This window comes from Molossus molossus, unplaced genomic scaffold (assembly GCF_014108415.1).
Source record: "Molossus molossus isolate mMolMol1 unplaced genomic scaffold, mMolMol1.p scaffold_m16_p_1, whole genome shotgun sequence".
Taxonomy (NCBI): domain Eukaryota; kingdom Metazoa; phylum Chordata; class Mammalia; order Chiroptera; family Molossidae; genus Molossus; species Molossus molossus.
In genome coordinates this window covers 222,392,041-222,533,056 of record NW_023425344.1, presented here as the reverse complement: position 1 = coordinate 222,533,056, position 141,016 = coordinate 222,392,041, and the positions used below count along the sequence as shown (strand labels likewise).

At 52.6% G+C, this 141,016-nt stretch overlaps 1 protein-coding gene and 2 pseudogenes across 3 annotated transcripts; 2 read left to right on the top strand and 1 right to left on the bottom strand.

The window, feature by feature from the left end:
• Positions 1-30,336: 30,336 nt before the first annotated feature.
• Positions 30,337-30,469, top strand: LOC118621043 (annotated as a pseudogene).
• A 12,761-nt stretch (positions 30,470-43,230) lies between these two features.
• ACTN1 (actinin alpha 1) lies at positions 43,231-136,951 on the top strand. 3 transcript variants are annotated; one of them, XM_036255899.1, is made up of 22 exons: positions 43,231-43,565; positions 93,709-93,823; positions 99,623-99,742; positions 106,314-106,400; positions 108,363-108,450; positions 108,942-109,020; positions 111,853-111,934; positions 113,400-113,485; positions 120,204-120,296; positions 121,625-121,855; positions 124,381-124,528; positions 127,628-127,778; positions 128,278-128,386; positions 128,882-129,022; positions 129,775-129,957; positions 130,237-130,371; positions 131,550-131,729; positions 133,085-133,231; positions 134,139-134,219; positions 134,679-134,744; positions 135,861-136,019; positions 136,214-136,412. In XM_036255899.1, exons 1-22 carry the CDS (start codon positions 43,461-43,463, stop codon positions 136,370-136,372), a joined length of 2,745 nt encoding a protein of 914 aa, XP_036111792.1. In that variant the 5' UTR covers positions 43,231-43,460; the 3' UTR covers positions 136,373-136,412. The 3 variants fall into 3 exon arrangements, with proteins under 3 accessions (XP_036111792.1, XP_036111782.1, XP_036111773.1); XM_036255889.1 differs by lacking the exon at positions 134,139-134,219; XM_036255880.1 differs by lacking the exon at positions 134,679-134,744 and having other exon boundaries at positions 43,232-43,565; positions 136,214-136,951.
• LOC118641051 lies at positions 96,284-99,117 on the bottom strand (annotated as a pseudogene).
• Positions 136,952-141,016: the final 4,065 nt, after the last annotated feature.

Here is a 141,016-nt window from a genome sequence, read left to right as displayed (position 1 = left end):
ACAGACTTCCAGCTGCTCCTAGGAAAAAGCCCCAAATCCTTTCAAACCGTGTGATCTGGCCTGGACCAGAGCCATCCCTTCTGCCTGCAAAATTCTCCCTATCCTCCCTCTCTTCTGGGTAAATTCAAGTAAGTTAAGGCTTTCTCTAAGGTCTTATCTGTCTGAGGAATTCTGCATTAGTCAGGGTTTTCTAGAGAAATTATAACCATATCTGTATCCCTATCTATAGTCTATGAGAGAGAGAAATTTGTTTTTAATCCTCATCCAAGAATATTTTTTCCATTGGTTTTTAGAGAGAGTGGAAGGGCGGCAGGGAGAGAGAGAAAGATAAAAACATTGATGTGAGAGAGACACATAGCAATTGACTGCCTCCCGCACGCACCAAATGGAGCCCGGGGTTGAACCTGCAACCCAGGTACGTACCTTTGACCGGGAATCAAACCCATGACCCGTTGGTGCGTGGGCTGATGCTCTAACAACTGAGCCACACCAGCTAGGGCCAGAAAGAGATTTTTAAGGAATTGGCCCCCTTGACTGTGGAGACTGGCAAGTTCAAAATTCACAGAGCAAGCTGGCAGACTGGAAATTCAGGTAAGATTTCATGTAGTCCTGAGTCCGAAATCCACAGGACAGCACACTGGAAACTCAGGCAAAGCTTCTGTGTGGCAGTCTTCAGACAGAATTTTTTCTTCTGAAACCTCAGCCTTTGTTCTTAAGGCCTCCAACCGATTGGAAGAAGCCCATCCACATCATGAAGCATCATCTGCTTTGCTCAAAATGCAGTGATTGTAAGTGTTAATCACATCTAAGAATACCTTGACTAGTGTTTGGCCAAACAGTTGGGTACCATAGCCTAGCCAAGTTGACACATAAAATTAACTGTCATACTTTCCTGACTTCTAGGGAAGATCAGCATCAACATCCCCTTCTTTCTTCTGCTCCTTGCTTACATGCTATTCCGGCCTGTGCACCTCCCCAGCGTAGAACTATGACTCTAATATTGTGTGCTTAGCTTTGCTATTTCCAGATGTTCCACCTGGCGCCTAAGGTGTGCATTTGCACTAATTCTTCTCCTCAAGACTCTGGGTGCTGATTCAACCTGAAGATTTCGTTTTTTCTTCCATTTTGATTAATTCCCAGCCATTAACTCTTCAACTACTGCTCCTCCTCCGTTCTCTCTATTCTCCTGGCTACGCTAGCTAAGGTGTGCTAGGTCTCATTCTTGTTTCCTCTTCTCTCGGCCACGGTTACTTCCACGTGTTTCTTCTGTTTCTCACTGTGCTACCAGTGATTTCTTCCAGAGGTATCACCCAATTTGCTAAATGTTTCTTTAGCTGTGTCTTATTTTGCTGTTTGACGTTCATCTTTAATAATGTATTAAAACTGTATTTTTCATTTATAGAACTTCTATTTGGCTTGTTTCCCATCCATATTTTTCATATTATCCTATTCTTTATTATTATTTCCTTTCTTTTAAAAATTCTTTTTTCTTTTTTTAATTCTCACCCAAGGATATGTTTACATTAATCTTCAGATAGAGCTGGAGGGAGAGAAGAAGGAAGCGAGAGAGAGAAACATCAATGTGAGAGAGACACATCGAGTGGCTGCCACCCACACGACCCCAACCGGGGCCGGGGACAAACTGCAACCGAGGTACGTGCCCTTGGTCAAAATCGAACCCGGGTCTCTCTGGTCCGCAGGCTGACGCTCTAACTGCTAAGCCAAACTGGCCAGGGCATGTTTTTTTTTTTTACTTACTGAGTATCTCTTATGGTATTTGGTTTCCCTGTGTGGTTTGTAATGTTTTATTGGGAACTCATCTTCGGGGGGGTTGTGTTTAGTGTGTGATATCTGTGAGCTTTGAGTGGTGAAATATTCTTACAGAGTACGTGGGTCTGCTTCTGTCGGAGCCTAGGTTCCGGACTGACTTTTATGTTACTCTCTTGGCACCAGAGTCCTGGGCTCGGTGGCGCACCAGGAGAGGGGACATGGTGGGCAGCCGCCTCGCTCCTCCTTGTGGGCAGGCCTGGGCCTTCCATCTCTCACCGGAACTTGTCTCCCAAGCCTAGGACGGTGAGAACATTTGTTGCTCCTTCTGCAGCCCTGCTTAGTAGAGTTTCTGTAGCCCTTCCCTCCCTCCTCCCCCATTAGAGTTCTTTTAAGGCTCCAAGCCTTAAAATGATTAGTTTAAAGGGACAAATTCCAGCTCTCCTGCCTCACACAGCCTGTGGCTGCCTCTATCTTTTCAAGGGCCTTAGAACTCTAGGCTCCAGGCAGCATTTATCCGGTCAAAATCCTGAGAATAGTAGGATTAGCTTGATCTGACTTTGAGTTTATACTATTTCTGGAATGTGAAAATTTTCATTCCTTTCTTTTGAGCTCAGCTGTATATTTGCAGGTGTTTTTCTTATATTTTATGCAGGATTTATGTATGGTAGCAAGATAGGGTTGTCTGAAATAGCTTATTCTGTCATGTTGCCAAAAGTGTTCTGATGCATTGATCTGCATATCGTCTAAGTGATAGTAGTTTCCCCCACTAGACTGCAAACTCCGAGACACAGGGACCGTGTTGGCTTTGCTTCCAAAAAGGATTGAGCATATGTTGGGAGCTCAATATAAACTTCTGAATTAATGAAGAGACTCTCTTCGGGGACATAGGTACCTAATGAACTGGGCTATTGGGGGAACTTAGCAAGAGAAAAAGTATGTTAAATACTTGGTATATGGTGGGAACTCAGAGACGAGATCTACTGTAATAATCATGTCTATTAAGGCAAAGACTCAACCGTGAAGGCATCCCTGTAATTCAGCCCCCACCCCTCACCGCAGACATCAGCCCTGACCTGGGATGGCAGACAGGCTCTGTGAGTGTGGCCTCCTGACACTTACTCAGAGCACAAAGGTCAGCCACAGCATCTCGTTTCAACCTGAACCCCAAGGCCTGAATATGAATCAGTCCAAGTTGTCACACCACCATCCTCTGAGTGACCCTGTCCTGTCTAGGTTCCCTGATCATGCCATTACCATCCCTTGTATTGCCAGGGTTTTTCTCTAGAAATCTCATATTTGAGAGGTTCTGTTGAGGAAAAAATGCATTTAATAAATAATCATTTATTTATTTATTTGTGCATTTTAATTAATTAAAGGCATTCACCTGCCAAGATTTCCAATCAGCATGAGGTGAGATCATTTTAGCCCAAAGCAAGGTAACAACATTTTAATCCGGCTGTGCAGCTTTTCCTGGGCCCCTGGCCCCACACCTAACCCAGGGACTTGAAGAGTTCAGATGAAAAATTCCCACTCGAGGGGACCCGCCAGCGGCAGCGGTGCCTTTGCAAGTCGCAGTCTAGAAGGACACAGAGCGTCCTAAACATTGCAACCCCGAGAAACTAGCTGGTAATGGTGAGGATTTATGTAGACTCGGGAAACAGAATTTACAATGTAGTGTGTGTGTGTGTGTGTGTGTGTGTGTGTGCACGTGTGTTAACATCTCCTTGGCATGTTGGAAGGTGTACTCAACCAATGAGGGGAAGTTTGAGCTATGGACTACAAATCATAATACATATTAAATGCCTATTATGTTATCAGGCACCCTATTTAACTTAGTGCTATTCTTCAAAACCTAATTGTGAGGTTAGTACTATCCCCCACTTTACAAATGAGAAAACTGAGTCAAAGGGATCTTAAGTAACTTGCCCAAGGTCATGTAGCTAGTAGGTCAAGAGTTGGTCAGACTTGTCTGCCTCCAAGGCCAGGCTCCAGCCCTCAGAGGACTCCTGTGCATGAGAAGTGAGCTTTGAACCCTGGTTCCCAACGCTGGCTGCTTATTGGAGTCTGCTGAGGAGCTTTAAAATGTATTGATGCTTGGGTGCTACTGCTGGAGATTTTAATTTAATGGGGCATTTTGATTTACTTTTTTTTAAACAATTTTTTTTTATTGATTTGATAGAGAGAGAGGGAGAATCATCTGTTTGTTTTTCCACTTATTTATACATTCATTGTTTGCTTTTTGTATGTGCCCTGACTGTGGGATCGAACCTGCAACCTTGGCTTATCAGGACAGCGCTCTAACCAACCTAACTACCCGACCAGGGCTAATGGGGGCATTTTTAAAAGCTTCCCAGGTGCTCTGGCCGGTTTGGCTCAGCGGTTGGAGCGTCGGCCTGCGGTACAGAGAGACCCGGGGTTCGGTTCCCGCTAAGGGCACGTACCTTGGTTGCAGTTTGTCCCCAGCCCTGGTTCGTCGTGCGGGTGGCAGCCACTCAATGTGTCCCTTCACGTCGATGTTTCTCTCTCTCTCTCTCCCTCCCGCTCTATCTGAACAAAAAAATGGAAAAATGTCCTCGGGTGAGGATAAAGAAAAACTTCCCAGGTGATTCTAGCTTGCAGCCAAGACAGCACCACAGGCTTCCTGGGTACCAAGCCCCAAGTCTACGACGGTCATTCCTTACAAAGGTCACCTGGATTAAGAAAAGGGCTGGAGAAGCCAAAGGCAGGAGCTCAAACTCAAAGTCCAAGACTGTAACTGGCGCACATGGAAACAGGTCCGGGGACAGATGGGCTGGGGCTGGAGGGATCTTAGCCTGGACAGTAAGCATCCGAGGTCTCCCAGCCCTCAGAGGCCAATGCCTGGGTGACCCAGGCCCTATTTCCACCCACACACAGCTTTGGAGGGAGGACAGGACAGTAGTTAAGACACACCTGGGCACTGGCTGGTTTGGCTCAGCAGTTAGAGCGTCGGCCTGCGGTCCAGAGAGGCCCGGGTTCGGTTCCCGCTAGGGGCGTGTACCTCGGTTGCAGTTTGTCCCCGGCCCTGGTTGGTCATGCGCGTGGCAACCATGTGATGTGTCCCTTTCACGTCGATCTTTCTCTCTCTCTCTCTTTCTCTTTCTCTTCCTCTCTCTCCCTCCCACTCTATCTGAACAAAAAATGAAAAAATGTCCTCGGGTGAGGATAAAAAAAAAAAAAAGACACACCTGGGTTCAAGGCCCTACTAAAGTCTGTGGACCTCACTTCCTCAGCCACAACACATCCTCCTGGCAGGTTTGCAGGAAAGATTGAACCAACTGAGCGCCCGACACAGGGTGGGTGCCCCCTCAGGGCAGCCACCTCCTCCCCCACCTTGCACTTCATCACCAGAAACCCACGTGGCTGGAGAGACTTCTCGAGCCCTTGCTTCCAAGGCGAATGGAAACTCCGAGGGACCACGTCACTCTGTATTCCAAGCAACCAGCAAAGGCTTGGCACTGGGCTCCTTCGGAAACACCCGCTGGGCCACATCGTTCACAGCTGGCAGCGTGGCTGTGACTCACCCCTCCCCGGAGATGCTCACGTTCGCCCGGCCGCTCCCTTCCCGCCAGCACTCCTGACAGAGCACCGGGAAGTGAGTGGCTCTCAGCCCCGCTGCCTGGGAGCATCCGTGGGGGGGGGGGGGGGGGCCCACACACCCAGACCAGCCACATCAGGATCTCCAGGGCTGAGGCCCAGGCACCAGCATTTCTGTCAGTGCCACCTGAGGGTCTTTCGTGTTAGAAGACCAGGGTGTTTGTTTAAAATGCAGATTCCAGCCCTGGCTGGTTTGGCTCAGTGGTTAGAGCTTCGGCCTGTGGTCCCGAGAGACCCGGGTTCGGTTCCCGCTAAGGGCACGTATCTCAGTTGCAATTTGTCCCCGGCCCTGGTTGGGTTGTGTGGGTGGCAACTACTCGATGTGTCCCTTTCACATCGATGTTTCTCTCTCTCTCTCTCTCTCTCTCTCTCTCTCTCTCCCTCCCACTCTATCTGAACAAAATATCCAAAACTGTCCTCGGGTGAGGATTAAATAAATAAATAAATAAATAAATAAATAATAAAATAAAATGCAGATTCCAGGCATAGGCCCCAAACCAGACGAATCTGACCCTGGGGATAGGCCCTGGGAGTCTACAATTTTGAGCCCTTCCTGAGGGCTTTCTTTGTTTTTTTCTTCTTTTTTTTTTTTTTTCAAATCTTTATTGTTGGATGTAAAATGTATTACAGATGTTCCACGTTTTCCCCCCATTGACCCCCTCCTCCTCCCTCCCGCCCCCCTCTCACCTTTTCCCACACTATTGTCTGTGACCATTGGTTATGCCTATAAGTTCTTTGGTTTATTTCTCCCCCCCCCCAATCCCTTTCTCTTTGAGGTTTGTCAGTCTAGCAATGAATTTGTGCTTCTTAATCCCTTCACCTTTTTCACCCATTCCCCCAACCCCCTTTCCAACTGGCAACCAACAAAATAGTCTCTGTATCTATGAGATTGTTTCTGTTCTGCCTGTTCATTTTGTTTGTAGATTCCATGTTCATTTTGTTTGTAGATTCCATTGTTGATAGATATGTATTCATTGCCATTTTGTTTGTTCATACATTTTACCTTTTTCTTCAAAAAGACCCTTCATCATTTCATATAATAACGGTTTGGTAGTGATGAACTCCTTTAATTTTTTCTTGTCTGGGAAAGTTTATATATGTCCATCGATTCTAAATGACAGTTTTGCAGGATAGAGTAATTTTGGTTGTAGGTTCTTGTTTTTCATCACTCTGAATATTTCTTGCCACTCCTTTCTGGCCTGCAAAGTTTCTTTTGAGAAATCAGCTGACAACCTAATGGGAACTCCCTTGTAGGTAACTAGCTGCCTTTCTCTTGCTGCTTTTAAGATTCTCTCTTTGTCTTGAACCTTTTGCATTTTGATGATGATGTGTCTTGGTGTGGGCCTCTTGGGGTTCATCTTGTTTGGGATTCTCTGTGCTTCCTGGACTTGTATGTCTGTTTCCTTCACCAAGTTAGGAAAGTTTTCTGCCATTATTGTTTCAAACAGGTTTTCGATTTCTTGTTCTCTCTCTTCTCCTTCTGGCACCCCCAAGATGCGAATGTTGGCACGCTTGAAGTTGTCCCAGAGGCTCCTTACACTATCCACATTTTTTTGGATTCTTTTTTCTTTTTGCTGTTCTGATTGGGCATTTTTTGCTTCCTTATATTCCAAATTGATGGTTTGCTCCTTGGATTTACATACTCTATTATTGAATCTGTGTAAATTATTCTTTATTTCAGTTAATGTTTCCTTCAATTCTAACTGTGTATCCATGATTTCTAACTGGTCCATTTTTTGAGGCCCTCCCTAATTTCACTGAGGTTCTCACTAAGTTCATCGAGCAACCTTATAAGCAGTATTTTGAACTCAGCATCTGTTAGGTTGCTTATCTCCATTTCGCTTAGTTCTTTTATTGGGGTTTTGTTCTGTTCTTTCATTTGAGACCTGTTTCTTTGTCTCCTCATTTTGGCTGCCTCCCTGTGTTTGTTTCAGTGTATTACTTAATGAGCGGTATGGGGCTAGCTGAGACCAGATGCTGCTCGTTTGAAAGAATTTAGGAAAAACCTGAAGCAGGATCCAAGACAGGCCAATCCTATGGTTAAGCAAGTGCCAACAGCTCGGGTGGGCTTGAAAGTTGGGCGGGGCGGCGCCTCAGCGAGTCAGCAGGGCGGGGCTACCAGTGTGAGCCAGGTTGCTGGAGTCCCAGATATGGCGACTGTCTGCCGCCCCCCGCAAGGGCTCACCAAAGGAACAAAGGCCTCTGACAGCACGTTTGTCCCGGAGAAAGCCCCCTCTCCAGCCCTCGCTCCAGTGCCAAACAGCTCAGTTCTTCCCTGTGTGTCTCTGGCGCCCCTTGAGCTGCCTCCCCTCCAAGCTTAGAGGGAGAGAGTCCAACAAGTCCGTGCGCGGGCCCTTTAAGGAGCTGCCTGGGGCTCCAGCCGCTTCAGCTTCCCTGAGCCTCAGTTCCCGCTGGTTTTTCCAGCCAGAAGTGATGGGGATTCTCTTCCTGGCACTGGAACCCTGAGCGGGGCACCTGGTGTGGGACGGGGACCCCTCAGCCCTCAGGGAGGACCTTCCCAGCCGAGGTATCCTCCTGATTTTTATCCGCCACACGTGGGTGTGGGACCAGCCCGTCCGCCTCCGCCCCTCCTACCAGTCTGGATGTGGCTGCTGCTTTAATTCCGTAGTTGTAGGACTTCCATTCAGCTTGATTTCAGGCGGTTTTGAATGATGGTTGTTCTGTAGTTTAGTTGTAACTTTGATGTGGTTGTGGGAGGACGCAATACCACATTTACCTACGCCGCCATCTTGACCGGAAGTCTTTTCTTCTTATTTTTAAATATTTTTTAAAAAATTATTTTATTTTGCCTGGCCAGTGTGGCTCAGTGGTTGAGCGTTGACCCATGCACCAAGGGGTCGCCAGTTCTATTCGCGGTCAGGGCGCATGCCCAGGTTGTGGGTCCAATCCCCAGTGGGGGACATGCAGGGGGCGGTCAGTCAATGTTCTCGCTCATCGATGTTTCTATCTTCCTCTCCCTTCCTCTCTCTCTAAAGTCAGTAAAGAAAAAAAATTTTTTTTAATATATTTTATTTTATGTTTTAGAGAGAGAGGAAGGTAGCTCGGCCGGTGTGGCTCAGTGGTTGAACATTGACCCATGCACCGAGAGAGAGGAAGGGAGAGGGAGAGAAAGAAACATCAATGAGAGAGAACATCGACTGGCTGCCTCCTGCATGTCCCCCACTGGGGACCAGGCCCACAACCTGGGCACGTGTCCTGACCAGGAATCAAACCGGTAACCTCTTGATGCATGGGTCGACACTCAACCACTGAGCCACACCAGCCGGGCTCTTCTTACTTTAAAAATTATTGTATTTGCACAGGAAGGTGTAAGAACTTCTCTTACTCAGAAGAAACCAGTGAGGAATAAGCAGCCCCAGCAGTTGGGTGCACCTGGCCAGGTCGAGGAGGTGGAGGTGGAGAGGCGTGGGAGGGATGAGGAGGCACCTTCGTGAGGAAGGGCTCATTCCAGGGGCCAGGAAATGTGGGCGGCTGGGATGCTTCTCTGAGGAGGTGGAGCTACATTCCGCTCATTCCTTTCAGAAGTCTTCTGTAACTTCTCAGCTTGGGCTGAAAAGACAGGTGCAGGGACTCACACCATCCTCCAGGGAAACCAGACCCAGGAGGGAGGGGGGGTGAGGGTGGGAGGGCGTTTGGGGGTCACTTTCAAGCCAAGAAGGCTCCTGGAGGGCCAGCTCCCAGTCCTGGGACCTGACCTGGCTGTCTCTAGGCTGTGGAGACCCAGAAATGGGAATGAGAGACCAGGGTCCAATTGGCCCCAGGACTGGCTGAGGGATTCCTGGGAGTCAGACACAGGGGCCACAGCCATGGCTCAGGTGACCACGGGGCCATCCCTGAGCAGGCTCTGGCTTCTTCTCCAGAAGCAGATCTGTGGGGGGACATGGAGTCTCTCAGGCGGATCAGCTTGAGCCAGGGCACCTTCCTCACAGCATGTGTAGAGTGTCTCAGGCAGCACATAGTCATTCATGCGTTTGTTCGTTCTTTCACTTATTCATTCATTCAGCACTTGTTATGTGCCAGGCACAATGCTAGGCTCTGCAGGTTAGCCATGAATGAAGCAGAAGAGGCTTGCTCTCATGGAATTTACATACAAGAAGGAACCAACAACAAAATGATAAACAAATTAATATATAACAGTCAAGTCTGGTGGTGTTAGGGAGAAATATGAAGCGAGGAGCAGGGGGAGGAACTGGGGTGGGAAGAGCCGAGCTGTTTTTGTTCCGAGGCTGGAGAAGGCCTCGGAAGAGAAGGCCCTGAACAGAGGTCTGAGGAAGGAAGGAAGGGAGAATGCAGATTTCAGGAAGGAACAGCAGGTGTGGAAGTTCTGAGGCCAGAAGGAACTGGTGTATTTGAGGCATAACAAGGAGGCTGGTGTGGCTCAGTGGTTGAGCACTGACCCATGCACCCAGAGGTCACCAGTTCGATTCCCAGTCAGGGCACATGTCCAGGTTGTGGACCAAATCCCCTGTGGGGGGCATGCAAGAGGCGACCAATAGATGTTCTCTCTCATCAAAGTTTCTCTCTCTCTTTCCCTCTTCCTTCCCTTCTCTCTAAATCAATAAATAAAATAAAATAAATGAATAAATAAATAAATGAAAAAAGGAGGCCATTATGGCTCCAGTGGAGGGAAGAAGGAGCGTGTGGTAGCGAGTGGGGGTGGAGACACAGGCAGGGCATCACGGGGCTGGTGGGGCCCAGCCTCCTTCCCTGGAGGCCAAGGAGGTTTTAAGCAGAGGAGTGATGAGACTTGGCTTAGGTTTACAAAGGTCATTTTGGCTTCTTTGTAGGGAACAGATGACTGGCAGGGAGACCCACCAGAAGTCCCCTATAGTAGGTTAGGGAGAGAGAGCGGAGAACCAGGGTGTTAGCTCTGGGGCGCTGGGAGCAGCAGATTCGGAGCTGCTGGTGGATCTGGAATTGGAGCTGTCAGGATTTGATAGTGGAATGAAGGTGGCGTGAGGAATGAGGAGGTGAGGGTGATTCCTAGGTTTGCCTGGTGAGCTGCTAAGTTGGTGGCACCACAGAGGGGGAGTTAAGAATTCTGTTTGAGCCCTGGCCGGTTTGGCTCTTGGTTGGCGCATCCGCCTGTGGACCAGAGAGTCCCGCGTTCGGTTCCCGCTAAGGGCACGTACCAAAAGAAAAAGAATTCTGTTTGAGGGGTCTGCCAGGCACCCCAGAGGAGATGTTGAATGTGCAGCTGGAGGTGTGAGACTGTGAGCCAAGACCTGAGGGGAGTGGCGGGGGGGAGGTAAGGCTGGAGACACTCATTTCCCAGGCTCGTAGATGGAGCTGGGAGAGATGGGATCCCTGGGGACACTTAGAAGGGAGGAGACAGGGAGTGAGCGCTGAACCCTGGGCCTCCACCTTGGACAGATCTTGAATAGGAGGCTGAACCAGCCGGGGAGACCAAAAAGAGAAGAGAGTGAGCCAGGAACCCAGCCAGCGTGGCTCAGTGGTCGCCGGTTCGATTCCCAGTCAGGACACATGCCCAGGTTGTGGGCCCGATCCCCTGTGGGGGGCACGCAGGAGGCGGCCAATTTATGTTCTCTCTCATCGATGTTTCCCTCTCCCTTATTCCCCATCTAAACAAAAAAAATTTTTTTTTAAGTGAGCCAGGAGAGTGGGGTGTGCTGATAAAGGGAACTCAGACAGACAGGAAAGGGGGGGCCTCACTGTGCCAAAAGCTACAATCAGAGGAAAGTTAGGGACTGACCCCAGAAATGTTTAGATTGGCAAGTTGGAGGTCATGGGCGGCCTTGGCAAGAGAGCTTCCGCGGGGTGGTGGGCACTTAGGCCTGATGAGAGTGTGTACAGGAGAGAAAGGGACCCAAGGAGACGAGGTGCAGGGACAGACAAATCAGTGTGAGGGATGTTGTTTACAAGGGAACAGAAATGAAGCCATAGAGGAGCCAGCGGCACCTGCAGGGAGAAGGAGGAGACGCCCAAGGTCACCGACGACCTTGCCAAGCGGTTTCAGAGCTCGGAGCCAGAGGCTGGGCGCTGCTACAGCAGCTGGGAGGCCACATGTCTTCTCTGAGATTGGGAGGAAGGAGAAAGGAAGGATAAATGCGGAGACAACTCTGAAGGGAACGGAGGGCCCCTGCCAGTGTCCTTTCTCTCTGGCCTGAAATTTCACCGTCACTGTTTTGGGAAACCTGATTTTTAGCAACCAAAGAGAAAGATGCTACCTAAGGCGCCCCTCCCCCCATTACCAGCCAGGAGTATAGCTGAGGTGAAGGCTGGTGGAGGAAGGTCCCCAAAGAAAGGATGAGGTCTAGTTAGAGTCCCTTTTACTTCGGCTGAATCTGCCTGGGTAGGTCTGGTTGGAACCCTGGCTTGGCTGGGGTAGCAGTCCCAGGGCAGGACATCCGAAAATACTCCGCAACCTCCTGACCAGGACTTGACTATTACTGGATGATGCATTCACTTAGGAACCCACCAGCTAGGGGCTGGTGACACAGAATGGCTAATGGACCCCTGGCAGGGCGGAGCCCTTCCTGCTGTCGTGTTCTTCCCAGAGGGCTTCCTGTAACACCTGTGACATAATGAAGTGACCTTTGCATCCAGAAAAAGGATGTGCCAGTTAGGACCCCTCAAGCCAATGTAACAGTGACCTTGCTACTCAAAGATGAGCAGCAGCAAGATCAACTGGGACCCTTCTCAAAATACAGAATCTCAGACCTACTGAATCCATCTTAGTTTAACAAAATTCCTAGGTGATTCTAATATGCTAATTTAACCACTAACATTGAGAACCACTAATGTAAACCGTAAGATATTTATCTTGGGAGTTAGAGTCTGGGCAGCTCCAGTGTAGGTACAGCAGCCCCCTGATGTAATTGAGGACTAACCATTATCAGATTTTTTTTTTAATCCTTAGGCTTGTCACCTTGCGAGTATAATATGGCTGCCACAGCTGCTAGAACCATGTACCCACATGATAAGGTTCTAAGGCTGGGAAGGGGGTGCAGGGCCAAGGTGATAAGAGAGTATTGAGAGAGAGAGAGAGAGAGAGAGAGACTTCTTTGGTCAAGCAAGAAAAAATCTTTCCCAGGTCCCAACAACAAATGTCCCCTCGGTTCTCAACAGGTCACCCTTAGCTGCTAGAGACTGGGAAAGCGAATATTTGGCTTTTTTGTTGTCCATAATGGAAGCAAAAAAAGGGGAACGGGGTTGGAAAGGGTTACTGCAGAGCCAGCCATGAAACGCACACACGAAATACAAATGCACATGTGGCCAACCTAACACAGCTAATTAGATAATTAGTTAACTAATTATTTAATGAGAGGGAACAGGAAGGATCAATGTCTTTCTTCCTTTATGTATTTATTTATTAAATTTACTGGGGTGCTCTGGTAGGTGTGGCTCACACACCAAGAGGTTGCCAGTTCCACACCTGGTCAGGGTACATGCCCAGGTTTGGGGCTTGATCCCCAGTAGGGGGTGTGCAAGAGACAGCCAATCTATGTTTCTCTCTCATCAGTGTTCTCTCTCTCTCTCTCTCTCCCTTCCTCTCTCTAAAATCAATAAAAACATATTTAAAATAAATAAATATATTGGGTTAAGGTCTTCCTTTAATTTTCTGTTTCTAATTTAATTGATAAAATAATTGATTCTTTTCTGTTTAGTTTATTTTATGTTTGTTCAGATCAAATATCAAAAGGTTTTCTTTTTTTTTTTTAATCCTCACCCAAGGATACTTTTTCCATTTATCTTCTGTCAGAGTTGGGGGGCGGGAGGGAGAGAGAGAGAGAGAGAGAGAGAGAGAGAGAGAGAGAGAGAAACATTGATGTGAGAGAGACACATCAACCGGTTGCCTCCTGCATGACCCTGAGCAGGGCCGGGGATTGAACCTCAACCAAGGTATGTGCCCTTGATCAGAATTGAACCTGAGACTCTTTGGTCCTTAGGCCAATGCTGTAACTGCTGAGCCAAATCGGCCAGGGCCAAAAGGTTTTTGTTTTTGTTTTTGTTTTTGTTTTCTGTATTGATATTTGAGAGAGAGTGGGAGAGGGAGAGAGAGATAGAAAAATCAATGAGAGAGAACATCGATCGGCCGCCTCCTGCATGTCCCCCATTGGGGATTTGCTGTTTGATCCCTCACTCTGGTCGGGTTCACGTGGGAGGCAACCAGTGGATGTGTCTCTCTCACATTGATGTTTCTCTCTCTCTCTCTCCCCCTCCCTCCCTCCCGCTTTATCTGAAAATCAGTGGAAAAGTATCCTCAGGGGAGGATTAAATAAAAAAAGTAAAACAGAGAGACACTTTCTTTCACATTGGTGGGGACAGGATAGTCCACATTCCAGCACACAGAGACTGTGTTCCAGGAACAAGATGACCATGAGGGTCTGTGCTTTCCTGATCTGGTGCGGCTTGTGCCCTGAGGGCTCCAGAAAATGGGTGTTGTTATCTGACATCAGTTATCTTAGATGCAAAAAGACAATAAACAAGCTCACTTAAGTTAAAGACTAACCTTTGTCAAGGAAGCTACAGGCCTGGGAGGTGACCTATTCTTCATTAGGAATTTTTATGTTCAGACCATCCTATGGCTTCCTTTCTGTCTCTGAGTTTGTAAGGCCTCCGCACAGGCCTCCCCTGAGCTCGTCAGGTTCAACATGTGGCCCCTTTCCTCCACAGAAGGCAGAAAGTCCCATCTGAAGGTAAACTTCGTACATAGTTCCTGCCTCAGTGTCACTATACTCAATGAAAATTTAGGTAAAGAGACCAAGAAATAAGGTAGCAGACCACGTTTACTTATTTTTTATTTTTTTCCTTATTGATTTTAGAGAGAGAGGAAGGGAGGGGGAGAGAGAGATGGAAACATTGATGAGAGAGAACACTGACTGGCCGCCTCCTGCATGCCCCCACTGGGGATCAGGCCCACAACCTGGGCATGTGCCCTGACTGGGAATCAAACTGGCGACCTCTTGGTGCATGGATGGGTCAATCCTCAACCACTGAGCCACACTGGCCGGGCAGATCACATTTATTAATGTTCTTCAAACTAATAAATGTGTTGTTTACAGCAGCACATAGAAAAACCCTGAGCATTTTACATACCCTTTAACACAGAAATTCCACTTCCTGGAATTAGTCCTGAGGAAATAATCACATCTGCATTTCAGAAACAGTCATTGACAAGCTGCTTATAAAAACTGGGAACCAACTAAATGTCTAATGATAGGTTGGATGATGCAGCCATGTAATGGGTTACTACACAGCCTTAAAAAAAAAAATGACAGCATTAAGTAGTGTTTAATGGCATGGAAAAATCTTCACAGTACACTATTAAGTGAAAAAAAAATTTATAAGGCAGTATCTAATATAATCACATTTTAACTTTCTAAAGTATGCTAAGAAAAAAGGACTACAAGAGACACTACAAAAATATTGTCTTTCTGGATGGTAGGATTATCTGAGGTTATAATTTTTGTTTTGACTCCTCTGTGGAAACATGTTTTATTTTTCTATAAGGAAGAAGTTAGAGTTGCTTGGCCCAAACAACCTAGCCTGTGTTTGGGATCTCAGATAGGGATCTAGTTTCCCTTTCTCCCATCTTCTCTCTATCCCTAAGCTTTGCAAGAAGTACCTCCAGCCCTCACTGTTCTGGAGACTTCTGGAGACCACACCCACTTGGCCAAGTTTATGTTTTGGTGGAAACTCTTAATGTTTCCATTGTCTGACGTGAGTGTTAAATTATTCATCTTAATTAACCAGGTCCTAGGTGTTATTTTGACAGAGACTCTCACTCAAGGATTCTCCTCACCCCTTCTTGTTTTAGAAGCCAAGAATGAAAGGGTTCTGGGGAGGTTAGGTTGCCCACTAGGCAGGACTTACATCTGAAAGGCAGCCATTCTGCTAAAAGAAACGACAGGCAGGACAGCCTCAGGCTGGCCAGACCTCCCCCACAGACTTTTCTTAGGGTCTGTAAGGCCAATAAGAAGGGTTTCTTTGCAGAAGTAGCTGGGTTCCAAGGTGAGTCAAATAACATTCTTCCCTAATAGATCAGGTGGTGGTTGTATCCCCTGAGCTCAGATATGCATTCCTGCTGCGTGCAGGTGGTTTCTGGGGAGAGAGAGCACGTCTAGATGTGTGACTGTAGGCAACCTCTCGGAGGTGGTGATATTTGAGCTGAGACTTAACCGGACATTCAACCATGATCAAATCTGGGGGACAGCGTTCTAGACTGAGGAATCAAGGGGAAAGGTGTGTGGTGGTAATAAGCTGGGCATCTGTAAGAAGGGGGAAGCCTAGCAGGTATTCTCCTGGGATAAATTCTTACGGTGGGGGTGTCAGGACCGAAAGTTATAGGCATTTTTATGACTCTTGATATCTATACTGCTGGATTGTTTTCCAAAATGAATATATTTAAGATCATGTGTCTAATTGTTAACAGTCTTTATCCCTGGGAGTGGAATTCAAGAGGTCAGCAGAATTGGAAAAGGGACTTTAAAGTTCCCACCTTCTACATGATTTGAATTTTGTACCAAGAGTATATATCTTTTTTTTTTTTAATCCTTACTCGAGGATATTTTTCTATTTATCTTTCAGATAGAGTGGGAGGAGGAGAGAGGGAAAGAGAGAAACATTGACGTGAGAGGGACACATCGACTGATTGCCTCCCACACGACCCCAACCAGGGCTGTGGACAAACCGCAACCGAGGTACATACCCATGACCAGAATCGAACCCGAGACTCATTGGTCCGCGGGCCAATGCTCTAACCACTGAGCAAAACTGGCCAGGGCTTATTTTTATAATTTAAAGTGACTTAATGTTTTAGAACATTTGTAATAAGCAGGGTGGTAAATATAGCGTTCTATTATTCTAAATATTTTATATACATTATATAAACTCCATTGTATATGTGAAATATTTCATACTAAAAACCTGATTTTTATAAAATGTATTAATTTATACACTACCAGGTAACTCTAAATGTGACAGTTCAACCACATATGCAACAATGATTGATGATTATTACTCATTAACTTTGTTTGTTTTTTTATCCTCACCCGAGGACATTTTTGCCTTTATCTTCAGATAAAGCGGAAGGGAGAGAGGGAAGAAGAGAGAGACCCACACGACCCCAACCGGGGCTGGGAACAAACTGCAACTGAGGTACGTGTCCTTAGTGGGAACCGAACCCGGGTCTCTCTGGTCCGCGGGCTGACACTCTAACCGCTGAGCCAAACCGGCCACGGCAACATTTTTGCTTCTTTATCTGGGTTCAGGCTCTGGTTTGCTCTTTATCCTCTGCAGGTTTCAGTTTTTGGTCAAAAGGGAAAAAAGATGTGACCAGCCTCTCAATTTACTAACAAAATTGTTCAGGAAATAAAATAGTAAAGGGGAAGATACTGCACATTCTTTAAAAATGCAATATCATAGAACAAAGAGAGTATTAGGAAGGAACTTTCACCCGGAATAGATTTCCACATCTTACCAAGGTCAGCAGCTTCTCCATGCAGCTTCCTGGACCCTGCCATGCACCCTGATCTCTCTGTTCTCCAGATACTGACTCAGACGTTCTTAAACCTAAGGCTACACAATGTGACACAGAGGAAGAGAGAAACATTGCTTTGTTGTTTCACATATTTATGCATTTGTTGGTTGATTCTTACATGTGCCCTGACTGGGGATCAAACCCACAATGTTGGCATATCGGGACAACGCTCTTGCAGGTGACCTACCTGACCAGGGCCTTACGCTGTGACACTAACTGTTTGTACACATTAATGATGACCGCACTCCAAGCAGGGTCCAGTGAAGCCAGGATGTCCTGATAATGGGATTTCAGGCATAGCTGGCAGGTAGAGAAGAGGAGGTAACTTGGGGGAAAGGGCAGTCTTTCCAAACACTAAAGTGACAGGGAGTTGGATGTGTTGGGAAGAGCTTCAGATTAGGCTTCAGGAGCACTAGGTCTGAGTATAGGTATTTCAGTGACTAGCTCTGAGCATGTCAAGTCTCTTCACCTTCCTGATTTCAGCGTCTGAAGCTGTGGGGCTCAAGAAATGGGGCTGTCAGGCCCGGACAGCATCACGGGGGAGTTTTACTGAACATTCAAAGAAGGACTAACATCCATTCTCCTCAAACTATTTTTAAAAATTTAAGAAGAAGGAAGTCTTCAAAACTGGTTTTATGAGGCCAGCATAATTCTAATTGCAAAACCAGAAAAAGACACTACAAAGAAAGAAAACAACAGGCCAATATCCCTAATGAACATTGATGCCAAAATCCTGAACAAAATACTAGCAAATCGGATCCAGCAATACATCAAAAAGAATTATTCACCATGACCAAGTGCGATTCATCCCAGGGATGCAAGGCTGGTACAATATTTACAAATCAATAAATGTGATACACCACATAAACAAAATGAAAGATAAAAACCACATGATCTTATCAAAAGATGCTGAAAAAGCATTCGACAAAATTTAGCACCCGTTTCTGATAAAAATGCTCAGCAATGTGGGAATAGAGGGATCATATCTCGACATAATAAAGGCCATATATGAAAGACCTACAGCCAACATCATACTCAATAGGCAAAACCCAAAAGCATTTCCCTTAAGAACAAAAACAGGCCCTGGCCGGTTTGCTCAGCGGTTAGAGCGTCGGCTTGCGGTCCAGAGAGACCCAGGTTTGGTTCCCACCATGGTCACGTACCTCTGTTGCAGTTTGTCTCCAGACCTGGTTGGGTTGTGTGGGGTCTGCAGCCACTTGATGTATCCCTTTCACGTTGATGTTTCTCTCTCTCCCTCCTACTCTATCTGAACAAAAAATGGAAAAATGTCCTCGGGTGAGGATTAAAAAAAAAAAAGAAAGAAATTGACCACATTCTTATACACTAATGATGAACTCACAGAAAGAGAAACTAATAAAACAATCCCATTTACATCGCAGCAAAAAAATTAAGATACCTAGGAATAAACTTAACTAAAGAAGTAAAGGACCTATCTGCAGAAAACTACAGGACATTGTAAAAAGAAATAGACGTCCAGCTGCTGTGGCTCAGTGGTTGAGCGTCAACCCATGCACCAGGAGGTCGCCAGTTCAATTACCGGTCAGGGCACATGCCCAGGTTGTGGGCCCGATCCCCATTGGGGGGCATGCAGGAGGCGGCCAATCAATGTTCTCTCTCATTGGTGTTTCTAGCTCTCTCTCCTTCTTACTTCCTCTCTCTTTAAAAATTAATAAAGGAAAAAAAATTTAAAAAAAAAAGAAAAAAGAAATAGAGGAAGATATAAAAAAAGTGGAAGCACATACCTTGTTCATGGATTGGAAGAATTAACATCATTAAAATGTTCATATTACCCAAAGCAATTTATAGATTTAATGCAATCCCCATCAAAATATTTCACAGAACTAGAACAAATACTTCAAAAGTTCATATGGAACCAAAAAAGACCCCGAATAGCCACAGCAATCTTGAAAAAGAAGAACAAAGTAGGTGGGATTACAATACCGAATAGCAGATTATACTACAACGCAACTGTAATCAAAACAGCCTGGTACTGGCACAAGAACAGGTATATAGACCAGTGGAATGGAACAGAGAATCTGGAAATTGACCCAAGACATTATGCTCAATTTATATTTAACAAAGGAGGCAAGAGCATACAATGGAGTAAAGATAGCCTCTTTAATAAATGGCGTTGGGAAAATTGGACAGCTACATGCAAAAAAATGAAACTAGACCATCAACTTACACCATACATAAGAATAAAGTCAAAATGGATAAAAGACTTAAATGTGACTCGTGAATTCATAAAAATCCTAGAAGAAAATGTAGGCAACAAAATTTTAGACATCACACACAGCAGCATTTTCACTGATACATCACCTAAGGCAACAGAAACAAAGGAAAAAATGAACACATGGGACTGCATCAAACTAAAAAGCTTCTGCACAGCAAAAGAAACAACCATCAAAATGGAAAGACAACACACTGTATGGGAGAGCATCATTGCCAATGATACATCAGATAAGGGGTTAATTTTCAAAATATACAGAGTGCTCATACAACTCAACAAAAGGAAGACAAAGAACCCAATTAAAAAATGGGCACAGGAGCTAAATAGACACCTCTCCAAACAGGACATACAGATGGCCAAGAGACATATGAAGAAATGCTCAGCCCTGGCCAGTTTGGCTCAGCGGTTAGGGCATCGGCCTGCGGTCCAGAGAGACCCGGGTTCGGTTGCCGCTAAGGGCACATACCTTGGTTGTAATTTGTCCCTGGCCCTGGTTGGGTCGTGCGGGAGGCAGCCACTCGATGTGTCCCTTTCCCGTCGATGTTTCTCTCTCTCTCTCTCTCTCTCTCTCTCTCTCTCTCTCTCTCTCTCTCTCTCCTTCCTACTCTATCTGAACAAAAAGTGGAAAAATGTCCTTGGGTGAAAATAAAAAAAAAAAGAAATGCTCAACATCACTAATCATCAGAGAGATGCATATTAAAACAACAATGAGCCCTGGCCGGTTTGGCTCAGCGGTTAGAGCATCGGCCTGCGGTCCAGAGAGACCTGGGTTCGGTTTCCGCTAAGGGCACGTACCTCGGTGTCAGTTTGTCCCCAGCCCTGGTTGGTCATGCGGGTGGCAGCCACTCAATGTGTCCCTTTCACATTGATGTTTCTCTCTCTCTCTCTTCCTCTCTCTCCCTCCCACTCTATCTGAACAAAAAATGGAAAAATGTCCTCGGGTGAGGATAAAACAACAACAACAACAACAACAACAACAACAACAATGAGGTATCACCTCATACTTGTCAGAATGGCCACCATCAACAAATCATCAAACAACAAGTGTTGGCGAGGGTGTGGAGAAAAGGGGACTCTAGTACACTGCTGGTGGGAATGCAGACTGGTGCAGCCACTATGGAAGACACTATGCTGTTACCTCAAAAAATTAAAAATTGAACTTCCATTTGACCCAGTGATCCCACTTCTAGGAATATATCCTAAGAAGCCTGAAACACCAATCGGAAAGAATATTTGTACCCCCATGTTCATAGCAGCACTATTTACAATAGCTAAGATCTGGAAACAGCCCAAGTGTCCATCAGTAGACGAATGGATAAAAAAGCTGTGGTACATATACACAATGGAGTACTATGCAGCTATAAGAAAGAAAGATCTCTTATTCTTTGAGATGACATGGAGGGACCTGGAGAATATTATCCTAAGTGAAACAAGCCAAGCAGAGAAAGACAAATATCACATGATCTCACTTATTTGTTGAATATAATGAACATAACAGTCTGAGGAATGGAGAACCCCAAAGATGTGGAAGTAGGGTACAGACTGACAACCCTCAGAAGAGGGGGTGAGGGTTGAGGGAAGAGATAAACCACAGAACTTATATGCATGTATGCATAACCAATGGACATGGACAACAAAGCTGGGGATGGGGTGGGGGGGATAGGGAGGAGGGTGTCAATGGGGAAAAAAGGAGAAACATCTGTAACAAAAATAAATTAAGAAAAAGGAAAAAATATTAAAGAAATGAGGCTATGACATTTGCCCTGCTTGCTTCTTTGTGGTGTCTTAGGGAGTTGGTGAGCCAATGTGCATTAAAAAACTTGGACATTAGTGAGGCTTTGCGGAAATGCACTCTAATTACATAAAAGCACTGAGCTTCTTGGGGCTGTTTGTTACCGCAAGGCAGTGTAGCCTATCCTGGCTAATGCACAACCAGGGTCTCCTTTTCCCTCCTCTGGGAGAATAATACCTATTTCACATACTTGCAGTGAAGATTTAATGAGAGAATGTGTCTCAAGCTGTTTACTCAATGTTGGCTCACAGAACGAGCTCAATAAATGTTGCTTCTTGCCCTCCCCTAGCAAGCTGGTCATTCTTGGCAAAGGCAGACAAGGCCACCTGAGCAGACTTTCCCAGGGACAGCAGAGGCACAGCAATGAGGTCAGTAGTTCTCCTCATGGAAACACACAGCCCTTATTCAGCAGCAGCAGGCATTGTGGGCTCTGTCTGTCCACACTTCCCAGTTCTTTCCGTGTAAATCCTGGGGCAGCAATTTGGAGCTGTTGAGAGATGTGGCACTGACAGCCCCTGGCACCCACCTTTCATTCCAACAAACCGTGGCAACTCCACCTCCCCGAACCCCTGCCACCAGCTGGGTGCTGAATGTTTGGGTGCGGGGGAATCTCCCGGCCTCATTCTCCATGAACTGTCCCCTCAGCACCAAACAACACAAAACACCTTTTGAGAATATCAGCATTCTGCAGGGCCTTTGAACCTCACCGAGCCCATGCCCTGACTCTCATAACAACAACATTTAGAAGAGAAACACATAAACCTAAAAACAAAACTCTGAGCTGTGGGTGCCTTTTATTTTAAATTTTTTAAGCCAAGTTTAACGAAATGGTGGTGGTGTTAGAAGCCAAACATGAACATGAGAGCTCTTTAGGGAGAACAAACGCCCATGGAAAAGCACCTTGGCCTCGAGAGGATGGCTGGGTCTGTTCCAGGAGGGGCTGTGCGGGGCTGTGCGGGGCTGTGCGGGGCTGTGCGGGGCTCTGAGGGGCTGTGCGGGGCTGTGCGGGGCTGTGCGGGGCTCTGAGGGGCTGTGCGGGGCTGTGCGGGGCTGTGCGGGGCTGTGCGGGGCTCTGAGGGGCTCTGAGGGGCTGTGCGAGGCTCTGAGGGGCTGTACGGGGCTGTGCGGGGCTCTGTGGGGCTCCGAGGGGCTCTGAGGGGCTGTGCGGGGCTCTGAGGGGCTGTGCGGAGCTGTGCGGGGCTCTGAGGGGCTGTGCGGAGCTGTGCGGGGCTCTGCCAGGCTCTGCGGGGCTCTGTGGGGCTCTGAGGGGCTGTGCGGGGCTCTGTGGGGCTCTGCCGGGCTCTGCGGGGCTCTGTGGGGCTCCGAGGGGCTCTGAGGGGCTGTGCAGGGCTCTGAGGGGCTGTGTGGGGCTGTGCGGGGCTCTGCCGGGCTCTGCGGGGCTCTGTGGGGCTCCGAGGGGCTCTGAGGGGCTGTGTGGATCTCTGAGGGGCTGTGCAGGACTGTGCGGGGCTCTGTGGGGCTCTGAGGGGCTGTGCGGGGCTGTGCGGGGCTCTGTGGGGCTCTGCCGGGTCCTGCCGGGCTCTGCGGGGCTCTGCGGGGCTCTGTGGGGCTCCGAGGGGCTGTGCGGGGCTGTGCGGGGCTCTGTGGGGCTGTGCGGGGCTGTGCGGGGCTCTGTGGGGCTCTGCCGGGTCCTGCCGGGCTCTGCGGGGCTCTGTGGGGCTCTGCGGGGCTGTGTGGGGCTCTGAGGGGCTGTGCGGGGCTGTGCGGGGCTGTGCGGGGCTGTGCAGGGCTCTGCGGAGCTCTGCCGGGCTCTGCGAGGAGGCTGACATTTTGAACGGCATCAGGAAAGCAATTTCTTGAATCCCGTCCTGAGGGACAGGAGAGGTTAAAAAGCTCTTAGAAATTTAAATCAGGGCTATAACAGTGTTTTCCAGAGCCACTGACTCAGGATTGCTCACCTGGACACCTTTCCCATCAACAGCCACCCTCCTCCCAGAGACAGACACACACACACACACACACACACACACACACACACTTCCAGTTATGGAGGAGAGGATAGGAGCTTAGAGATGCTTTTAGACTAACCTTTGAAGACTCCAAAGAAATTCAAGTCTGTTGTGCAAGCCTAGGCTGGCTGTGGCGGGCCCTGTCCTACGGCAGTCTCTCTCCTGACCCACAGAAGCCGTGGCCAGCCCAGGACAAACTGCCCCGACGGTTCAGGGGAATGGATCCTCCCCCAGCACTCCATCTTATGAGAAACAGATGCCTGCTTTCTCTGACTTGGCGAGCGCCTGCAGAAATCCATCCTTGTCCCTTCTTTGTTCCAAAGCAAACACTTGCCTTGGCTTCTGTTCTCGTGCCCAGACATGCTCTGCGGGAGTGGAGCTCCGGGGCCGAGGACCTGGAACTTGAAGGGAACACCACAGACTTCTAGGTGAGCTGTAAACACAGTGGTGGGACCGCTCTCCCTGCAGGCGTCCCAGCCTTGCATGGCCACGCGGACTCTGTCTCCTTCCAAACAGTCCCCTAGGTGGGTGACAGTAATAACAAGGTATCAACATTTATGGAGCATTTACTGAACGTTAGGCTCTGTGTTAAGAGCTTTGTAAGTATTTCCCATTTGACCCTCATAGCCCTAAAAATAGACGAGGAAATGAAGGTCGAGAGAGATCAAGTCTTGTCACTCCGGGCGATAAAGTGGGGAGTTGAACCCTGGCCCAATTCTAACTCCAAGGTTCGAATGACTTCAGCACTTGGAATGAGTGTTGGCCTATCAGATCCTGACTGATGGACGATTCACCTTCATTCAGGTTTAACCCAGGAAATCGGGAACTTTTCCTTCCTTGTGCCCTTGAGCTCCCACCTGAGTGAGGCGGGCGATCCTCACAGGGGCCTTGGAGGAAGCCCCGGTGCTCAGAGGGGCTCCGGAGCGTGCAGTAAGAGGCCATGCGATAACTCTCGGGAATGGATTTGATTCTTAGAAGCAGCCAAAAGCTATTTTGAGCAAAGTCTTCGAAATTGGGTAATTTATCCAGCTTGGCAATATTAGACATGTTCAATACACTTTTACACAAAACTGATCTTGTGGGGTTCGTAGACGGTCATGAAGGCAATTCCAGAAGAGGTATTGCGGGAATGATTAGAATTCTCTTCCTACTCTTATTTTTTTTTTATCCTCACCCGAGGACATTTTTTCCATTTTTTGTTCAGATAGAGTGGGAGGGAGAGCGAAGAAGAGAGAGAGAAACATCAACGTGAAAGGGACACATCGAGTGGCTGCCACCCACACGACCCAGCCAGGGCCAGGGACAAACTGCAAGCCAGGTATGTGCCCTTAGCAGGAACCGAACCCAGGTCTCTCTGGACTGCAGGTCAAAGCTCTAACCGCTGAGCCAAACCAGCCAGGGCATCTCTTCCTACTCTTGAACCCAAACCTGCCTCCTTACAGTTGGCTCCTGTGGCTCCGTTCTGCACCGTGGAGCCACGTGGAATGGGGCTCATCCCTCCCCCTCCCCACCCCTCTGCATCCCTGTAAGAGTCATTACCTGGTTGCCAGGCTGGCAGATGCGCAGCAGCAAAGGTGGACATGACGTTTCTGACTCACCAGTTCCCAGGTTTTACACCCAGAGAGTCTACTTTCATAGGTCTGGCTTTGGGCCCGGGCATGGTTGTTTTTTGAAGTTCAGCAAGCGACTCTAGCTAGGTTTGAGAACCACTGTATTCAGAAGAGAATTTAAACCCAGAGAGGCTGGGTAATCAACTCAACGTGTCACAGGAACCATACCCCAGAGCTGGGCTGCAAGCCCCCATCCGCCCACCCTCCACTTCCTCTGGACACACCCACCCTCCTGGCCCAAATGGGGATCCCTGAGCTTGGGGTCCCAGCAGGGATGGCGTAGGGCAGTGGGGGATATGGTTTGGTGGCCTCTGCAGTCTGCCCAGTTCTAAAGGTGTTGCTCATCACCCCCAACAGTGCTGGATTCCTTATGACAAAAGGCATCTGCGTGGGATGTGGGGTCTGGAATCCTGGGACACTGGGTGCACAAATGCTCAGGAGCTCCTAGAGCTGACTCTGCTTAGTCCCCGTTAAGGACATGGCCCTGGTCACGTGGAGTCAGGTCCAGCTCAGGACAGGCCATGTTCAAGGACATGCTCTTGACTCACATAAAAAGCACATGCTTCTGGAAGCATGACATAAGTCCTACATTAATAAAGTAAGAATTCCAATTTTCTGGTGACACCCTCCCTCCCAGGGATGGAGGCAGGAGCCCTCCACCTCGTGCAGAGCTCTGAAGGCCGAAGGAAGCTTTGCAGGGACGCTGCCTCTGCTGCTGCCCCGCTTCCGGTGACATTAGGAATCCTCTTCGAATTTGATCTAGTCTAGCCTTACAGGGCCTGTGTGTGTGTGTGTGTGTGTGTGTGTGAGCGAGAGCCTTGGCCTGTGTGTGTGTGAGTGTGTGTGTGTGAGTGTGAGCCTTGGCCTCTGTGTGTGTGTGTGAGTGCGAGCCTTGGCCTGTGTGTGTGAGTGTGTGTGAGTGTGTGAGCGTGAGCCTTGGCCTGTGTGTGTGAGTGTGTGAGCGTGAGCCTTGGCCTGTGTGTGTGAGTGTGTGTGAGTGTGTGAGCGTGAGCCTTGGCCTCTGTGTGTGTGTGTGAGTGCGAGCCTTGGCCTGTGTGTGTGAGTGTGTGTGAGTGTGTGAGCGTGAGCCTTGGCCTGTGTGTGTGAGTGTGTGTGAGTGTGTGAGCGTGAGCCTTGGCCTCTGTGTGTGTGTGTGAGTGTGTGTGTGTGTGTGTGAGTGTGAGCCTTGGCCTCTGTGTGTGTGTGTGAGTGTGTGAGCGCGAGCCTTGGCCTGTGTGTGTGAGTGTGTGTGAGTGTGTGAGCGCGAGCCTTGGCCTGTGTGTGTGAGTGTGTGTGAGTGTGTGAGCGTGAGCCTTGGCCTGTGTGTGTGAGTGTGTGTGAGTGTGTGAGCATGAGCCTTGGCCTGTGTGTGTGAGTGTGTGTGTGTGTGTCAGTGTGTGAGCATGAGCCTTGGCCTCTGTGTGTGAGTGTGTGTGTGAGTGTGTGAGCGTGAGCCTTGGCCTGTGTGTGTGTGAGTGTGTGAGTGTGTGAGCGTGAGCCTTGGCCTGTGTGTGTGAGTGTGTGTGAGTGTGTGAGCGTGAGCCTTGGCCTGTGTGTGTGTGTCAGTGTGTGAGCATGAGCCTTGGCCTCTGTGTGTGTGTCAGTGTGTGAGCGTGAGCCTTGGCCTGTGTGTGTGTGTGTGAGTGTGTGAGCGTGAGCCTTGGCCTGTGTGTGTGTGTGTGTCAGTGTGTGAGCGTGAGCCTTGGCCTGTGTGTGTGTGTGTGAGTGTGTGAGCGTGAGCCTTGGCCTGTGTGTGTGTGTGTGTGTGTGTGTGAGTGTGTGAGCGTGAGCCTTGGCCTGTGTGTGTGTGTGTGAGCGTGAGCCTTGGCCTGTGTGTGTGTGTGTGTCAGTGTGTGAGCGTGAGCCTTGGCCTGTGTGTGTGTGTGTGAGCGTGAGCCTTGGCCTGTGTGTGTGTGTGTCAGTGTGTGAGCGTGAGCCTTGGCCTGTGTGTGTGTGTGTGTGAGCGTGAGCCTTGGCCTCTGTGTGTGTGTGTGAGTGTGTGAGCGCGAGCCTTGGCCTGTGTGTGTGAGTGTGTGTGAGTGTGTGAGCGCGAGCCTTGGCCTGTGTGTGTGAGTGTGTGTGAGTGTGTGAGCGTGAGCCTTGGCCTGTGTGTGTGAGTGTGTGAGCATGAGCCTTGGCCTGTGTGTGTGAGTGTGTGTGTGTGTGTCAGTGTGTGAGCATGAGCCTTGGCCTCTGTGTGTGAGTGTGTGTGTGAGTGTGTGAGCGTGAGCCTTGGCCTGTGTGTGTGTGAGTGTGTGAGTGTGTGAGCGTGAGCCTTGGCCTGTGTGTGTGAGTGTGTGTGAGTGTGTGAGCGTGAGCCTTGGCCTGTGTGTGTGTGTCAGTGTGTGAGCATGAGCCTTGGCCTCTGTGTGTGTGTCAGTGTGTGAGCGTGAGCCTTGGCCTGTGTGTGTGTGTGTGTCAGTGTGTGAGCATGAGCCTTGGCCTGTGTGAGTGTGTGAGCGTGAGCCTTGGCCTGTGTGTGTGTGTGTGTGAGTGTGTGAGCGTGAGCCTTGGCCTGTGTGTGTGTGTGTGAGTGTGTGAGCGTGAGCCTTGGCCTGTGTGTGTGTGTGTGTGTGTGTGTGTGTGTGAGTGTGTGAGCGTGAGCCTTGGCCTGTGTGTGTGTGTGTGAGCGTGAGCCTTGGCCTGTGTGTGTGTGTGTCAGTGTGTGAGCGTGAGCCTTGGCCTGTGTGTGTGTGTGTGTGTGTGTGTGAGTGTGTGAGCGTGAGCCTTGGCCTGTGTGTGTGTGTGTGTGTGTGTGAGTGTGTGAGCGTGAGCCTTGGCACCCATAACCTTCAGCCGGGACCTGAGGATGGGCCGGCCTCGCGACCCTGGCATGGAGTCTGGTGGGAAGTGCAGTCCTCAGGGAACCAAGGCAGGGCTTGGCCCCACTGTGGTCGTCAGAGCTGAGTGCACAGAGTGCTCACATACGTGGATCAACAGGTCACTGTTTCTCTCTCCCTTCCTCTCTCTCTTTCTCTAAAACCAATAAAAATAAATAAATAGTCCTTCTTCTTCCTCCTGAGTCTATAGAGGAATCGGTCAGTCAGAGAACTTCCTTTGGAGTGCGGGGGCGGACAAGAAGATCCTGAACAGCGTCCTCCACGAGGCTTCTCCTCAAGGCTGGGACTGGGGACATGGTCCTGGCTGTGCCCGCATGGAGTCAGAGGGAAGGTGGAGGAGGGCTTTGCAGAGGCAGGAGTGTGGAAGGGGGGCTGGAAGAAAGGCTCGTGGGACTGTGCCAGGAGCCCAGGAGCTAACGGCCCCAGAACCCTCTAGCCCTCTGGTTAAAGAACCATTTAACCATGAATTATTATCCTGGCTATTATTTGTGTCTGTAATAACAGCCATAACAATGGATGCTGCAAAGGTCAGCCCAGGGGCTGCTGTTGCCTAATGCTTTTAGTAAGGGTTGGAGGCGGAAATGAGTTGATGAAATTTGCTGTTGATCCAAACACGGCTCAGCTGGCTGAGGCGGTGGAGGATGGAGAGAAACTCCAGATGGAGTTCATCTTCTCTGGGTCCCAGGCAAGGGTGGCAGCTAAAATAGAACTTGAACACATTCGAGGTAAGGCACTTGGAGTGAAGCTCATCTCAGCTTCTTTTATGACGCAGGACCTGGGGTGGACCCGAGAGGCTGCGGCAGGCACGGCGCGAGCACTCAGCTCAGGGCAGAGCCACCAGGCCACCAGAGCAAGCAGCGTCCCAGTTGTAGAAGGGCCCTGGGCTCTGGCCTCCGAGCAGCTGCTGGACCCCCAAGGCTCTGGACGATTCCTTTCTGTCTGCAATCCCATCAAATCCCACCTGGCATTGCTTGGTGAAATCTTAGCACCTCTATCTCTTCGTCCTACATTACAAAAGGAGGCCCTGAGAGGGGGTGAGAACTCCCATGGTCACTCTGTTAGAGGGAGGCTGAGCCGAGACCAGAAGCTGGGCCCGTGGCTTCCAGTCAGAGCATGTCCACTCTGTCTGGTCTGAAGGCCCACTGACCAGAGGCAGGTAAACAGCTGCAGCGGGTGGGGGATGGGAGCTTGTGGCCCACCCAGTTCACGTCCCCTTTAGTCATGCCTTCCATCAAATGCCTATTGAGCACTTACTATGTCTCATGCACTGTCACCAGTGAGGCAAGGGCATGGAGTTCGGATTTAGACGTCAGTCATTCAGTCCCCCGGGCCTTTACTTCATCTGGAAAATGGGCAACATTATTCCCGATGCCTCCCACGTATAGTAAGTACTCCACGGAAGGTGGCTAAACAAGATGGGGCCAGGACCCCAAGAAGTTCTTGGTCTCTCAGGGGAGCCAGATCATGAGCAACTCTATTCAGTGTGTATAAACAGGGTGGTTTAGGAACAGAGGAGGGCATAACTAACTCACCTCACTAGGGTGTACCGAAATTTGCTCTGCCCCTTACCAACTGGATGACCCCCCGCATGTTCCTCAACCTCTCTGAAGGAGCCTGAATCTTCTCATTTGTACAGTGTGATAATATAAAGAGCTCACACATTCAGGGTTATGCATTTATAGATTGGGCATAATTATGAAGTGCCTAATGCTCAGTAGGCATTAATAAAGTATCATTTTGGGGGTCAAGTCAGAGAAATCTTCACAGACGAGATGGCATTTGAATTAGGAGTCTGAAGCAGGTTTTGTGGGAGAGTGCTAGAGAGGGCCCTAGGAATAAGTGTGGTGGGCCATGTGCCCAGTGTAAAGAGATTACATGGACAATGAGGACCACTGGAGATTTTTAACTTAGGTAGGACAGGATCAAATTGGCATTTATAAGATAGGTTTTGTTAGCACTTCCTTGGCTGCTGGTGTTTTGTTTGTTTGTTTTGCCAAGAGCCATGTTATAGCAATGATACAATAGTGATAAATTCCTGAATATTCATCAGGACCCTGTTGGTTGCAAGTGACAGAAAACCAAACTCGAATTAGGTGTGGTGTTTTTCTGTTTTGTTGTTTTCTTTAGTGATTTGAGAGAGAGAGGAAGAGGGAGAGAGAGATAGAAACATTAATGAGAGAGGACATCGATTGGCCACCTCCTGCATGCCCCCCACTGGGGATCGGGCCCACAACCTGGGCATGTGCCCCAACTGGGAATCGAGCAGGTGACCTCTTGGTACATGGGTGGATGAGAGGTCGCTGGTTCGATTTCCGGTCAGGGCACATGCCCAGGTTGTGGGCCTCATTTCCAGTGGGGAGCATGCAGGAGGCAGCCAATCGATGTTCTCTCTCATCCATGTTTCTGTTTCTCTCTCCCCCTCTCCCTTCCTCTCTCTCTAAAATCAATAAAGAAAAAAAAAATGTTCACAAATTAGTTGATCCTCCCATTTCCTTTCCCCTTGAGTGTAGAGTGGACTTAGTAACTCACTTCTAACAACTAGAGTAAGCGAAGTGACCGTGTCCGCTGCGGAGACTAGGTCAAAGGGCGGGCCGTCCTCACTTGGCCCGGAGGGCTCATTCAGGGGAGGTCAGCTGCCCTGTTGTGAGGCCCCTCAGTCAGCCTATGGAGAGCTCACATGGCGAGGAATTGAGGCTTCCCGCCTCCCACCTCGTGATGAGCCGTCATGAAAGCACACTTTTCAGGCCCAGCCAGGCCTTAGAATCCTGCTAGTATCTAGACTGGCATCCTTTGAGGCCCTGGGCCCAAACCATTCCGTTTAGGTCACTCCCCAATCCCTGACCTGCAGAAACTGTGAAATAATACACGTTTAGTTGTTTTTGTTTTCAGCCACTAAGTTGTGCAGTAACTTATTATGTAGTAATAGAAAACTAATACACCAGCTTAAGCAAAAAAAAAAAAAAAAGCTTTGCGCTGTGGCAGTATCGTAGGTTTATCTGAGGCGCGATTATTGCTAAATGAAAACTTTTCTCAATACCCTGCCATGACGACTTGAAATATAGCCAGCACTGGCCATTTTGGACAGTCTCTACGGAGAAAGAAGAAGAAGAAGAAAAAAAGGATGGGGGTGGGGTGGGAAAATTAATTGGCGCATGTAACTGAGAAGTCCAGAAGTTACAAATTGATGCAAGAGATCAAGGTCAAAAGATGTCACCAGAATTCAGTTTCTCTCTACCTCTTAGATCTGTCTTCCTCTGCACTTTTTTTTGTTTGTTTTTCAGATTTTATGTGGCAGCTCCTAAAAGCCCCAGGCTCATATCCTATCCTTACTGCTGGGATCTCCAGGGGAAAAGACTGTGTGTCTCTCTCTCAGGAGTGCCTGCAAGAGTCTCATTGTGTGTCATTCATTCTGATTGGGTCCTATGCCTATTCCTAAACCAATTGTGCTCTGATTAGCCGGGCTCATAATTGCCCATCCTGGCGGATAGGGGTGGAGTCAACTCTGCCGGCACAGCGCTGGGACTGGGGCAGGGGAGGTGCCTTCCCGAAGGAACATCCTAGAGGTACAGTTGCCAGGAGGGAAAATGGTTGCTGGGCAGTGAAACAGCAGATATCTATTAAACCCACATTTGTATTGTATTTTTCTGTGTGCGTCTCATGCGCTTTGTTCCACACTAACCACCTGACCTCCTGCTGTTCCTTTCATGCTTTTGCCTCTTCATCTATTTAGGTCTTAAATGTTACCTTCCCAATGAAGACTTCCCTGAACACCTCATTTTTAAAAAATGTAACCAGCCCTCTACTTCTCCCCGTGCTGTTATGGTTTATAATAAGAAATATGTTTAGTCTTTGTCTCCATTTCTGGCACAGAGCTCCTAAAACTCTTGAAATTTCCTAAATGATAAGAGCAATAAAGGTGCCTTGATATTCATAACAAATGCCTTTCTGTCACACCTGAGTTTATGTTAATGGGGTGACCTGGAAAGCACCTAAGGGGCTGGAGGTTGCATCAAGTGCCAGTGGCCAATGTCAGTCATTCCTGTGTAATGAAACCCCTCCCTCCGTAAAAACCGAAAGATCAAGATGCAGAGAGCCTCTGGGTTGGCGGCACGTGGAGACTGGGACAGCGGTGCCCTTTCCTCACACCTTGCCACATGCATTTCCCCCAGCTGTTCCCGTATGATACCCTTTTATAATAAACCTGTAATCTAGCAAGTAAAACGGTTCTCTGAGTTTCGTGAGCTGCTCCAGCAAACTACTCAAGCCCAAGGAAGGTGTTGTGGGGCCCTCCTATCTGTAGTGAGACAGCCAGAACACAGGTAACCTTGACTTGCATTGCAACTGGTATCTGAAGTCCTACAGGACTGACCCTAACCTGTGGAATCCGATGCTATCTCTGGGTAAATGGTGTCAGAGACCTGCAGGAGAGTTTTGAAAAACCCATATATTGGGTCCCCATACTCTATTCTCCTTCCCTGCTTTACTTTTTGCCTAAACGACGTTGTTCCCTCTGTATGTATGAATATGTGCGTGTATGTGTGTATGTATGTGTGTGTGTGTGTGTGTGTATATATATCCCTCACCAGAGGATATTTTCTATTGATTTTTAGAGAGTGGAAGGGCCCAGCCGGTGTGGCTCAGTGGACTGAACGTCAGCCCACGGATCTAGAGGTCCCTGATTGATTCCCCAGTCAGGGCACATGCCTGGGTTGTGGGCTCGATCCACAGTGGGTGGGGGGGTGGGGCATGCAGGAGGCAGCCAATCAATGTGTCTCCCTCACATCGATGTTTCTATCTCTCTCTCCAAAGAGTCAATAAAAACATATATATATATATATATATATATAAAGAGAGAGTGGAAGGGAGGGAGGGAAAGAGAGAGACACATCAATGTGAGAGACACATTGATTATTTGCCTCCCACACGACCCTGAACGGGGCTGGGGATTGAACCTGCAATCCAGACATGTGCCCTTAACTGGAATCAAACCCGAGACCCCTCGGTCTGAGGGCCAACACTCCATCCAACTGCTGAGCCACATTGATCAGGGTGTCATATTGTTTTAATAATTTATTTATTATAAGTCTCTCCCATTGGAATGTTAGCTCCACAGGGCAGGGATTTTTGTTCATGCTGGTCACTGCTACACCCTCTGTGCCCAGAGCAGCGTCTGACACATAGTAGGTTATTCAGTCATGGATGAATGAATGAATGTTCACAGCTGTCCTGTGGAGTAGGTGGATGAAGACGATTCTCCTGTTATAGATAAAGACACGGAAACTTGAGAGAAGGACCCTATTGACAAAATGATTAAAAAGAGAAAAGTTTTTAAAATTGTTGAGTACTAATAAGAAAACATCAGAGGGGAACTTAATGCATTTCAGTGTGTTGCCACCAAGTGAAGGTTAAAGGCTGCCCTGAAATGGTTCAAATGGAGAATGTGGTAGGAGAACTGAGTCATCCTCTGGCACGTGGTCATGCAGCATCCCGAGCTCAGAAGAACCACCTGCTCCAGTCAGAACTGAAATCCTGCTGGAAGTAGCAGTTTAGTTTCAGCCAACAGCAACAGTCACATTTTAATTAATATGACTAATTTGAATCTCACTGGTTTTATAGTTTCTTTTAGATAGAATTTGTAACCTTGTTTTGATTTTATTGTTGATCATAAACCTAAAACCTTATGAAGTTTGTACCTAGTTTTTTTGTCTTTCCACATATAAGGAACATCGAAACAAAAATGAAGTAACTTTGTGAGATTCTGTATCCTTTCTAAAGGAACTTGCTTAGTAGTCAAGATTGAGAAACACTGTTTCAGAAGATTCAGACACTCTTGTCAAGGAGGAACCTGAGGAAGATGTTAGAACAGGGCTCGGAGTTTAAAGATCATCTCTGAGTCCAGCCCTCTCATTTCGCCGAAGAAGAAACAGAAGCCCAGTGAGCTCAGGTCTCCTCACCCCAGGGCCTTTTCTCTGCCGCCCCCAAACTATCCCGTCATGTCCAAGGAAGTGATCTGGGCAGGCCTCTAGGACTGAGCTTCTGTGGACAATCCTGGGACCCAGTTGCTGTTGAGAGGGGTGGGCGTGGGTGGAGCTGGAATTAATCAGACTCCCTGCTATTTACTCCCCCAGCCTGGAATCTGCCTGCCTGCTTCCAAAGAGGTGGGGTGGGGGAGGGGAGTGTCTTACTCACCAGGAACTTCCCCGCTGTGATTTGGGTGTTTTTGCTCTGGTATTTGCTGGGAACTAGAGATAGGTGGGGGCGAGGTCTCTGCCCTCCCCTGAGGGCTTAGGTTGAGCAGCTATCAGGTATGACTCGCTCACGGAGCTGACCTCAGGGTAGTTGAGGGTCTTGCTTAGATTTGACCCCTGGAATTTGGGGCAGAGATGTAGACAAAAAGTCACAAAAAAAGGCACCAGACAGGCCGGATGTTCCATCACCTGGGATCCAAGACCTGAGAGCTAGGCAGTGGGAACCAAAGCCACTTTTCTGCCTGCTTCAGGCCAGTCTTTTTTTTTTTTTTTTTTTTTTTTTTACTAGAGATCCTGCAAGAGAAACTGCTCACTGTCTTCTTTCCTCCCCCGATGGGCCTGTGGTTGGAGAGGCAGGAACTTGCCCAGAGACGGACAGCCTTTCACTGGTGCTGCAGGCCTTGCACTTCGGCCTAGTGAAGGCTGAGCCCTGCTGCGTGGGGCAGGCGGGAGGCGGGAGGCGGGAGCGAGATGGCCAAGGTGACGTCTCCAGCAGTGGCTGTTTGGGAGGACAGTGGACTCAGGGAATGCTTCAGGGACTATGGCAAAGAATTGGCCTCCCAGGGGTTGATGGGGGAAACTGAGGCACAGAGATGGAATTTGACTAATGCCATTTTTTATTCAGCCAAGATCCAACTGGAACACCTATGATGTTCTAGGTCCTGTGTTGGGCTGTGCATGGGAAGGTAGGGGTGAGACAATAGGGACAGGAGGAGATAAAAGGACTACAGTAGAGCAAAGCATCCTCTCTCAGTTATACATGGTGTGCTGTCGACATCTGGGGGAGAGCAAGTTCACAAACCAGACTGCAGTGGGGACTGGGAACAAAGCTGCGGTCTCTGGCCTTCTGAGCTAGAAACCCCCAAACCATAGTGATTTTCCCTCCTTCCTGGCCTTGTACAAATACTGCCAGAGCCCCTAGGGAGCCCAGTACCATCAGGCTGTCAGGCAAGAGGGTTAGGACTCAAGGAAGGAAATCCCCAGATCTCCAGGCTGGGAGGTCCATGGTGCTTTTAGTTTCTAGAATCTAGATCCTACTTGTTTGTTTCCTCACAGGGCCTTGCAAGATCAGTTACAATGGGGTAAGAAAAAGGAACTTATTAGTATTACAGAGGCCTGTTATATGCCAGGCACTGGGCTGGCACTCTGCATTCTTTTTTTTTTTTTTTTTTAAATTGACTTTTAGAGAGAGGAAGAGAGAGAGAGAAAGAGAGAGAGAGAGAGAGAGAGAGAGAGAGAGAGAGAGAGATTAGTTGCCTCTCAAATGTGCCCTGACCAGAGATGGAACCCACACCTGGGCATGTGCCCTGACCAGGAATCGAACCCACCACCTTTTGGTATATGGGACGACACTCCACCCTACTGAGCGCACAGGTGAGGGCACACTCTACATTCTTTGTCATTTCACATGGCAGTCCAGTTCATTTTTATGCCTCATACTGTACCTGTTGGTAACTATCTGTGGGTGGATGACTTCTAGGGGAGGAATAGGGTCCACAGATAGGGTCCAGCCAGACCAGGAGTTTTGGGGGAACTAGGGCCCTTCTTTGGGTCTCTGTGCATTCTGCTTGGCACAGAGCGGATGGCTGATGAGTACTCCCCAAATTCACAGACATGGTGATTCCTCCTTCTTTCCCAGGGAAGTTAGACCACCTACTCCAGAGCTAGGTTCTTTCAACAGCAAAGCACCTGTGGCATTCTGGGTGACTCATCTTCAGCTGGACTGGGGCAAAAGCAGCTGCCCTTTTGAGTGCTGGTGACAGATTGGCCTAGAGTCTCCGAGCTGCTGCTGCTGAGTCAGGAATTTCTTTTTTTCTCTTTTTTTGAACAGCTTCAGAGAAAAGCCTGGCTGGTGGAAGAGACTCCAATGTTCTCTTCTCTGCCACTGACTTGTGCAAACTGCCCGAGTCTCTGCTCACACCCGCTGGCCGTGGCCTGGCAAGAGCTCTGCCCACAGCCTTGCTTCCGTTGTCTTTGTGCCCAGAGAAATCCAAGGAATGAATGGAAAGAAGGCAACAAAGGCTGAGCCTCTAGGAAGAAAGGCGTCAGGACTGTTTCCTGAAGAATCCTCCTATTTCCTTTATGGTCTTACCTCACTCCACTTTGACTGCCCATGGGACCCCACAAATTTTTTTTATCTTCACCCGAGGACATTTTTAAAATTTATCTTCAGATAGAGTGGGAGGACAGAGAGGGGGGAAAGAGAGAGAGGGAAACATTGATGTGAGAGAGACACATCAACTGGTTGCCACTCACACAACCCCAACTGGGGCCGGGGACAAACTGCAACCAAGGTATGTGCCCTTAGCGGGGGTCCGAACTCAGGACTCTCTGGTCTGCGGGCTGACGCTCTAACCACTGAGCCAAACTGGCCAGGGCCCCACAAATTTTTTTAAGGAGTTGTTTTTTTTTTAAGTTTTTTGTTGAAAATTCATATGAACTAGGTCTCCTTCAGCTTTGCACCAAAGCAAATGAAACAACTTCCCCAAACACCCCAAACAATCATTCGTGGACTATATCGAGTGTCTGCCCTTCATTCTAAGAGGGCCGGGACCTCACCTGTCTGGTTCACTCTTACCTCTGTACTCCCCAGCACAGTGGTACGCATGGGGCAGCTGCTTGATAGATATTTGTTGAGTGAACTAATTTTGGAGAAATTAATAGAATATGCTTGCCATCATCCCTTATCTCAAGCAGTTAATAAACTGAGAATCAATGGCTACTAGAATCAATGGCAGCAGCGATGGGAGTTATTTATTCAGATGGTCAACAAGCATATAAGAAGACTAAACCCCTCAAAAAGAGACTACTACTCACATATCCTTTTGTTGTTGTTGTTAATCCTCACCTGAGAATATTTTTCTGTCAATTTTTTTAGATAGAGTGGAAGGGGCGGGGAGAGAGAAACATCGGTGTGAGAGAGACACATCAATTGGTTGCCTTCTGCATGTCCCCCACCAGGGTGGGGGATTGAACCTGCAATCCTGGTATATGTCCTTCACCAGGAAAAGAACCCATGACCCTTCAGTCTGAGGGATGACGCTCTAACCACTAAGCAAGACTGGCCAGGGCTACTCATCTATCTTAATGACTAAAATTTTTAAAAAACTGCCTGGCTGATGTGGCTCAGTGGTTGAGCATCGACCCATGCACCAAGAGGTCGCCGGTTCGATTCCTGGTCAGGGCACATGCCCAGGTTGTGGGCCCAATTCCCAGTGAGGGGCATGCAGGAGGTGGCCATTCGATGTTCTCTCTCATCGATGTTTCTATCTCTCTCCCTCTCCTTTCCTTTCTCTCTCAAATCAATAAAGAAAAACAAAAAACAAAAACAAAAAAATAACAACAATACAAGGTGGTGGGAGGATGTAGACCAACCGAAATTCTTACACCCAGCTTGGAGAGTAAATTGTTACAGCCAGTTTGGAAAACTATTTGGCAACATATACTAAAATAAAACATACCTACCATATGACCCAACAATTCCATTCCGAGGCATATACCCACCAGAAATGAATGCATATGTTCACCAGAAAAACACAGGAAATGTTCACGGCAGTTTTACTCACAGTAGCTCCAAACTGGAAACAATACAAATGTTAGCAATAGGAGAGTGGATCAGTTACTTACGATATACTTATCAATGGAATACTACATAGGGGGAAAAAACCCAAACAAACAAACAAAAAAATTAGCTTAGTAGCTAATTTCCTGCCCCCATGTATTAGCTCACACTGTTCCTTCTGCCTGGAATAACATAAAAAAATCTCATAGATGTTTAGATTGAGTTAAAATCCAGAAACCAAAGTGTGCATACTATATAATTTCATTTATATAACGTTAAAAAAATAAGTGAAATAATCACTGGTGATCGGAAGCCAGCAAAGCGGTTTCCGTGTGCACTGGGGGTACAATGGGAAGGGGGAGGAGAGGACCTGAGGTGCGAGAATTCTCCTCAGGTCTTGTTTCAAGTGAGCGTAGCCACATGTAACATCCCACTGAGTGTTATGCTTAAGATTAGTGCCCTTGATTCAAGCATTTTACTGTGCGTTATATCCCAATTGAAAAAAAAGAATAGATGTTACAAATATGCATACACCTTAGTGTCCCTTAAAAACCAGCACATTGCCCTGGCCAGTTTGGCTCAGCGGTTGGAGCGTTGGCCTGCAGACCCAAGAGTCCTGGGTTCGGTTCCCGCTAAGGGCACGTACCTCGGTTGCAGTTTGTCCCTGGCCACGGTTGGGGTTGTGTGGGTGGCAGCTAGTTGGTGTGTCTCTATCACATCGATGTTTCTCTCTCTCTCTTCCTCCCTCTCTCCCTCCCACTCTATCTGAAGATGAATGCAAAAATATGCTCAGGTGAGGATTAAAATAAACAAACAAACAAACCAGCACATTTAGTAACTGTTTTCTCTATAGAAGGTGGTGTCAAATGGGACTAGTATCACCAGTATGATGGCCACCAGGGTGTCCTGGATTGACAGATTGGTCAATTTATCACCTTTGGTCCATCCCTCAGGGCCTCCTTCCTATTGAAAAGATCATCAGTTATTGTTGCAACCCACTGTCTTATCCTCTTCTCACACACTTATGGACATCCTCACCATACTTTCTTCCCCTCCCCTGTCTAAGAACTTGAGGGGCCTTCCTCTTCTTAATTTTTTATTTATTTAAAAAAATTTTTATTCGCCTTCCCTGCCGCCAACACCACCACCGCTCACCCCCGTCTCCCTCTCCTCTCTCCAGCTAACGTTGGCGCCTGCTCTCTGGCCCTACTCTTCTTAACTTTTAAAAAATTGATTTGAGCCCTGGCTGGTTTGGCTCAGTGGTTAGAGAGTCAGCCTGCGGTCCAGAGAGACCCGGGTTCAGTTCCCCCTAAGGGCATGTACCTTGGTTGCAGTTTGTCCCCGGCCCTGGTTGGTCATGTGGGTGGCAGCCACTCGATGTGTCCCTTTCATGTTGATGTTTCTCTCTCTCTCTCTCTCTCCCCCTCCCTCTCTATCTGAACAAAAAATGGGAAAATGTCCTCTGGTGAGGATTAAAAAAAAAAAAATTGATTTGAGAGAGAGCGGAAGTGGGGGGGTGGAGAGAGGTAGATTTGTTGTTCTGCTCATTCATGCATTCATTGGTTGATTCTTGTATATGCCCTGACTGGGTATCGAACCCACAACCTTGGTGCATTGGGATGCTGCTTTAACCAACTGAGCTACCTGGCCAGGGCCAGCTTCCTCTTTTTATTGGTCCATCCTTTAGCCTGCATCCTTGAGCCCACATGGTCCTGTCTCTGCAAGAACTTGGTGCCATTCCTCAACTTTCTTTTGCTTACATTTTCAAGCCTTTTCTTCCAACTGAATTCTTCCTCTCAGACTACAAACAGCTCCAGTTTCTCCTATCCTTAAAACTTTCCTCCTTTGACCCTAGTTCCCCCTCTAACTACTGCCTGACATTTCCTCTTCCCTTCTATGTTCACTGTCTCCATTTATTCAGCTCCTAGTGTCTCAAACTCATAGCCTTGGCCATATTACTAAAATTCCGCAAAGGTCACCAAGGAATTTCCAACTGTCACATCCAAACAAAACTTTTTAAGCTTTACTTTCCAGACTTTTCTCATGTATCTGATTCCTCTCACTTTGAAAGTTCACTCCTTTGACTTTCACAACACCATCTGGTCCAGGCTCTTCGTGTTCCACTGATCATTTCCTCTCTGTCTCCCTCAGGGGTTCTGGTTCTTTACACTCCCCCCCCCCTTTTTTTTTAATCCTCACCCGAGGACATTTTTTTTCATTTTTTATTCAGATGAGTGGGAGGGAGAGAGAAGAAGAGAGCGAAACATCGACGCAAAAGAGACACATCGAGTGGCTGCCACCCGCACAACCAACCAGGGCCGGGGACAAACTGCAACTGATGTACATGCCCTTAGCGGGAACCGAACCCGGGTCTCTCTGGACCGCAGGCTGACGCTTTAACCGCTGAGCCAAACCGGCCAGGGCTATACTCCCCTTTTAAGTGCCGCTTCTCCGGGTTCTGTGCTTGGTCTTCTCAGCTCCACTTAGGCATTCTTCACGGAAGGTCTCATGGTGTCAGTGCTACCCACGTGCAGATCACTCTCAAATCTGTTTCCCCCGAGGTTGGGGTTACACAGCCAACTTCCTTCTGGACAGCTGAACCTGAACATTCTCAGAGCACTTGAAGTTCAGTGTGTTCAAACTCAATCCATGACTCCACTTCCAAGCCCGAAATTCTTTATCTCAGTTGGTTATATTTCCACCACTCACCAGATCATCCAAACTAGAAACCCATGGTTAAAGCAGAGGTTCTCAGCCTCAGCACTGTCGGTATTTGGGGCTGGCTCATTCTTTCTTGTGGGGAGACTGTCCTGTCTATTATAGGATGTTTAGCAGCATCCCTGATTTCAATCCATTGGATGCTAATAATAACCTACCAGTTGAGACAAACAAAAATGTCTCCAGAGATTGCCAAATACCCTCTGGGAGAGGGGTGTCAAACTAATCTAGGTTTGAGAACCACTGGGTTAAAAGCGTGGGTTTAGGACCCACATATACCTATGTAACTTTGGACTACTTAAGCTACCTCTTGGAGACTTAGCTGGTTTCCTTTGTAAGACAGAGATATTTCTGACCTCCTAAGTGGAGCTTAAATAAGGTAATATAGGCAAAGTGTGTGGTGTGTCCCCTACTGGACATTTGTTGAGAGCAACAAAGACTCCTCTTTCGTCCTCACATCCAAGCTCCTAGGCCTCTCAGTTTTATTTATTTATTTATTTTTTATCATCCTCACTCGAGGACATTTTTCCATTTTTTGTTCAGGTAGAGTAGGAGGGAGAGAGAGGAACAGAGAGAGAGAGAAACATCGATGTGAAAGGGACACATCGAGTGGTTGCCACCCGCACAACCAACCAGGGCCGGGGACAAACTGCATCTGAGGTACGTGCCCTTAGCGGGAACTGAACCCGGGTCTCTCCGGACCGCAGGCCGATGCTCTAACCGCTGAGCCAAACCGGCCAGGGAGGCCTCTCAGTTTTATCTCCTAAATCTATCCATTCTTCTCCATTTGCTATGGACTCAACATTCGTGCCCCCCTTGAATCTGTATGTTCTACTCCTAACCCCCTGTGTGATGGTATTAGAAGAGTGATTAGGTCATAAGAACAAAGCACCCATGAATGGGATTAGTGTCCTTATAAAGAAGACTCCAGAGAGTTCCCTGCCCTTCCCACCTCATGGAGACACAGTGAGATGGGCATCTATGAACGAGGATGCAGGCTCCTACCAGACACCGAATCTGATTTTGGACTTCCCAGACTCCAAAACAGTGAGAAATAAATGTTTGTTGTATAAACCACGCAGTCTATGGTATTCTGTTACTGCAGCCCTAAGGGACTAAGTATTTTCTATCTGGATTTTCGCAACAGCTTTGCAACTGATTGTCACAGCTTCCAGCCAGCCTTGTTCCCTTCAGATCCACACTGTACACTGCACACAAGGCCCTCGTGGTCTGGCTGCAGCCCACTTCTCCAGCCCCACCACTTGCCCCACCCAGCCTTGAATGTCTAATCTAGCTGCACTGAAATGGTAGGCATTCCTTTTACACCATGCAGTTTCCTGCCCCCATGTATTAGCTCACACTGTTCCTTCTGTCTGGAATAACCTCCTATACTCCTCTTCTTCTGGCTGACTCTTGTTCTTAAAGGCTCATTTGAATTTCACCTCCCCCAAAAGTTACACCTGGAGCCTCCTTTCCTATGCTGGCTCAGCGTTCCTTTGTGCCCTCACAGTCCCCTTGCATCTATCTCATTGCAATGTAGTATTGTTTCTGTGTGTCTCTGCTGGGCTGCATGGGGGCAGGGATTGTGTCTTTTTCATTTCTCTGTAACATCCAGCACCTCCCCTGACACACTGATGATGCTCAGCAGATATTTATTGAGTGAATGAATGGATACAGCACCATCATTACCCTCTATGTTAGGCTTAGAGCCATAGTTTAGAAGTAGTTATAAAATAGTCCATAAATCTGCTGTCTGTGGCTCAGAAGCAGTGCTTCCTCAGCCGGGACTTGTGGCAAGCACGGTGCTAACTGGTAACACTTGCATAAGCGTGTGAGATGGGCTAATGATGCCGGGAGCAGCACCACCACAGATATCTGCTTACAATAGCCATCAGCTGGCTCTTCTGAGAGTCAGAAGCACTTTCCTCACCTTTTCCATCTGTGGCCTTTCAAGTATCCTGATTGATGGCCCTTTCTGTCAGCAAGCTTTTTCCTCTAAAGCCTTCATTCACTTTTGGACTACCACACTTGCATTTCTGCAGGTGACTCGGCCATCCCTCATAGCCACAAATATAAATTAAGCACTATCATGTGCATAAACTATTGGTCTACTTGCTGCTGTTCTTCAGTCCTGGGATCCCTCAGGAGCCCACCAGGATGTGAGGCCTGCCTGTTCTAGGTGTCCATCACTACTGGGGCAGGTGTTTGGACCCTCCTCTTGCGAGGTCCGAGGAAGGAAGCCCAGGCAGGCACAAAGAAGTCAGAGGTGTTTCGTCAGTCTGGCCCTCCTTCCTCCTTCAATAACAATAAACCTTTGTTTGTCGGCATAAGGTTACGAGGTTAGCCTGTGGAGCCCTGAGAACCCGCTAAATCCCTGTTCAAGCTCAACTCTTTGAGCCTCAGTCTCCCCATCTGTCCGCTGTGTGTGTTGGGCGGAGAGGAGAGGCGTGGAGTGGGTAGATCACTCCGGGACTTCCCCGTTGTCAGAATGCTGCCCCGGTGTGTTTGCGCGGACTGGCAGGGGATCCGGGAAGCTGGGCGACATAGTTGCCACCTGGGAAACCCCGCGACTTAGAGGTCTCCTGAGACCAAGGGCGGGAGGGAAAGGACGTGCGGTGAGGCAGGGGAGCTTGTGGTCTCCGAGCGCACTTGTCTGGCAAGAATCCTAGCTCCCAGAGGGCAGGGGTCGGCGGGCTCGAGCCGGGCGGGGCTCGGGTGCGGGCGGCGGAGTCAGGAAATTCCCAAGAAATTCCTTTCTATTCCCGCATTCTCCGCCCCTTTCCTTGGGTGCCGACTTCTCCGAACCCTGGGAAGGAGAAAATGAAATGTTTTCGGGTTTCCTCGCAGCCTTTCTCCAGCCCCGGGCCACCTGGACTTGGAGCGCGCGTGGGAGCGCAATAACGCCGGCGCGCCTGAGTTCGGGCCTTACTGCGAGCGGGGAGTGTATCCAATCCCCGGAGGCTCCTGGGATCCGGAGCGCGCAGCCGCTCGGTCCCTGTGCTCAAGGAGGCGTCCCCCAGCTTCGGTCCCGTTCAGCTTAAGCTGGTGTCACATGAGCCGCGGGGGAGTGGGAACCCGGGGTGTGGGCGGGGGAGTGCGCGCCGGGAAGGGGCCGCCCAGTCCACCTATATGAGCCATGGCCCCGCTGACGGATGCCAGGAATTCCCAATGAGAGGCGATGGGGGGAAGTTTGGGCAACTCGGCCTGGCCAATGGAGAACCTAGGGAGGGCTTTGCCCCTTCCCCCCCGCCCCCGCCTGCCTCGCTCCGGCAGCGCGAGTGTGTCCGCCCCGCTCAGTGTGCGTGGAGATTAGGTCCGAGCGCCCCCCCTGAAGCAGGCAGTCCGCGAGCTCTAGCCGCTGCTGCCGACGCCGCCAGCAGCAGCCTTTGCGAGTAGCGCCGCGGCGGATCCGGGCGCAGGGGAGCTAGCCCGGCCCCGCCAGCCCAGGCCAGTCCAGCTCGACTCTCTCTCCACGCCGGGGCAGTAGCAGCAGCAGCCGCCGCCGCCGCCCGGAGAGAAGGTGGAGGAAGAAATCCAGCCCCTAGCACGCGCGCACCATCATGGACCATTATGATTCCCAGCAAACCAACGACTACATGCAGCCCGAAGAGGACTGGGATCGAGACCTGCTCCTGGATCCGGCCTGGGAGAAGCAGCAGAGAAAGGTCAGCAGCCGCCCCAGCCCGCTCCGCCCGCCGCACTAGCGGCTCCGGGCTGGGAACCGGTTCCTCGCGCGCACGAGCGGGGGCGGGGGATGCGCGGCCGCTGCTAGGTGGGGTGTTGGGTTACAGGCGTGGGGCGGAAGGGGGAGCGCCCCTGACCCAGGGCCCGCGAACGCCCATCCCGAATTTAGGGAAGTGGGGCCGCCGGCGGGCAGGTCGCCTTGGGGTCGGTGACCCAGGTCACCCGGCTGTCGCCGCACCATCCCCGCGTGGGCAGGGCTCGGGGGCGGTGCTCGGGAGACTGGGGCTGATCCCCCGGCTCAGTAGCTGCTGCTCCGGATCGATTTTCCCTTCCCTTCCCCGCCCCCTGGCCGCCTCTCCATATGGCGTGCGGTGGCAGCGCGCTTCCTGGGCCGCCCTGGGCTGGGTACCTGGAGGGGGCAAGCGGCACGGGACTCTGCGCCTCTCAGCCCCGGCCCGCAGACCGAGGGGAAAGAGGGCGCCGGAGGGATTGGAAGCCGCCTCCAGGTCGGCCTGGACCTGCTGGAGTGGGGTTCGGGCCGAAAAAAGCCAGGGGTATACGCGGGCTCCCTAGCGGGCCCTGTGGGGGCGGGGTCAGGACGGCAAACCGTTTTATTGCTTAACTCGGTTGGTAGTTGCGAGCGGAGGTGGGCTTGAGTCTGCGTCCTGCTCCTCTGGCCCCTGCTCATTACCGGGAGGAGGTGAATTTGGGCAACTTGATTTGAACTGAGGGGCTCTAGGGCAGGGGATTATTCCCGGTAATATTTAGGGCCAGTCACTGGGGACCTTTGCCTAGCCGTGCCCCAGGCTCCGTGGATTGGGTGTGCACTCCGCCAACGGGCCTAGGCTTGCAGCTGGCGATGGGACTCCGGCACTGAGGCCAGTGGCAGGAAGAGGTCAGAAACCACTCTTTGGGTGGGGGGAGGGCGCCCCAACACTGCCTTTGCTTCCTGCCTGCGCGGTGTGCTCTTGCCCCAGGCGGCCACGTACCCTGAACACCCCTCTCTCCCTCCTCCCCCGCTGCCCGCTCCCATCCGGTCCCTCCTTGTTTCATCCCTCCTCGCCCCACCCCCATTCCCCCACCCCCTGCTGATCTGGGAATGGGGGTGGGGGGGGGGACAGGATGGCGCGTCCCTCTGGATAGTGCGGTTAGGGCTGGGCTTGAGGGAGAACGCTCATGTCCAAAAATGGTAACATTCATTCCCTTTTTTAAACTTAAAAGGGAGGGAGTTTAGGGAGCCGACTGAAGTTTTTTTTTTCCAGCCAAAGGCATCCTGTATTAGCTCACTCAGGAATCCTAAGCCCTTTTACTCACTTCATCAGACAAGCAGAGGTAATTTAAAACACACGCACAAAGGGCTTCCTCAAAGTCGGGCGACCTGAGGCCCAGGCCTATGAGACATCCGAAGATCCCCCGGGTTTGAGCTAATTTCTTGGAAATGCAGCAATTACATAAGACCCCTCCTTTTCTTCCTCTCTGCCCCTCCTGGGAGAGCTGCGACAGTCCCCTGCTCACCCCTTTATTTCATGGGACAATTGGGCAGTTGGTTGGTGGAGCAGAGAATGGAGTGGGTAATTGAAATTCCCATGGGGGCAAGGCAGAGGGGCTCTTTTTAAATTTCAGGGTGAAGCCTTCTTGAGAACAGAGTTTAAATCGAAGAAGAGTTGTGGGATTAGGAAGGTGGGTGTCTTGGCATCTTCCACGGGGAGTAGAAGAGAAGGAAATTCTTGTTCACTGAGTACCTACTGTATGCCTAGGAGGGTGGGGGTGACGGGACTGCCCAGTAGTTAGAAATTAGGTCCTTTTAAGGACTGGGAGGACTGAGTTCCTGGGAAGCAAAAACTTGTTTCCCAAGCACTGAACAGAGGATGTACACAATAGTTCGTATTCAGTATTATCAAAGCAATGAATGAACAAATGTGTTCAATATAGTTGGGAAGAAAAAATATATAGCACCCCCTACCTCTTACATATATTCATAAAACTCTGGCCTGGGTGGTATGGGTATGTACCAGGCCTCTGGGCAGCCTGGTGGGAACAGGGTCATCTGGGAAATTTGGTAATTTACCAGGCAAACTCAATAGTTCCAAGAGCTGGCATTGGCTGTCCTGTGCTAGGCATTTTTCTAATCTAGTCACATGTATTGTTCCAGTTGTTACTCCCAACAGCTCTGTGAGCCAGACACACATGAGGATGAGGAAATGAGGGGCAGAGGGGGAAGTGGACCAGCGCAGAGTCCCAGGCTGGTGCATGGTGAGGCTGGGATGCAGCCACATTCCGGGTAGGCAACTTCAGCTTACTTGTCTCTTGTTGGTGAGGCAGGCAGGAAAGCTAGGCCTGGCCTCCAGATCCTGCCAGGATCTCTGGACCAAGGGGAGCTAGTACCTGCTTTGGCAGGATTGATGGCAGGCGGTGGCAGGATGGCACAGACTCTGGGGTGGACTTGGAAAATCTGGTCCAGAGTTGGTTCTGCTATGAATTCACCTTGCATGGTACTCCTTTTTCTCGACTGTAAATGTCACCTAGTGCTCAGAGGGATATAAAGAAGTGGTATGTGTGGAGAATCAGATTTAAAGTAACTCTTGCTGTAAAGCAAGGATTGAGTGGGACCAGAGCTGACAAGTGGACAGAATCCCACCATTCAGATGGAGGCAGGAGAGCGTGTGTGTGTGTGTGTGTGTGTGTGTGTGTCTGTCTGTGAGGGGGTACAGTGCATTGGGATACAAGGGCCACTGGGTGGGAGGCAAAAGACCCTATTTTTAGTCCTGGTGCAACCAAGATTGTTCATGAGACTTTGGGCAAGTTATTTCTCTTCTCTGAGCCTTTATTAAGTCATTCAACAAATACTTTTGGAGCACCAGCTTTGTGCCATCGGTGATTCAAGGTACTGCGGAGAGATCCCCGAACAAGACAGGTGTCTGGCACTTCCCTTCTGTTTTGTCCTCTGTAAAGGAGCTGTGTACCTAGGCCGACCCCCTAGGGCTCTTACAGGGATTGGACTGAATGTTGGTAGGAAGTACTTGTTCTGTGAATGGTGAGGCCTGAGGCACATGAAGGTAGAAGTCTGTGCAGGCAGGAGTCATGACTCAAGAACCTGTGGCTGGTGGGTCATGGCTTGTCCCTTCTTCAAAGAATTCTTAGTGTGGAGTTCATCAGGCTGGACTTTCTGGCTGCAGACACAAAATGCAGTGGATTAGAGGAGTTTACTGGCTTTCACCTCACCGTCTTCCTGACCCCTGAGGCTGAGCTCCAAAGTCAGCTCTCCACCTAGGGGCAGCAGGTCTGAACACCCATCTTTTTGGGTTGACCATAGTCCCCATGGTTGTTGTCTATGCCATTATATATGTGTGTGTGTGTGTGTCAGGTCGGCTGGAGAGATCACAGACTGAGTAGCATCCTGATTCTACACTTTCAGGCTTTGACTTTGGGCAGTGCATTTAATCTCTGTCAGCCTTTTATTTATAAAAAGGAGCCTGGCCAGTGTGTTGCTCAGTGGATTGAGCTTTGTCCCATGGACTGAGAGTTCCCAGTTCGATTCCGGGTCAGGGCACATGCCCGGGTTTCAGGCCCGATTCCTGGTAGGGGGCGTGTAGGAGGCAGCCACTCGATGCTTCTCTCTCACATCGATGTTTCTATCTCTCTCTAAAAAACCAATAAAAACATAATAAAAAAAGGGGGGGGCTAAGACACTCCCCCCTCCACCCCCAGGCTGGTGGGAGAAGATATGTAAAACGACAGCTTCGGCTGTTAAATTTTTTTCTCCCTTTCTTCCAAATCCTGGAGGCTCTGGTTTAATGTGTATTTCCACAGGTGCCAGCCCTGGTGTTTTTTTTTTTAACATGTAGGAACTTAATCAATATTTGTTGAGCTAATGGATGTTGAAACAGAGGTAACCCTGGCAGGTGTACGAACATGGTTGTAAATAGGCCCAGGTCCTGGTTCTGCACCCACGTGGAGCCAGGTTGTCACGCCAGGGCTCAGGAAGAGAGGCTGCCTTGTTTATTTTTTTATTTTTATTTTTTTATCCTCACCCGAGGACATTTTTCCATTTTTTGTACAGATAGAGTGGGAGGGAGAGAGAGGAAGAGAGAGAGAGAAACATCGACGTGAAAGGGACACATCGAGCCACCTGCACGACCAACCAGGGCCGGGGACAAGCTGCAACCGAAGTACGTGCCCTTAGCGGGAACTGAACCTGGGTGTCTCCTGACCGCAGACGGACGCTCTAACCGCTGAGCCAAACTGACCAGGGCAGAGGCTGCCTTGTTTAAATGTGCTTGTAGACTGCACGACCACAGGAGCTAACCAAGGCGGCTGTTCAATGTGGAGGACTGAGGAGATGGGGCGGACGTGTGCCGGTCGCGGAGGCTGGGACTCCTAAAGCCAGAGTGATGTCTTGCAGAAGTAAAACCAGAGAGAAGAGCATTGGCTCCAGTGTCCACCCTCATGCCCCTCACTATTCCGACTCCTGCCAGCTTCACCCCTTGCCAGCCAGTGTCCGTGGGGGCGGGACCCAGCCTGTCCTCCACTGAGTCCTTTCTCTGCTCAATCCCTAGTGCCTAGCACAGAGACAGGCCTGTTATATGTGGTCAAGAAATAAGGCTGAGCCCTGGCCAGTGTGGTTGAGTGGTTAGAGCATCGGCCCATGCACTGAAGGGTTGAGGGTTCGATTTCCAGTCAAGGGTACGTACCTGGTTTGCAGGTTTGATCCCCAGCCCCTGGTTGGGGCACGTGCAGGAGACAAGTAATTGATGTATATCTCTCACATGGCTGTTTCTCATTCTTCCCCTCCCCTCCATGATTTTCCAAAATCAATGGAAAGAATATCCTTAGGATTAACAAAAAATAAATCTAGCGTGGCTCATTGGTTGAGCATCGACCCATGCACCAGGAGGTCGCTGGTTCGGTTCCTGGTCAGGGCACATGCTCAGGTTATGGACCAAATCCCCAGGGGGGGGGGGCATGTGGGAGGCAGCCAGTAGACGTTCTCTCACATTGATGTTTCTGTCTCTCCCTCTCCCTTCCTCTTTCTCTAAAATAAATAAAGAAAAAAATAACATTAGATACATGGTGTCATGCATGCCTCTTAACTCTGGGCTGGAGGGTGGAGCTAGGGATGAAATGCTTTACATTCCAGATAAACCACCCCATGCTGGCCTGTATCTGGCTCCAGGCTCTGCAGATAGACATGTTCTGGGCACATTGGGTTCAAATCTTGACCTTTCCACTGACTTATCTGTGTGATCTTGGATGAGTCACTTACCTGTGATGGGCATGATGATGCCAGTGGGGAAATGGAGATAATGATCATTCCTACCTGATATAGGTGAGTGGAGTGTTTTTTTGTTTTTTTTTCAGTCCTCACCTGAGGACTTTTTTCTATTTATTGTTAGATTGGGAGGGAGGGAGAGAGAGAGAAACATCCATTGACTGTTGCCTCCCATAATACCTCGACCAGGGCTGGGCTGTGGACAAACCGCAACCGAGATACGTGCCCTTGACTGGAATCATGGGTCCACAGGCCGATGCTCTAACCACTGAACAACCTGCCAGGGCAGTTGAGTGGAGTTTTAAGTCAAGTATTGCACATGGGAAATTTAGCATAGCACCTAGCAGATAGCTAGTGCTCAATAAATGTCAACAATTTTGAGGAAGCAGAGGTTTTTTTTTTATTCTCACCTGAAGACATTTTTTCATTTTTTTGTTCAGATAGAGTGGGAGGGAGAGAGAGGAAGAGAGAGAGAGAGAGAGAAACATTGAGGTGAAAGGGACACATCAAGTGGTTGCCACCCGCACGACCCAACCAGGGCCGGGGACAAACTGCAACCGAGGTACGTGCCCTTAGCGGGAACCGAACCCGGGTCTCTTGGGACCGCAGGCTGACACCCTAACCGCTGAGCCAAACCGGCCAGGGCAGAAACAAAGTTTTTAGGGCCTTTACTCAATATGCTTTGAGATAGGTATAGTATATAAACCCATCATAGAAGGAGCCAAGGTTGCCTAGGAATGTGTGGGAGTTGTTGTCCTTGACCTCTGACCCTGAAGTAAGCTCCGGCTCATTCAGTGTCACTTGACCTCTCTGCTCAGTTTCTTCACCTGTAGAATGGTGTAAAATTCCTGTTCGGCCTTCCCCTACTTCCTAGATATATAGGATGAAGAAGTGCACGTTAAATTGCTTGTTAGCTTGTTATCGGACGGGTAAAATGACCTCAAAATAGGAATTTCCTTTAAAAGAGACAACCTGCAGGTGTCTTCAGGCCCCGCTGGTAAACAGCTGGTGCACTCTGTGGCCACTCCTCCTGCCCACCTCCCAGCAGCTTGCCCAGCCCTACTTCGCTTCAGGACCTGTTGCAGCTGCTTCTCTCCAGAGCTTGTCCCATCTGAGTGCACTGAGCGCAGGTGCCCCCCTGGCTGTCAGGTGACTGACCAAGCCTGAAGGGGAGGACGGGGCCTGGAGCGTCAGGCTGCCACCTCGCTGCCCTGACAGACAGGTGTGAGAAGGCCTGGAGTGCACCGAGAGCCAGACTCTCCGGTTTTGAGGAGATGGGACCTTGAGGGGCTGTTGGGGTCACTGGAGATGGACTCATAGGAGTAAGAGGCTAGCGGGCTCCTGCTGGATCCTTTCACGTGGAAAAGGAGGAAACTCATTTCCTGAAGTCTCACTTCTTCGATTCCTAGGGAGAAGCTGGAGGCTGTTCCTAGTGGTGGGTGGGAGGAGGCCCTGACCCTTGGGCCCTTCCTTGTGGGGTAGTTCTGAGTGTGTGGAGGTCAAACCAATGAGTGTCCTGTAGTTTGTGGTTTGTGGTTGGGATTTGGGCCCCCTCTTCCCATCTTCTTGAGGAAGATCTGGGGCTGGGCACCTGGCCAATGGCCACAAACCATAAACTTGGCTTGAGGACTTGTCATACAAGACCTGGTGCCTCCTGTGTGTCTGGAGCCAGGGTGGGGCAGCGTGAGCCAGAGGCATGACCTAGTCACAGACCTGCTACTGTGCGCCTCTAGGGGAGAGCTGGAGGTATCTCTGTTTCTCCATCTTCTGGTTCCTTATGGTGTAAGAATGCTGACAATTTCTTGTGGAGTCAATCAGTGAATGCTGATTGACTCTCTCTTAGGTATCAGATGCTCTATCCATGTGAGACCATGGAAATCATGGTTTAGGGGAGAGGGGACCAGAAAGACACAGAAAATTACACTAGGCTGCATTAGTAATGGCCAGAGGCGTGGCCAAGACAAATGCCATGGTCGCTGCAGGGCAGGAGCCAGCACTGTTGCCTGTGGTGGTGGAGGAGGCGAAGGGCTGGTGGCTTCTGAGCTTCATCTCCACGGATGGACAGGACTGAAGTTTCTGGCAGCCAGGCTGTGTGTGTAAAGAGGGCAGAGGGGAGAAGACTGAAAGGGCAGAGCGGGGCAACTGCATGTCTTTCTTGCGGGGCCTTTAGGCTGGGGAACGTCCCTCCTGTTGTTCTCCCTCCTTGTCCTTCTTTTCCATTCTCTTTGCTTCTCCCTGAGCTGACCGCTCACCTTTCTGAGAGGCCAGGCTGTTTGCACAGCTCACAGGTGGGGCCCTGGAGCCCACACCTCTGTGCAGGTGTTGTTGGGACCATCCCAGCCAGTTCACCCCACGTGAGCTGCCCCCACGTGTAACCACCCAAGACTGCCCTGGGATCTGGTGGTTGGCTGAGGGGCTGTGGGATGAGGGCACCTCCCCCACCGGTCATCTCCGGATGGGCTCCTGCGCTGGGCTTACTCATCAAGGACCCTGGCGCAGTCTCAGAGCCCACCAGCTCCCGGAGCGTCACGCCTGAGAGGCCGAGGGAAACCCCCTTCGTCTGGTTCCTTAGTCCTGGTCAGACAGGCTCACCCCAGTCGGACTCATGATTCAGCCCAGGGTTCTGTCTCCATCAGGTCAGGTGGCAGCTAAGTACGAATTGTCCATACCTGGCCCTGATGGAGCGAGGGCCTTGGGAGTGGCAGGGGCAGGAGACCCACCCTGGAAGCCCACCTTCCTTTCCCCACATGGCTCAGCTTTCTCACCGGTTCTCAGGCTGAGCATCAAGTCCCAGAATCCTTCCTTTGCGGCAGGCAGGAGGTGAACGTATGGAGAGGCTGGTCAGGTGCTGCCTGCCCTCTCACGTGTTCTGCCCCCTGTTCTGTACTGGCTGGGGATTACCCGGCAGGGTCTCAGTGTGTGGGACACCAGGAGCCCGTGTGATAATGCATCTGGACCCCTCCCTGCCCCCTCTGTGTGCCCATTCAGCCACCCACGTGGCAGCATAGGGGATGAGTAGGAGTGGAAAGGCCCTAGTCCAGCCCCTCCTAGGCAAATCAGCCCAAACCGGCTGTCCCCTGCAGCCTGGGCCCGTCATCTTCCCAGCCCAAAGCTAGGGGCAGGACTGGATTTTTATTTTAAGTTAAAAAAATTCTTTTTCTCGCCTAGCCTGTGTGGCTCAGTAGTTGAACATTGATCCACGCACCAAGAGGTTGTCGGTTCAATTCCCGGTCAGGGCACATGCCCAGGTTGTGGGCCCGATCCTCAGTGGGGGTCATGCAGGAGGCGGCCAATTGATGTTCTCTCTCATCGATGTTTCTATCTCTCTCTCCCTCTCCTTTCCTCTCTCTAAAATCAATAAAGAAAAATATTTTAAAAAAACAACTTGAAAAAAAATTCTTTTTCTCATAATAATCATAGCTTCTCATGCTTTCTGAGCGTGTGCTAAGTATCAGGCACCGCCCTCAGGACTCTACATGCATCAACACATCCAATCCTGTGCGGTGAGTGCTTCTGTCACCCCATGTCACAGATGAGAAAACTGGCTCAGAGCAGCCACCTACCTTTCCCGAGATCACACAGCCAGGAAGCGGCAGGGCTGGGATCCTCGCGGGGCGAGGCTCGGGAGTGTGCCTCCTCACCACAAGGGCTCCCGCAGCTAGGAACACTTAACCAAAGGCGAACATACACAACGGAACCCAGGGATGGAAACATTCTGGAATTAGGTAGTGGTGATAGTTGGCACTAAAAACTATTGAATTTTATGCTTTAAATGGGTGACTTTTATGGTATAATAGTTAAATCTCAGAAAGCCCTCAAAAAAATGCTAAGTAATGTAAAGAAGAAAATGACAATGACCTCCCAGAGGTGAGCACCCCCACAGGAGTTTCTGATGCCCTCTGCCCTCGGCATCCCTCTTCCTGTCATTCGTGGGTCCCCCTTACTGCCCCCCTCACTGTTTACTCTAAGGTCAGGGATCTGGGTTCATGGTGAATGAGTGGAAGAGCAGAAGGGGAAAATTATCAAGGTCACTTTTCATAAAAAGTGTGATGTGGCCCTTTTCTTGGAAACTGCTGAAGAATAGATGACAGATAAGCACAGGCCAACAGAAGGCTGGGGTCGGGGAGGAGGGATGGCCTTCCTCAGTTCCCCACTCGACCTGTGTCTGTAAACCCTGTTGGCCTGGCATTGCGTTTCACCTTGTGCCATCCCCAGGGTTAGTTAACAGGGTGGGGTTCGAGTGGGCAACTTTCCCTAGGGCCTGAGGCATGGGGAAGGGGAGGGAGGGGGGGCCAGGGTCCTCCCCCAGGAGGCAGCTGCACCACTTGGGTTGCTTAGCAATAGTTGGAAAGGTGACTTAGCCCACTACAGAGGAGGGGAGGGCGGAGAATAAAAGCCAGCCAGGGATGGAAATGGGGAGTAGATGCAGAGGATGCTGTTACCCTGGAAACTGCCTGTTTGGTCCTTGGCTACAGCAGGCTACTGGGCTGGGATCCGCTCTTCATTGAGAGGTTGTGGGGTCCTCTCCAGGCCTGTCACCCAAGGTGTCAGCGAATGGAGGACAGAGAAACCCTTCTTGCACATGGCCTGTGTGTTAGCTGTGTTCTGTCAGCGGCCACGTTGAACATTCCCAACAACCTGTAAGGTATATGGGATGAACACCCTGAGCCTAGAGATAGAGAATGGCAGGCTCACAGGCTCACAGCTAGGAAGGGCTGGGGGTGAAGGTGCTGGTACCCTTGGTCCTTAAAGGAAACTTTTCATTTTGATTTAAAGCATTTCACATTCCAAGATCCGGGAGGTGATGTCAACACTGTCTGAAGATGAGAGGAGGGCTGAAAGGAGAATTATTTGTTTTACAACAACTAACCAACCAGCCAACATTTATTAAAAATGTCTCAAGTTCTCCAAAACAGTAAAACAACAGTAGTTCATACTGATTGAAGGTTGCATGGTTTGGATTACTTCAATCTGGCAGTGACCCTTTGAGGAAGGTATTGTTATTTTCCTTGTTATAGACATGGAAATTGAGGCTCAGAGATGTTAAGGAACTTGCCCACTGACCAGCTAGTAAGCCAGGTGCAGAATGAATCCAGTTAGATTGACCTTGGAACTTGTCTGTTAACCAGAAGGACAGACAGTTTTTGCTATTCTGTTTTTTTTATCCTTACTGGAGGATATTTTTCTATTTATCTTCAGATAGAGTCGGGGAGAGAGAGAGAAACATCAGCGTGAGAGGGACACATCAGCAGGTTACCTTCCACATGACACTGACCAGGGCCAGGGATGAACCACAACCAAGGTATGTGCCCTTGACCGGAATCGAACCTGTACCTCATTGGTCCGAGGGCTAACATTCGAACATTGATTGTTCGAGAAACATTGTTGAGAAACATTGATTGGCTGCCTTCTGCACTCCCCCTACTGGGGATCGAGCCTCCAACCCGGGCATGTGTCCTGACCAGGAATCGAACTGGGACCTCTCAGTCCATGGGACGATGCTCAATCCACTGAACCACACCGGCCAGGGTGGAGTTTTTATTTTAATTGAGACAAGGCTTAGAAAAATGAAATAAAAAGGAACAATGCAAGATAGTATATAATCAGGTACTCATGTGATTCAGCATTTTTAACATTTATGCTTCCACATATGGTTTTCTTTCCATTAATCATGCTGAGCCTGCTAATGAGGTCCTTTCCCCATTTCATAGACAGGGCCAGTGAGGCTCAGAAGGGTTAAGTGACTTTACAGGTCTCTCACAGCCCGAAAGGGGTAGAGGTGGTTTGGAATCCAGGTCTTCGACTGCAGGCTCTGTGAGGCTGAAGGGGTGGGCATGGGTCTTCTGGAGTTCCTTTCTCTGGTTGAAAAGGTAGTGGAAGATTCTAGTTGGATTTCTCCACACTTTCAGTAGGAGTAACTCTCAGGAATAGACTTGGGTCCCCTGAATCTAGAGGACCCCACGTGTACCCTGGTGGCCTAAGTGGAGCTGACCCTGCTTTTTCGGGATTCAGCCACGCCCCCCCCTGCTCTGCTGCTTCGAGTCCTTCAGCATCGCTTGCTCCTGTTGGTCCCTTTGGTCACCAGGGGAACCGAACAGGCTTTACTGAACCAGGTAGCTGAGGCTGGGTGTTGATGTTGACAGTATAAGCCCGTGCACCTGAAACCCAAAGTTAGACGTTCTTGTTTAAGCCTTGAGACTGTTGGTGAGGGAAGCTTGGGAGCTTCGGCTGGGGAAAGCAGTTTTGGCTTTAAGCTCTGTGGGCCAGGCCAGAGAGAAGACAGTGCCCCCATCCTGACCCCCAGTTTTGAACCTTTGCCCCCCAGGTCTAAATGGTTCAGCTGAGGGCTCAGCAGAGCTGGGGTCACTGGGGGGATCCCTGGGAGAGGGAGCCTTTTCTACCAGCTGCTTCCTCCCTACCTTGTTTTTCCTGTTTAGGGGTGGTCGGCGCTATGGGCTGTTCAGAGGGTGGTCGCTGGCCTGTGAGTTGAGACCAGGTCACGACTTGCAGGGGAACATTTCTGTGTGCCTGAAGATTTACCTTTCAACAGCCGTCCCTGGAGCTGATCACTGATGGGCGTAGATGGAGTGGTGCTCAGCTCTATTTTCAAACCCTCTAGGTGAGATGACTCGAGGGGCGGGAACCTCGAGGTGGGTGGCCTCCTGCAGGCAAGTCTCCTAATGGAACTTGGCTTTCCATCTGTTCCATCTGGGACGGGAGGCAGCAAGCCTTGCATGTGGGTAGGAGGGAGCTTGCTGCAGCCGGACCCCATCTTTTCTCATGTCCTATGTGGAAATGTCCGCGTGGAACAGCCTGTGGTTTGAGGGTGGAGAGAGTGGGGTGTTTGAGTCTGAGTCCTAACAGTAGGAAACAGGATCCCTGCCATCCCCAGGGTGAGGGCCTGGGAGGTGGGCAGGGGGAGGGCAGCAGCTCTTGCCAAGGTCCCGCTATGTTGACCTCCGCGTCTGTCTGGATCTGAGTGAGTGCGTGTGTGTGTGTGTGTGTGTGTGTGTGTGTGCGTGCGTGCGTGTGTGGCTCCGAGAAGCCCCTCTGTTGTTTTTGGCCACTGCCTTGACTTTGGCAGAGGAGCGGCTCCCCCTCAGACACCACAGACATCCTCCAGGTCATATATAATGGCACTTTCCAGGAGAGTTCCCGATATTTCGGAAAGGCCTTTATTTCCAGGAACCCAAAGTGCTTTTGCAGACTTGGCCCTGGGAGCTGGAGGAGGCCGCTCAGGAGTCCTGCTTTCCCGGAGCAGGGGAAGCGGGGCCAGACCCCTGGTTTCCTGCCCCTCATCCCGTGGCTGGGACTGTGTGGAGGAGCTTCACCTGCGTGAAGCCCTGGGGCCTCTCTTTACAAATTTGGACAATTTCACAAACTTGAGCCCCAATGAAAAACACTTTTTTTTTTTTTAAAGTTAAGCAATAGTAAGCAAAAATAAAATTTAGAGGTTTATTGTATATAATCAGCTTTTTAAAAATTAAGGAATGCCACATTGGGGTCTCAGTTCAGTGGGCCTGGCTGGAATCCCTTTAGGGGGGCTGTTTGGCACAGGCAGGGAGGCCACAGTGGGGTCCAGGGATCCCTGGCTGGGGGACCTGCCCTCATTCGCTTTCCACGGAAGCTGCTGGCTCAGGGGCAGGCCCAGCCTAAGGCCACGTGTGGCTCAGGGAATACATCTGGGAAAACGGAGCTGAGCATCATCTCCCCTCCCCCAGCAAGGACTCACCTGGCACTGTGCTGTGGGCCAGGCACATTTCTAAGTGTTATCAGATACTAATTCCCTTAGTCCTCACTACGCCTGTACGAGGCGGTGTAGCTGGGGGTGAGGGCACTTAGATAGGCCTGGAAAGGCTCAGGGGTCATGGCCATTATTTCCACGTTTTCTGCTCTTGAGGCCAGTTCCCAAAGACCATGGACGTTACAGACTGAGTGGAGAGCGAGTGTGCTTCTCTCCAACCCCATTCCCTCCCCTCACTGGACTTGACCGCTGTCCAGTCCTTTTCACGCCACCTGCATGTCTACAGAGTGCCTGCTGTGTGGTTGTCGTCTTTTTGTTGTCACTCCTTACCTGAGGGTGTTTTTCCATTGATTTTAGATAGAGTGGAAGGGAGGGAGGAAGGGAGGGAGAAAGAGAAAGAGAAACATCGATGTGAGAGAGACACATCAATTGGTTGACTCTTGCATGACCCAGACCAGGGCCAAGGATCGAACCTACAACCCAGGTACATGCCCTTGACCGGCAATCGAACCCACAACCCTTTGGTCTGCAGGCTGCTGCACTAACCGCTGAGCCAAACCGGCCAGGGCTGGAATAATAATTTAGTCTGTGCTACCAGCTACATTCACCCCACTCCTGGGAGGTGTTTGTTTTGATGGCGTGTGCTGCGGTTGGCAACAGGATACAAAGAAAAGAACAGAAAGCTCTCGCGTTTCATTTTACAGGAGGAACCAAGGTGTCATGAACAGGGAGGGAACATTTTTTTTTCAATCCTCATCGAAGGGCACTTTTCCACTGATTTTCATATAGAGAGGGAGGGAGGGCGAGAGAGAAACATCAACATGAGAGAGACACATCGACTGGTTGCCTCCTGCACAACCCCGACCAGGGCTGGGTGCAGAACCACAACCGAGGTGCGCGCCCTTGACCGGAATCGAACCCGCAGCCCTTTGGTCCGTGGGCCGATGCTCTAACTGCTGAGCCAAACTGGCAGGGCAGGGAGGGAGCATTTTTAATGACCTGATCATTTATACTCAAATTGTACTATTTGTTTTATTGTCAGTTTTTCTTATTACCAGGGTACGACTGCTCCCACCTGCAGTTGTCTTGGTGATGTTCTGAGGGGCATTTCCCCTCCTCTACCATTGTCTTTCTGAGCCTGTTTACCACCTGACACAAATGGGGTCGTCCCCCGTCTCACAGTGCACCCTGCCCATCGGCTCGCACCCATCCTGGAGCCGTCGCCCTGTTTCGTGGAGGAGATGCCTGAGGCCTGGAGGTGCTGGAGGACTCGGGGGCTTGCCCGGGTCACACCGCTGCTTACAGGTGGCAGGTGGGACTGGAAGCCGGGCTTCCTGCCGCTGCGGGCGCTGCTCTGTTACCCGGCCCTGAGTTCAAAGACGCGCTGGTGTTTGATGAGCGAGGGCAGGAGTCAGTCTCAGTTTCTTCTCTTTCCTCCCACGTGTGTGTGGGGCACCTGGCTCCCGTCCCCTTGGGGCACCCGCACCCTTGCCCAGTGCCCTCGTGTCCTGAGGCTCCCGCAGTCGGGTTCTCGGGGACTCGCACCACCTGGCCATCTTTTCTCTTCCCTGGAGGGCGGTTGTGCTGTTTGCTCCTCGGAGAGGTGGATTTGCAGGGACAGAACGCCTCTGTGAATGTGCTGCGAATGCTTCTAAACGAGTTTCTGTTCCACGTCCCACGGTGGCATCTCGCAGTTCGGAGCTCAGTGGTTCTCCGCGCGGAGTTCTGGGGGAGGCCAGAGGAAGGGAGCCACGCGGAGCAGCTCTTGGCTGGGCCCCAGGCACCGCCGGTGGAGATTCCAGTCGTCTCTCCCTGTCCCCGCCAGGTTTCCTGGCTTCGGCCCTTTCTTCTCTTCGCCTGGCTCCGGGCCACTCGAGCCTTTGCCTCGCTCACTGGGCGCCCGGCTAGGGAGTGGGCTGGCGAGAGCTGGAAAGGACGGACGTGTTGGCAGCCTCTTGGCAGCCTCCTCACACTTGCTTTGGCCACTGTTGTGAAACTCTTGGCTCTGGGTACATTTGGAGGGTTCTCAGGGGATGTCACTGATCTAGGCTCACGTATGGCCCTTTGGATGATTGAAAGTGGGTTTGTGGGGTCTCCTGGGGCACCCTGTATGCGATCTGTTATCGGGGCTCTGGAGGCTGTGCCCCTGTGATCTGGACACACTCATGTCACCTTGCCCCAGAGCCCCGAAGCCTGGCAGGACAGGTGTGGCTGGTGGAGTAGATGGGTTCTCCACATGAGGGGGCGTCAGCATCACTGGAAGGGCTTGTGAACACAGATTGCAGGGGCCCATCCTCAGAGGCTGGCCTTCGGTAGGTCTGTAGTGGCGCCTGAGAATGAACATTTTTAACAAGGGAGAGGGCACTGCAGTTACAGAGGAGGGAGATGCGGAAGAACTGGGCGGGGGCTGTTTCTACTCCACGAGAAAGCTCTTGCGCCAGATTGTGACTTTGCTGATACGTTCTACCTCCCACCTCTTCCCCCTCCCTCCAAATAAGTCAAAGCTGTGCGTTTCTTTCTGTGTAGGAGGCCCAGGCTTGGGGAGGAGATGTGCTCCTGCACCCCGAGCAAGGGTGACCCCTCAGGAGCCTCCTGCTGGCACGTAGTAGGTGCTCACCAAATACTGGATGTGATGGACAGTGGGGTGTGTGCCTCTGGAGGGGCTCTGACAGCCCAGCATTAGACGTCTGGCAGGTGCTGAGGTGCTGGGCGGGGACCCTGAGTCACCAAGGGTTGCTCCAATGATGGGGCTGAGTTCGGTACCCAGGGCAGAGCCTGGGCTGGCTCTCTGGCTTCAAAGGTGTGCCCTGGGAGGAGGCCTGAGTCCAGGAAAGCCGGCCTTGTGCTTGGGATGGGGTTCGAGCCTGCTACACCGTGTACCCACCCCCATGTCAGATTGCTGGGTGGCGGGAGCTAGCACAGGCCCTGGCTCCCTGTTAGGAAGGCCAGCTGTGTTTTTCCCTCTTTGGGCCCTCGGCCCACTTCAGATTGCTCTCCCGAGGTAATGGCCACGCAACACGTCCCTCTGCTCCCTGCCTATTGGCTTTGGCTGGGATCCTTACTTTAGAAAATCTTAGGGAGTTTCTTGTCCTCTTGTGTGGGTTCAGGGGCCTCAGAGGAAGTAAAACCTGGGCCTTGGTTTTCCTTCTCCTTCCAGCTCCAGGGCTGTGGGTGTCTGGAGTGTGGAACGCCACAGCCTTCCGTCTTCAGTCACCGCATCCAGGGGCTGTGGGACCAGACAGCCCCCGGGCCTCCAGCTTGCCAGCATGCGGGGCCTTGGCCCGCCGGCCTTCTTTTCTGTTGGACCCTGCAGGGTGCCAGTCAGGAAAGGAGGAGGTGTGGAGAGACCATCCTGTTTGCACATTAGGCCAGAGACCTGCTTGGGAGAAACTTGTCCTGTCCCCTCGGAGCAGGGAGAGCAACTGTGTTCTGTACCAGGTCCCAGGAGGCATGGGGTCTCATCGTAGAGCGCCATGGCTACTGTGTGATGTTGGCAGGTCACACCTGATTCTTACCTGTACACTGAGGGCTGGGTGATAGGATGGCAGTGGCGCTCTGCTGCAAACTGTCACCTGGGCTCTTGCATGGAGACGCCCCCTGGGGTCTGGATCCAGGCCAGCACTCCACGTTCTGTCCTCCTGGCCGGGGGGTCACTCAGCAGAGTCAGGCTTCTCAGGCGACCTTGAGGTTGATCCCAGGGCTTCCCAGGCTGGTCCTGAAGCTAACTACTAACACAGTCTTTATCTGAGGAGTCCTCTGTGTCCTCAGCTTTCAGGAATTTGGTCTTACCCTCTAGGGAGGGCGTGGGTGGGCCAGGTGAATGAGCTTTTCTTATGGATCCAGTGCTCTGTGTCTGGGGCCCTGCACAGTCACTGTGGAGATGCCTGCTGGCGTGTGGCCAAGTGTGGCCAGGTGCCTGGGGAGGGGTGGGTGAGGAAGGCCTTGTTTGGGGTTGGTAAAGGTCCCTTAGCTCTGTTTCCCAGCTCCAGGGGTGGGTGTGGGGTGTGTGGGAGTAGCTCAGGAGAAGTGGGGAGAACATCTCTGCCCACTGCAAGGTGCACCATTCATAATTGGTCCTTTGTGTAGGCTTGGCTGCCCCACAGGCCTAGTGTGAGGGAAGTGGCCTGCCTGGTGGGCTCAGTGGGTAGGAGAAACCCCAGCCGGAGCCAGGGAGCAAGGGTTTCAGTCTGGAATCTGCCCACGGCACTGGTGCCAATAGGCAGCCTTGTTTTTTTACTTTGTTTACTCCCAGAACCCAGCTCTGTCCCTTTTCTCCCTTGGTACAGTTTGAAGAAATCAAATCATCGAATGCCCAAGACAGAAGGGACCTGTACTGTCACCTGACCCTCACTCCTTAGATGAAGAGACTGAAGTCCATAGTGGTGATCTGACTTGTCCATTGGACACTTTGCCATAGATTCACTCCTTATGGGGATGGTTTTGGTAAAGGACTATTCCAGGTGCATATAAACCATCTTCTGAAGTCATCGTTGTGGATGGGCTCCAGAACACCTGTTGACAGGCAGGCAGGTTGAGCCTTTGTGCTGTGAAGGCAGATGGAGCTGTAGGGTTCTGGCTAGTGTGTGGGTTGTCAAGTTCAGGTGATGATGGACAGGCGGGCCCTGTGCATGGCCGCCCTCACATTCAGGTGTTCCTGGGACTGGCTCCTGACTTTGCTGTTGAGGAGGGGAGAAGGAAATGAGCCAGAGGGACAAGACAAGTGGCGCTGGTGGCGCTAGTGGTCCAGGTCCTGATCCTAACAGCTACCACTACTAGCTCCCAGCCCTGCGCTGAGTCCCTATCAAAGGATCTTCGTAACGACCCTGTGACCTGTAAGGTGTATCACATGTTCATTTCCACTCTACAGAAGTTGAGGATTATTGAGATGAAATAACTTGTCCAACCCACACAGCTCGGGTGCGGTTGTGGCCTGTGGACCCAGGGCTGTCTGGCCAGAACCCACTCCCCGATCTCTGCCCTGGCTGACTCCGCTCCCCACACTGCTCCCCACACTGCTGCTCGCTGGAGAGTCAGCCCTGACTGCAGAAGGGCAGCCCCTCCCCCGCTGGGGATGGCCTGGGGCTTCATCCTCCCGAATACGTCTCTCCTGACACACAGGCTGGCACATCCCTGAGGAGTCAGAAAGTGGCCGGCTCTCGGTCCCTGACACTGCAGGGCCCAGCGCCGTGTTGAGCTGTGGAGCTGGAGTGGCTCAGAGCCGCATGGAGGCTTTCTGTTCCCCTTCCATACTTCCTTTGCCTCCTCCTTTCTTCTCGTCTGTTCTCCTGCCCTCTCGCTCCACAGTGGCACCCCAGGCACTGGCCACCCCCAAGGATGGTCTTGGGATGAGGCTGTGCCGGGCCTTACCTCCGGGTGGGGTAGCTTTCTTCGCCTTCCTGGGAACAGGCTGCTGGCCTTCCCTTGGCTGGGGGCACTTCTTGGCTATGTCAAGGCTGGGCTGCTTCTGTGTTCACAGATGTGCTCCAGGCCTCCGCCCTCTGACAGCCACGGTAGTGTTTCTCCCCCTTCCTTGCAGGCCCTGCACATACACACTCTTATTTCATCCCACGACAGGGGTGGGATACGTTAGCCACATTTACAGGCGAGCAGTCAGAGGCCTGAGAAGTCAGAGAAAGCACTGAGGTTAGTATAGGCAGACTGAGATGCACACCCAGGCCTGGGGGCTACACCCCCTGAGTGAGCAGAGAGTGACAGCTGGCTCCAGAAAACCCAAAAGACAAAACAAAAACAAAGCTCCCCAACAAGAACAACAGCAGCAATGGAACACTAATCGGCCTGGCTGCAGCCTCTGGTCGGATGGGCCGGGTGTCTCCCTGGTGGACAGGGCTGCCGGCCTCTGAGGAGAGGCCGGATGGAGCGCATTTGCAGGCTCGTGGGCACCTCCGACCCACTCTGCTGGGGCTGGGGCCTTGCTCAGAAAAGCTCAGGCAACAGAACACTAATGCGAGGATGGCTGGAAGCCAGCCTGAGCTTGACCCTGCCTGTGTGATCGCCTCTTTTCAAAGAGTTTCAGTGCCCAGTGTCACCTGGACCTACAAATAATAACAACAACAACAACAACAATACTCTTAGAGTCACGCACACTCGCTCTTCTAATGCTGTATGCCTGACACTGTTTTTTTTAGGTATGTTTTTATTGATTGAGAAACATCGATGCGAGAGAGAAACATCCATCGGCTGCCTTCTGCACGCCCTCTACTGGGGATCGAGCCCAAAACCCGGGCATGTGCTCTGACTGGGAATCAAACCCGGACCTCTCAGTACACGGGACAACACTGAATCCACTGAGCCACACAGGCTGGGCCTGGCACTGTTTTTATTTATTATTATTATTATTATTTTTAAATTCTCACTCAAGGATATTATTTCCATTGATTTTTAGAGAGAGTGGAAGGGAAGGGGGAGAAGGGAGTGAGAGAAGAGAGAGAAACATTGATGTGAGAGAGACACATCGATTGGTTGCTTCCCTCATGTGCCCCAACCAGGGCCGGAGATCAACCTGCACCCCAGGTATGTGCCCCTGATCGGGAATTGAACCCGAAACCCTTCAGTCTTCGGGCCAACACTGAGCCATGCCAGCCAGGGCCCTGGCACTGTTTTTAGCTTTTTACATCTAAGCACTGGGACAAGGACTTTCCAGGTACTAACCACATAACCCTTGCAATGAACCCGTGAGGCGGGCACTGGTATCCCCATTTTACAGATGGGAAAACTGAAACCCAGAGACGTTTAGTAATTGGCCCAAGCTAGTAAGGGCAGAGCTAGGATTTGAATCCAGGTATTTCCAGTCAGTAAGACCATGATTCCCTTGAGGTCAGGGAGCTCCATGGGCCTTATTTCTATCCCCAAAGCTGGCCTAGCACCTGATTGCCAGTGGGCTCTAGGAGAAGTTGTAATGATGGAGTGGAGAGGGTTTGGTTCCTGCCCTTTGAAGGAAAGTTGTGTAACGTGCAGGGACCTGGCATGGCTTCCTGTGGGTACGTGAGATCCGCAGCAGCCCCGAGGCCCACTCTGCTTCCTGCAGCTACTTACTGAACGGGAGGATGTCCCTGCATGTGGGGAGACTTCAAGGGTAGGGGGAGGAGGCGGGCTGGGAAGACAAGCCCAGGAGACACAGTGCCGAAGCCCCTCATTAACTCTTCGTTCCTTTGGGGAGGTCTGCATGGCACAGTGCCATTAGGTGTTTCATTTCTAGGCAGGAAGAAGAGCAAATTATTTAGAATTTAATAGTTACCAAGTTTAAAAAAAATGTTTTTATTGATTTTTTTTTAGAGATAGAGGAAGGGAGAGAGAGAAACATCGATGGGCTGTCTCATGCTCACCCCTCACTGGGGATTGAGCCCGAAACCCGGGCATGTGCCCTGACCGGGAGTCAAACCCAGGACCTCTCAGTCCATGGGACTACGCTCAGTCCACTGAGCCACACCGGCCGGGCTAAAATTATCAATTTATTGAGAGTTTTGTTTCTTCTCTGTTTATCCATGATGCCTGGTGTATGGTAGGCCCTTAAAGAGTGTTAGTGGCATGAATGAAAGAATGAATTAAAAAACACACTTATGGAAAAATTCAAGCACAGGAGTAGAGAATAGTGTAATGAATCCCTGTGTACCCATTACCCAGCTTCAACAATTAGCAGTGGAACTTGCCTGTCATATTTAGCCATCTGGGTTATTTTACAGTGAGATTCGCGTGCTAGTATAACAAGTGGAGATAAAATGATACTATAGTACTGATAAAAACTCACCCCCAAGCCCTGGCCCGTTTGGCTCAGTGGTTGGAATGTCGGGCTGCAGACCAGAGTCCTGATTTGGTTCCCGCTAAGGGCACATACCAAAAAAATAAAAATAAAAAACTCACCCTCGTGTCCCTTCTGTGCTAGGCATGTGGCAGGTGCTCACCTGGCCAGCTGGCTCTGTGCTCCTGCCCCGGGGGTGGGGGTGGGGTAGGAGAGTTTCTGAAGGATGAGGTCAGCAGACATAAGATGCTCAAAATTATACTCTGGGTGGAAGACACTACAGCCAGCAGTAGGTCATCCACTCAAATCACATTTACTGGGGATCTTTTTTAATTTTATTTAAAAAAATGTTTTTTTTTCTTTATTGATTTTAGAGAGAGGAAGTGAGAGGGAGAGAGAGATAGAAACATCAGTGAGAGAGAACATTGATTGGTCACTTCCTGCATGCCCCCCACTGGGGATCAGGCCCACAACCTGGGCATGTGTCCTGATCGGGAATCAAACCAGTGACTTCTTGGTGCATGGGTCAATGCTCAACCACTGAGCCACACCAGCCGGGCTGGGGATCATTTAAAAACAATGACATTTCAAATGTTAGAAAAAGTACAGAGAGAGGGGGAGGGAGGTTAGGGACTGGGTGAAAAAGGTAAAGGGATTAAGAAATACAATTTCTGGCCAGGTAGCTCAGTTGGTTAGAGCATTGTTCAGACACACCAAGGTTGCAGGTTTGATCCCCAGTCAGGGCACATACAAAAATCAACCAACGAATGCATAAATAACTTAAAAAATAATAATAAAAAGAGGTACAATTTGTAGTTACAAAATAGTCATGGCTATGTAAAGTATAGCCTAGGGAATACAGTCAGTAATATTGCGATGACTATGGAGCCAGGTGGATACTGGAAATATTGGGGGGGCACTTTGTGAAGTCTGTGTCTGACCACTGTGCTGTACACTTGAAACTAATTCAAAGTAGTAATGAATGTAATCTGTATTAAAAAAAAGTATAGAGAATAGTAAAATAAATACCCATGTGCTTTCCTCCCAGATTTAACAAGTATTAAGCACCCACTCTTTCTAGCTTAGGGACAGAAGCATGATTCCTGCCTCTGAAGAGGTCAGTGGGTGAGAGATCTGTGAGTTGGCATTTCTCTGTCATGTTCAAAGATGTCACAACCTGAGTAGTGGAAGGGAGCCCAAGGAAGGCCCAATTCACGTTGGAGAAGACAAGTAAGGCTTCCTGGAGGAAGTGATAATGTGAGTTAAGATTCAAATCTGGAATATGTAAGGGTGCGTCAGGCAGGAGGATTGGAGGTGAAGGCGGGGGGAGGGGGGCCAAAGACTATGACCCAAGGCGGGAACTGTTCTGGGAAGGGAGGGGCAGGAGGTGAATGTGCAGGAGTGGGCAGGGAGCGGCTGGGAAGGCCTGCGGGCGGGACAGAGTGAGTGCAGGGTGAGTCAGTGCAGGGACAAGCTCGGGCCATCTTTGGGCAGTAGCGGGTTTGTCTTGCTCAGTGCTGGCTGTCTGCACTGGACACACAGAAGGCCCTGTGGAGGGCAGGGGAGGCGAGGACCGAGGCAGGAGTATTGGAGGGACCTGGCTGTCGGGAGAAGGCTTAGGCTGGCCTCTGGAAGAGGGGCTGTGCTGGGCTTGCCGTGTTGGTAGGCCCACAGGGCAGAAGGGGGACTTGATGTGAGTTGGGTGGAGATGGCGTCCGGCTCAGAATTTCTCATAGTCAGACTTTCCAGAGAACGAATGAACTATGAGGTCATGAGTTTCTGGTTTTTTTTTCCCCTGTATTGGACCTTTTATAAATATATAACATCCTTTATCTCATAACTTTTAAAAATATTTACACTTTTCAATTGCTGTTGACATACAATATATTAGTTTCAGGTGTACAACATAGTGATTCTGTCTTAGGAGGATAAGTTTCCTGGTCTTGAATGGGCTCAGGTAGACTCTGGGTATTGTAGCAGGTGGCGGGAGGGGTGCTCTGTTCTGCCTGGTCCTCCTCACTCTGTGCCCTACCTGCTGAGGCTGGGGGAGGGCAGGTTAAGTGAGTTGTGGGCACAGGACAAAGGTGCTTCAAGGAGGGTGGCTGTGGAGGAGGTGCTGGCCCGTTGCCATGGGAACCATCTCTGCTGTGGGTTTCTTTTGGAGGATGCCCTGGAAGGGAATGAGCTCACTCCACCTTCGAGGTGATGACTCAGCCTCTGAAGTCCTGCTTGCTCTCCAGGGCCCCGCGGGAAGTTGAGCAGCAGACCCTGCCTCTGCCCTGTGTGGGCTGTTGGCCCTGGAGAGGAGATGGAGGCAGCGGCCGGCCATTCCGGTAGCGCTGGGGAGGCAGGAGGAAGCCTTTAGTCCAGTTGGCCAAACCTCGGCGCTCAGCAGAACTGAAACATCCTGTCCGTAGGCCACTCAGCTCCGGTGGCTGGGTGCCAACGATAGCTGTGCTGGGCCTGGCGGTCCCGAGAGCGGGATGGACGCCGAGGATGTGGTGTCAGGTGTGCTGGGGTTCGAAGGAGAAGGCAGGCTGCTGTGAATGTCTCTGTCAGGTGTGGGGTAGTTTCTGGGGGTGATGAGGAAAGCTTCCTGGAGGGAGTGGCATTTGATCTGACACGGGAAGGCTGAGGGGTCACTCGTTTGCCAATAAGTCCCAGGCATCTGGAGGTCAGGTGTCATGGCTCCTGCACCCGCCCCAGCCATGTGACCAGCTGTCCGGTTCTGTTTTTGGGAGGGGGTGCTCAGAACATGCCCACCGACCGAAGGGGTTGGTAGGAATCTCAAACAGCTGTGATTTCCGGGCACCAGGTATCTTCCCAAGACCTCAAGAAATACGCACCTGTTGTGTCCCTACCGATCCAGGTGCGGGTTTGTAGCCTGTCCCCGCTCCCAGTGCGGCAGCCTAGGGGGGGTGACAGTGGCAGGCCAGGGACTCCCCTCTTCCACCTTCCGGTTGCCTGCTTCACACGTGGACCTCTGCTTCCCTTGAAAGACAGCCAACTTGGGGGGGGTGTGTGTGTGACCATTTTAACCCTTTTACCTGAACGCAAGTACTCACATTTTCAGAAACCTGTTTATGTTTTTATCCTCACGCTTGCTTCCCTTCAGCAGTGGCGATCAAAGGGCGCGTGCAGTGGAGTTCTGCTGCTTTGTCCTCCCACGTGGCATTTTGTCGACATTTTTTCTTGCACAGCCTTTATGTGCCTCCCCTGGGGAAAGAGGTACCAGTGTAGAGATTGTTCCATGAATATATGTTTATTTGTACTTTCCTGCCTCTTTCCAAAGACCATCTGAGGAGAACACATTAAGAAGCTCACGTGTGGCAGTTTGAAGGTCAAGTTAGAAGATCCGGAGCTTCGTCAGGGTGGGAGTGGGGTAGCCCAGAAAGCAGGGTTAATGGAGGTTGACTTTTGTCAGGCTCCCTGGCAGCCAGAACCAAAGGGGAAGCTGGGATGTCCTAGGTTTCGTTCCTGACAGAAGGAACCGTGTCGGTTCCTGGGAAAGCAGGTTCTAAGTACCGATGCCAAGGGCTTTTCCATTTTAGGAGAGCGGTGTGGACGGTGCTGTCGGCATTCGTGTCTGGGACCCGCGGAGACCTTTTTGTGTAACGGCGCTTAAACCAACCCCTGTAGAGCCCAAGGCATGGTGGTGTCACACGTGTGTGGAGGCTTCTCTGGGGGGAGCGAATGACGAAATCTTGTTCTGCTGTTTCTGGAGGCCGAGCCTGAGAGAGCCTCCGTCCTGGGGGCTGGGCAGCACTGCCCGAGCCTCCCGCGCCGGTCAGACGGGGCGGCCGGCTGGACTCGGCCTGGACCGAGGACAACCCTGTGCATCGGGCACTGTTTTTTCGTTAGGAAAATGAGAGTTCGGCCGTGGAGGCCACACTGCCTCCCAGAAGCTCTTTGAGGTCTGCGCTGTCTCGGGCCGCTCTCCTGGCCTCAGGCCTCTGCCACGAAGAAGGCTGGGGCCCTCCGGAAGGGACACGGTGCCCGGGCGTGGCCTGGGGTGGCACCTTCACGCCGGCCCCCAGGCAGGGGCATGCACCCTGCCCTTCACCCCCCCGCTGGGCACTTTCACGACTTCCCGTTTGGAGCTGCCCATAGATAACTCCTAAAAATAACCCTTCGGTGTGGACATTTCCTGCATTTTAGGATAATATCTAGGAGCTGCATGAGTGGTCAGAGGAGGACCATTTTATCAGTCCTTTGGCTATCAGTCAGTTCTCTGAGGTGGACTAGCTTCAGGTGCCACCGGCAATGCATGGCCTATTTTTTCCTTACTGATTAGAAAGTGATATGTATTGTGGACAACTTGGAAAATGTAGCCGAGTACAACGACTAAAGATGACTGCAGTGTACCGCCCGGGGACGTGGGGGGTTGGGTCAGTGTGCCGCTGCAGTGGCCCTTTGCCCCCGTCCGGCGGGTCTGGGCTGCGCAGTCCTGTTGGGGCCTGTCCCTAGAGGCCTCCTGCCTGGCAGAGGGGCACCTGGTTTTCCTCTGACCCAAAATACTTCTCAGCCCCTAGCCTGTCTGACAGTGAGCTTAATTTCTAGTTTTTTTTTCTTTATTGACTTTAGAGAGAGGAAGTGAAGAGAGAGAGAGAGAGATAGAAACACTGATGAGAGAGAACATTGATTGGCCGCCTCCTGCATGCCCCCCACTGGGGATTGGGCCCACAACCTGGGCATGTGCCCTGACCAGGAATCGAACTTGCGACCTCTTGGTGCAGGGGTCAAGGCTCAACCATTGAGCCACACCGGCCAGAATGAGCTTGCATTTTTGATGTTCTGAAGGCCTTGTTAATAATTTTAATCTAGTGCTAGAGACATAGAATGTGATCCAACACTGTCAGGATTCAGTATTTGGCACGAAAATACGAAATAGTGTCCGCCACTGGCAGCGCAGGAGCAGCTACCACGGGGCAGGCAGGCCCGCGGGGGCAGGGCTCTGCTGATGAGCGGCAGTGGCAGCGTGGGTCCAGATGTGGGATCTGTGTCTGAGAAGATACTGCCCAGACCTGGCTCCTGACCACATTCCCCAAGTTCCTGTCCGTCTGTGAGGTTTTCGGAAGAACCGGGGTGTTTGGCAGAATCGAAGGGAAGTGGGAGAAGTCATAAACGGGAACCTGAACCTGCCGTCTCTGCTCCCAGCTCTCACTTCCCCACGGCACTTCTCTCGACCAAACCCCCATGGTCCAGGTGACGCGGTCCTCTACCCTGTCTTCAGGAGGAAGCCTCCCGGGGGAGAGACCACTTCCTGTGCTGGCTGGGCCCTTGCTGAACTCTTGACCAGGGTGCTGGTCCTGGGCTGAGGGTTGCTGGCACCCCAACCCACAATGTTACTTCTGTCCCTGGGCAGCTCCGCTGGCACCTGAGCAGTTAAGTGCCTGATTGGGTTTCACAGACGCTTGGATGGGAAGAAGTTGGGCTGTTCATGGAATGGCATGACCTCAAATAGGGACTGAGACGTCAGTCCCCAGGAACTCTGAGAGCCGACTAAAGCTTTCTTCGGTGGCTTCAAATGCCAAAATAGGTGACTACCTTGGAGCGCTTGGTGCTGTGCACAGTGGTGACACACCTGGAAGTTAATGTCGTTATCAACACGGAGGTGATGCACAAGAGGCCCCTTTCTCCTGCAACCTGGCCCTCCCATGGAGTTGGGTGGGGTTTGGAAACACCATAGCTGGAGGTGCACAGGTGTTTCTTGGGGGAGGAAGAGATGATACTTACAGATGGCAAACCCTGGAGGTGTACCTAGTGGTTGTTTGTTGTCCCCAGTGCCGTGTCCTAGGGCCAGCCCATCGGACACGGTTGGCAACGGTGTTCCAGTGTCCAGGGGCTGTGGATGGTCAGAACTTGGAAGCCTTCGAATTCACCAGAGATTCTTGGTGTTGGGACATTTCCTTGGGGGCAGTGAAGGCAGAAGCCACTGGAATGTCTCAGTTGCTGTTCTGGTTATTTGGGTAAATAGCTCCCTCGTGGCTCTAGCTTGTGGCCATGTGGACAGGCTGGGATTGATTTGTTCTGTCTGGTTAGTGAGACAGTCGACCCTCTTCAGCTCTCCCCACCCAGAAAACCACAGTGAACTATAAAGGCAGGTCCAGTTAAGAGTCCTGGTAATTGGGAGGGAGAGGGGATTCCCCAGGGGACAATGACTTGTGCTTTGCTCTATGAAGGAGAGGTTCTTTTGCTACGAGGAGTGGATACAGGTGGCATTTAAGGACCTCCTGTCTGCACCTGATGAGATGGTGACCTGCTCCAGGTGACCACAACTTTCCTGTAGGTATTCTGGTTCCTGTGGGCATGTCTACTCACCCAAGTGGAACGTTTCACTCCAAGCCACATTTCCTGAAACTTGGTCTGTGGCCCACCTAGGGTTCATGTACACACTGTGGTCTCCTGGGCCTTTCCCAGACCTGCTGAACCAAATGCTCTGAGTTCAGAGCCCAGGAATCTGCATTTCTAGCAAGCTCCCTACTTAATTTTTAAATAAACGCTAGAGACCTCCTCCATGAAGAATATTGTTGCTTCAGTCTGAATGGTAGGAGTTCAGCTAAACAACTCCTTCACTCTTATTTATTCTTTTTTTTTTTTAAATGTGTTTTTAAAAATTGATTTTAGAGAGAGAGAGAGGAAGGGAGAGGGGGAGAGAGAGAAACATTGATTGGCTGCCCCGCTACTGGGGATCAAGCCTGCAACCTGAGCATATGCCCTGATTGGGAATCAAACTGGTGATCTCTTGGTGCATGGGGTTACACTCAACCACTGAGCCGCACCAGCCAGGGCATTTATTTTATTTTTTTAAAATTGATTTGAGAAAGAGAGAAAGAAGAAACATCAGTTTGTTGTTTCACTTATTTATGCATTCACTGGTTGCTTCTTGTATGTGCCCTGACCAGGGATCAAACCCACAACCTCAGAGTAGCTCTAACTAACTGAGCTGCTGGGCCAAGGCTCTTACTCATTCTTCCTCCAGGACATTCTGATGACATTTTGTCTCTTCGTAGACTTAGGCCATAAATTCACTAGCTGCCCCCAAATGTAAGCCAAGTATGTGTTCTGGACCCCAACCGCCTGTCACTTAGAGGGAAAGAAAAGAAACTCTATCCTTCTTAGACTAGCTCTCTTGGCTTTGGAGCAGGTGGGCCAGTGGGCCATCTGCATGGCCGTTTGAGAGCAGCATTGCCGTGGTAGTGGTGGAGGCCACGCTTACTCAGCCTGGGCATTCCGAGGGGCCGTCTACATGAAGCCGCAGCCCACCCTGCCTGCCAATCCCTCAGCCTGCTCAGTGGGCCCTCCCTGCCACCGAGCACAAACATCTGTGTCCTTCAGTGACCTCCAGCTCTGTTGTTTGGTTTCCTGTGGAGAGAGGGCTTTTCAACATTCTGTATCCTGCCTCGCCCTGCTCCCCTCCCTGTCCCACCTTAGTGACCTCTGATCCTCTACTCTTACTTAGTTGAGCCAAATTCTAACTGTGGGCTGTTGTCTGGGTTCTAGCTTTCATCCAGACAGCGTGACGACGGGTTTGGGTTGGCCCTGGACTGTGTGAACGCCTCCTCATTGTCATGATACTGGATCGATTCAGCCTGGGGTCTGCCAGCAGCCTGTGTTGTGCTGGCACAGACGCAAACTGCCCCCCGGAGACAGGGCCCAGGCAGTGGGAAGCTGAGACCGCCTTCCGGACTCGGTGTAAGGGCGGTTCCCTGTGACTCCACACCCCTAGGGTTTATTTTGGGGGCGCTAGGTCAAGAAACCCTCTGGCTGCTTCTCTGCCTAGTGGTGGTTTCTCAGGAGAGATGTGGCACCATGAGCGCACAGTGAAAAGGGGATCAGGGGGTCTCAGAAATGGAGAGCATTGTGTTTGGTAGGGAAGCATCAGGGAAGACACGTGTCCACTGACATCAGAGTGAACCAAGCTTATAGATTCGTAGAGAGGAGGTGGGACTTGGAGCTGAGATTTAAGAGAGAGGATTCCCCAGAGTACTTAACCTGGAGGCCCAGACAGGATGAAATCTGCCAGTCAGTACAGCGTTACTGAGAGACCATTTGAAAAAGGAGGGAAGAATTCCTAGCAGGGTTGGTTTCCAGTTGAGCCAGTGGAAATGCTGGTTTCTGAAGCGTTGAGGTTGGGTGCCATGGCTCCTTTATGTAGCAACAGCTTTGAAAATGCTGGTACCCTCCCCCCCTTTTTTGTTGTTAATCCTCACCTAAGGATATGTTTTCCATTGATTTTTAGAGAGTGGAAGGGAGGGAGGGGGAGAGGGAGAGAGAGAAAAACATCAATGTGAGAGAGGAACACATTGATTGGTTGCCTTGCACTGCCCCAGGGATGAACCTGCAACCCAGGTATGTTCACTTGGCTGGGAATTGAACCCTCGACCCTTTGGTCTGCAGGCCGATGCTCTAACCACTGAATAAAACTGGCCAGGGCTATGCTGATACCCTTTGGGCTGGTAATTCCAACCCAGGACTGTGTCCTAGGGAAACTATCCAACTGAAACCAAGAAATGCTTAAGGATATTCTCGCCTGGCTGGTGTGGCTCAGTGGTTGAGTGTTGACCCATGCACCAAGAAGTTCAATTCCCAGTCAGGGCACATGTCCAGGTTGTGGGCCTGATCCCCAGTGGGGGGCATGCAAGGAGGCGGCCAATCAGTGTTCTCTCTCATCGATGTTTCTCTCTCTCACTCCCTCTCCCTCTCCCTCTCCCTTCCTCTCTTTCTAAAATCAATAAAGAAAAAAAAAAAAAAGAGTATTGTCTATTTTTATCCAGTAGACTGAAGAAAGTAGGAGAACACGATCTAGTATTATAATTGGTTGCAACTATAAAACCAGTGTGATCAGGACGGTAATAGGCAAAAATAAAATGGGTTGTGTTAAGGTTGTAGGATTAAATACTTTTAAAGAAAAGTAGTATTTAAATTTTATAGCCAGTCAGGGAATTTCTATCTGAAGCACCATTTTTCTCCAAACATTTTTCTGCTGTCCCTGTCCTTTTGCTTGAGTATTGGAGGCTCCGTGACCTGGACTGTCTGTCCTGAGCAGTTCAGTGTGTGCTGTGTACTGTGAGGCATGGAGGGCGTAAGACGTCGTCCCCTGAGCTTAAGGGCAGGGTGATGACAAGATGTGCCTCTGCTGGGCAAGCTGATTCATGCTGGGCGCTGAGGCATGGCCCTGGCACAGCTGGGGGCATGGGGAGGTGATGGAGGGAGGTGGGGGGGGGGGGTCTGGGCCTTCAGCGGGGTGGGAAGAGCCCATGGGTCCAGGAGAGCTTTCAGGCCAGGAGATGAACCAGCCTGGCAGCTGGGAAGCCTGCACATTCCAGCAGAGTCCATTTCCCTTCAGATGGGTCTGTCCGGATCACCACAGCTTTGAATGAGACCACTTAAATGAGATGCCTGTTATTCACCCCATTTTCTAGAGATCGGAAACTCAAAAAGTCCAGGAAATGAACTAGTCCAGGAATCTCCAGGGCTGGGGCTTCCCTCTGTTTGCAGGCCCCACCTGAGCCCTCTGAGGGGCAAATCCCCAGGAGGGGAACCATCCCTAGAAGGCTGCCCTTTGGTCCCTTTTGGGTTGGTGGTGGAGGATCATCATTCCGTCTCCAGTGACCGGTCCTTGTAAATCTGTCCCCGGCCAGCGAGGGTGCCAGGCACTCCTGGGGGGTCTCCTCACCCACACATGCCATTTCGCGACTTTGACATGTTGTTTAAGAGGGGATGTGATTGAGAGCGTGTGAGGGCGAGAACCAGAGGTGCTGGCTCTTTAAGACTTGGCCTTCAAGTGAATTCTGGCAGAGGAGACACCGAACGTTTCATTTTAGGGCCAGGAGGGGGTGGGGGGAAGTCCCTGCAGCATCTGGTTTGTGTTAAGCACTTTCCTTCGGAAAAGGCCGATGTTTATGGTTGAAATTCGGCAGAGATGGGGCAGGAGGGCCGCAGCTTTCCCTCGCTCGGCCGTGATACACAGGGAATGCCCGAAGCTTCCTTCTGCTCCTCCAAACCCGTCCCAGATGAACTAGTTCCAACTCTGAGAAAACTGTGACACCCATTCTATCCCTGAAGTTAAAGGAGATGTCGCCTTCAGGCAGCTGGGCCTCACTGGGCCGAGCTCCATCCCGGCGCAGGACTCCCGAGTCTGCCGCCCGGCAGCGTGGCTCGGCTGGTGTTCCCAGGGCCCTGGATGGCAGCTCCCCTCTGCGGTCCTGGGACTGAGTGCTTGTGTCCCATAGATCCCAAGTGTCAGAACTGGAAGGCCCTACAGACACCAGACCCATCTTCTCTGGACATCTCAGGAACCTGAGGCCCAGAGGCTGGAGAAGCTCGTCCAAGGTCGCACATCCGGGGCAGACGTGTTCAAGCCCCACTATCCTGACTCAGTTGGGTTTGGTGCCTTTTTGGGGGCCCCATATGGCTTCCCTTTCTGCCTGTTATTTGTTTTACTCTCCAAGACTCTGCTCCCTCAAAGGGCTGGCCTTGGGGACGGGGTGGGGTGGCAGGTCTCGAAACTCGGTGGCAGGTTCGTTCGGCCACGAGGCTTCACAGTCTGGCGGACTCCCCGCTGTTCCCCACCAGCTGGGTCCCTGGCAGAGAGTAAGAGCTCAGGAGATGTTGAACGGGTGAATGGCGGGGTGGCTGGCCTGAGGGTGGGGTGCCGGTGTTCCAGTGAGAAGCATCGGGGCTCCCTCTGTCTCCATACCCGAGTTCTTGTTCCCAGGCTGTGTCGCATTCCTGCAGCCCCTCAGTCCTGGCGCATCACCCCACTGTCAGACGCCTGGAGTTTCAGAGCTGAAAGGAGCCCGTAGGAGCCACTGTCCCATCCCCGTCAGGTTACAGATGAGGAAACTGAGGCGAGGCCACACAGCTGGCCAGACCAGAGCCCACGCCTGCATCCTGCTGTGTTCTGGTGGGGAGAAAGGGGACAGGCTCAGCTTGTCCTCTGTGCTTCCCTTATCCGTGTCTCCGTCAACCGGGCGAGCTGTTTCTTCCGCTTGTCTCCATCCAGCTTCCTCTGCCCCTCCCTGCAGTGGAGGTGGCGGGCGCTCTCGCCGAGCTGTCTGCGGGCAGAGGCTGGGCATGGAGGGATTGGGCCAGGTCATTCCCTTGTGCCCTTCTAGAAGGGGAAACAGGGCAGGCTGGCTCATTTCCTTCCGGGGAAACCAAAGCCGGAGTCACCCTGGAGTCAGAGACTGGGGAGGGGGCCCCTAGTCACCCATTGCCTTTGGCTCTGGGGGACCCTTCTCCCTTGCCATTTTTACTAAGGACAGACGACCAGGGGAGGCCCATGTAGCACAATTGGCCCCCACCCCAAGTCTGCCTTTACTACTTTGGGGGGTGTCGTGTTTCTTGTCTTTCTCTGCAAGGCAGGCTGGCGCTGGGGGCAAGGAGGAGAGTCGGGTGATGGCATTGCTCCCTCAGTATGGGGGGTTCTTAAACACCCTCGTGGGGCACGATTGGAAACATTCTTTGTTTATACATTTCCAATGTTCTTTGTTTTATTATGAAAGTATGACATGCTCATGGAAAAAGCAACAACAAACCAGTTCCCCACAGGTAACAGTTCGTTTTCTGTGCCACACATGAAATTGTATGTGTTTAACCGATCTAATTTTGTGGTAAACGATACATAACGTACAATTTACCATTTTCATCTTTTTTTTTTTAATCCTCACCTGAGGATATTTTTTTCTTTTATCTTCAGATAGAGTGAGAAGGGGAGAGAGAGGGAGAGGGAGAGAGACAGAGACAGAGAAACATTGATGTGAGTGAGACGCATCGACTGGCTGCCTCCCGCACGACCTGGCCGGGGCCGGCGACCGAACCACAACGGAGGTACGTGCCCTTGACTGGAATCAAACCCGAGACTCTTTTGGTCTGTGGGCCGACGCTCTAACCACTGAGCAAAACTGGCCAGGGCGTTAAGTACATTCACATACTTGTGTAACCATCACCATCATCTCCAGAACTCTCTTCATCTGCAAAACTGGAATTCTGTGCCCATGAAACAGCTCTCCGCGCCCTCCTCCCCCAGCCCCAGGCTACCATCTTTCCACTTCTCTGTGATTTGGTTGCTTTCAGTACCTCATTCGAGTGGAATCATACAATACTTATCCCTTTGTGATTGACTTATTTCTCTCAGAGTCATGTTCAAAGATTCATCCCTATTGTAGTGTGTGTCAGGATTTCCTTCCTTTATAAGACTGAGTGATATTTCACTGTATGTGTAGAGCACGCCTTGTTTATCCATTCGTCCGCTGATGGATATCTGGATTGCTTCCACTCGGGGCTGTTGTCCCTATTGCTGTTATGAACATGGGTGTACAAATACCTGTTCGAGTCCTGGCCTTCAGTTCTTTCCGCAGAGACTCAGAAGCAGAGTTGCTGCATTTTATGTACTTACTAACTGTGCCTCTCAGGCACTTTGACTCCCGAGGCAGGGGTGACAGGTCAGCAGAGGGCCCTGGACACCACCCCTCCTTCCTCCTACCCCAGGGGCTGGTTCCTGCTGGCTGGGCCTGCCACAGTAGCTGCCTGCAGAGGCGGGTGGGCCGGCCAGCTGGTTGCTGCGGGCGTACTGTGTCCAGTGCTGGCTGCAGCTCAGCCCGGGGAGTTGGAGCAGCTGAGCTAATGAGAAGCTCTGGCACCTTTTGCTGGAGAAGGGTCTTCTGGGGCCAGGACCCCACCCTCCTGCTGCAGACCCTGGGCACCCTGGGGAGGAGCAGGGACCCCACAGCTGGCCCCACTCTCCCCATTGGCCTTTTCCCCTCCCAGTTCTTTCTGCTCCAGGCCGATTCTCCCCTCGAGGCTCTCCTGGAGGGTCAGTATGTGATGCATTTTTGGCCAGTGAGTTACAGACACTGAAGCAGAACTGGCTTCCTTTGGAGAAAAGATCTGTTTCTTACTAACAGAGCAGGATCTCCTCTCTGCGTCCTGCGGTCACCAAGTCGTTGTACCTGAAGTTGACCACTGTCTCAAGTCGGGCCCCCAGATATGGCCGCACCCCAGAGTCCTGTGCAGAACAAAGTGGTTTCCGCTTGCTCACTGGTGTGGGCCTCTACCACGACTGTGTCCCTGGCCCTTCCCTGCAGGGTCTGCGAATTGTTCCCCTTGGATGAGGCGTGGTTACCTGTCAGCTCCATCACGGTTCCTTGGGACCGGGCATGTCTTGTTCTGGCTGTGGCTGGTCTTGTACCTGGTACTTAGTAGATAGTGAAAGAAAAAGAGAAAGCAGTGGACAGAATTTGGGATTTGAATGTGTGTATAAGTATCAAATTATTATGCTATGCACCTGAAACAATATAATGTTATATGTCATTTATTCCTCAATAAAAGTTAAGACCTTGAGACTCGGTGAGAGGGAACTCCTGGTTTTTGATTTGGGGCCTGTTCTTTTCCATTTGAGTTACTTAGTCCTCTGGGGCCTCAGTGTTTCCATCTCTCAAATGGGGATTACAGTCTACTTAAACTTGTTGTGAAGAGTAAGTGTGATAGTAGTGTGCTTAGGAAAGCTGTCACTTAATGTCAGCCATGTCCTTGTGCCCTCTAAGAGGGATAGCAGTCACCAGCTGCCGGGCAGGAAGGCGAGGTTTGGGGACCACCGTGGTGTGTTCTCTATGCTTCTCAGTTGTCTGGCCCCCCAGGCCTAGCTCCCCCTGGAAAGGCTGGGTGACAGGAGGGAAGGGCTGGGTGATGCTGCCTGGCTGGGTGGCGGCAGCTTCCTCTGCAGGAGGAAATTGCTTCCTCTCCAGGGAATGGGAGTTGCTGAACTCGGCCGTGGGGCCAGCTGCTGCTTGCTTAGCGGAGAGATTGTGTGTTGAGGGATAAAAGGGTCCGGGGTTCCTGGGACTCGATTGCAGATGCAGTGTGTTGTCAGATCTCGGCACCGTTCCCTGTCTGTCACTCCAGCGCCAGGCATTTTGGCTCAGAACTCTCCCTGCCCTGGGCTGCTGTGTGCCTGTTCCTTAGGTGGGTCCTAGCTGCCCTTCTAGATCCCTGTCTCCCTTATGTGGTGACAGAAAACTGTGTCCTCCATCTCTCTCTAGTAGGGAGCCCCTTTCTCCTGCAGGATAGGATGATCAGGACCCCATGTGTGGCTCATGTCCAGCCTCGGGGGAGGTGCAGGAGGGCAGTCCTGCTTGGAGCTGCCCTGTCCTTTCTGCCTCTCCCGGCAGGGCGCCTGGCTTTGGCATCAGCAGTCCTGGGCTCGGGGGACGCTCTGCCATCTTACTAGCTGTGTCTTTGAACAGGCCTCTGTTCTGAGCCTCAGTTTCCTCATCTGTAAAGAGAAGACAGTCTCTCTTGTGGGGTCCTTGACAGGACTAAACGAGGTGATGGATTGAAATCGCTCAGGTTGGCACTCTGTACCCGGTGGATTCCCTAAGTGGGGGCAGGTGTTGTCATTTTGTGGGTGTGCACAAAACCAAGGAACACTCTTAGCAAACCCTTTCAAGCCTTCTCTGCACAGAGGGTGAGGTGACAAAGACTTCCTGTGCATTTCTGGAGAGCAGAGTTTCCCTAACTTGCTTGATTATAGGATTAACCTGGAGTACTTATTACTTGTTAAAATACCTGTTCTCAGGCTCCTCCCCAGCACTGAACCAGAATGGCTGTTGTCAGGGTGGGGTCTGTATTTTCAGCATGTTTTTTAAATTGGCCAATGTGGAGAATGTTGCTTCCCTCAGATGTTCTCCTAGGGGGTGTATCATTTGATTTTCACAAGAGCCTATTGAGGCAGGTGTGGTGGAGGTAGAGTCTTCAGAGGTGAGACTGTGGTGCTTTAAGGAATGGACTTGAGGCCGTTAGCTGCTTTGTGGTAGAATCAAAATTAGAACTCAGATCTGCATGGCTGTGTGTCTGCAAACATTCTCCTCGAGTATGGGAAAGGTGGGGGATGCAGAGACATGGAGCGAAGGAGGTAGGGATACCGAGGCTGCAGTGGTGGCCGAGGGGAAACAATGGACTTGCTCCATTAGGGTGTTTTTTTTTTTTTAATCCTCACCCGAGGACATTTTTCCATTTTTTGTACAGATAGAGTGGGAGGGAGAGAGAGGAAGAGAGAGAGAGAGAGAGAGAGGGAAACATCGATGTGAAAGGGACACATCGAGTGGCTACCACCTGCACGACCAACCAGGGCTGGGGACAAACTGCAACCAAGGTACATGCCCTTAGCGGGAACTGAACCCGGGTCTCTCTGGACCGCAGGCCGACGCTCTAACTGCTGAACCAAACCGGCCAGGGCTCCATTAGGGTGTTTTAAGGCCAAGGTTGTCCACTGCACAGTAGGATGATCTTTACCTGGGGAGCGTCAGCAGCTTCGTCTGCCAGGCTCACCACTGGAAGGTGATCTGACCGGGCCCTCGGGAGCGTCAGCAGATAGGAGGGAGAAAGGAGGTGCAGGTGACCAAGTCTTGGTTAGAAGCATGGGCTCCACAGCCTCTACTGTTATGACATTGTGAGCTTCTCTGGGTCTCAGTTTTCTCATCTGTAGAATGGGATTAATGATAGTACCTTCCTCATAGTGGTCGGGATAATTAATTAGTCTCTGAAGTCTTTCTGCTTCACCTTCAAATTAGATTGTCAGGCTGAGGACTGCGGGCCTTATTTGGCAACCGTGGTGAGCTGATGGAGGCATCTGGGCAGGCAGGGTGGAAAGCCATGTTTCAGTGGATGGCACCTTCACCCATTTGTTAATCTGTTGGTGTAGGTCTGATATCTGGGTGTGATCTCTGATCCCTCTCTCACTTCCTGAGTATCTCGGTATCCACCCACTTACTTCTCTGTCTCTACCAGCACTGCCACCCTTGGTCGAAGCCACCTTGGTCTCTTGCCTGGACCTTTGCATGGTCTCCTAAGTGGTCTCTGCTGCCCTTCTTGCCCACCTCTGATCTGCTCTTCACACCGCAGTTGGCAGTCTCTTTCACCGTGCTGTGTGATTGTGTGTGAACCATTTGATTCCCGCACCTGCTGCATCAGCTGAAATCAAACAAAACCTCTGCGGGGGCTTCCATTGTTCTCAGGAGAAACCATTCTGACATCTTGCAGGAGCCCTGTGCCCCTTGGCCTGCTAACCTCTGCCTCTGGCACCCTCCTCTCCCCCTGCACGGACCCCAGCGGCCCTTTCCAGAAGTTCGAGCTGGCCTGATTCCCTTTACCCCGGGGTCCTGGCCAGCCCCCGCCCCGCACGTGCGCATAGCTGACTGCGCCTCTCAGCTCACACCTGTTGTCCTGATGCCATTATTAATAGCACCTCCTGTTATTTTCAAGTGTCCTGGTTTGGATGATAAATTAGATGGTCCCCCTTCACATTTACAACCTTTTCATCTCATTAAAATTTCTCAGCTTAAAAAATTCACTGACTTCCTCAGCGTAGTGGCCAGACAGACAGACGCACACCCACCTCTGGACCTGGTTACCCTGTTTTAGTCTCATGCCTTCTGGAACTTTTCCTATATGCATTTAAGCTCAGTGTGCAAATATACACTCATGTATATGCGTCTTTGATTAACGTGTGTCAGACTAAAGGTACCTTGGTCTAGGAACTGGGCCTTCATTTGCCCAACACGTGACCTGAGTTCCTGACCCAGCCAGCCAGTGCTCAGCACATATTTAATGGATAAGTGAATGAGAGAATATGGCCCAGCTCACTGGCAGGGGTTGCCTGGAGCCCGGGCAAGTCGGGAACATCTGCAGTGGCTGCTGTGGGGGAAGCTGCTGACATCAGGCCAGTCCAAGCCCAAACAAGCCACTTGCCCGCACTCTGGCATAGCACCCCCCAACTTGGCTGTCCCTGAATTATTCATGGTCTTTCTCAATGGGCTTTGTGTTTAGAAAGCCAAAAGAGACAAGAATTCAAACTCTCCTTCCCCTAAGGGGAACAGAGAACTTAGATAAACCTGCCTGACCATCCCCAGGGAGCCACAAGGGTCAAGGCCATCTCTTCTGGCTGGGTGTGAGCGCTGGGGGTGGTTCTCAGCCCGGATCTGGGCTGCCCTTTAGCTGCCTTCCCGGGTCCAGGCCCCGGGGACAGCCTGGGGACTCGGCACAGGTCCCGTGTGGCTCCGTGGGATGGTGGGCAGAGCTGGATGTTTGGGGCGGGTATTCCCAGGCCTCAGCACAAGCTCGAAAGCTAACCTGGAGAGCCTCAGCCCCCAGGGTCGTGGGAAGGGCTCAGGCTTTGGTGTCTTGTAGACCTCAGTTCGAATCTCAGTTCTGCCTCTCAGAACTGTGTGACTGGGAAGGCTGCTCAAGGAGTCTGACCTTTGGTTTCCTCCTCTAACAGACTGTTGAGTGGATTGGCTGAGATGGCCTGTCCCTCATCAAGTAGTAATAGCCTGTGCTTTTATCTTGAGCAACTCCAGTATCTTATTCTTCTTTGTTTGCTTTTTTAATCCTCACCCGAGGATATTTTTCCATTAATTTTTAGAGACAGTGGGAGGGAGGGAGAGAGGGAGAGGGAGAAGGGGGGAGAGAGAGAGAGAGAGAGAGAGAGAGAGAGAGAGAAACATCGATGCGCGAGACAGCGGTTGGTTGCCTCCTGCACGACCCCGAGGACTGACGCTCCGCTGAGCCAGTGCATCCAGGGCCAGTATGGTATTCTTGCTTTCCTTCTCTCCTGCAGACTCCCCGAGGTCCGCTCTGCCTTCAGGGTCCCCATTGCCGGCATACCATTGTGCTTTTCCCTGGAACAGGGTTTGGGGGAGGCTGTGGTGCCCTCCCCCACTGCACAGTTTCTGAGGTTAAGCTGGGTGCTGGGGGGCAGAGTGGGTGTGGTCTCTGGGGTTCCAGGAGGGCTATGAGCACCCTCACCCACAGACAGGAGCCCGCGTCCTGCCCCATCCCCACAGAGCTGGACGGTCCTGGCCAGATCTGCCTGTAACTGCATTTCTTCCCACCACTTCAGAAATGTAGACATTTCTAGACACATTCCTGTTCCTCAGCCTCCTGCTCCCTGCTGTGGATCCCCCTGCCCCCCCGGCCCTCGAGCTGGCTGGCCGACCGAGGTGTTGGCGGGCCGCCTGGCCAGCCGGCCTCCGTGCTGCGCTGCTGGCGCCCAGACCGCGGACGGCCCGGTGGAGGGCTGGGCGGTGGTGATGGCAGTTGGCCTGGGCCTGGCTGGGGTTTTTCATGGCCCACAGGTTCTCTGAATAAAGGGGTCTGGGGATTTCTGTGCCACTTTATAATGTGCTGATCTGTGCTTGTGCGTAGAGAGAAGGAACTTTATTTTTCTGGACTTCAGGTGAAGAAAATTGACTAAATTAGGCCCCTCAGTTCATGGCCCACTGTCTTCACAGGTACTTGATTTCTTGACCTCCCACCATAAGTCAAGCAGTGTGCTATTTAGTTCTTACTGTAAGCCCAGGAGGGGAGGATGTGATCATTCCCATTTTACAGACGAGACCACCGGGCTTCAGGCTGTGAAGCTGAGGCCGCACCTCGGCCGCACGGAGGAGTCCAGTTAGGTGCTGGAGTCAGACCACAGCTCCCTGTTGTATGAATCCTAGACGGGGCCAACTCCTTATCACTGGGGAAGTTCTTCGTAGAATTGAGTGGCCCACAGTTCTCAGCCTCTGCGCCAGAACAACCAGATGATCTCACTTTGGGGTGACTCGTCCTTCTTTGGGGAAGGAATGCGTGGGCCGTTCCTGTGAGCCGTGGTCCCGGAGACCTGCGTGCCGGCCAGACGTGGGGGAGGTGTCGTCGGCAGGACCAAACTTGGGGACAGCAGCAGGAGCAGGCTGTTCTCCTGGCCTCCAGAGCAGGGTGCCACCCTATTGCAGGGTGGTGTGAAGTGTGCCAAGGGGGAGCCAGCTGGACTTGGAGGGTTAAAAGATGCCCTGGGGCTTGACCGCTAGTCAGAGTAACCACGCACGGGGGAACCGGCAACAGGCTGGAGGTACCCAAAGCTCACGGTTCAGGCCTGGTCCAGGTGCTGCCCACCGGCCAGAGACAGACCCTGCTCATCACCTGGGAGTCCTCGTCTCAGCCTGCTGCTGGCCCACTAGTCAGCACCTGAGGAACTCAGCCACCTTGGTACCTGGGTGAGCGAGGGTCCAGGGCCTGCCTTTGGGACTGGTTCCCCTTAGTGGGGACTTGGAACATTTTAGTTTTTTAAAAAACAACTGTATTGAGATACAATTCACACACCACACAACTCGCCCGCATGAAGTGTACAGAGTGGATTTCAGCCTGTTCACAGCTCTGTGCGACTGTCAGTCACTGCAGCCCGTTTTAGATCATTTTCATCACCTCAGCTAGGCCCTGTGCCCTTAGCTGTCTCCCCCTTACTTCCCCCACCCCCAGCCCTAAGCGACCATGACTCGACGTTCCGTCTCTGTAGATACATTTCTGAGTTTTTGACGTCGGGTGAGCACTTAATCTGTGTCTGGCACTGGGCTAAGCCGTTCGAGTCGCACACACAGCCCTCCTTCACAGCAGCAGCACAGAACGGATGCTCGATTTTCAGTCTTCCTGATGTGCAGACCGAGGCTCAGGGAGTCTGGGATCACAGAGGCCGCCCTTGGCAGAGCCTTTGATGACAGGACCATTGCCGAAGGCGCTCTGATCCCCAGGAGAGGCCAGGCTGTGGAGGGTGGCAGGTTGTGGGGGGCAGCTGACTCTCACTGGCCAGGAGCTGAGTGGACAGCCCTCATTTCTTCACTGGATCACACGCCACCTGACTTTTAAAACAGATCTGCGTTTTCGCAGGAGCCTGCCACTGTTGCCTGCACTGGCAGGAGGTGCTGAGCTGCCCAGGCCGCAGCCTGCCATCTGAGGGCCTTGGCAGGAAGTGGGTGCCTGGGCCTCATAGGAGGCTGGGAGCCCTCTCCAGCTGGGTATGTTCATTAGGTCAAACCCCCTCCCAGGTTGAGCTACTGGGCCCCCTGCTCCTTGGCCTGGCCACCCTCCTGGTGCTGTGTGTGCTGAAATGGGCTGCAGGTGGGCACAAACCAGGGCATGCACGGGCCCTGCCCCCTCCAGCACCCTGGCTGGGAGGCTGCTCTCAGGGCTTTCTCATCAACAGGAAAAAATAATGGCCTTTTTCTCTCCAACCTATAGAGCTCTGTGAATGATTAACCTTAATTCAATAGACAGGGAGTGGGGGGTGAGGGCAGGGTGATAGCGGGCATTTATTGGGCTCTCGCTTTGTCCTGGGCACCTCGCTGCCAGGTGTGCATCCACTGTGCCCTCATCTTGTCAGCCGCCCTGCAGAGGAGTGATGTCGGTGTCCCCACTTGCCGGTGAAGCAGCTGAGGCCTAGACTAGTTCATTAAGGTCACACAGCCAGTGAGTGACAATGGCTGACTGGATTCATATTTTTTCCCCCTCAATTCTCACCTGAAGATAGGTCTATTTAAATTTAAATTTTATTGAGTTTGAGAGAGAGAGTTAGTTGGAGGAAACATTGACGTGAGAGGGAAACATCAGTCTATTGTCTTCGACTGGGGATTGAACCCACAACCTTCTCACACACAGGATGACGCTTCAGCCAACCGAGCCACCGGCCAGGGCTGGATGAATGTTTTTACGTATCTGTTGTGAACATAGCACCAGATTGTCTAAGTACATAAGATCTAATTTGGGTCCTCTGTAACGCTGTGCCGTCGTAGGTGGTGTTATCCCCATTTCACAGATGGACACCCTGAGGCTGAGGTGAAGAATTCTGTCCAGAGTCAGTTAATGAGCGGTGGAGGCTTGTACTGGAGCCCCAGCTCTGTCTGGTCCCAAAGTCCAGCTCCTTTGGGTGCCCCTGGCCACCCGCACTCTGAGTCTTCTGGACCCCAGCATTCACATGGCTTGGGGGGCAGGCTGTTAGATGCTTTTCGTGAGCAGAGGAAACTGCCTGGCGGTTCTGAACCTTTTCTGCAACCACTCCCAGGTGGGTGGAAAGTAAATAGATCTGGGTGGAGATGTCTTGAGGACTCTGCTTTTCATCTGTGCGTGAACCAGCTGACAGCTCACTTTGAAAGGCTGGCAGGCAGCCCTCGATAAGTTCACCAGATACTCCTGTTTATGTTACCAGAACACCGGGCATCTGAGATCACTGCTGGCAGGTCTCTGTGTAGACACACCACCCAGTGCCCACACCCTGGCCGCACTGTGGGGGTCACAGGGGCTGCAGGGTGGCCTGAGGGAGAAAGCATGCTCCCTGGCTGCTCCGCAGTGACCCCCCGCCCCCAGCAGATGCTTCAGAGAACTCAACCCTCACACGGGTGCTGGCCCTGCCCTGTCAAGGGACCCTGGCCTGATGCTGGCACTCAGCCAACAGTGGCCGAGGAGGGGCAGGCTCCATGGCAGCCAGGGCAGGGTGCCCACCCGAGGTGTCTGGGGGGGGGGTGCTTTTTGGCTTGATGAGCCTAGACCAGGTCCTGTTGGTCTTCTTCAGGGAAGGGAAGACCATGCCATGAGAAGCCACCTTTTATGGGAAGCCTTGTACCATTTTCAAGAGGCTTAGAAGCTTGTCCCCCCTCCCCCACCCTGGGGCCACTTGATCAGGGGATGCTGCCCCTCACCTTCCCCCAGTTAGTAGTTTGCTGTTTGACTGTTGGGGTGTATGTTTGTGCACAATGGCTGGCTTGTCCTCATGTCCCGGTCCCTAATTCTGACTGCCTTTCTAATATTCTACACTGATAAGGCACTTTGAAGTTTTTCAGAACCTTTCTCTATGTAATATCTTACTTGATCCTCTTATTAATTCTTTTAAATAGATGGGGTCATTTCCCCCCCTTTTTATTTTTCTCTTGTTCTTTTTTATTTCGGAAACTAGTTCCCCCCCAATAATACATGAGCACTGACCCCCCCCCCCCCAATTCCCAGAGAAACAGGAAGTTTCCTGTGTCCCATTCCAGAGTCTGACTTAACAGAAAATGTACACACTTCCGGACAGACATTTTGTACATTTGCATGGCATTTGTTTTTAAAAAAAATAAGGAATGACTGCACATGGTATAAAATTCAAAAGAAACAAAAGTGTGCTCTGTGGAAAGCCAGTGTCCCTCCCTCCCTCCCTCTGGAAGGCCTCCTAGCTCCCCCCCTGGAGGCAGGCACAGTGTCCGGTGCTCATCTGTCCTTCCAGGGTTATTGTGGCATAAAGTTTTTAGGGACCCTTCAGGAATCTAATAACAGGTGAGGGGTGGGGGCTGTCAGTTTTGGGACTAAAACACTGATTGTGCTTTGAGAGCATTGAGATGAAACGGTCCCTGTGGAGTTTATTGGCCTCTGTGGACAAGGAGAAGATTCCAACTGGGAAAGTTGCTGGATTCCAGCCTGCAAGGGGCTTGTTTGGGGTTACATAGCTGGAAAAGGTTGAGGTGACTTATCCGAGGTCACACGCATGCCTGGCTGAGCCAGGGCAGGGCCCAGGTTTCCTGACTCCTGTCCCCTGCACAATAACTCCCCTGGAGTGAACCGTGGCTGGTGTCCAGTGTTGAGATCCCGGGGGAGCAGGAGGATGTGCCCAGGAGGGGTGTGGTCAGCACGTGAGCCTGGGGCCCGGGGGCCCACCACCGCCCCGTCTCATTTGGCTGCAGGTGGGTTATCATGTTTACTCTGCTGTAAATACAGGACAATAGAGAAAGCACCTTTGTCAGTGGAGCCTTCTCTGGTGAGGTCAGCTGCGAGGGCCCGGCCTGGATTGTGCAAGGAGTCGAGTCAACATCAAAAAGGAGAGCGCTCGCAGGGACCAGGGTCAGGAGTGGGTCGTTAACCAACCACATCTGCAGGCGCCTGGCAGCGAAGCAGAAAAAAGCCGGCTGACTGCACGGCTGGCACACAGGCTGTTTGCATCTGGATGCGCTTTGTTTTAGCCATTTCCCATGTTTATGTGCTCACTCACATAGTTTTAAACCCACAGTACAGTCTCGGGTCCTGCTTTTTCACTCATTGCATATAAGTTTCTTTCCATAATAATATGTAGTTTCAGCACCCATCATTTTGGCCATGTAATGTTATTAAGTGGCTGAGCCATATTTCCTTAACTAATACTTTATTAATATAATATGGGACTATTTCTGATTTTTGCCTCTCAAGCAATGCCGGCAAGAACGTTTTCATGCTCACAGCCTTTTCTTTATTTAGCACATTTACCCAGGACAGCACCCCAGCTCTTGGCTCAGGGTTCGTGTGCGTTTTAGCTCCCTCGAGGAGTTGCTTTCCACAGGAGCTTGGACCACATCAGCCAGTGCACTGTGACATGATGCGGGCTTTGTCGCGGTACCCACCCTACAGTGGGTATTAGCAGGAACTTATTTTTGCAAATGTAATAAATGGAAATTGGTGCCTTTGTTTTCATTCACAAAGCACAGCATTGTGTGTGCATCGGTCCTTGATCGAGCCGAGATGAGGAGAGCCCGCCACCCCTCACAGGAAGTGCCCGCTGCCTTGCTGCCACATTCCCAGATGGCTGATGCCAGCTGCGGCCTGTGAGGACTGTGACCGTGCCGCACAGCTGTCTGCCAGTGCTTGTTTTCACACAGCATGCGCGCCTGTGCGCGTAGCTTGTTTTGTTAGGAGACTTAGAAAGATTTCACGTTACCCATGGTAGAGCCAGCGATCCTATGAGGATTTTGTGTGTGTGTTAATCCTCACCAGAGGATATTTTTTCCTCATTGATTTTAGATAGAGTGGAAGGGAGGGGGAGAGTGAGAGAGAGAGAGAGAGAGAGAAACATCGATGTGAGAGAGACACATTGATTGGTTGCCTCCCACATGACCCCTAATGGGGCCAGGGATTGAACCTGCAACCCAGCTGTATGCCCTTGATTGGAATCGAACCCACAGCCCTTCGGTCTGAGGGCCGATGCCCTAATCACCGAGCCAAACTGGCCACTGCTCTGAGCCTTAATTCAGAGTTAGCTTGCTGACATCTGTTTGGAGACTTGTGAGATGCACCAGCATTTAAAGACACAGGGAAGCCCAGATTTCTGGCTGTCTTTGGCAGTGTGGCAGCCGAGGGCCCATGTTCCCACGTGGAGTCAAGGAGGGGCTGCTCCCGTCCCCTCGCCACCCTGCCCTGGTACTGAGGCTGTTCTGATAGCCACTCACCGGCTTGTACACGCAGAATCACTTTATCCTGAGGGAAAACAAAGGGGAGCCGGAGAGGGCCACGGTTTCAAGAATAATGCCTGAGCGTGCATGGAGGTGAGGACCAACCAGTCCTACTTTCTTTCTCACACTCGCCCCTTTTGCTCATTTACTAAACCTCGTTGTGCCTTAGTTTCCTCATCTGTAAAATGGGGAGAATAACAGCACCTGCCTCATAGTGCTGTGAAGATGAAGTGAATTAGAGGGGCTAAGCACTCAGAAGAGGGTCTAACCCAGAGTAAGTGCTCAATAGATGTTAGCTCTATTGTTTTATTATTATCATCACTCTTATTTACTGCTTATGTGTTTGTCTCCTAGACTAGGTTCTTAACGGGGGTGATTTTCAATCACTTGAGATGCAGGGGGTGTCACAGCATCTAGTAGGTAGGGTCTAGGGATTCTGTTAAACATCCTAGGATGCATAGACCCCCCCCCAACAAACAAGTAACCAACCCAAAATATTAATAGTACCGAGATTGAAACCCTGCTCAGATATTTAATTGTGTGATCTTGGTCTGAATGAACTTTTGAAACACATCTCTAAACCAACTTTTCAAGGGCTGCCTTGGGCTCTTGAATTATCAGAATTGTAAGGGAGCTTACTTAGCTCGGCCCCCAGGCGGCTTGAATCCTTTCCCAGCACCCTCACCGAGCACATGACTTTGGCTGGAAACACACTGTACATCCAGCTTTTGGTCTGTTCTTTATTACTTTAACTCTAGACTTCCTTGTGGCTTCCCGTCCTTCATCCTGATAATCATAGCTACCATTTCTGGAGCCTTATGTGTGGGTGACTATGCAGAGCACTTGCTGTGTGTTGTTGCATTGATCTTCACCACCCTCAGAAGTAGGTTCTAGTATTGTACCCATTTTACAGACGTGGAGATTGAGGGTGGGAGAAGTGAAGTCACTTGTCTAAGGTCACTCAGGGGCAGAGCTGGGCCTGGCTCCAGGTCAGCTCTGCTCTAGAACCTACATGCCTCACCACTGGTGTGCGTTGCCTGCCTTGTTCTTTCTGGGGATGCCCCCCCCCCCAATTTATTTACTTGTCTGTGGAAGGGTCTTTCAAATATTTGAGATGAGTCCCTGAGTCTTTCTTTTTCTCCTCCTGGTTAAAGAGCCCAGTTCCCAGAGTTCCCCCAGGCATGCTTCTGATTGGCTTACCATCCAGAATGATCTCCCACCGCTGGACAACCACTTGCCTGCCTCTGGGCGCTGCTCCTCTTGCTTCTCTGTGCCAGAGAGGCTGCCCACCCCCTGCCAACTCTGCTGATGTTCCATCAACTCAGACTCTGTGCCAGTGCTGGCAGAATCACCCAGATTCCATCTGGTTCATGTTCTCACTTTACAGCGACCTGTTTTCAGTGACTTTCCACAAGATTCAGCCCACCCCTCTTGCCGGTTACAATCTCGGCCTCGGTTCTGCTGTTCCCTCTGGCACCCCACTTGTGCCTGTACCGGAAATTCGTCATCCTAGTAGAGCAGAAGGCATGGGAGATGGGAGTCAGGAGGCGGAGCTGTGAACACACCCAGCTGTGTGGCCTGGGGAACGCCACTCACCCTCTCTGATCCATGTGTCCACAGTTGTAAAGTGAGGGTTCGACGTGGGTGATGCCTAGCATCTCTTCCAGCTCTAACATTCTTTGATGCCATGTGTTAAACAGCATGAACTTGTAATAATTATAACTAATTATTGTGGTGACAGTAATAAAAGGTAATAATTGAGTTGGTACTCTCTTCTAGACCCTCTGTTCAGTGTTTAAGTGGATTGTCTCATTAAATCCTTTAACTGACCCCGTGATATTATTATCTCCATTTCACAGAGGAGTGCTTTGAGGTAGAGCCATGTTGCATCACTTACAAGGTTACTACTGGGTTAGAGGTTAGATGGATGTGGGATTTGCATTGTCATCTTTTTTTTTTTTTATCCTCACTCGAGGACATATTTGCATTTATCTTCAGATTGAGTGGGAGGAAGAGAGGGAGGAAGAGAGAGAGAGAAACATCAGTGTGAGAGAAACACGTCGACTGGTTGCCACACACACGACCCCAACAGGGGCTGGGAACAAACTGCAACCGAGGTACGTGCCCTTAGCGGGAACCGAACTTGGGACTCTCTGGTCCATGGGCCAATGCTCTAACTGCTGAACCAAACCGGCCAGAGCTGCATTGTCATCTTTAGAGTGATTAATCCTTTGGATGTTTGCTCTGCGGAGTGATGCTGGGGAGGTCCTGTAGTTTTACCACTTCCTACTCCCACCACGGTCAAGACTGTGAATGCCACGGGCTTCAGAAAAGCTCGGCCTCTGACCTGTGCTTGTGGGTGATCCCAGCTTGGTGATCGATTACTCGGATAGCCCTTTAGAACCTAAAATTTAGGTGGTGATGATGATGGTAGTGACTCTTTCTTGCACATTTACTATATTTTAAACACATTATTATATTATTCTTATTATCATAAATTAAGATACTAACATGTTAACATCCTTTTCCCCCAGTTTATTTTTGTGGTAAAATACACTATTATCTTATTTAATCTTCGTCGCAGTCCTGCCTGGTAGATGCTGTCGTCCTCATTTTACAGATGTGAAAACTGAGGCTAAAAAAAGGCCTTCGTGGCTAAGTTACATTCTAGTGCATCTGGGCTGGGGAGAAGGGAGAGCATGTTCTCAAAGGCCATTTGCCTCCTCAACCCACTTTAAAGGAAATATGTGGACATGATACTTGTTAAAGATACAGTGGAAAGATACGCGAGAATTCTGTGTGAAAGCGAGACTGCGAGACCCATGGAGAAGGTAGACAAAGGTGCTTTTCTCTGTTCATCCATTCCATGAACCCTGGCCTGGCTCAAGTGTCCACCCCTCTCCCCTCCACCCCTCCTGGAGACTGGCCAGGCCCATTTGCAACCTTGAACCACAGTGCTGGATGGTTACACCCTTTTAAAAAAATCACCTTTATGCCAGATTCATGGGTAGATGCTTCAAGATGAGCAGGGGTCCGGGCTCTGTGCCAGCCCCTCCCTCTCTGTCCTGGGCCCGCAGAAGCTGTGCCAGCCGGGCGGGCGGTGGGTGGAGTGAGGGAGGAACGAGCCCTCGCTGCAGCCCTGTGAGTTTCCAGTGTGGTGCCCAAGCACTGTTCCTGGGACCCCTCAGCATTCCCGAGCCGTTTCTACAATAGTGGGTCCACCGAAGGCCCTAGCTCCTTAGTCAGGTTGTGAGCCAAGGACCCAGTCATGGGGCTTTTAGAGCAAAGGGAAGGTCACCTAGGGCAGGTCCTGGTTGGGACTGAGGCAATAAAATGTCCCCTTCCCCTTGATTTGAATGGGGTGGACCGTAGCCTGCTGGGTAGTGCTCCCACCACGCTGGCGGTCAGGACTAGGGGCCGTGGGCCCTTGGTCTCCAGCCACAGGCATCACTTGTGACTGTCGGCTTTCCTTCCTTGCTGGACCCCTGGGGCACACTGAGGGCAGGTGCCCTTCTCGGTCATAATGTGGGAGCTCAGGTTTCAAGACCAAGGCCTGCCCTGTGCCCGAAGAGAAGCTTGCTGTGCGCATGGAAGCCTGCATTGGGGACACTGCCCTCTCCCCTCTTTGTGCTCCATTAGCCTCCTCTTGCTGGCAAAATCCTGGGCTTCCCACACCCCCACCACAATTTTAGCCCTCACCAGTTCAAACATAAGATTTTCTCAGACACACCAGGCATCATGTTTAAAAACAATTTTTTAAAAATGTTTTTATTGATTTTTAGAGAGAGGAAGGGAGAGGGAGAAATAGCTAGAAACATCAATGAGAGAGAAACATTGATCGCTGCCTCCTGCACACCCCCTGCCTGGGATTGAGCCCACAACCTAGGCATGTGCCCTGACTGATCACTGAACCTTTCGGTGCACGGGGCGACGCTCAACCACTGAGCCACACGGGCCGGGCACATCAGGCATCATCTTGAAAACACCGTGCAGTGGTTGCTGGGGTGGAACCCAGGACAGAGTTTGGTGGCTGGAGGCAGGGAGGAGGGTGTGGGCTGGGAGGACACAGGCGTGAGACCTCCGAGGCCGCCATGGGAAGGTTTGTCCTTACCGTTTACTGGGCACTTTGTAAGTGTTAGGCACTTCATAAACATTTCCAGTTAATCCTGCTGGCTCTCACAAAGGTCTATTACTTACTGTTACAGCCCTGTTACAAAGGGCTATTCCCCACTTACTGTTTCTGGAACCAAGGCTTAGGGAGGTTAATCTGAAGGTCACGCAGCTGGTAAATAGTGGGTCTGAGCATCGAACCCAGATCTGGTATACCCAGAAGTGCATGTTCTTTTTTGTTTGTTAATTAATTTTTATTGATTGATTTCAGAGAGAGAAGAAAGCAGAGGGGGAGAGAGCGAGGGCACGAGGAATATTGATTTGTTGTTCCATTTATTGATGCATTCAATGGTTGATTCCTATATGTGCCCTGACCAGAGATCGAACTTGCAACCTTGGCACATCAGAATGATGCGCTAACAACTGACCTACCTGGCCAGGGCGGGGAAGTGCATGTTCTTAATCACTGAGTTGGTGCCACCATTTTCTCCTTAGTCCTGAGCTTCAAGATAGGTGCTGCTTCCTAGGGGAACTTGCTTCTTTGGGAGGTGCTCCCAGGCCCCTTCAAGACCGTCTCGTGTGGGGGCCCGGGGCGGGGCCTTGGAGGTTTTGGTAAAGAGCAGACCCCGATCGCTCAGAGCCAGGCTGTGAATGGGAGACCTGAGCACACACAGGTGCAGTCTGTCTCCCAGGGCTCTGGGTTGGGCTTCTTCAGGAAATGAGACAGGCTGCTTTCAACAGTACTCTTCCTCTTGCAAAGCAGCGTCTTTTTACAAAAGCGACCTCTTCCTCTTTCCTCACACCCTAAACCCCTCTCCCATCAATGTCTCTCTCTTTCCCTCCCTCCCTCCCTCCCTCCCTCTAAACATGTCCTCTGGTGAGGATTGAAAAGAAAGAACAAAAAGAAAACTTGTAAGTTCTTCCTGTCTCTTTGAAAGTATGTAAGAAGAAAAAGGTGGCCCTGGCCGGTTTGGCTCAGCGGTTAGAGCGTCAGCCTGCGGTCTGGAGAGACCCGGGTTCGGTTCCCGCCAAAGGCACATGTGCTGCTTTGTCCCACTGGTTCCCACCCATGACTTATATAGAACAGCCGAAGGGCGGTGTGAGGCAGGTGTGTCCTGGGACCCACTGAGGTCCCCTTGAGGCCTCAGAGACCATGTGACGTATGGGGAGTCTGACCACTTGCTCTTTTTCCTTTGCCCAGACGTTCACGGCGTGGTGCAACTCCCACCTGCGCAAGGCCGGGACGCAGATCGAGAACATTGAGGAGGACTTCCGGGATGGCCTGAAGCTCATGCTGCTGCTGGAGGTCATCTCAGGTGAGGTGGACCATGACCTTGGGAGTCTCAGGTGGGCAGGGCCACCCTGGCCCAGGAGAAGATGCTGCCGCTGGGCCTGCCACTCTGGGAGCGCTTCCCTGGCCCCTCTGCTGCCGCTCTGCCTTCGGTCACGGCTGCTCGGGTCTTTTGAAACAGGTTGGCGGTGACCTGTGTGAACTCAGACGAGGAGACTGGCTTTGGTCCTGGCTCTGCTGCTGAACATCTGTGTGTCCTTGGACAAGTCACTGCCTTTTGGCCTCAGTATCCTCCTTTGCAAATAGACAGGGTTTGAGAGATGGCCTCTGAGGTCCCTTCTCCAAAATGCTAGGATTCTGTGGTTAAGAAGGCAACCAGGGCGACACCTAAACCTTGGCTCCCCTACCGCCTCTCGGCTACAGCCGCATGATCCCCGCCCCTTCTCTGGACCCTAGCTTGGAATTTGGATGCCCAGGTATCTGAAGGGACAGCTCCTCTGGACACCTCGGCTTTCTTAAGGACGCCTTCTTCCACCACCCGTTCAAGGTTGGTGGTCCTCATGGTTCTAGTCTTGCCTGGGCACTTAGACGCTCTCTTCACTTGACCTTCCACATGGTGCCAGAGAGTCCCAAACCTAGTCGGTCTAGCCTTTTCCCTCAAACCCCTTCTGAAATGCTGAACTGCACTGGGCATCTCTGCCCAGATGTCCCCCAGGGTCCTCTCAGTGTGTCCAGAACTGTGCTTCCCACTCCTGGCCCAGCAGACCTTCCTCCTCCCGCAGTCTGTCTGGTCCCCTTGCACCTCACCTGGGAATCACAGACAGCTCCGCCTCGGCTCTTCTTTCCAGGTCGACGTCCAAGTTCCATACGTCCCATCTCCTGTTCTCCTTCCTTTACCTGGGCTGCCGTGGCGCCACTGTGGGCCTGTGTCAGCCTCGCCTAGCTCTGCCGCAGAGGCCTGCCCCGCCCCCAGCTCCCCCCCCCCCCAGCCGGCATCCGCACCACAGCCGGAGGGTCTGTGCAGCAGCCCAAATATGGTCAGGCTGTTCCCTGCTCGAAGGCCTTGGGTGCCTCCCCAGGACGTGGAGCCTGCAGCCCGCATTCCTCAGCGGGATCCTTCGCGAGCTGGCACCTGCTGTGTTAACCAGCTCTTCCCACGGAGGCCTGGAGCTCAGGCCCCTCCACACGGGGGACGGTCCGTCCTCCCGGTGACATGCCCCCTGCACTCTGCTTTTGCACACGTTCTGACTGCCCCCCCTTTAACCCTAATACTTTTTTTTTTTCATATGTGATTTTGTTTTTAATTATCTTAGGCTTTATGATCACATAATTTACAATTTTATGTTGAAGATCTGTTCTCTACTTTAATCCTTCTAGTGAGCTGCCAAAAGCACCATTACCAATAACACACACATATAGTAATTCTACAGTTGGTTTTGAATAGCTAATAATTCTACAGTTGGTTTTGAATAGCTAATAATTCTACAGTTGGTTTTAAATAGCTGTTCAAGAAAATCCTGAATTATAACTTGTCTGACTTAAAGAATTCACAAAGTTTGCCACTGTATCTTGTCACGCTGCATTTTAAAAGCATCTGACCTTATAGATCATCTATAAAATGTGAGAAGCATTAAATACTCTTTATTTGGTATTATACATAAACCACACTAAAACGCCTTTCATTTAGAAAAGGCAACAGTTTAGATACTGTTGGGAATTTAACTTAAACTGGCATAGTTAGGACCAAAGAGATGGAATGGGCACTGCCGGCTCACCTCCAGCCCTTGCCTTGTAACAGGCTCATGAACACAACTTGAAACACAAGCGAGTCTTGCTGGTCTGAGAGACAGTGAAAGGATTTCCTCAGTATCTAAACATATTAATACAACCAGTTATATAAATCTAAATATAAAACCAATCTCCTAACAGGTTTTGAGATGGCACTTTCCATCTCTGTGAAAAGCTGAACATGACGAATCAAGTCTAAGCGTATTTTTAGAAAGGGAAAACAGTGATAGTGCTCGCTGAACTGAAATGACCATCAAAGTAAGAAAGCTGACCATATTCATTTAACCACAAGCCAATCTTATTTATTTATTTTTTTATCCTCACCCGAGGACATTTTTCCATTTTTTACTCAGACAGAGCGGGAAGGAGAGAGAGGAAGAGAGAGAAACATCGATGTGAAAGGGACACATCGAGTGGCCACCACCCACACGACCCAACCAGGGCCGGGGACAAACTGCAGCCAAGGCACGTGCCCTTAGCGGGAACCGAACCCGGGTCTCTGTGGACCGCAGGCTGACGCTCCAACCGCTGAGCCAAACCGGCCGGGGCAGCCAATCTTATTTAAATCAGGACTGCCCAAAAGAAATGTTCTATCAGCCATTCATGATCTGAATTCTGGTGTATGAGATCAATTTAAATATGGTACACATAAAAAAAATCATGAGACATTTTTAATAAATAAAGTAGTGGCCAACTACTACTCGTTGGGGGCTTTTTTGAGATAAGCTATCAAGTCTGCCCGTTCTGCATTCTTCTTGATGCCAGCGAAGATCATTTTCGTTCCAGGATGTACTTCTTGGGATTCTCCAAATACTCCATCAGTGCAGCCTCTCCCCAGGTGATGCCTTTGTTCTTGTTGGCACCCGTGTAAGAAAATCCAGGGGCCTGACCTATCTTTCGCCCAAATAGACCATGGAGTTTGGCCCGGGCTTGTGCTTGCCCCCCTTTTCCACGGTATGGCCCTGGGCACACTTCTGAACAAAAATCTTGCCTTTCTCAACATCACCCGTTTCTACACCGCTCTTTAGTCACACGACACGGAGACTCTCACTCGCAAGCCGGATGTCCCGCCCTCTGAGTAACCCTAACACTTTTGTCTGTTTCCCTTGCAGGTGGTATCTCTGTGTGTTTTGGGGAGGCAGGGGGTAGTTGTTTGTATATGTGCGGGTAGAAAAACATACATATAAAATTTACCATTTTGACCATTAAAATTTTTTTCTTTACTTACTGTTTGAGAGAGAGAAAGGGGGAAGGAGGCAGGGAGGGAGGGGGTGTGGAGAGACACAGAGAGAGCGAGGGACACATGTATTTGTTGTTCCCCTCACTCATGCATTCATTGGTTGATTCTTGCATGTGCCCTGACCAGGGATGACACCTGTGACCTTGGTGTGTTGGGACAACGCTCTAAACAGCTGAGCTGCCAGGCCAGGGCCTGACCATTTGTGTGTGGACATTGAGTGCTGTCCATCTCCAGAACCGAAACCCCATGTCCATTCAGTGCTAACTCCCCATTCCTCCCAACCCCCAGCCTGACAACCACCATTCTCCCTTCTCTCTGGCTGGGAGTGATCTGTTACTCAGAAGTGGAAATGGTTGGATGATATGATAATTCCATGTTTAAGTTTTAATTTTTTTTTCTATCCTCACCTGAAGAGAGAGAGGACAGAGAAACATCAATGTGAGAGAAGCATCAGTGTGAGAAGCATCGAGCAGTTGCCCCTGTGTGCACCCACATTGGGGATCAAACCTGCAACCTAGGTTTGTGCCCTGACCGGGATCTAACCCACAACCCTTTGGTGTGCGGGACAGTACTCTAACCACTGAGCCAGCCGGCCAGGGCCATGTTTGAGTTCTTAGGAGCTGCCACACTGGTTTTCCCAATGACCTTGTAGAGTGTCCTTCTCTGCTGCCCCCACCCCTCATTTATTCATTTAAATCTTTTCTTAGTTTGAACATACCAACCTGGCACTGTGTTTTTTCATTCTTTTAAACTCAGCTCAGAGGTTTTCTCCAGGAATTCTTCCTTGCTCCCCCACCCCCAATTTGAGTGGCTGCCCTCCTTCAAGCTCCAATAACACCCCATTACTTTCTCTGTCATGTCATTTGCCATGTGGTTTCATCATTGTGGCTCCCTTCCACCCCCATTCCACACAGCTCCTGTGGCAGGGACAGCCTCATCTCTGTGTCCCAAGTGACCAGATACCCTGCACCAGGCTTTTCTGGGTAACCACCAGTGGTTCCCACCGAACGGCGGTCCGCACCCGAGGAGGACCCGTGCGCACTGAGGCGGGCTTGGCTCTTCCCAGAGGCTAGGGGAGGCCGTCACCGAGACCTTGCCTTTTCCTCCTCGAGCGTCTCTGGAGATGGGCCGGGTGACAGGAGGAGGAAGGGGCTGCTGCCCGCAGAGGTCCTCAGAGTATGGTCCCTGGACCACCCACGCTGGAGTCAGCGGCCCCACCCCCGACCTCCTAAATCGGACACTGGGAAGCAGGGCGCAGGGCTGGACATCTGTAGTTGCCCGGTTCTCCGGGGGGTTTGTGCTGACTGAGGTTTGAAAACCGCTGGCCTTGCTGCCTGCCCCGGGCCTCGTGGGCAGTCCTCGTGGGCAGTCCGGCCAGGTGCACAGCGGGTGGGCCTGAGGGCGGGCTTTCCCGCGGGCAGCCTTGGGGCTGGCACGTGGCACTGTCTGCATCCAGCCGAGGGCGGGGAGCCCCCGTGGTTTCTCATCTGCTCAGGAAGATGGCGGGTTCCTTGCTGGAGATGCAGGGCAGTGGCCCAGCCTTGGGGGAGCCACGAGTGGAAAGTCTTGACTTAATAATAACCCAGCTGTGCCTCCCTGGGAGCTGCCAGAGCAGTTGACGCCTGCAGCAGGAAGCCTGCTCCCCTCTAGAAGAGGGGAGGCCCCCTGAGATGTGCTGTGCTGACAGGGTGGGCCTGGCCCGGCACGCCGGCTGCCCAGCCTCTCGCGCCTTCTCAGCCAGACGGCTGCGGGGGCTGGTCTGGGCTGGAGACCGAGGCAGGTGCAAGGGTCCTGAGCTTCAGGCTCTCGAATGGTGGTTCTCGCCTCTGGGGTTGCTGACCTCCTAAAGACTTGGAAAGATGTGTCCTTTCCCCAGGTATGAGCACATGTGTTGCACATAAAAATTTTTTAAATGGTTTCAGGAGGTTTCTGGATGCCTCTGTTCTGGGATAAAAGTGTTCTGAATGGGATATTTGGGGAACCAGCTCCTCTCCTGTTTCCAGGCAGTTCTGGCCCTGAACCCTGAGCAGCAGAAGCTCCTACTGGAAGGTGGAGATGAGGGTGGGGTGAGTGTCTGAGGGGGTGGGGTGACTTGGAGCTGAGCCCAGGGCACCCACCAGAGGCTGTAACGGGGTAAGCACCCTGGTTCTCAAGTGAGAGAGGGATGCTGTGGGCAGCTCCATGTAACCCACCCCCTCACCGGGAACTTTTTCAAAATACTCTGGAGTGACCCTCACCCTCTCCCAGGCCCAGTCTAGACGAGACAGGCTCAGGGCCTTCACACGGGCCATTCCTTCTGCCTCGATCCCTGTTCCCTGCCGCCTAGGCTGGCCTGTCAGAGGGCCTCCCCGCCACCCCGCGACTCTCATCCCCCGCCCGCCTCCTCTCCTGCAGCCTCTTTTGAGGCAGTTGTTTTAACTGAGCATTTCTTTTTCTTGGTGTGTGTGTGTGTGTGTGTGTGTGTGTGTGTGTTTCTCTGCTGAAGGTCTGCCAGAAGTACATGAGGGCAGGAGGTGGTTTTGTTCAACCCTGGTATTCCTGACACGCAGCCGCGTCCCTGACACACATTGGGGGCTTCGCACCGAATTGGCGAGTGCATACAGCAGTTAGGTCTGAGCCGGAGGGAAGGGGAGCCGTGGTGGGCACTGCCGCCCACTCCCTGCCTGGTGACACTCACCCACACCCGAGGAGCACAGTCTGTGTCCGTCCGAGACGTGCCCTGGATGGGGGTGTTGTGAGAGCAGCCCCGGCTCGTGGATAATAGTGTCTCACCACCCCCCTCCGATCTGTATTCAGGGGAGCGCCTGGCCAAGCCGGAGAGAGGCAAAATGAGGGTGCACAAGATCTCCAATGTCAACAAGGCCCTGGACTTCATAGCCAGTAAGGGAGTCAAGCTGGTGTCCATCGGAGCTGAAGGTGAGTAAGGCCTGCCCTCTGGGTGCCCCTCAGAGCCCGCGTTTCTGCTCTCCTGGTCGCCTGGGCCCTTTCTACCCCGACTCCTGGGCCCACACATCCCTGGGGGCATTTGGAAGTGGGGCTCCCGGCATCTCCATGTGGTTGACCTTGTGGGTTCTCCATGTAACAACAGTACCTTCCATCCAAGCCCAGCCTGCTCCACCCATCAGCCCCGCCCCTGGAAACCCAAAGCCCACTCCCTGTCCACACCTTGACACCTGCCCCCAGCCAGTCCCAGCGTCTGTGCTTTTGAAATGCCACCTCCCCCAGCTGCAGGCCTGGCTGTACTTTGCTGCGGTGCAGACGCTGGTTGGTGGAGGAAGGCTGTCCTGAGGCCCACGGAGCCCCAGGGAGCCTGACGCACACAAGCCTTTAGGAACATTCTTAATAGCGTTTCCCCGCAGAGTAGCTTCTTGGCTCTTTTTCCTTCACTTAAAAATAAATTAAAAGCTCAGTTTAAACCATTATTAGCACATTCTTTCTTTCTTTCTTTTTCTTGATTGATTTTAGAGAGGAAGGGAGAGGGAGAGAGAGAAACATTGATGAGAAAGACCATTGATTGGCTGCCTCCTGCAGGCCCCCAACTGGGGATCTGGCCCACAACCTGGGCATGTGCCCTGACCAGGAATTGAACCAGTGACCTTTTGGTGCATGGGTTGATGCTCAACCACTGAGCCACACCAGCCGGGCTATTAGCACATTCTTAGTATTAGCACATTCTTAATGGTTAAAAGGAGATAGCACCGCTGCTGTGTGCACCGAGGTGGCTCTGAAGGGCTGGGGGAGGGTCGGGGTGACAGAATAGAATGTCATAACCAGGTCCCTTCAGGACTGTGCCCCATGGGTTCAGCAAGTATGTGTTGGGCACCAGCTGTGCGTGCCAGAGATTATTCATTCGTTCGTTCGTTCATGGTATGGCCATGGCTGTGATTATTGAGTACTCCCCCTGTGGCAGGTACTGTGCGCCATGATCTCATTTAATCTGCACAGCAGCCCTGCGAGGTGGCTCTAATTGCTACTTCCATTTCACGAAAACAGATGCCTAAGTAGACTAAGTAACTTGCTCAAAGTCCCATCATCATAAGTGGCAAAGCCAAAACTCAAATCCGCATCTGCGTGACCCCCAGAGAGATGCCCCTGGAGAGCGCCTCTCCTAACAAGGGTCGGACCTGGCTTCAGGAAGTCCACAGGAGCAGGTCTTTTCTTTGGTTGATGACCTTAAAGTCCCATCCTCTTTTTCTCTAGAAATGGAGGGATTTCGTGTAGCTGCCTCAAACTGAGAGCCTTTGGCACAGGGGTCTGCAAACCGCAGTCCACAAGGTCAGATCTGGCTGGCGAGGGTTTTTGTAAACATCGGAACTCAGCCGCACCGTTTGTTTACTGTCTGTCCTCGAAGCTTTCCTGCTATTGAGGGCAGAGCTGAGTAGTTGCGACAGAGGCCGTATGGGCCTGCAAAGCCAAAAATATTTCCTATCAGGCTCTTTGCAAACAAAGTTTGCTGACTCCTAGCTTATCAGGGACCGGGGCTGGCTCGAGGCCGGCACATGTAGTGCCTCATGCGTCCCAGCACCCCTCAGCGGCAAGGCAGAGGCCACGCTTTTTACACCCTTGTGGCCCCGCTCCTAGCAGTGTGATGCACATAGCAGGTGCTCAGTAAATGTTCACAGGACGTGCACACAGCAGGGTCATTTGCTTTGTGAGTGGGAAAATAGTCTCTGCCTTTTTATAAGAGGAAAAGAATAGTTTTTGCTTTTAGGGAGGAATAAAGACTTGGCAGAAAAAGTTTCAGCTAGACAGGAATGGGAAGCCAAAGCAATTGCTACTCAGGTGGTCTGTGGTGCAGTGAAGTGGAGCTGTGTGAGGTGGGCCAGGGTGGACAGAAGGGACGGGTGGGGACAGCATGTCCTTTTAAGCGAGACAGCTGCCACGTAGATGCAATCAGTTGTTGCTGTGTGGGCACACAGGTCCAGAACTGCTAGGTTTTCCAGTTTTCCAAAATTAGCCAGAAACCCAGATTTTTAGAAAGGAAAATGTATCTATGAAAAAAAAATTTTTTAAGACCTGGTGCTCCAAGGGGAGGAGGGAGAGCAGCGCATTTGCTGAGGCCCAGATCCCTGCCTGGGACACAGGAAGCTCCGTGCACGTGGCGGTCCCCTTCCACTGGAGCAGGCTGTGGCCGGGGTATCGGCCGCGTGTCCCGGTCGGGAACCCAGGCCCAGGGAAGCGGCTGGAGTGGAGTGTGCAGTGTGGCTGGGCGAGGCTCTGGGCCAGACTCCTCCATGTGGCGGAGCTGGGACTGAACCCAGTTCCAGTTCCAGCGCTGAGGTCTAAGCCTGTTCCCACCCCCAGGCCTTGCTGCCTCCCCACAGGGGCGCGGATAGCGCTTCTGTGTGCGGTTTCCTCCCCGTGAGGTGGCGGGTCAGGTTGGCTGTGTCGCCTCAGCAGCGGGGTGAGGACCAAAGACGTAAGCTCGAACCGCCACCTCTGACCTTTGGGAAGTCACTTAACCTTGCTGGCCATGGTTTTCCAGTTCCTTTCACACAGGCTTCGCTTCTGCAAAGATTCCTAAAAGCTCCTTTAAAATGAGAGAATCCTTAGCTTCTTGCTGCCCTGGGAACCAGTGCTTTAAGCTGAGGTCTCCCACTTTGAAATCATCTCTCGTTTCAAGCCGAGCACCAAGATCATGCCGGGGTGGACGCTCTGCTGAGCCAGGAAGCTAGATGAGCTCCAAATGGGTTTGTGCATTTTAATGAAGTGGAGTTGGCTGCTGCGGACGATGAAATGGAAGGCACTGGAGTGGATCTCCCGCAACGAGCTTTCCTGGGGGTTGGGCTGGGGGAGCCAGTGCTGGTTGTCCTCACTGAGCAGCATCCTGTGCGGAGGGGACCAGGCCTGGTGGGGGCGAAAGACCTTAGACCTTTGAAGGATTGTCACTTGGTGCTGGACCGGACTCTGATCGACCCTGAAGTGCAGGACCAGCTTGGAAGGGAGACCTTTGGGCAGGCTGATTGTGGATACCATGCAGAACCTTCGGGAATGGACTCGGAGCTCTTGGGGCCCCCAAGATGTCCAGGTGGAGACAGGAGGCAGCCTTGGGGAGGGGTTAATGTAGATACTTCGGATTTCTTGTACCATCCTCAATTCTCAAATGTCTAGGGTCATGGGACTGTGCCTTGACCTGGGTGAGTGGTTGGGATTTAACCAGGTGACGGGACCCAAGCAGGATTTAAAAAAACATTTTTTAGCCCTTTGGGCAGGGGAAGTGTGATGAGTCCGGGCGCCAGCAGCTTGGTGGCTGTGATTTAGCATCCGTCCTTAGGATGGCGGGTGTGGCAGGTGCAGCCGGCCTCGGAGGCAGTGACCCTGGGGTCTAGTGTCCATCCTGTAGGATTCCCTCAGTATCATTCCTTCTGCTGTCTGAGGACTGCACCATGACGGTTACCCTGGGGGCCGGGAGGGGGAAGGGAAGGGAGAAGCAGGTTTCTGGTAAACCCAGGATGTGAGCAGCCGTCGCTACTGTGGACCAGGAATGGCAGAAACATACATGCCTGACTCCTTCCCACACCTGTGGCAAACGACGTTAATCTGCCCTCGTGGTTTTTCCCACGGGGCCCAGTTGTGGCCTTGGGACCCTCCTTTTGGACCCAGCATTCCCGGCAGCCCCCTGACATAAAGCTTCCTGTGAGCCAGGGGTGCCCCGGTTCCGCACCCAGGTGCTGGTGGCAAGGAGGGTCGGATGCTGAGGTGGATGGAGTCGGGTGGGTGCTGGGCCTGGGTGGTGCCCAGGTGTTCACTGGACACCCCTCCCTTTGCCTGTACCCGGCTCCTCTGTTTTCTGCAGCGACACTGCTCTGTGGTATGAGTGAGAGCGCGGTAAGTGAACTCCTGGCAGCGTTCTCGGGGAGGGGAGGAGTAAGTAGGCGAGACCCGAGAACGAAGCTGCCTTGTGTTCATCTGTGCTGGGAGGGCACGGAGCCCAGGGCCAGCGGAGGCCCAGGTATTGGGCTTTCACAGATAGGGCAGGGTGGGGGTGCAGGGCGGGTAGGGGCCAACACTAGTCCTCACTCTGGGAAAAGCCAGCATGAAGCACTATCACTACTAGAGCTTCTTCTAGACTGGAAACAAATTCCCCCTTGTATTCAAAATGCTATTCATGAAATTCCGTGGCGTCTGCTTCTACTTTCCATATTACTGTATAAAGATTTCCCCCAAGTCATTAAAAACCCGTGAATGTAATTTTAATGACCGTGTTTATCACCTGTTTGTTGGGCACAGCTGTGCTCTGATCCAGACCCTTCCTGTTCTGTTCTGTTCTGTTCTTGGCTGACAGGCCTGTGTCCCCTCTGCCCATTCACCCACGTGTGGGGTGCCCTCCCGTGTTCACTCATCGGCAGATGTCGATGGAGGGCGTTCTCTGTGCCGGCGTGATGCGGGGCTCTAAGCAGTGGTGCAGACAGAACAACCACTACCCTCCTGGAGCTTATGTTCTAGAAGGGGGAGAGAAAACACGTACCTCGATGAGCTGGAGAAAGTGGGTGGTCAGGGAAGGGTTCCATGAGAAGGTAAAGGGTGGATGGAGACCTGGAGAGGGGAGGGAGGTGAGGGACAAGCCCTGTGGGTGTCCAGGGAGGGCAGAGCTGTGACTGGAGGGGGTGGCGGAGGAGAGGCCGAGGGGCCCAGCCAGCCACTGGCCTGGACTCAGTGAAGGGGGAGCCATGAAGATTTTGAGTAGAGAGGTGACCGGGCCTGGGGATTTCCTCAGGGATGCCCTGTATTCGTACATGCACATGCTTCCTCTTTGGGGCACGGCAGATAACTTTCACACAGCTGCCTTCGTCTGCATCCACATTCTTGGCTAGGGATAGATTCCTGGGGGTAGAATTTACTCTCAGAAAGTTGAACAGCTTCAAGATGCTTGCTCCCGTTGCCAGATCATGTCCCAGAAAGTGTTTTTGTTTTGGTTTAGGCCAATGTCCACTTCCAGCCACGGTGGTCGCCTTGATACCATCAAGGTGTATGCTTTTCTTCTCGGTAACTGCTAATTTACTAGCTGGGAAACGATATCTTATTTCTTTAACTACAAGTGAGATTAAACGTGAATGGGTTATTTTTATTTCATGAAGTGTCTATTCATGTCATTTGCCTATTTATTGTGAATTCACGCTTTTTTTCTCATCAATTTATATAAATTCTTTAAAAGTTACAGGTGTGAAACCATTAGAAGTCGCAAATGAAAGGGCACTTAAAAGATCTGAAACCTTTGTGAACTGAGCCTTGACCGACTCCCCCCACAGCGTGCTCTGCAAAGAGCTGGCTGGCGGTTGTGCTGCTTCAGGACGATGGTTTCGGGCTGCGACCGCTGTGTCTGCCTGGGCCCTGCGGTGTCTGAGGTCCTGGCAGGGGCATTGAAGCCCAGTGAGCAGGAAGAATTACATTCTATCCTGTGTTCAAAGTGGACAGGCCCCTTCTTTGCTCAGCACCCTCGGGCAGGCTCAGCAGCCCCTGCTCTGCAGGAAGCAGCAGAACGCCCTGTACCTCCAGTTGGTCATACAGCAGCCTGCGGTTTTTTCCTCCCTTCTAAGGAAGGGAGTCTTAATAGCATCTACTCTGTGTAAGGGGTTTGTGGGAAGTATACTCTGGTGGGCGTGTGCTCAGAGAACCAGGGGTTCCCAGGTACTGCTCCTTCTCATGATTCCCCCTAAACACTAGTGTGGCAGGTAGGGAAAAATAAGATATTCTTCGGGTGCCTCACTCCTCACGGGGACTACCTCGCCACAGGGTCAGGTGACCGTCTCCTGGTCTGGAAGCGGGTGAGGATAAGGAGTCGACCTTTGGTGGTCACCTGCTCAGCCCCCAAGACCACAAATACTCTGTCTTAGGCGCTTCCAGATAGGGCTTATTTATGTTTGTATTGTCTGGTACAGAAGAAAATTACTAAACTGAATTTATAGCATTTTAAAAGTTGAAAAATGTTGCGTAGACTTAATTTAGTGGGGTATCTTGTAGCTGTGATCTTGAAGCGGTTTGAATTTTTTTCATTAAAGAAATGCCCAATTAGTGGCATTACGAGGTTGATGCGTGAGTTAGCGGATCCGTCAAGGTGGCATTCTGCAAACCCTTGTTAGGTTGGTGCTTTCTGTTGCCTGATGAGTGTGACGGCTGTTTTGACAGCTGCGACTGCCCAGAGGTCCTTAGCTGAGTTGCCATAACAGCTGTGATGGCTTAGCAACCCTCCCGCCGTCCGTCAGGCCGGTGGACGCTGCTCAGGGTTTAACACACCCCCTTCTCTCTGATCTTTCCTGATGTACCCAGTAGGATTGACCACACCCAACTTGTACCCCCAGGACACCCCTCGTTTACCACCTTGTGCCTCCACGGCACCTCCAGATCTTGTCACCTGTGAGATGTAATTGCACGAACTTGAAAACATACTGACTTCCCTCTAGAAGTGGGACAGGGTGCGGTCTTTGATTCCCGCTCAGGGAATGCTAACTCTACCCCTGTAAGACCTATCTTGCTGCTGTTTTTGTAGAAATCGTGGATGGGAATGCGAAAATGACCCTGGGCATGATCTGGACCATCATCCTTCGCTTTGCCATCCAGGACATCTCTGTGGAAGGTAGGTCTTCCCCAAGCCCCCACCCCTGCGCGCCTGCACCGTCACGTTTTCCTTCCTGGGCTCAGCCTGGAGCGCTCTCTGGCCAGGGTGACAGGGCTTGATCGTGGGCCACATCTCGAGCTTCTGACCCCTTTCCGTCATCTGTCCTCCCTCCTAGTCTGTAGAGAGGTAGAACTGTTTGGGATGCTGGTTCCCACAGGTGTGTTGGTTCCAGGGACATTCCCTACTTTGAGAGAGCACAAGGTTGCTGTGGGGAAGTATAATGATAATCCCACCAGGCTCTTGGATCGTTAAATCTTGAAAAGGCAGGGATATAGTAGCCAGAAGGGTGTGTTTGGATGGGGAGCTGACCCCCGGTCTTCTACTTTGTGCCCATAGCACCCTCTGGTGGCCACTTTGTAGGTCTGCAAGGGCCACCATAGGTCAGTGATCTCTAAACTGGATTCCACACTCCAGCAACTTTTGAGCTCTATGTATTTATTTTGTCATAATTTATATTATGTATTTCCATGCATATAACAAAACACACAAAGCCAAATTTTTTAAAAAGGAGATGGAGATAATATTTTAAATACGTTTTAATGGAAACTTTAAATAAATCTTGAAAAGAATTTTATTCAAAGTAACTTTTTTTAAATCCTCACCCGAGGACATTTTTGCCTTTATCTTTAGATAGAGTGGGAGGGAGAGAGGGAGGAAAAAAGAGAAACATCGATGTGAGAGAGATACATTAATTGGTTGCCACCCACACGACCCCAACCTGGCCGGGGACAAACTGCAACCGAGGTATGTGCCCTTAGCGGCAACCGAACCCGGGACTCTCCGGTCTGCGGACCGACGCTCTAACTGCTGAGCCAGACCAGCCAGGGCTCAAAGTAATTTTTTAATGAAAACAATGGACCAGGTTGCTTTGTTACGGAAATCTTGGCTTGACCCTTGGTGGTACAGTGGTGTGAAGATCTAAGTTTGGTTGTAAATGCTTGGTATTGGGGGTGGAAGTGGTTAAAAAGATGCCCACAGTAGTCCCTTAGGGCATGGTTCTTGTTAGTGATGGTAGATGTAAGCCATTTCTCAAACAGCTTGCTGAGTTGGATTCTTCTGGGCAGACTCTTGTCAGCTCTGATTAAATAGTTACTGTTTTAATCTTGTAGCTGACACAAAGCTTGAACTAAGAGTAGAAACATGAGCTTCGCTGGTTTTTAAAAAATTGTGTGTGCTTGAATTCTTGTATTATCTTTGTAGGAATTATGTAATGTCATTTTAAAGTCCGTTTTGTGAATTGAAAGTAAGAGATCATCCAGGAAGCCACTTCACTGGGTCCTACGACCTGCAATTCACAGACGTGAACACATGGGGGCAGTGTGGTCGGCAGCCCTGCTGTTCTGGGAGCTCCCGGGGCCCCTCCAGTACCGACCTGCCTTGTCTGAGAGACACGTGTTCCCCTCACACACACCAGCGCCGTTGCGTTGATCCATGCATTAAATAGAAGGAGACCTTAATTTTTAGAGGAACACTCAATCCGAATAGGAGTCCTAATGCTTTCTTCCCACAGGCAGGGCGCACGCGCCCGTCTAGAGATTTCTGGGTTTTAGATTTTGTAGACCAGTCAAATCTTCCTCCCCAAGTGGCCACCTGACATAGGTTGCCCACACATTTTGTATCGTCACCACTGCTTGACGGAAAGGGAGTGACAGGGAGATGGTCTGAAAGGCCAGCATTTCAGCGCGTGATGCAGCTCGCTCTGCAGAGCCTCCTGCTGGCTCCTGTGTCGGGGTCTCACCCTTTGCCAAGGAAATGGGCTTCATGGCCCGGTAGCCGCAGGGCTGGACTCTGGGGTCTTTGTGGGAACCCCTACGTGAAAGGGCATGGGCCTGGCCGGCAAGGTGGGGCCTCCCTGAGTCAACAGCCCTCCCTCCGCCAAGCCAGCCCCCCGACCCCTCTGCTGTCACCCCTTCCCCACAGAGACCTCGGCGAAGGAGGGGCTGCTCTTGTGGTGTCAGAGAAAGACAGCCCCTTATAAAAACGTCAACATCCAGAACTTCCACATAAGGTGAGTGACCGGAAGCTGGGGGGCTCTTACAGAACCAAGTCTCTGTCCCCCAAGGCCCCACCGGCCCCCTTGGCTGGTCAGTCCCAGCTCTGGAACAGAGCAGAGGCCCTTGGGGAAGAAGTCACTGTTCACGGGAACGGAGTGCCGCCAACCCTTTGCCCCCTCTCCCTCCCAGCGGTGTCTCGGATGAGCTACTGCCTCCTACACCTGTGGCTGTGCTCGGCCTGGGGAGCTCCCCAGGGAGAGTGTCCGGGACGTCCCAGCCTTGGGCAGACAGGCCTTGGCCTTGGTGGGACGTGGCAGGTGTATCTCACATTGCCAACCCCTTAGGGGCTTGACCCCAGTGCTGGGTTGTGGCAGAGGGAGATGTTCCTGCCCATCCTGTCTCCTGATTGCTCCTCTGAAGGGAAAACGAGGCCCCTGCTTAGTGCCTCCCCTGTGGTTAGTGCTTGGCCCCACTCGCCAGCTCCCCCGCCCTCTCTCCCCCGCAGCTGGAAGGACGGCCTTGGCTTCTGTGCCTTGATCCACCGACACCGGCCTGAGCTGATTGACTACGGGAAGCTGCGGAAGGTGCGTGCTCCCTGGACTGCCCCCTGCCAGCTCCTGCGCTGGTCCCGGACCAGCTGGGCAGGGCAGGCCTGGGTCCCGCTCTGAGGGCTGCTCTGAGGGCCGTGGTCCAGCGCGAGGGGTGTCCGTCTCCTTCGGTTAGCGGAGACGACCGCCTGTTTGGAAGTAGGAGAAAACGCCCTCCCGTTGGGGTGGCCTCAGCACCCTCTGTGCAGCACGTGAACTTGCCCGCAAGGACGTGCAAGAGCCACTGCGGAGGTTTTGTGAGGGTCACAGCATCCGCAGCGGTGCTTCCCCCCCCTTCCTGCTTTTATAAGGTGGATCCATCACTTTCATAATGTAAAATACTGCACATTCCTAGTCACTTACCCCAGCTGTGTCCGAGACTCGCTGTGCTGTCGGGGCCGGTTCCCACGATGGGTTTGGTGTCCTTGCTGCTGAAGTGTGGCTACAGGGCTTTCTCCTGCTGCTGCTTGGTTTCACTTACCCTTTTGCTTGAAGCTGCTGGAGGGTTTTCTCGAGTGTGTGTGTTGAGCAGGAGCCCGGGGCTGAGCTGTGTCTGTAGCCTCGTGGTGGTTTTCGCGTCCAGGCTGGTTAAGGGAGCTGGCCTAGACCTCGGGGACCGTGCTCAGCCCACCCTCCCTCTCGGCCCAGCCCGTGCCTCGGCCCCGTGGCACAGGCATCGTGAGGGAGGCCACCCTGGAGCCCGCCCCAGGCCGCCAGCTGACGATTCAGAGCTGGAATGTGGCCAGTCGGTGCTCGAACCTCGGCACGGCAGCTTCGGGGAACGACTGTTCTTGTATTCTCCACCTGACCTCGGCACGGGGGCGCGGTGTTCAGTGAAGACCCCTCCTCACCTGTGCCCCCGTGAGGAGCCTCTGCTGCTTCTCTGTGGCCAGGGGGCCTCGATGTTGCCCGTGTGGGCTGCTCTGGCGGCTCAGGGAGGGAGGCGCGGCCGTGCAGGGTGTGGGAGAGCGAGCTGCTGGAGGAAAGGAACAGGGTCCCATCCCCTCGGGGCGTCCTCAGGTCGGCCTGAGGCTTGAGGCTGGGGCTCTGCCCACCTGGAAGGGCCAGGCCCTGAGGAAGTAGCCCGCTGCCTGGCCCTGCTCATGGCTGTGTCCAGGTGTGGACAACGGGCAGCCCTTCCCAAGCTCGTCTCCTGGGGATCGGGCGCCTTCACGGTGATACGGCCTGACACGCTGGTGGCTAGTCTCTTGGGGGAGAGGAGGGTCCCAGCCCGCCAACTCAGCTGCTTTGCAAAGAAAAACATGTCAGTGTAAAAACTCCCTCAACCACCTGAAAGCTGTCTGGCCAAATCACACGGCAGAGGCTGATAAAGGTGGCGATTTTCTCCTTTCAAAGGCATCACATGCCTCCTGACCTTCAGCTGCTGCCTGTTGGTGACAGGTGTGCGTGTGTCCCCGTGTGGGTGTGCTGAGGTGGCGGCAACCAGTCACTCCATAGCTGTTCCGCCCCCATGTAAAACGGGCGTGCTGACTGGCTCTGCTGCCCCCTTCCCCACCCCACACTCTGCCATCTGGGAGTTGGGAGTCCAGTGGCCTTTGGATACACAGCCAGCTCTGTCCCCACCTCTGTCCCTCTCTGTGTCTTTCTGTCTCCCTGTTTCGCCGTGTCTGTCTCCCCATCTCTTTAATTCAGTAGTATCAATAAAACCCAGCCCAAATCCTAGCACAGACCTGGTCCCACCGAACCATAGGTCCTTCCCAGAATGCCCAGGGGCTTGGGCACGGGGAGGGCTCAGGGGCTCTGACCGGGGAGCTCCTGCTCCTACACCAGCGTCCGGTGGGCGTGGGGGCCTGGCAGGCCCTGGGAAGGCAGTGGGGCAGGCGGGTCTGCACCCCGACCTGAGGACTGCTTAAGGCCTTGGACAGAAATGACCTTCACCGCTTGGCAGTGTTTTCGGCATACTGGAGGTCGGTGGAGGCTCTCCCAGAAGACCCCCTCCTCCTCTCCTTAGCAGTTTCTTCCGGAAAGCATCCCAAGTGCATGTATTTTGATTCCTATGCCCTGCAATTCTCACCTTAGCGCAGGGGAAACCGAGTCCTTGCTTCAGAGTATTCTGGGGAACCAAGAGTAGAGTGGGAGGGCCCACAAGGAACTACCTCAACTAAGTTGTAGGCTTTTTATCCCCCGTAAAAATTATTTTTCTGAGCTGTGGTGAGGGAGACATGACATGAGGCTTACCGTTGCGGCCAGTTTACGTGCAGCTTAGGTGTGCGCTGGTGTGCGGCCACCCCGCCGACCGCTCCAGGCTCTCTGGCCGGGCCCTCCACGCTTTCCCACCGCAGCGCGCCCCCTCCGTCCCGCCCACGGAGCGCCAGCCCCGCTTCCCCCGCGTCCTCGCCGACCCCAAATACGTTTTCTTAAGAACGTAGCAGAAATCAGAATAGTCGGAGGGTTGTAGCTGTTTGAGGGAGCCCCCCAGATTTCATGAACTGTGAGCACCAACAGCTCCTAGCCCAGCTCTTCAGTGACAGATGGGGACACAGGTCGGTGTCCAGCCACGCTCCTGGTGGCAGAGCGGAAACCGGAAGCGGAGACAGACGGCAGCCAGGCCAGTGCCCTGCCCTCACACTCAGTCTCAGCAGTTCTTTCCTGAGCTGCAGTCCTTCACCCCACTTCTCTGACAGAGAAATGAAGGCTTGAGGAGGAAAGGTGGAGGTTTAAGCCCCCGGCCAGGGAGAGCTGGTGCCTGAGGACCTAGTGTGGAAGAGGCTACAGTGGTCCCCTCTGCCCTAAGAATTGGTGATCGCCCAGATGGGGCCACGTCTCGTCGTACCTCTCGCGTCTAACCCTGCCCTCTTTCCCCTCTAGGACGATCCCCTCACAAATCTGAACACGGCCTTCGACGTGGCAGAGAAGTACCTGGACATCCCCAAGATGCTAGATGCTGAAGGTAAAGGCGCTTTCTTTCTGGGCCGCCCAGAGGCCAAGTGGGGTGGGTCCCCGCAGCCCCAGGTGGGACGGGAGAGGGCCTGGTCTATGGGTCCTCATTTGGGAGGTCTCGGGGGTCATCTGCCTGTCAGGGATTCTGGTTCCCTGAAGTTTGGAGGGCGAAGTGACAGCTGGTGCTGGACAGTGCTTGGAGGCGGTCTCTTCACCGACTGTCTGAGGACGGGTCTCACCTTTGTCTCGGAGTTGGGTGGTGGGTGCTGGGCGGGGCGGGGTGCGGGGGAGGAGAAACAGCTTTTCCCCTCTGCTCTCCCAAGTTCTCAGCTGGGGCCCCATTCATTAGACTGACAAACAGATGAGCAAGAGAAAAGCAGACACAGTGTGTGAACGCACGCACTGCACACCGGCGGGGAGTCTTCAGTGAGGGGTAACCTGGGGGGCGAGGGCTGTCTCTGGACACACCTAACTTCCCGGGAGGTGCGGGAGACCAGGCAGTTATGGAAGAGCAGCTGACGCTGGAAAGATGACTGGCTCTTTCGGAGCCAGATGGGAGATGTGATCGATTGTGGCAGTGTCGGTCTGCCTGTGTGGGGCCATTTCAGATACACACGCGCGCAGAGAGCGAAGTACATACCTGTCATCCAGCAGAGCAGTTGAGATTTTGTCTTATTTTTTTCTTTTCCGTATTTGTTTTCTGTGTTGAAGTGTTTCAGAGCAGACCTCAGAGGTCGCAGCATTTCACTGCTGTCACCAGACGGTGCCTCTGAAACAGGCTCCCCTTGGGCACAGCCTCCAGGCAGTGCTCACACCTGGCGCGGCGGCAGGGACCCTGCTGCACCTGCCGTGCAGCGCGGACTGAGCTCAAAGTTGTCTCTATTTAGAGTTTGTTTGCTTAGTTATTAAAATTTTTTTTTTCTTTATTGATTTTCGAGAGAGGAAGGGAGAGGGAGAGAGAGAACATCGACTGGCTGCCTCCTGCAGGCCCCCCACTGGGGATCGGGCCCACATCCTGGGCATGTGCCCTGGCTGGGAATCGAACCAGCGACCTTCTGGTGCATGGGTCGACGCTCGACCACTGAGCCACACCGGCCGGGCATAGAGTTGGTTGGTTTAAATCAGGATCCAGCCTACGCCTGCACATGGCATTTAGTTATAATATTTCTGGTGTCTTTTCTAACTGGTAGCAATTTTATCCTCCCTCCTGCCCCTTTTATTTCTGCCGTTGCGCGTGTTGCGGCCACCGGGCCAGCTGCCCCTGGAATGTTTCCTAGTCTGGGTTTGTCTGTCTGCTCCTCGGGGCACCATATCATTCCTCTGCCTCTCACATTCCTGCACGTGGAAGCGATGCTGAAGCTGGTTGGATTCAGGCTCAGTGTCTTGGCAAGAAGACTTGGTGTTCTCGAAGCATCCCGTTGGGAGGTGTACCGTGTGTTCACCGACCGGCTTTAACGCCACATTTTTCTTGACAGACATCGTCGGGACCGCCCGACCGGATGAGAAAGCCATCATGACTTATGTGTCCAGCTTCTACCACGCCTTCTCTGGTGCCCAGAAGGTACTGGGGATCCCTGCTCCTTCCTTGCCCAGCACACCTCATGCCAGACCCCAAACCATGCCCTCCTTGCCCGCCCCCCCGCCCCGGTGATGGGAGGATGGTCTGTCTGTCTCTTCGATAGAGTAGCCCCTGGTGCCAGCGTGGCCATTCTTGTTCAGCCCACGCCCACTCTGCACCCCTGCTCCTTCTCCCACCTCCCCTGCTTCTCGCAGAAAACTGGGACCCAGACAGCTGTCTTCAGCAGGAAGGCTGCATGGGTGCGAGCAGCCAGGGCTCTGGAAGGCTCCGTGGGCAGTATGCACGTCGGGCCCGCCTCTGCGGGAGCTGTCGGCTTCAGCAGAGCAGCGGGGCTGCCCCTGGGGAGGCAGCTCTGGGGAGGTGTCTCGAAGCCCCCAGCTTTCTCCCACGTGGACAGGATTTAGCAGAACTGTGCCCAGCCCCGCGGGGCTTTGGCCCTTTCTCCTGTGTCCTGCCTGGGCCCCATGCACGCGGCGCTCTGTGTTCCTGCACATATGCACCAACCCTTGCAGGGAAGGAGCGAGGATGGGCAGCTGGGAGCCCCTTCAGGTGTCCCGGCCCAGTTTTGCTCAGGAAGGCCTGAGCTTAAGGTCCAGTTATACTTGTTCTCACAGAACAGGGTGGCACAACGGAAGGGCATCGTTCACCCGCAGACGTGGGAGATGTTCTCCCTCCACGCTAAGCTCAGGCAGCAGAAGCCCCTCTCCCAGGCTCCCTCCCAGGCAGGACCCAGGAGCGCAGTGTCCAGGTCACCATGAGCACCGGGCCACAGGCTTGGGCCTTCACGGCCGCGGACCTCACGTGCTCAGGCACGTTTCCCACCTCGGCCCGGCATCCGAGTGACCGGTCTTGACGTGCATGATGGGGGGGCGTCCCCCTCTGCCCAGTCTCCCCCGATGCTCTGTCTCCCTCCCCGTCTCAGCCTGTGATCTCTCCCACCATCTCATTCCCCCCTCTTTCTGCCCACTCCCTCATTTCTGTCGTCTGTCTGGTGTTCTGTCTGTCCACGTGGCTGCTGTGCTGTACTCTGTCTGCTGCTGCCCACTGGCTCCTCTCAACCTCTTCTCCTTCTCCGTGCAGATGTGTAGGCACGCTAAGGCGGCATGGGAAGGCCCTGTGACCTAAGTCACGTCTGCCGCGCCTTCTCGGGTGCGCAGAAGGTGAGCTCCCCTCGCCTCGCCCGCTCGCCCTGCGGCCTCTGCCCGCCTCTTCCTCCTCCCGGAGAGCCCAGCAGCAGCCCTGAATGAAGGGAGGGATTAGCGAACCCGCCTCCTTCAGGGGGCTGGACGCTCTCTGACCTTGGCCAGGACACTTGAAGGTGCCAGAGACCCTAGCCTCTGATGACCGCTGCATCCCCGTCCCTACATGCCGGGCACCGTGGACGTCACGAGCCGGAAGGCAGCTCACGGTTCAGCGCCTCCCCTGGGTAGAGCCTGTATCCCCAGCAGCACTGCTGGGGCTGTGCTCCTGACTGTTCCCCTAAACATCCAGGCCCCTCGCTTCTCTCTCCCTCCTTCCCACCGAGGCAAGACCATCCTCTCGCCCCCAGCATCCGGGCAGACCGTCTTCCTGCCGTGTCCCTGGCGTCCTGGCCGGAGGCTCAGAGCCCTGCCTGGTCCTCCCCACCCAGGCCTGCCACGGACAGCAGGGCAGGCTGCCCACTGTACAGGGGTGCCCGGTGTGTGCCATACAGCGGTTTGAATGTCACTGAAACCCCACAGATGGCAGTAGGAATATCTTCTCACATAATCAGTGTGAGTTTTTCAGCAGAAGTACATTACAAAAGAGGCGCCTTTAAAAAATGACACAGAGGCCCCATCGGGGCTAGTGGCAGCCCTGTTCCCAGCTGGCTGGGCACCCAAGGCCCTCCTCACCTTCCTTCCGGGCCTCATTGGCGCTGACGGGACCGGGGCTGCCAGCGCTCCCTGATGCCCAGCTCCTCTCGGCTCCTGGCAGCCTCCTCCCTGGCCTGCCTCTGGCTTCCTTCTCCCTGTCCCTCCTCTGCTGCTCTCTCGTCAGTGTCTTCCCGCCCCTCTTCCCCCCACCTTTTAGCCAGGATGTGAGCAGCATCGATCGACTTGCCTCGGGGGCCTCCCAGCCCTGACAACCCCAGACCGTCTGGTTGCCCGTGTCCATGGCTGGGCTGAGCTCCCTGCTGTGCTTTTCCTTCTTGCCACCGCCTCTTCCTCTTCCTCTCCTCTCTCAGGGGTTCTGTCCTGGGCTTCATGCCTGCTGACCCTGGCCTTCCCTGTCTCTGAAGCCTTCCCTGTGTCCTGGCTGCTGATGGTGCTCGGAGGGGGTGTGTGTGACGTGGGTGTGGCAGCCTGCTCCCTCCCTCCCCATCTCGTGCCACCTGTCCCCTGCTCCCTCCCTCGCTCACCCCTGTGCAGCCATTTCATGCTCCCGTCGTCCACGTCTGAGGACAAGGTCTGGTTGTGTGAGGGGAGTGACGGGGGACTGGGCCAGGGCCTCACCCAGAGCTGCCCCTGCCCACTGCTAAGGATTCAGGCAAGTGCCCAGAGCCAGGCAGGCCATTGGCAGGGACTCTTCCCGTCTCCTGGGGAAGGAGGAGGGTTCTTCAGACTCACACACTTTTCTTCTCTTGACTGTCTCCACGTCCGGAGCCAATGGGGGGAGTCTTCAGAAACCCATGCCCAGTGCCCTCCATCCCCGCGACGGCCTTTCTCTCGTCAAGCCTCGGGTGGTGGAACTAGAAAGGCAGCAGAGCGTAACGCGTGTGTGCGTGTGTGTACACGTGTGTGCATGTGTAGCAGTACATGCGCAGGAGCTTTTCCAAGTCAGGGGAGGACCGGTTTTGTTTGACCCATTGGTGTTGGTTCTTTCTCAGCTCTCTTCCCCGGTAGGGGTTTTGAATAGGTAGTGAACAAGCAGATTTTATTTATGCCATTTGTAAAGCTTTTAAAGCTCACAGTCGTGGTCTCATGGAGTGGATCTGCTAGAGGTGTTTCTGGATGGTTTTAGGAGGACATGGTGCTGTTTGCATCCTCCACTGTGAATCTTCTCCAGGGAAGAAGCCCCCAGCTGTCCTGAAGGAGCCCCCGTCCATCTGGGAAAACCCTTAATGAAAGAAGTCGAGGTGGCTGCTGTCTGACCAGGCTCTGCTGTGCTGCAGATGGAGCCGGGGGTGGGGTGGGGGCAGGTGCAGGGCTACTGGGCACGAGGCTTCTAGCAGCAGGCACTGAGGTTCTTTAGGGTTGGCTGAGGGTCCACGATGAAAGGCTCAGGGAGGGTGGGAAGGCAGCCGGAGCTGCTGAGGCGGCGACCACCACTGCAGAAGCTTCCAGGTGGGACAGAGGAGGAGAGGAGAGCACGTTCGTGCTGGCCCGGAGCAGGGAGAGGAAACCAGGGACGGCAGCGGCGACAGGGCTGAGCCGCCGAGCAGTCGGCTGACCTCTGGGGGGCTCGCTGGCAGGGACCCTGGGACTGGGCGCTGACTGGGGAGGAAGGAAATAGGCAGTTCTGGTTAGATTTGGGAAACGTGCAAATAAAAATGTCACAGATGAGATCTTCGTGGCGTTTATAGGAATCTGTGGGTTGTAGGTGCTATGTCCTTTGGCCACATTGTTTGATGTCACCTTCCTTGGGGACGGCTCCTCTCCAGACCCCACCTGTGGCGGCGAGTGTGAAGCTGGTCATCAGAGCAGCTGATGCTGGGGCAGCGCTGTGCTGGGGCAGCTGCGAGTGACAGCTGGGGTCTCTAAGGACTCGGAGTCACGGTCCATGCTTTTAAAAAAGTAACGAACGCAAAACCAAACGCGTTACTGTGTTAGGTTGTAAGATAGTGCATCTTAGAGTGGGTCATGCAAACACGAATCAAGGAAAGGTAAACACAACTTGCTACAAGTCTTCTTCCTTCGGCACTTGGAAGTCGTCAGTTTGGCTGTTCCTGTAACAATGTTCTCAGCCCAGTGGTGACCTGTGCTTGCATCCCTCAGTTCGTGAAAGTTCTGGCCCCCTCAGAAAGGGCTGGCCATTCCGCTCCTGGGTGCCATTTCCTCCTGCGGAATAGCCCGAAGCCAAGCCTGTCATCTCCTCAGTTCCTGGGTTTCTCTCGGGGAGTGAATTTTTCCCCCCAGAACAAGTCTCTCCTTTGAGCTTCTGAACGGAAGCAGGCTCTTTAAGACACGGCGATGCTGGGTGCTCTCTCCTGAACGTCTGTCTGCCTGGGGGTCCTGTAGCCATGGGAGGAGAAGCTCAAGCCCCAGGACAGTGGGACAGCAGGGCAGGCCTCGGTTCCAGCCTCAGGACTCGCTCTTGCCTTTCAGCCCAGGGTCTGTCCTGGGGCCTTACCAGGTTTGTCCTTCCTGGGCTGTTCTCCGACCTGTGACTGAACCCTTCTCTGTACAGGGATCCCTGTGGGAGCAAGTGAGACCCAGCGTCTACCAGGCTTCTGCAGGGCCGCCTGCCTGCTTGTGGGGGGGTTGAGCAGGGAGGGCCAGCCAGGGCCAGGGTTCTGAAGATTCTGCCTGTGGTTTCTCCTGAAGTCGAATCTGCATTCCAGCCCGCGTCCGGTCAGTGGGAGCTGGCTGTCCCTCGAGGGGGAGGCGACCAGATGGAGTTTGCAGATAGGCCACTGCCTTTTCTAAAGGCCTTCTCTATGCCGTGATGGCCGTGCTTTATTTCCGAAGGCAGATTTCCTGGTCAGTCCGTCTGCCCTGGCGAGGCCAGCCTGGCGCGGGCAGGCTGGGCAAAGCAGTGGGTGTTTGTGACAAGTCCCCAGGAGGCCCACACTAGAACTCCCCAGACTTGTCCACAAGGAGCCGAGCCCCCTTTGACCCTGGAACCGCCAACAGCTCTGAGGGATGGGCAGGCTCCTGGGGCTCATAGGACTTGTCTCCTAAAGTCCCACGGACACAGACACCACTCAGTCTGCCAGTTTAATGAACCGACTCTGGAGCGCAGGGTTTCAGGATGAATCGGGATGGGTGGGGGGATAAGGAGGAGGGGGCTTTATCCATGAAACGTCACAGCGGCAGTTGCTGTTGGGCTGTGATGAGTGGCCCCCTTACCCCTGATTCTTTTTTCCCACTTGGTCAGCGCATTGGGCAGGGGTCTTTGCGGCCACCCACGTTCTTACAGAAATGTCAGCACAGAGGACAGTGTTGTCCTCTGGTGCCCTGCCCTGGCCCTCCAGGCCGGTTGCTAACCCCAGCCAGCCTGGTTCCCGTGACCGTCCTCCAGGGCCCCACATCTTCTGGGACAGGCTCCGGGAAGGACTTTCCCTCCTGGTCACATCTTGGGATTCCCCATGGTCACTTACTGTTCCTCCGAAGGAAGGGCGATCCGTCGGGAGTTCTGGGTGTGAGTAGCCGGGCCATTTCCAGCAGCGTTGAGGGGCGGGGACGAGGGTCTAGGCTGGGACTCCCCTCAGTTTATTGAGACTAGGGGCTCTGAGACCCCTCTGAGCATTCCCACGTCTTACGGGAGGCCCACCCGTTCCAACACCGCGCCCTGAAAAATGCAGTCTCTTGACTTGGAGTGAAAGGACATTTGGGATGATCTCATTCTGCCCCCTCACACACACATCCCAGCACAGTCACCCGTAAATCCATGGTTTGGTGGGCGAATGTCCTATTCGAGAAATTCTCCAAGGAAAAAACATTTACACATTTTTAGTCATTCCTTCTCAATGCAAATTCCTTTCTCGTTCTCAGAAAGTTCTTCTTTATGCCTAGCCTTAGTCTGTCTCGCTGCAGTAGAAACCCATTTTGTCTGGTTCATCAGTCAGTTGTGAGGTCCCATCTTTCTGTCCTTGAGCCCTTGTCATGCTTGGTCGCACTTTGTCAGCAGGGTCGCACTTCTCTGGGGCCACAGATGCTTCTCTGTCACAGGCATTATCCGCGCTCACCCCAGGCTGTCCCCAAAGACTTCGCGTTCTCCTCCCTTGAAGTTGGGTTAGAATGTGCACAAGAACACAGCTGACTGTGAAAGTCACCCGGGCGAAGTGTGCTGGGAACGCCTGGTCCTGCTGGTGTTAGGGGCACAGTGCCCCCCACGGCTGGGGAAGGCAGCGTCTCCCTGGGCTTTCGGGGCCTTTGTGTGTGGCTGCCATTCAGTCAGTCCCCCTTTCGTTCCTCTGGCCGCCGAGCCCCCCTCTCGGGGGGCTGCATGCCCAGTGCCCATGCTACTGTCTGGGCACCCTGCCTATGCCGGTTGATCCTGCAGCCTTGCCCTTTGTGCAGTAGTGGGTCCCCCCTTTTTCTCTAAACTGCTTTGAACTTTGGGCCAGGAGCCTTTAGAGATTCTGCAGGGATCGGAGAGGCTCCATTGCTTCTCAGTCAGAACTTATTCCGGGACTCCCCAGTTTGAATTCCTGCATCTCCAAGATCCTAGCAAATCCGGCCTTGGGATCCAGGGCGTCCACTTGGAGTTCCGGGCATGAAATCACCTCGCCACCTGCCCTGGGTGTTTTGATGATATCAGTCATTGGATTAGTTTCTTCCCAACATGTATGTTGGGTCTCAAACTCCGGCCCTTCTCCAGGAGCCTAGTCCAGCCACCGAGACCTCTGTTCTGGCCTCCCTGATCCGTGGGACTGGGCCTGGGCTGGCAAACAGGGCTGGTGAGGAGGGGTGAGGTGGCAAGCAATGTGCAGGGGTGGGAGGGGCTTTGTCGGCATACCTGTGTACCAGGTGCTGCTGCTGCAAGTGGCTGACTGTGACCTTTGTCTTGTTGCCAGGCAGAGACAGCAGCCAATCGTATCTGCAAGGTGCTGGCCGTCAACCAGGAGAATGAGCAGCTCATGGAAGACTACGAGAAGCTGGCCAGTGATGTGGGTACCCCTGGGTTCCTCTGGCCCCAGCAAGGCCCTGCCACCCCACCTCAGGACAAAAGGGAGCCCCAGAACCTGTACCTTCAAATCCATCCCTGGAGCACAGTCCCAGGCTGGGTGTAGTATGTGATCCCAGGACAGTGGACACAGGGAAGTGTTGGCTCCACGTGGGCCCTCCCAGAAAGCAGAGCGGTGGGTCAGAGGCCAATCTCTGGACTTCGGAGAGAGAGTTCCCAGCTTTTTCTGTCGCCAGCAGTGAGCCTAGGAAATCCCTTTACCTCTCTGGTCTTGGTTTGTTCACTTGTCAAGTGAGACTTGAGCCAAGGAGTCTCGGAGGCCTTTCCAGCCTGGTGTACGGCTCTGTGAGGGCCGCTTGAGCTAGAAGTCGAGTTCCCCTGGTTCTGAGAGGGCATGAACTGCGGGTCAGTAAGTGCTGGCTCAGGCTAGCTGGCCCACCCAGGGCTTTGCTGTTCTGCCATTGACTACATTTGGGTTTAAAGGTTCCACCTGCTGCTTCCGTAAAAGAATGCGGCTTTCTAACCAGCTCAGCCCCGCCTCTTGGTGGGTCGGCCCTCCAGCATAGTAGGACCCCAGGTTCCGGAGCCCAAGTGCCCGGGTGTGATCCCTGCTCCACCGTTCCAGCTGGTGCCCTTGGCAAGTCACAGACCCTCCCGGGTCTGGCTGCCTGTCTGTAAGGTGGGGGTGGGGAATCACAGCAGTGACCCGCAGGACCCCTGTGACTGTTCAGATGATTTGTCTGGGGAGACCTGCCTGGCACTTTGCAGGTGACCACTGCACTTCCTGTCATTCGTTCCGCTGCCCTCCACCCACCTCGTTAGGAATACAGTCCAGGCCATTTCCTGGCCGTGCCCCGCCAGCCAGTCGCTTCCCTTTTGCGTCAGGGGCCACATTCTAGAATCCTAGAAGGTCGGGTGGCAAGGCCCTCCGGGAACAGCCGCTAACCCTGTCCACGGTCTAGGGAGGAGACGGAGGCCCAGCCAGGCCGTCAGCCCAGAGCTAGAACTCAGCTCTCCTGCTCCTAGTGGAGCCCCTTCCCAGGCCTGCGGTTCTTCCCTTGCAGAGCGGGAGGCTGTGGCGCCTGCTGTGGCTGAAACACCGTAGGGCCAGGTTTCACGAAGCCCAGGCTATCAGAAGGGACACCCCGGAACCTGGGGATAGCCTCGGGATAGCCTCGGGGTGTACAGGAAAGAGGGCTGTCAGGAGAGACCCTTCCCAGCGCCTGCTGTGTGGGCAGGGACTTTGGAGGAGAGGGAAGCTGGCCCCCGCCCCTCCCGCCCAGCACCCTCACACCCCGACCGGTCCCGCAGCTGCTGGAGTGGATCCGCCGCACCATCCCGTGGCTGGAGAACCGGGCGCCCGAGAACACCATGCAGGCCATGCAGCAGAAGCTGGAGGACTTCCGCGACTACCGGCGCCTGCACAAGCCGCCCAAGGTGCAGGAGAAGTGCCAGCTGGAGATCAACTTCAACACGCTGCAGACCAAGCTGCGCCTCAGCAACCGGCCCGCCTTCATGCCCTCCGAGGGCAGGATGGTCTCGGTGAGTGCGGCCCGGACCCCTGGCCCGGCCGGCCTGTCCCCGAGCTGCTCGGATGGGGCCCCGTGGCCGGGCCTGAGCTGCATGCCCTGCTCCGGAAGTTGCTTCTCCTTCCAGGTCACCACCAGGCTGCAGCCCACACTCAGTGGTGTGGGGCGGCTTCTCCCCAGGGAGCCAGCCAGACTTGCCCTTCCAGACCCCTGAGCATCCACCCCAGACTCCCCGGGACCGCCAACTTCCCACGCCCCTCAAAAATCATCTTTGCAGCCCTGGCTGGTTTGTCTCAGCAGTTAGAGCATCCGCCTGCGGTACAGAGAGACCCGGGTTCGGTTCCCGCTAAGGGCACGTACTTCGGTTGCAGTGTGTCCCCAGCCCTGGTTGGTCGTGTGGGTGGCAGCCACTCGATGTGTCCCTTCACGTCGATGTTTCCCTCTCTCTCTCTCTCCCTCCCACTCTATCTGTGCAAAAAATGAAAAAATGTCCTCAGGTGAGGATTAAAAAAAAAAAAAAATCATCTTTGCAAACAGAATGCCCCTTGACATATTAACCCAAAAGGGGCATAATTCAGTAGTGATAAAGATAATTTTAAAAACACTTTTTTAACTTACTGATTTTAGAGAGAGAAAGGGAAAGAGGAAGGGAGGGAGAGAGAAACTTGGATTTGTTGTTCCACTCATTTATGCCTTCATTGGTGGATTCTTGTATGTGCCCTGACCAGGGATGGAACCCACAACCATGGGGATGACGCTCTAACCAACGGAGCTACCCAGCCAGGGCCTGATAGAAACAATTTTTACTTCTCTGGAATCTTGTTTAAGCACTTAGGACAGTAGATTTATTACCTTAAACAAGTAACAGATTTTTGTGGTAGGATATTTCAAAGATACAAATAAGCAAAACACAGAAACTAGAAATCACTTATAATCTTACTACCCCATGTTAACTTTAAAAAAGGGGTGTGTGTGGAGATTCTTTTAGTCTTTCTGTATACATGCAATTTTTAAGGGAATCCTAAAGCATGTTTTATTTAATAAACTGCTTTTTAAAAAACGCCCTGGCCGGTTTGGCTCAGCGGTTAGAGCGTCGGCCTGCGGTCCAGAGAGACCCGGGTTTGGTTCCCGCTAAGGGCATGTACCTTGGTTGCAGTTTGTCCCCGGCCCCGGTTGGGGTTGTGTGGGTGGCATCCGGTCGATGTGTCTCTCTCACACCTATGTTTCTCTCTCTCTCTTCCCCCCTCTCTCCCTCCCGCTCTGTCTGAAGATAAATGCAAAAAATGTCCTCAGGTGAGGATTAAAACAAACAAACAAAAAACTAACATTGTAACCGACTTTCCACATTATTATGGCATTTATGTCACTACATGTTATTTCTTCCTCCTTACCCTCATCCAGGACTCGGGGAGAAATTTTATAAGCTAGAGACATATGTAAAAGACACTTTAAAAATTCACGGGGATAGTTACCCCCCCCCCCCCCGTTTTTATTGATTTTTTAGAAAGAGGGGAAGGGAGAGAGAGATAGAAACATTGATGGGAGAGAGAAACATTGATTGGCTGCCTCCTGTACACCCCCTACTGGGGATCAAGCCCACAACCCAAGCATGTGCCCTGAGCAGGACCTCTCAGTCCGTGGGACTGTGCTCAACCCACTGAGCCACACCAGCCGGGCTAGAGCTTTTGCCCTTCAAGGTGGAGAGTAATGAGAAGACTCGGGCACATAAGGCGGGACTGGGTGGGCATGGGCAAACCTGCACACAGCATGAGAAGGGGGCGGGGTCCCAGGGTAATCTGGAGGAGAGGGAAGAGGCCCCTGATGTGTATGCAGTTTGGAAAATCTCAGTCCTTTGTGGATTCCAGGCTGAATCAACAGCTTTTAGGTGACCAGAGCAGCGATGGCCAGAGGGTGCAAGTTAGAAAAAGTGTCCCCCCCAACCCCAGGCAGATGCAGCCTGGCTCCTAGGCACATGGTGGGGACCAAGCGGGGACCTGAGAGGCACACATGCCAGGTTCAGCCCATCACTGCCTAGCCCGGTACTGTAGGTGTGGCCCCGTTGGTGGTTCCCTGTCTAAAGAGCCATGGGTTTGTGCTCAGCATGTCCCTATCCTCAGACTCTGGCCACCTTACCTGGGTCAGGGTCCCTGCAGGCTCCAGGCTACTTCCCAGAGCCCTTGAGCCATCAGAAATAAGGGGAGGTGGGGAGGCACCCATACCTGCTTGCCTGGTCACTTCATTGCTCTGTGTCCTTGGCTGGTCCTACAAGCTCCGTGATTGGTCAGAATCCTGTTGGAATTCATTACTGGGCCACGGAGGCCTTGGACTCTTTCCCCACAGGACTGCACACCCAGAGCCCTCTATCTGGGTGGCCGTGTAGACGGGCTGCCACTCCCTGCCCAGGTTAATACCAGTGAGGTTGGTGGGTATGGCTGGACATGGCCAAGATGGGGAAGAGGCCCCTCCTTAGAAGGCTGGGAGCAGCTGCGGGGGTCTCGGCGACCAGGTGGGCCTGACCGTGTACCTTTAACCCCGCAGGATATCAACAATGCCTGGGGCTGCCTGGAGCAGGCGGAGAAGGGCTACGAGGAGTGGCTGCTGAATGAGATCCGGAGGCTGGAGCGGCTGGACCACCTGGCAGAGAAGTTCCGGCAGAAGGCCTCCATCCACGAGGCCTGGACGGATGGTGAGGCCCGCCCCGCCCCCCGGCTCCCCAGGGCCCTGGCTCCCACGCCCTCCGGCCCCGCTGTCAGCGGCAGCTTTCTCCCAGGGCTGTTCCCTCATCTGCAGCACGCAGGGGCTGGTGCTCCCTGCTGGGTCTGTTTCCTAGGGCTAACGGTGACTCAGACTGGCTGGCCGAACACCCAGAAATGCAGGTGCCCCAGGGCAGGCGGTTGGGAGCCCGGGCTGAGTCCTGCGCCTGGCGGTTGCCAGCAGTCCTTGGAATTCCTTGTCTTGTTTCACTCGTCTCTGCCTCTGTTGTCAACTTGGCTGCTTCTCTCTGTCTCTGACTTAATCTGTCACCTTTTCCTTTTCTTTTTTAATCCTCACCTGAGAGGGTCCGCTTTAGCTCAGGCGGTTACTTCATCATGGCGGACATTAATCCTTACCCGAGGATATTTTTCCATTGATTTTTTTTTTTCCAACTTTTTCCTTTATTGATTATTTTTAAGAGAGAGAGGAAGGGAGAGAGAGAAACATCGATGAGAGAGAACATCAATTAATTGGCCGCCTCCTGCACGCCCCTCACTGGGGATCGGGCCCACAACCTGGGCATGTGCCCTGACCAGGAATCTAACTGGCGACCTCTTGGTGCGTAGGTCAATGCTCAACCACTGATTCACACCAGCCGGGCTTTTCCATTGAATTTTGTTTTTTTAGAGAGAGAAACATTGATGTGAGAGAGACACATTGATTGGTTGCCTCTCACACAACCCCGATGAGGGCTGGGGTTTGAACCTGAAACCAAGGGACGTGTCCTTCAGCGGGAAATGAACCCAGTCGGCTGGGAACTGACCCTATCAGCTTTAATCGATGGAAAGAACTTCAGTGCTGGAGGTCACAAGGTTGGGTTGGGATTTGAACTAGAAGCTTAATGCAGTTTTGAATAAAGCATCAGATTTCTCCCTGGGGGGAAAAAAGAACCCGAGAATCTTGAGTCTCCAGGCCGATGCTCTAACCACTGAGAAACTGGCCAGGGCTTCCTCTCCTTTTTCTAATGAAAACACCAGCCATTAGATTTAGGGCCGCCGTAATCCATTAGGACCTCCCTTAACCACTCACGTCTGCAAAGGCCCTATTTCCAAATATGGTCAGAGTCTGAGGTCTGGGTGGACCTGAGTTTTGGGAGGGCACTCTTCAATCCAGGACAGCCCTCAGAGGGTGTGGTGGGCGTATGTGTCATGAGTGTATCTTCTGTTTAGTTGAGTGCCCGGCACGTGGAACCCTTCAGGAAGTGGCAGCCCTGTGTGCTTCCTTCACGGCCTCCCTCTTCCCGCTCTGGCCTCGGGGCCCGAGAAGCAGCCTTGCCTTGGCGGTGTCTCCAGTACTCCGTCCCGGAGGCACGCACGGCTAGGTCTTGTCTGCTTACTGGCAGCTAAGGTTAACTCCAGACAGAACATCTTGCCTGGAGGAGTCTTTTCCTCACAACCTGGGCTGGGGGCGGAGAGGGGGATGGAGCTACCCAAATCTTAGGGCCCTGTGCCCGTGTCAGCCAGAGCCCCGGGGCAAACCCCATTGGCTAGTGGAGCTCAGTGCTCCAGACTCCCCTACTCGGCTCTGCTCTGCCCCTCACTCCTGAGGCTAGAGTTGGGTAGGGATGGCCACACCCCATGGCCACCTCGGGGCGGGTTGGCTTGGTAGGGAATTTGAGTGTGCTGGACTCTGCCAAGGGGTTGGGGTTAGCCAGCTCCCCGTCGTAAGTCCCTGTGCTGGGCTTTGTACCCTGAGTGTGCAGTTACCCCGGCATGGATGGTGCAGAGTAGGAGGGAGATGGTGGAGGTTGTGCTGATTCACCCACATGCTTCTACCCTGTCCTGTCCGGGGCCAAGGAACAGCTCAGAGCAGGGCTGCCCTGTCGGCCTGGCAGCCACTGACAAGGGCCTGAGTAGTGCTGGGTGCCCGCACAAGCCGACCAAAGCCACCTGGCCACCATACATCATACCTAACGATGTATGCCTGCTCACCTGGGGATTCCATTTCTTGAGACTCGCTGAAGAATTGATCCTAAACATGGGGGAATCTCACGCCCGGGGATGTGTGCGGTGAGACCATCTGCAATATGTGAGTTGAGGGCCTGATTGCCCGCAGCAGGGGGTTCAGCCACTCGACAGAATGCTCCGCAGTGTGGAGTGGCCCGGGAAGACTGTGGGGGCAGGGTGGACAGCCTGGTGATATGCTGATTATTTCGAAAGCAGGAAACGGCTTATATATACCCCGTGGTTTTAACACAACACCCATGAAGGAAAGACTGAAAGGAGTAGATAAAGAGGCTCGTCTCTCACTTTTTATATTGTTGTATTGTTATTCTGCCTTAAAGAAAAGAGCAGAGGGAAGGAAAGAAATGCCATGTTGGGCACAGCCCTGGGCCTCGCAGCCCGGCCTTCATTGACGGAGAGGGGCGTCTGGGGTGGGCGCGAACACGGGGTGGGCGGCGAGGCCAGGTCAGCCCCTGTCCTGTGCTCGTCACTTTGCAAGCAGCTGGGAACCTCACCTGCAAGAGTCCTGGGAGGTTGTATCTCATGCCATTTTCCCCCCGGCAAACAAATCCAAAGGCGGGTGCTGCTTGCCCAGAAGGAGAGAGGGCCGTGCGCTTGGTGGTCGGAGAAGGCTCTGGGCATTGGTGAAGGCACAGTGCCTGGGCACGCGGACCACACCGAGAGCAGAGAGGGTCGAGGTGCAGGGCTGCTGGGGGCTAGCAACAATACCTAGAGAAACTCTAACATGGGGTACCCCTCGTGCTTGGCTTGTTTTTGCCTGGTTACACCACTGGGCGTAGATCGTTGTTCCCGCTGTTTATAAAGTTAGTGTTAGGCCCCGTGTGTTCCCCATAGTCCCGCACAGCCTGTGAACGTGGCCATGGTGCCACGCCGCCGTGTACACTCCCGGAGAACATGAATTTCCTGGCGGAGCCCCCTAGTGGCTGTTCTGGTTTCTTGCATTGGGCATCTCCTTGAGGTGTGCCCCTGGAACTAGCGCTCCTGGGCCCTGGTGGTCAGGCCAAGAAGATGTCCCCCTCCCCTGTGCCCCAGCTTCAGCTCGGCCTGTGCCTTCTTTCTGCACGCAGGCAAAGAGGCCATGCTGCGGCAGAAGGATTATGAGACGGCCACCCTCTCGGAGATCAAGGCCCTGCTCAAGAAGCACGAAGCCTTCGAGAGCGACCTGGCCGCCCACCAGGACCGCGTGGAGCAGATCGCCGCCATCGCACAGGAGCTCAAGTAAGCGTGGCCTGGCCGGGGCGGCGGCAGCGTGGGAGATGCCTGGTGGGGTCCTGGTAAGCCAGGGGGTGGGCACAGCCTGGCGCCTGGGCAGGAAGGTGGTCAATACAGGAGACTGAGAACAACCCCCCAGGTGGGGTGGGAGCTGGTGACCCTTCCTGTTGGAGACCTTGGGTCCCTGCCTGTAACTAGTGCGGAACCAGAGGACGACCAGGTCCTGGCTCTGAATCCTCACTCCTTGATGGCTCCTTGATGCGCATCAGGTCCAGACTAGCACTGCCTCCCGCTGAGGTTGGTGGGGAGCCTTAGAGAGGAGAACTGGCCTCCTCTGGTCTTCTCCCAGTGGCCTCCTGAAAGCCAAGGAGCTGGACGGCCGAGAGGGCCAGGGAGGCCTTGATGGAGCCTGGCCCTCCAGCACCGCCAGCGCCCCGGCCTCAGGAAGAGCAAAGCAGCCACAGAGGCAGCCTGGTCACCTGACTCTTCCTGTCTCTTCTCCCAGTGAGCTGGACTATTACGACTCACCCAGTGTCAACGCCCGGTGCCAAAAGATCTGTGACCAGTGGGACAATCTAGGGGCCCTAACCCAGAAGCGGAGGGAAGCCCTGGAGGTGAGGGCTCTCGAGGGAGAGGGGCCTGCTCCCAGCAGCTCTCTGTGCCCTTCCTGCTGTGTGACTCCCTTTGTTCTGGGCTGCAAGGCTCCACTGGGTTCCCCACTCCTCCCCCAGCCATGGCCCGAGTGTGGACGGCTCACATCAGCAGTGGATTTGGGCTTTGCTCTGGAGATGCTTCCTTTCTTACCCTAAACCACAGCCCCCTGGTTTAGTGCCCTTAGTCCAACCCCAGCCATTGAGTCCTTTCCTGTTCTGCAGAGCAGACTCGGGGGGCCAGGCCAGGTGATTCTAATGGGGGGTAGCCAGTACACTCCATGTAAGCACCGGTGCCCCAGAGACAGCCTGTTCTTTCTGCTGAGTTAGGCTGGTGCTTCCAAACCTGGACCCCTTGGGGCTGCCAGGGGGAGCTGGAGGCTCTTGAGGACAGGGGGAGGATTCTGGGTATGACACTGCTAAACATGTCCCCACCCCTACCCCATTTGGCACTCCCAGCGGACAGAGAAACTGCTGGAAACCATAGACCAGCTGTACTTGGAGTACGCCAAGCGGGCTGCACCCTTCAACAACTGGATGGAGGGGGCCATGGAGGACCTGCAGGACACCTTCATCGTTCACACCATCGAGGAGATCCAGGTGAGCTGAGCCCCCGTCCCCCAGCCGCTGTGGCCCACACTGCCGCTTGCACTCCTGCAGGCTGCCCCTGCGAGGGGCTGAGGACAGCATCCCCAGGATGTCACAGATTGAAACCTTTGCATTGTATTTGCTTTGGTTAGGTGACATATGCACATGGCATAACATCCAAGGGGTAAGGAGGCTGTGCAGTGAGTGCCCCCACACAGTCTGCCTATTCGAGCAAATGTGTTTATTTATCAACAGTCTCCTCCACACCCCCCCACTTTTTTTTACACAAAAAGTAGCTTTTCTGATATACTGTATCTTGAACCTTTGTTTTAAATTTAACACATACCTTGGAGCTTGTTTCGTATCCATACACAGCATCCTCGTTCTTTTATACAGCAGCTGAGTGTTGGATGGAAGGGTTTTACAAAGCACCGAGGGAGGCTAGGCTGGGAGGTCACCTAGGGGCAGGCTTGGGGCACGCCTTGTTCCCGGCCACATCGTGGGTGGTGGGCTCCCAGGGTCGCTGCTGACGGCACCAGCCCCGGGCACGAAGCTACTGCTTCGAAGGCTCTGCTTCACCTTCCACGGCCCGCCCTGCCCTCTTGGTGCTGAGCCAGGAGGCTCCTTGGTTGGTGCCTCTGGGCCTCTGGGTGCCTTCCACCCCCCTCTGCTCTGGGACCTGCAGGGCTTTCTTGGCTCATCTTGCCCATGGGAGGCACCAGCCCCTCCAGTCACTGTTCTCCTACATCCCCACCTCTGTCCAGGGACTGACCACAGCCCACGAGCAGTTCAAGGCCACCCTCCCTGATGCCGACAAGGAGCGCCTGGCTATCCTGGGCATCCACAACGAGGTGTCCAAGATCGTCCAGACCTACCACGTCAACATGGCGGGCACCAACCCCTACACAACCATCACGCCTCAGGAGATCAATGGCAAATGGGACCATGTGAGTCCAAGGGCTGGAGGGGGTGTTGGTTGAGTTGTAAGTTTTGTAAAGGCAGGGATTTTGGTCTCTTTTTTGGTTGATTTGTATTGATTTCGGTGTTTTTGTTATTGTCACATAGTCAAAACTGTTGAGTTAACGAGTGACTGAATTTCTAGGATAGGTCAATGTCTTTACTCCTGTTAGTGACTGGCCCCTTCCCTTCAGGGGTCGTCCTTTTCATCTGCAATACGGGGCAGATAGATGGCCCATCCCCAGTACCGCATGCTTTTCCTGCCACAGGTGCGGCAGCTGGTGCCTCGGCGGGACCAGGCCCTGACGGAGGAGCATGCCCGCCAGCAGCACAACGAGAGGCTACGCAAGCAGTTTGGGGCCCAGGCCAACGTCATCGGGCCCTGGATCCAGACCAAGATGGAGGTGGGTCCCATCGTGGGAGGCAGGAGTGAGGCTTCCACCCCTTCCCCGCACCGCCCCGGCCGGCCAGGCTTGCCTGGCCTCCTCCCAGGCGGGACCTGTGGCGGACTGGGGGGCCTGAGCCTGTGCCTGGTTGGCTGCCCTGCAGAGGGTGTGGAGCTCATGCAAAGAAGCTGTGGGCTGGTCCCAGTGTCTGGCTTGGGAGCAAAGACCACACAGGGACACACGAGAAAGTCCCACAGCACGACCAGTGCCTGGGTGGCCGACTTGGCCCGGCCCTTACGGCTTATCTGGCTGACCAGGTCTCTTCCTTCGTTATCACTGCTTCAAAGTATTGAGCTTGGTCAAGGAGGAAGGTCTTCCAGAGAGAGACCTGAACCTCGGGCAAGTGCGGAACTTTTTGCTGAATAGTGTGGGCCAGATGGGGTGCTGCAGATCAGGGAAGGGATATTCTTGGGTCCGAGCATGGGGTCCCTCTGAGTTTCTTGAGGGCAGGTTGGGTTGAGTTCATGTCTGTGTCTCCCCTGCACCCCCCTACCTGCTCCACACACTGGGCGTAGTAGGTGCTCAGGAAATGTTTGCTGCGTTGAGCTGAGTGCGCAGAGCGCTTTCCCAGACCTTCATGTACGTGGATGAAGGGCCAACAGAAACAGCGAGTAGGCCAGGCTCACAGGTGGGTGGGAGTGCGGTGGGCCGAGGTAGGCATCCTAGGAGCAGGGCACTAGGAGCATGGCCACCGAAGAGGGAAGCCAGGTACACTGAGCTGTGAGGACCTGGCTCTGTGGGCACGGAGACCGTGGGCGTGCGGTGGGTCCCTGGGATGAGTGATGGTCGGGAGTAAGGCTTAGGGAGGGAGTTTGAATAGCAGGCGGAGCTTAGGTTAGCAACAGACCGTGAATCCCATTCCTGAGTCTGCTAGGTAACCGAGACAGGTGGGTGGAGTGTTGCATCCATCCCCAGCAGTGCCCGTCCTACACCTCTGGGATGCTCTTTCCGTTCCGAGGAACTCCCATGCTCAATGTGTCTAGCCCCAGGCTTGCTAATTACCCCGATGGGCTCCCAGGTGCTGGGGCGGGACCTGAGAATCATCTGAGGGTTTGACCAGTGACATGGGGGCCCCCGTCCCTCCTAGGGACATACAGTGGGGTAGTCTGACAAGGGCCTCCTTCCCGGATGAGCAGGAGATTGGGCGGATCTCCATCGAGATGCACGGGACCCTGGAGGATCAGCTCAACCATTTGAGACAGTATGAGAAGAGCATTGTCAACTACAAGCCCAAGATCGACCAGCTGGAGGGCGACCACCAGCTCATCCAGGAGGCGCTCATCTTCGACAACAAGCACACCAACTACACCATGGAGGTGGGTGCCTCGGCTGGTGCTCTGGGGAGGAAGCCACAGGTCCCTTCTGTGCCTGTCGTCGTCCAAGGACACTGACCGTAGTAGGACCAACGCTTGCCATGGAGTGAGGGGGACTCACTTCTGCTCACCCCGGGAGCGCCGGCGCTTCAGTCCTCAGTGCCTTCTCGGTTCCCAGGGAGCTTGTTGACATACCGATTTCTAGGCCCTGCCCCCAGAACTCACTGCGTCTGGGTGGGGCTCAGGAATCTAAATGCTTTGTTGTTTATCCTCATCTGAGGATATTTTCCATTGATTTTTAGAGTGGAAGGGGCGGGGGAAAGAAAGATGGATGTGAGAGAGACACATTGATTGGTTCCCACATGACCCTGCCTGGGGCCAGGGATCAAACCTGTAACCCAGGGACATGCCTTTGACCAGGAATCGAACCTGAGACCCTTCAGTCCAAAGGCTGAATCTCTAACCACTGAGCAACTGGCTAGGGCAGGAATCTAAATGATTTATTTATTTAATCCTCACCCGAGGACATTTTTTCATTTTTTATTCAGATAGAGTGGGCGGGAGAGAGAGGAAGAGAGAGAGAAACATCGACGTGAAAGGGACACATCGAGTGGCTGCCACCCGCACGACCCAACCAGGACTGGGGACAAACTGCAACGAAGATACGTGCCCTTACCGGGAACCGAACCCGGGTCTCTCTGGACTGCAGGCCGGCGCTCTAACTGCTGAGCCAAACCGGCCGGGGCAGGAATCTAAATTTTTTAAAGTGCCCCAGTGATCCTGAGGCTGATGGTCCCCAAACGCTGCTTTAGGCATCTGATTGTGAGCGACAACTTGTTTCAGCCATGAAGCATGTTGTGTGGCTATGGAGTTAATGACCCAATTTTTTTTATCCTTTACCAGGGGTGGGGAAACTTTTTTCTGCTGAGGGCCTTTTGGATTATTTATAACATCATTTGCAGGCCGTGCAGAATTATCAACTTAAAAATTAGCCTGCTCTATTGGGTTAGGCCGATTTGATGAAGCGTTTAATGTCGGCTGGTATTGATTTTGCGGCCCGCAGGCCAGACGATCCCCACCCCTGCATCTTTCCCACCATCAGACTTTCCTGCCTTCCTGTCTCGACCCACCCTGGTGGTTGGGGTCTCTGCTGTCCCAGGCAGAAGCCACTACCCTCCCGCACTTCCCCCTTCGTCCTCTGGCTCCTCTGTCCTGGAGTCGTGTTCCGCTCTGCTGACACTAGCTGCACGGAAGGCGCGTTTGCTGGACGGGACATTCGACGGTCGGGGAGGAAGGGGGAGGGGCAGCCTGGGCCCAGGCCGGGGCCCTGTGCTAACAGGCCCCTTGCCCACACCCAGCACATACGCGTGGGCTGGGAGCAGCTCCTCACCACCATCGCCAGGACCATCAACGAGGTGGAGAACCAGATCCTGACCCGGGATGCCAAGGGCATCAGCCAGGAGCAGATGAACGAGTTCCGGGCCTCCTTTAACCACTTCGACCGGGTGAGAGACCCACCCCCTGCACTTGCTTAGAGCAGCCCCCGGCCCCTGCCCCAGGGCCCTGGAGGGCACTGCCCAAGGTGTGGGCAGCCATGCCGGATCAAGTTCTGGGCAGGTGAGGAGGAGGGAGCAGCTGCTACAGCCTGCTCGACTGCACCGCACAGTGCCAGCCTTACAAAGCCAGTCCTGGGATCCCGTGAGCCTCTGCTTTCCTGGCCAGACAGCTCATGTGGGTGGAGAAAGGACCCTTGACCCCTGACCTTTGCTCTCCAACCATGCAGCTTTAGCCCATGGGAGCAAGGCTACCATAACCTCAAGTGAAGGCCTTTTGCCTCTGGCTCTGGGGACTGTCCCTTGCCTCTGCCTCAGGACAGGATGGAGGCTCCCTCCTACCCCCACCCCACCCCCTGGGACATAGTTGTCAGTCCTGGGTTCTATGTGGGTGCCCCTGCCAGTGCCCTGGGGCTTTGGGGTGACCACACGGGGTGCGAGGGAGCATGGGGTTAGGTGCTGCCCACCACCTGCCTGCTTCACTGCCCTCTCAGCCCCTGGCTGGGTGAAGCCCTCCTGGAAACTGGGGTGGGGCATCGGGCTGGGGGTGGGCTGGGCACTTCTGGGGGCTTCTCACCCCCGTGACTCATTGTGCTCCCTCTGGCCTGCTTCCCGGAGCAGGACTGTGTGTGCTGGGGAGAGGGCACCCTCGGGACCTCGTCTGTGTGTCTAACCATGTGCACTTTTATTTCCCCTCCTCCCCACCCTGTCCACCCTCCACCCTCTCTGTCGGCATGCCTTTGTCCCTGTGCCTCCCCTCACTCACCACCCTCCCCCGGGGCATGGCCCACCACCTCCCCTCACGGCCTCGGCCTCCCTGGCACCGCATGGCTCGCTGCCTGGCGCACGGCGGCCCCAGGACCACTCCGGCACGCTGGGCCCCGAGGAGTTCAAAGCCTGCCTCATCAGCTTGGGCTATGATATTGGCAACGACCCCCAGGTACTGGCCTCCTGCATGGAGCATGCTCAGGGGTGGCATCCGGGGCAAGAAATAACGCGTATTTCTCCTTTTTTTCTTCTCTGTCTGGATCTCCCTGTTCCTCTTTCCCACGGGGGCTCATCCTCTCCTGCTGTACCCGCCCGGCCCGTGTTGGGCTCCTCCTCCTGCTCCGACCTCTGACTCTGCCCTCGGTTGTCTGTCCTGGGAACCTGCTGGGTGCCCGCCTTCCTCTCCTCGCCGTTCTCCATCCTGTGGACGGATCTCTGCATCTCCCTGCTCTGTCTTCCTCCTTCCTGAACGTTTCCCTGGATGTGTATTTACATCTGCTCCTCCCATGTTCCTCTCCCTTCCTGATCCTGAAACCATACACCTCGCCCTCCCCTCCGGCCATCTGTGCCCTGTATTCCTGGCCCTGGGCCGGCCCTTCCTCCTTGTGTCTCGATGCCACTGCCCCCACAGAAGAAGACAGGCATGATGGACACGGATGATTTCCGAGCCTGCCTTATCTCCATGGGTTACAACATGGTAATGTAAACCCCACCCTCTGTCCTGGCGAGGGGCAGCCAGCTGGCGGCGGAGGCCACGTCCCAGCTGTGGCAGTCTGGATGCCCTCAGGTTGGGGACTGCCCTCCCCAGAGGGGGCTCAAGTCTGCTCCTTGGGGCAGATGGATCCCTGAAGGGAAGGCCCAGCTGTGGGCCCCGTGTGTCCTGGAGCTTGGCAGACCCACCGCCCGTGCTGGTTTATCTTCTGGTACTTACCGTGGACATAGGCTTCCTCACCCCCACATGGACAGCCGGGCTGACCCCGAGGCGAGCAGGAAGAGCTGACATTCTGGGTTTGGGTTGGCTTGCTGCGTCTTGTACGAGGCATAGAGTGCTACCACTTCCCCAGTGACGGCTCCAGCCACGCCTGGCCCCTCTGCCATTGCCCCAGGCTCCTCCCCAACCTTCGCAGGGCCTTAGCTGGGCAGCCAGGTGACCCCTGGGCCCTGGTGCAGAGTGCAGAGCCCGCGGGCTGCCCGGCGTACAGGCTCTAGTGAACCAGGAGTAAATGCCAGCTCCGCCTTTATTAGCTTGGGGGCCTGTTGTCAGGGTTGAATGAAGGGACTCCCCTGAGTGCTGTGCACTTGTCTGGCACAGAAAGTAGCGTGTGAGAGCACAGGTTGTGGAGCCAGCACCCGTGTCCAAATCCCAGCTCTACTACCCCTGGCTGTGTGACCTTGGGCAAGTCACTAAGCCTGTCTGGGCCACAGGTTTCTCATCTGGAAACTTGATGGAAGTAATAAACACCTACCTTATGGGGTTGTGGTGAGGGCTCAATGAATTAAACTATGCACAGCCCTTAGAATAGTGCCTGGTATATGATGTATGTTGTGTGGGTGGTCACTATTGGTATTGTCATCAGCACTATCATAGCTGGCCCCAGGGGAGCCCAGGCATCTGTAGGGGATGGGCAGCCCCGGGCGGGCGGGGTCTTCACTGCTGGGTGTTGTGAAGAGGCTCCTCATACCCTCAGGACAACCCAGGTTTGGTTGGGGGCCTCTGTGCCCTCTCACAGCCCCAGGGGCTTCAGGTCCCTGCAGAGTCCCAGCAGGTTATGGCTCAGAGGCTGACAGGCCTGGGGGTGGCTCTTCTCTCCAGGGAGAGGCAGAATTTGCCCGAATCATGAGCATTGTGGACCCCAACCGCCTGGGAGTGGTGACCTTCCAGGCCTTCATCGATTTCATGTCCCGGGAGACGGCAGACACAGACACAGCAGACCAAGTCATGGCTTCCTTCAAGATCCTGGCCGGCGACAAGGTGCGTGTGCTGGGGCGGTAGGTCCAGGCCCGGCTCTGGTCTGCAGGGAAGGCGGTGAGCGCCCCTTCTTCCAGGGTCCCACTGGGTGTTTGCGGAATGTACCTGTGTGTACCCAGACGTACAGGAGGGGCTGGCGGGCACAGCTAGGGCACAGCTGCCTGGCGGTGTGACCTCTGATCCCGCTCTCTCCGCAGAACTACATCACGGTGGACGAGCTGCGCCGGGAGCTGCCCCCGGACCAGGCCGAGTACTGCATCGCTCGAATGGCCCCCTACACCGGCCCTGACGCCGTGCCCGGTGCTCTGGACTACATGTCCTTCTCCACGGCGCTCTACGGCGAGAGTGACCTCTAACCCGCCCTCCCGGCCGGCGCCTTAGCCCTGCAGGCCCCTCCCCGCTCCTCCGCTGCCCCTCCCCCGCCCGAGAGCTGGGACCCGGGGCCTCCAGCCTCCCTGCCTGCCCAGTGACAGTTTACAAAATTATTTTCTGCAAAAAAAAAAAAAAAAAGTTACGTTAAAAAAAGTAAAAAACCAAAAAACAGCATATTTTATTATAGAAAAAGTATTTTTTTCTTCACCAGACTTAAATGGAAAAGAGGAAAAATTAACTATTTGCACCAAAATGTTTTGTGTTGTTGTGACATAGGAAAATAACCAAGCACAATGTTATATTCCATCCTTTTTATTGATTTTTTTTTCTATCTGTTCCATCTGCTGTATCCATTTCTCCAGTCTCATGTCCACCTTGATGTGGGAGAGGGGCATGGGGTGGGAACAATCTTGTCAGAAGGCACATTGGTGCATGTGTGTTTGCTAGCTCACTGTCCATGAAAATATTTTATGATATTAAAGAAAATCTTTTGAAATGGCTGTTTTTTAAGGAAGAGAATTTATGTGGCTTGTCTCATTTTTAAGTCCAGAGGTATGATTGACCTCTTCATCAGCACACTTTTTAAAAATTTTAATATTGCCTATTAAAAATGGCCAGGAAAAGCCCTGGCCAGTGTGGCTCTGCGGTGAGAGCATCGGCCTGCTCACCGAAGGGTCAGAGGTTCGATTCCCAGTCAAGTGCATGCACCTGGCTTGCAGGTTCGATCCCAGGCCCTGGTCAGGGTCATGTGGGAGGCAACCAGCCAATGCGTCTCTCTCATGTTGACGGTTCTCTCTCTCTCTCCCTCCCTCCCTGTCCCTTTCACTCTCTTTAAAAATCAATGGGAAAAGATCCTCGGATGAGGGTTAACAACAGAAAGTGGTCAGGGCAGAATGGGGTGTGGGCAGCCTTGCTGTTGCTCAGCACGGGCCGTACTACAGCAACAGTGCTCATTGGTGGCTTGGCTTGCTCCTTGCGGTGTTTCAGAGTGTGTGTGTGGGTGCAAGGGTGGTGGGGGCAACCCCTACACACCCCTAACATGTTTCTGACCCTGGCACATTTCATATTCTTGCACTTCAGTTTCTTTCTTTGTTTTCCACCACATCTAACAGCTCTGGGACATCTGTGTATCCCCCCCTCCTTTTGCCACGGGACAAATTGAGTTGTCTCAGGCTCGCCTCAGCACTTGCTATTCAAGATGGCCCACAGACAGCAGCTGCCCAGTGTCCCCTGGGAGCTTGTTGGACAAGCAGACTCTCAGGCCCCGCCCCAGAACTGCTGAATCAGAACTTGCCCTTTTGAATGATCCCAGGGGATCTGGGTGCTCTGACTAGCTTCTCCTATTTTTCTTCCTTACCTGTCCGCCCCAAGGCTATCGATGATGTCAGTAACAGAGCAGTGGGCTGCAGAAATATGATTTAGCAACGGAAGCCGTAGATCTGTGTCCGAGTGATGGCCGTGTCTCAGGGTTGAAGCGGTTCAGTGTGGTGGTTGTGGGAAGCTGGGTCTTTGGAGTCTGCCATTGCAGCGGGGGTCAGCGGGGCTGATGTGCCGTGGACAGTGAACACACTGAGCTCCTAGAACATCAGTGCGTACGCGTTAGCTGTGGTCAGGTCAGACTTATTTTAAGTTTTAGGGGGTTTGGTTGAAGAATCTCGTAAAAAGCGAACCTTTAACATGGTCTGTCCCCTCATTTAAGAGGATGAAAACTAGGCCCCAGGCCAGGGAGCTTAGTTGCTTAGAGTGTTGTCCCGATGCACCAAGGTTGCGGGATCAATTCCTGGCCAGGGCATATACAAGAAGCAACCAATGAGCCCTGGCCGGTTTGGCTCAGTTGTGGAGCTTTGGCCCATGGACCAATGAGTCGTGGGTTCGATTCCAGCCAAGGGCAAAAAACAAAAAAAGAACCGTCCTGGTTACTGGTTTGGCTCAGCAGTTAGAGCGTTAGCCTGTGGACCAGAGAGACCCGGTTCAGTTCCCTCTAAGGGCACGTACCTCGGTTGCAGTTTGTCCCCGGCCCTGGTTGGGGTCGTGTCGGGTGGCGACCACTTGATGTGTCTCTCTCACATTGATGTTTCTCTCTTCCTCCCTCTCCCCTCCCACTCTATCTGAAGATAAATGCAAAAATGTCCTCAGGTGAGGATAAAAAAAAAAAAAGAATCAACCAATGAGTACATAAGTGGAACAACAAATTCCTATTTCTCCTCCCAAACAATCAATAAAAAGGATGAAGACTAAATCAGAGCTTATTGAACTGGGGCTGATGAAGACTGTCTGGTGTGAGGCCCTCTTTTTTAGGAATTAATTCAGTAAATTTCTGGAATACTCACTGCCCTAGGAAAGGGTCCAGGCAAAGGGAAGTGTCGGGGAGAGATGCTGGCATTTGCTTGGGAGTGTTTCTATAGATTCCACCTGTAGGAGGTAAAAAGTCTAGTAAATGTTCATCGTGAGTCTGCTGTGGCTGCAGCTCCCTGGGGAGCGCCACCGGCAGGCCAGAGCCTGGTCTCGGATCTGTCTTCAGGAGGAGGTTAATGCACAAGATACCCTGGGCTAGCTATTTACATACAAGTCCAGTGTTACAGGAGTCGAGGAGAGGGCGAAATTGTTCCAACCAGAAAGTTTCCTAAATCCAGGGTGCAAGCCCTTGAACATGCCTGTTTCCGAGGTGTGCTCAGTGCCTTCTTTGCTCACTTAAGAATGTGCAATAATCGTTTGCGTGAAAATGGCTTTACCTAGTTATTCTACAGCTGTCAGAGAGATGCGCTTATTCAAGTTTCTCAGTGTTCAAGGGTATTTATGTGTGCAAATGACTATAATTACTTTGAATAAATGTTTACTCTGTTATAGAGGTGAAAACATAAGAATCTATTTCTAAAGCTTGTAAGGTTATCATGCACATCTTGTTATACTACTGATCGTGTATTTTTTTCTGTAAAAATAGCACTCGTATGATTATTCATACATTTAACACATTAAATGCTGCCCATTAACCCTATTTGCAAGCATCATGAAGTTCCTTTAACGATCTTAAACACATTTCCAAGTTTCACTCATTCTTTTCAGGACATCAGACTCCCAAGCCAGGCAAGATTCAAGTCAAGCAGCAAAGTCTTGCTCAGCACAAGGCAATTGAAATGTTATAAATGTAGGAAATCAGGTTCTCTGGAGTAGCTCAAAGCTTTTCAAAGTTTACCAACAATCTTCTAACACCTCCAAGATTAGAATTCGCGCGTCTAATTTCAATGACACGTTTCAGATGAAAAGCACAAAGCTAACACGCCAGGTTCTCCTACGTGTCCAAGCCCCTAAATCAATCCACAGGCTGTCGTGATTTGCACAAAACAGTTGAACACACCAAAGTATTACTCCTACGAGTTCAGTGTACTTATTTCTAAACAGGCGATTTTAAGTCCCCTTACGACGTGTTGCTGGTTTTGGGGTCAGAGGTTCAGAATCAGGACATACTGTTGCATCACTTGGAGGCTCTAAACCAAGACACGCGGAGTCGCTCACCTCCAGGGGGATTCAGTCCACAGCACAGGTGAAGTCGTGGCCTTGATTTTTTTTTTCAAAATTTTTTTTAGTTTTATTGATGTTAGAGAGAGAGAGGAAGGGAGAGGGAGATATAGAAACATTGATGAGAGAGAACATCGATTGGCCGCCTCCTGCACACCCCTCACTGGGGATCGGGCCCACAACCTGGGAATGTGTCCTGACCGGGAATCGAACTGGTGACCTCCTGGTGCCTGGGTCGACGCTCAACCACTGAGCCACACCGGCCGGGCCATGGCCTTGTTTTTAATAGATACCGCGCTGTGTCGCCAGGGTCCCCGAGCGCGCGTTTTTCTTCTGGCATTTCTTCTGCAACCCCACCTGGGCGTCTTGTTGGGTCTGACGCTCACCCAGCTGTCAGCGTGACCTGCTCCGACTCACTTTACCCAGCGGTCCTCAGCCGTCCTCACGCCGCGGCCCTTTAATACAGCTCCTCATGTGTGGTGACCCCCAACCGTAACATCATTTTCTTTGCTACTCCATAACTGTAATTTTGCTACTGTTATGAATCGCCATCGGAAATATGTGTTTTCCGATGATCTTAGGCGACCCCTGTGAAAGGGTCATTCGACCCCCAGGTTGAGAAACGCTGCTTTAAATGATTGGGTGGATGGAAGTCTCTGCCCCGACCCAGGTGGCAGGTAGTTGCTCCTGCATCAGTGGGATGGATTCGTCGCATCTCCTGCCCGTGTGGGACAGGCATGGCTTGTGTTTTTATCGGCCTCTGCCCGTATGTTCATAGGGACTTCGTTGACAGCCTTGTGAAGGCCAACTACAAAATAGCTCCTCTCTGGCCTGTCAACCTCTTGACCGTTCCAAGTACCAGGCTTGTCTTCAGGAATGTGCTGTGTCCCCACGCCGGGCCAGCTCAGAGCCGAGCCCTGGAGCTGTCCCCTGGGTCAGTGCCCGAAGAATGCAGTCACTGGGCTGGGGCACCAGGACCGAGCAGAGGCTGGAATGATGTGCGGCCACAGGACAAGAGTGCGGGCAGCCTCTGGACAGGCGAGGCACCGCTTCTACCCTGGAGCCTCCCCAAGGGGCCCGGCCCTGCGGACCCATTTTGGATCTCTGACCTC

Coding starts and splice junctions, on each gene's coding strand:
- ACTN1 (XM_036255899.1), top strand. CDS start 43,461: ATGGACCATTATGATTCCCAGCAAACCAACGACTACATGCAGCCCGAA. Junction 129,958..130,236: donor TCAATGGCAAATGGGACCAT/GTGAGTCCAAGG, acceptor TTCCTGCCACAG/GTGCGGCAGCTGGTGCCTCG. Junction 131,730..133,084: donor ACACCAACTACACCATGGAG/GTGGGTGCCTCG, acceptor GCCCACACCCAG/CACATACGCGTGGGCTGGGA.